The sequence below is a fragment of the Saccopteryx leptura genome, chromosome 3 (assembly GCF_036850995.1).
Source record: "Saccopteryx leptura isolate mSacLep1 chromosome 3, mSacLep1_pri_phased_curated, whole genome shotgun sequence".
Lineage (NCBI taxonomy): Eukaryota > Metazoa > Chordata > Mammalia > Chiroptera > Emballonuridae > Saccopteryx > Saccopteryx leptura.
In genome coordinates, this window is record NC_089505.1 from 204,235,301 (window position 1) to 204,357,196 (window position 121,896).

Consider the following 121,896-nt stretch of genomic DNA (forward strand, 5'->3'; position numbering starts at 1 on the left):
TTAATTTTCTTTATTTAGTTATTTATTTTAATTTATTTTGTTAACATGTATTCAAGTGTCCCCCTGAATATAACACTCTCACCCCCCACACCCATGTCCCTATTTACACCCATTTTGCACCCTTCTCCCTAACTCTTTCCCCCCTTCCCTTTGGGATTTGCTGTTCTGTTATCTATATCTCTCTGTTATGTATATATAATTTCACTAATCCCTTCACCTTCTCTGATCCCATCCCCTTATCCCCTTTCCCTCTGATAGCTGCCCCTCTGGTCCCTGAGACACCACCTCTGCCTCCATTTCATTCCTCAGTTCACTTTGTTCCTTAAATTCCATATATAAGTAAGATCATATAATATTTGTCTTTCTCTGCCTGGCTTATTTCACTTAACATAATAATTTCCAGGTCCATTCATGCAATCACAAATGGTAAGATTTGCTTTGTTTTCATGGGCACATAGTATTCCATTGTGTATATGTACCACAGCTTTTAATCCATTCATCCACTGATGGACACTTGGGCTGTTTCCAGATCTTGGCTATTGTAACCAACACTGCAATAAACATGGAGGTGCATATCTTCTTTTGAATCAGTGATTTGGCATTCTTAGGATATATTCCTAATAATGGGATAGCTGGGTCAAAAAGTGGTTCCACTTTTAATTTTTTGAGGAAACACCATACTATTCTCCACAGTGGCTGCACAAGTGTGCATTCTCACCAGCAGTGCAAGAGGGTTCTCTTTTGCCCAAACCCTCGTCAGCACTTACTATGTGTTGTTTTGTTATTGGGCGGCATACAGACAGGTTTGAGGTGATATCTCATTGTGGTTTTAATTTGCATTTCTCTGATGATTAGTGATGTTGAACATTTTTTCATATGCCTATTGGCCATCTGTATGTCATCTTTGGAGAAGTCCCTGTTCAGTTCTTTGGGCCATTTTCTAATTGGATTGTTTACCTTCCTGGTGTTGAGTTATAGAAGTTCTTTATAAATTTTGGTTATTAACCCCTTATCAGATGTATTGGCAAATACATTCTCGCATTCTGTGGGTTGTCTTTTTATTTTGTTAATAGTGTCTTTTGCTGTACAAAAGCTTTTTAGTTTGATATAGTCCCATTTGTTTATTTTGTCCTTTACTTCACTTGCCTTTGGAGATAAATCAGCAAAAATATTGCTAAGAGAAATATTGGAGAATATACTGCCTACATTTTCTTCCAAGATGTTTATGGTTTCATGACTTACATTTAAGTCTTTTATCTATTTTGAGTTTATTTTTGTGAATGGTGTAAGTTGGTGGTCTAGTTTTATTTCTTATTTTTTGCATGTACCTATTCAATTTACCCAACATCACTTATTAAAGAGATTGTTTTTATTCCACTGTATTCTCTTACCTCCTTTGTCAAATATCACTTGACTATAAAGGTGTGGGTTTATTTCTGAGTTCTCTGTTCTGTCCCATTGATCTGTATGCCTGTTCTTATGCCAGTACTAGGCTGTTTTGATCATCATAGTCTTGTAGTATAACTTGATATCAGGAAGTGTGATACCTCCCATTTTATTCTTCATTTTCAAGATTGCTGTGGCTATTCCTGTTCATTTTTGGTTCCATATATATTTTTGAAATATTTGTTCTATATCTTTGAAGTATGCCATTGGTATTTTAAAAGAAATTGCATTGAATTTATAGATTGCTTTGGGTAATATAGACATTTTAATGATATTTATTCTTCCTATCCATGAACATGGTATATGCTTCCACTTGTTTGTATCTTCCTTGATTTCTTTTAACAATGTTATATAATTTTCCGAGTACAAACTTTTTACTTCCTTGGTTAAATTTACTCCTAGGTACTTTATTATTATTTTTGCAATAGTGAAGGGGAGTGTCTCCTTAATTTCGCTTTCATACTGTTTATTGTTGGTTTTTTAAAAATGCCACTGATTTCTGAATGTTGATATTATATCCTGCCACCTTGCTGAATTCATTTATCAGGTTTAGTAGTTTTCTGACTGAGACTTTAGGGTTTTCTATGTACACTATTATGTCATCAGCAAATAATGATAGTTTTACTTCTTTTACAATTTGGATGCCTTTTATTTCTTCTTCTTGTCTCATTGCTGTGGCTAGGACTTCCAGAACTATATTGATATAGTCCCATTTGTTTATTTTGTCTTTTATTTCACTTGCCTTTGGAGATAAATCAGCAAAAATATTGTTAAGAGAAATATTGGAGAATATACTGCCTATGTTTTCTTCCAAGATGTTTATGGTTTTGTGACTTACATTTAAGTCTTCTATCCATTTTGAAAGGGAGCACCCCTGCCTTGTTCCCAATCTTAAGAGGATTGCTTTTAATTTTTGTTCATTGAATATGATGTTGGCTGTCAGTTCATCATGGATGGCCTTTATTATGTTGAGGTATGTTCCCTGTATTCTCACTTTGAGAGAGTTTTGATCATAAATGGGTGCTGGATTTTTTCAAATACTTTTTCTGCATCTATTGATATAATCATGTTGTTTTTATCCTTCCTTTTGTTTATGTGATGAACACATTGATTGATTTGCGAATGTTGTACCAGCCTTGCCTCCCCAGATTGAATCCCATTTGATCATGATATTTCATTTTTTTAATGTATTGCTGGATCAGGTTTACTAATATCTTGTTGAGAATTTAGTATCTAAATTCATGACGAATATTGAGTTATAGTTTACTTTTCTGTAGTGTTGTTCCCTGCTTTTGGAATGAGGATAATGCTTGCCTCATAAAAGGAGCTTGGAAGTCGTCTCTCCTCTTGAATATTTTGAAATAGCTTGAGAAGAATAGGTGTTAGTTCTTCTTTGAATATTTGGTAAAATTCACCTGTGAAGCCATCTGGTCCAGGACTTTTGTTTGCTGGGACTCTTGATTAATGTTTCTATTTCATTTGTTGTAATTGATCTGTTTAGGTTTTCTGATTTTTCTGGATTACATCTTAAAAGATTGTATGTTTCTAGGAATTTATCCATTTCACCTAGGTTGTCCAATTTTTGGAATATAGAACCTCATAGTATATTCTTACAGTTCTTTGTATTTCTGTGGTGTCAGCTGTTACTTTTTACTTCCATTTCTGATTTTATTTATTGTGTTCTCTCTCTTTTTTTCTTAATGAGTCTGGTTAAAGGTTTGTTAATCTTGTTTACTTTTTCAAAGTACCAGCTCTTGGTTTCATTGATTTTTTGTATTGTTATTTATTTATTGCCTCTATGTCTTTTATTTCCACTCAGATCTTTATTATTTCCTTCTTTCTACTTACTTTAAGTTTTATTTGTTGTTCTTTTTCTAGTTCTTTTAGATGCAAGGATAAGTTGTTTATTTGAGTTTTTTCTTGCTTCTTAAGGTTTGCCTGTAATGCTATGAACTGCCCTCTCAAAACGGCTTTTGCTGTATCCCATAAATTTTGAGTTGTTGTATATTCATTTTTATTTGTTTCAAGTAAATTTTTATTTCTTCCTTGATCTCATTGTTAACCCACTTGTTATTTAATAACATGCTATTTAGCCTCCAAGTGTTTGAATGTTTTTCAGTTTTTCTATTGTAGTTGATTTCTAGTTTCATGGCATTGTGATCAAAGAAGATGCTTGATATGATTTTAATCTTCTTAAATTTATTGAGACTTGTTTTGTGTCCTAACATGGTTTATCCTAGAAAATGTACCATGAGCACTTGAAAAGAATGTATATTCTGCTGCTTTGTGGTGAAATGTTCTGAAGATATCTATTAAATTCAGTTGATCTAGTGTGTCATTTAAGGATGCTATTTCTTTGTTAATTTTCTGTCTGGAGAATCTACCCATTGATGTTAATGGGGTATTAAAATCCCCTACTATTAGAGTATGGCTGTTGGTCTCACCTTTTATGTCCATCAAAATCTGCTTTATATATTTAAGTGCTCTTATATTAGGCACATAAATATTTTCAATGGTTATATCCTCCTGTTGAATTATTTCCTTTATCATGATGTAGTGACCCTCTTTATTCCTTACTATAGTTTTTGTTCTAAAGACTATTTTGTCAGATATAAGTATTGTTACCCCAACTTTTTTATCATTTCCATTCACATAAAATACTTTTTTCTATCCCTTCACTTTCAATCTATGTGTATCTTTTTTTTTTTAAGTTGGGTCTCTTGTAGACAACATATATACAAGTCCTGTTATCTTATCCATGCAGCTATCCTATGTCTTTTGATTGGAACATTTAATTCTTTTACATTAAGGTTATTATTGACATGTACTTATTTATTGCCATTTTATTTAAATCTACAATCCTCTTCTTCTCAATATTTTTTTCCTTTGCTGTTTTTACAGCAGGACCCTTAACATTTCTTGCAGTTCTACTTTGGTTGTAATGAATTCTTGAGTCTCTTTTTATCTGGAAAACTTTTTATTTCTCCTTCAATTTTTAATGATAGCCTTGCTGGATAAAGTAATCTTGGTTGTAGGTTCTTGCTTTGTATCACTTTGAATACTTTTTGCCAGACTCTTCTGGCCTCAAGTCAGATGTCATCCTTATGAGGGCTTCTCTTTAGGTAATTAACTGCTTTTCTCATGCAGCTCTTTGTGTTTTTTGTTTGTCTCTTAATTTTGGCATTTTAACTATGTGTCTTGGTGTAGGCCTCCTTGGGTTTCTCGTTAATGAAACTCTCTGTGCTTCTTGAACTTGTGTGACTTTTTCCTTCATAAATTTAGAGAAAATTTCAGCTATGATTTCTTCAAACAGGTTATGTATCTCTTGTTTGTGCTCTTCTGCATTGGACACTACTATGATGAATATGTTGTTTCTCTTCATGTTGTCACAAACCTCTGTTAGAGTTTCCTCAGTCTTTTTTGAGCCTCTTTTTATTTTGCTGCTCTACTTCGGTGCTTAATTTTATCTTGTCTTCTAAATAGCTGATTTGATTCACTGCTTCATCCAGCCTGCTATTGACTCCTTTAGTGCAGTCTTCATTTCTGGTATTGTATTTGTCATTTCTGACTGGTTCTTTTTTATGATTTCAATGTCTTTTTTGATGCTCATTATCTCTTTCTTTAGGTGCTCATTATGTCCATCCATTGTTGCTCTAAGATCCTTTAGCATCCTAAAAAATAATTATTTTAAACTACATCTGTTAGTTTGGTTACTTTCATTTCATTTAGTTTTTTTCTGGGTATTTCTCTTGTTGATTAACTTGGGTAGCATTTCTTTGTATACCCATTTTGTGTGTATATAGACTCCTCATTTGGGCATACTGCTTGTGTAGCTAACTGAGTCTAGAGTTGGTACTGTCTGCCACCAAGTACCAGTTGTGTTGGCTCTAGATCTTCTTGGATCAACATCAGCTGTAGTTTGTAACCTGCTGTGGGCTACTTTTAGCAGCTACTATTCTTTTTGCTGTTTGTGCCTGAGTTTTCTGTGTGTGGGTAGTGGGAGCAGCCAATGTGTGTATAATAATCTGCTTCCTCTTGCTTACAGCTGACAGCAGCTCCGTAAAAACCCATCAGCTCTTTAAGATTTGCCTCCACTTTTTAGCTACTCCACCTCTTCTTGCTGCTGCCTGGTCTTCCCACAGTCTTCTGTAGAAGGAGTGTAATATGGGCCCAGACTGGCCTCACCCTACCAACCCTCATACAAGTTTCAAGGTTGTTGGGTTAGAGCAGCTGAGATTGGGAAGATAAAATTAGTGGAACCAGCTACTTCAGGGGTCTCTTGGGCAGTAACTCAGTATAGGGATTGTAGTCCCTACTTTACAGCCTAATCTTTCTGCCAGTGCTGCATACTCAAATTTTGTTTCTCCCCAACAAGGTGAGCAGAAGGTTTAAATCGAGTGGGGCCAAGAGTCCTCTCTGTAGAAGTTCTTACACTTGATGAGACCCTGGTCTCAAGAAGGAAGACTGAGAAATCTTCTCCTGGGGCTTTTTGTGCTCCCCAGAAATTGGCTAAGCCACTTGACTAGATCCAACAATAGGCTCACAAGGACCTACACATTAAATGTCCATATTCCAAGTCTCTTTCCCTTCTCCCTTTGAAGTCTAGCCCAGCAGGGTAGTATGTCTAGCACCCAGGCCAGTTGACTGTGAAATTTCACTATATCCAATGCATATGAGCCTCTGTGCCAGTGCTGATCATAGAGAATGTAACTAGCCTAAGCTGGGCCAGGTGTGAGTATCTTTTCCTTAGTATACCACTCTAGCAAGGGTTCTTAGGTTCTGAACCCATTCTCTCTTCAGCTAGCCATTTGATGTGCCAGCCCTGGCCTCCCTGGGAGGAACCTAGTGCAGACTAGTGAGAAACACTGCCTGTGACTGGCCCTCAGCAACCCTCTTGGAGTTACAAGGAATTCAGAGTTTGTGTCTGCCTCTGATGGGCCCAGGTGCACATAGACATGCCAGCTGCACCCCTAGGCTGGATTTTACCCACTCTTGGCCTGGGGGGAAAGGCCACTTAAAAGTCCAAGGTTCCCTGGTCTGTCATTCTTCAGCCTCTGTCTGCTGGCTGCTTGTTGGGCTCAGCCTCTGAATAAACCTCTGCTAGAGTCTAGAGCCTGCAGCAACTCAGGGAATATGTGGTGGGTGTGGTTCTGTCCCTCAGCTCCAGGTGTCAGTCTGTCTAGACTTTTTTCACAGACCTCAGCAGGGTGTGGCCCCAGGAATCTGGTGGGTGTGGCCTCTCTGACCCAAAGTTGTGGCCTGCCTGCCTTCTGGACAGTTTCTATTTAGTCTCTCATGAGATGGAATTATCAGTCTTAGACTCAGGAGCGTGGAAGTCAGGGGTAGCTCTAGCCTCAACACTAAAAAACTGAGTCACTGATGCACCCCCTGCTTCCTGGCCTGTCAGAACTACCCTAAACCCTGACTGGAGTAGGAGAGACTCTCACAGTCAGAGAAGTTGCTTTACCCCAAGCTGATGCCACTCAAAGGGGATTGCTACACCCAAGGAAGATGGTGATTACAGTATTGGATAATGCCTCAGTACAGGGGTTCCAGTGGCTGTCTCCCAGTGTCTCTCCCTGGGCCTCCAACTTTACACTCTCCTCATGCAACTCCAGTCCTCTCAGCTCTCCCTTGCCAGAGTCCCAGTAAGTGGCTATGAATGAGATTTTCTGTACAGACCCTTGAAGATGAAGTCTGCATCTGAGAGCTCAGTCTCTTTCTCACAGACAGAAACCTGGCTCTTTATACAGCTAAGTGGTGTGTGGGAACCTCTCCTAGGCTCTGTGGCTCTAGGCTGGGCTCCAGGCCTGGGGCTGAGCACCCATACCTCTCAGGGTGACCATCCTAGCAGTGAGAGTCCATCTGGACCCTCAGTTGCCGCTTGCTCCTGGGAGCGAGGCAGCCCTTTCTTCATCTCTGCCCTTCCTACCAGTCTTGGTGTGGTTTCTGTAAATCTTGGTTATAGAATTCTCTTCCTTTAGCCCAAAGTTTGTTTTTAAAGATGATTGTTCTTAAATTAAGTTGTAATTTAACTTGGTCCTGGGAATTGGCAGTTGGAATGTCCACCTACTCCATTGCCATTCTGGAATCCCTCAGTTTTCTTTAATTTTTATATATTTATTCTTATTTATTTATGAGTTTTTTGTTTGTTTTTACTTTTTTGCTTTATTATGGTTTCTCTTGTTTATTATACTTGTCATTCTAAATTTTTTTATATTCTTGATTGTATTTTTTTTATTTTTAAGTCATTTTTTGTTAGAAGTCTTAACAATGACACTTTCAAATGCCATCAAATAAGAAGAAATTGAATACCATGGCTACACAAGACAGAGCTGTAGTTCAGAAAGAAAATAAAAAATCTCTAGAGCAATTTCAACCACATAGAAACCTTGGAGTTAAACAATAGCAAATTGAAAATTGAAGTTTTAAAAATACTCAACAAGATGTAAGAAAATAATAAAAAGCTTAATCAGCTCAGAAAACAAAATGAATACCTTATCAAGAAGATTGAAACTTTAAAAACAAAGGTAAAGAAGTTATTACATGAATTGAAAAATGAGATAGCAAGTTTAGCTATTAGAACAGGCCAGATAGAAAAAAGAATCAGTGAAATTGAAGACAGGCAACTAGAGATACTACAGAGAGAAGAGGAGAGAGACTCATGAACTTAAAAAAGAATGAGAGAGGTTTACAATAATTTTCTGACTCCATCAGAAAAATTAACATAAGAATAATGGGTATATCAGAAGAAGTGAGGGAGAAAGCAATGGAGAGCCTATTTAAACAAATAATTGATGAGAACTTTTCAAGCCTATGGAAAGAGTTAGAGCTTCAAATACAAGAAGCAAACAGAACACTAAATTACCTCAACTCAAACAGACCTTCTCCAAGGTACATCATAATAAAATTGGCAAAAGTCAATGACAAAAAAAGAATCTATGGCAGCTAGGGAACAGAAGAACATAACATATAAAGGAAGGCCCATTAGGTTATCATCACTTCTCAGCAGAAATTCTTCAACCAGAAGAGAGTGGACCCAAACATTCAAAGTACCAAAAGACAGGAATTACCAGCCAAGAATACTATATATGTCAAAGTTATCCTCAAATATGAAGATGCAATAAAAATGTTTCCAGACATACAGAACTTGAAGGGCTTTATCACCAGAAAACCCTCACTGCAGGAAATACTCAAGGGAGTTATTTGATTAGATACAAAAAACAAAACAAAAAAAATCAAAGCTACATGTAAAAGCTGCAATAAGGTTACAATAAAAACAAGGATAATAGTAGCAACAATAACATAAAAAAGGAGAGGAGAAAGATCTGCAGTAGCAAAGGAGAATAAAATGCAGAAACACTGATAAGACAAAGGACTCTTGCACATATGAAAATTTTTCTCTTAATAACCTAATGGTAACAACCCATGAAAAAGTCACTACTGAGACACATAGTTTAAAAAAAGATGAAACAAGAAAGAAGTATGGAATACCACGAAACAAAAACAATTGAAAGAAACAAAAAAGAGAAGAACCATAGGAGACACTGAGCTGCCAGAAAATAAAACATAAAATGCCTACAGGAAATCCTCACCATCAATAATTACCCTAAATGTAAATGGACTAAACTCACCAGTAAAGAGGCACAGAGTGGCAGATTGGATCTAAAAGCAAAACCCAACCATTTTCTGCCTTCAAGAGACACTTCCAATTGTAAAGGAAAAAGTAAACTCAAAGTGAAAGGTTAGAAAACAATTCTCTAAGCAAATAATACCCAAAGAATAGCAACTATAGCCATACTTACATCTGACAATGCTGACTTCAAGACAACAAAGGTAACCAGAGACAGAGATGAACATTTCATAATGATAAAGGGGACCTTGTAAAAAAAAGAAAAGATAAAGGGGAACTTGTATCAAGAAGACATAACACTTCTTAACATATATGCACTAAATCAGGGAGCAAGAAAATATATAAGACATCTACTAGCAGAACTAAAATTAGAAACAGATAAAAATATGGTCATACTTTAAGATATCAGCACACCACTAATGTCTTTAGATAGATCATCCAAACAGAAAATCAATTAAGAAATATTGACCTTAAATGACACTCTAGACCAGGGGTCTCAAATTCGGGCCCATGGGCCACATGCGGCCCGCCCACCAATTTTGTGCGGCCCGCAGACTGGCTCGCAGACTAATCCACGAAGTTTGATTAGTCTGCGGGCCGCACAAAATTGGTGGGCCGGCCGCATGTGGCCCGCGGGCCGTGAGTTTGAGACCCCTGCTCTAGACCAAATGGACATAATAGACATTTACAGGACATTTCATTGCAGAACATCAAGTTGTTCATTCCTTTCCATTGTGTATAAAACATTCTCAAGGATAGACCATATGTTAAACACAAAACTAATGTCAATATATTCAGGAAGATTGAAATTATATTAAGCATATTTTTTTACCATAAGGCATTGAAATTAGAATTCAACTGCAAAAAAGAAGTAAAGAAACTTCCACTCACAAAAATGTGGAAATTGAACAACATACTTCTAAGAAATGACTGCATCAAAGAAGAAATAAGTGTAGAGAAAAAAGACACATACAGACAAATGAGAATGACAACACGACATATAAAAATTTCTGGGATGCAATGAAAGCAGTAATAACGGGGTAGTTTATGTCATTTATATCAAGAAATAAGAGAGAACCCAAGTAAACAACCTAACATCATATCTTCAATAACTAGAAAAATAAGAACAAAGTCATTCTAAAGGCAGCAGAAGACAGGAAATAGTAAAAACTAGAGTAGAGCTAAATGAAGTAGAGAACACATAAACTATAGAAAAAATTAATACAACAAAGAGCTAGTACCTTAAAAGATCAATAAAGTTGACACACCCTGGCTAGACTCACAAAGGAAAAAAGAGATAAGACCCATATAAACAAATTTCAAAATGAAACAGGAGACATCATAGATATACAAAGAATCTTACTAGAATACTATGAAACACTATATGCCACCAAAATTAACAATAGAAGAAATGGATAAATTCCTAGAACTATACAATGTTCCTAGACTGAGTATCAAAGAAGTGCAAAATTTAAATAGACCCATAAGCAGGGAATAAATAGAAACAGCTACCAAAAACCTTCCCAAGAAGTAGGGGGTCCCACAAATGTTGTATCCACAACCTCAGCTGCCCTAACCCACCAAGTGTGCAATCTGTATAAGGGTTGGTTGGGTGAGGCCAATCTGAGCCCACACTACAATCTTACTACAGAAGACTCTATAGAAAGACCAGGTAGCTGCAAGAGGAGGAGGAGAAGCTGAAACGTGGAGACAAATCTCAGAGCTTGAGGCTTTCACAAAGCTGTTGTCATCTCTAAGAAGGAGGAAGCTGATCCTTATACAAAGGTTTGCCCCTCTCATAGTACCCAGACACAAACAGCAAAAAGTGCAGTAGCTGCATACTGGTAGTCCACAGTGGTTTATAAACAACAGTTGATGCCAACCCAAGAAGAACTATAGCCAACGCTACTGATAGTGGGTGGCAGACAGCACCAACCTTAGACTCAAATACCTATACAAGCAGCACTACAAAAGATAGAGTCTAGCAAGCACCAGACACTGTGGAGAATAAATATGCCCAACAGGACAGACATTGCACAGTGTGTAATACACATGATCAAGGTTGACACTTAGAACCAGCCAGGCGGAAGAGATACATGTACTAATGAAAAGATCAACTGCATCTAATACTCACATACAACAAGAAGAAAAATACTACCCTAAGAAGCAATCCTAGAACAAGGAAAATAAGTGGCCTGGAAGACAGTACCACTGAGCCCATCTTCTTCATAAAGACACCAAAAAAATTTTCAAAGTCAGATAGCGCTATCTAATCTACAGACAAAACATGCAGACAGAGAAATGTGACCCAAATGAATCAACAAGAGAAATCCCAGAAAAAGAACTGAGATGAGATGAAAATAACCAAAATACCAGAGGCAGAGTTTAAAACAATGATTATTAAGATGCTCAAGGTTCTTAGAGCAACATAGATGAACATAATGAGCACCTAAAGAGAGAGATAGCAAGCATCAAAAAGGACATTGACATCATAAAAAAGAACCAGTCAGAAATGACAAATACAATATCAGAAATGAAGGCTGTATTAGAAGGAATTAATAGCAGGCTGGATGCAGCAGAGGATCAAATTAATGATTTAGAGGACAAGATAAATAAAAACATGGAAGCAGAGCAGCAAAAAAACAAAAAAAAAAACATGGCTCAAAAAGTCTGAGGAAATTCATACAGAGCTCTGTGACAACATGAAGAGAAACAACATCCACATCATAGGGATTCCTAAAGGAGAAGAGAATGAACAAGGTATAGAGAACCTGTTTGAAGAAATCACAGCTGAAAATTTCCCAAAATTAAGGAAAAGGTCACACAAGTTCAAGAAGAACAGAGTTTCATTAAAGAGAAAACCAAGGAGGATTATAGCAAGACATGTCATAATTAAAGTGCCAATGTTAAGAAACAAAGAAAGAACACTAAAAGCTGCAAGAGAAAAGCAGTTAATTACCTACAGAGGATCCCCTATAAGAATGACATTCGACTTCTCAAAAGAAACACAAGAGGCCAGAAGGAATAGGCAAGAAATATTCAAAGTGATGCAAAGCAATAATGTACAACCAAGACTTCTTTATTCAACAAGACTATCATTTAAAATTGAAGGAGAAATAAAAAGCTTCCCAGACAAAACAAAAACAAAAACAAAAAACAAAAAACAGAAAAACTTAAGGAATTCATTATAATCAAAGCAGTACTGCAAGAAATGTTAAGAGGCCTGCTGTAAAAAGAGCAAAGAAAAAAATATTGAAAAGAAGAGGATTGTAGATTTAAAGAATAAAATGGCAATAAACAACTTCATACCAATAATAACTTTAAATGTAAATAGAGTAAATGCTCCCATCAAAAGACATATGGTAGCTGCGTGAATAAGAAAATAGGACCCATATATATGTTGTCTACAAGAGACCCACCTCAGAACAAAAGATACACATAGACTAAAAGTGAAGGGATGGAACAAAATATTTCATGAAAATGGAAATGAAAAAAAAGCTGGAGTAGCAATACTTTTATTTGACAAAATAATCTTTAAAACAAAGGCTACAATAAGGGATAAAGAAGGTCACTACATAATGTTAAAGGTAGCAATTCAACAGGAGGATATAACCATTGTAAATATCCAAACACCTAAATATATAAAGCAGATTTTGATGGACATAAAGGGTGAGACCAACAGCAATACTATAATAGTAGGGAATTTCAATACCCCACTAACATCACTAGATAGATCCTCCAGACAGAAAATTAACAAAGCGCCAGCATCTTTAAATGACACACTAGATCAACTAGATTTAATAGATATCTTCAGAACATTTCACCCAAAAGCAGCAGAATATATATATTCTTTTCAAGAGCTCATGGTACATTCTCTAGGATAGACCACATGTTAGGACACAAAATAAGTCTCAATAAATTTAAGAGGTTAAAATCATATCAAGCATCTTCTTTGATTACAATGGCATGAAACTAGAAATCAACTACAATAGAAAAACTGAAAAACACTCATACACTTGGAAACTAAGTATCATGTTATTAAATAACAAATGGGTTAACAACAAGATCAAGGAAGAAATAAAAAATTTTCTGAAAATAATAAAAATGAACATGCAACAACTCAAAATTTATGGGACACAGCAAAAGGCATCCTGAGAGGAAAGTTCATAGTATTACAGACATACCTTAAGAAGCAAGAAAACGAAAAAAAAGAAGAAGAAGAAGAAGAAGAAGAAGAAGAAGAAGAAGAAGAAGCAAGAAAACGCTCAAATAAACAAGCCTGCATCTAAAAGAACTAAAAAAAGAACAGCAAGTAAAGTCCAGAGAAAGTAGAAGAAAAGAAATAATAAAGATCAAAGTGGAAATAAATAACATAGAGGCTAAAAAAAAATACAGAGGATCAATGAAACCAAGAACTGATGCTCTGAAAAGGAAGACAAGATTGATAAACCTTTAACCAGACTCACCAAGAAAAAAGAGAAGACTCAAATAAATAAAATTTGAAATGAGAGTGGAGAAGTAATAACTGACACAGCAGAAATACAAAAGATTGTAAGAAAATTCTATGAAAAAGTGCATGCCAAAAAATTAGGCAACCTAGGTGAAATGGACAAATTCCTTGAAACATATAATCTTTCAAAAATCAATCTGGAAGAATCAGAAAACCTAAACAGACCAATTACAACAAATGAGATTGAAACAGTCATAAAAAACTCTCAACAAACAAAAGCCCTGATCCAGACGGCTTCACAGTCAAATTCTACCAAATATTCAAAGAATATCTAACTTCTGTCCTTTTTTAACTATTTCAAAAAATTCAAGAGGAGGGAAGACTTCCAAGCTCCTTTTATGAGGCAAGCATAATTCTGATTCTAAAAGCAGCAAAGACACTACAAAGAAAGAAAACTATAGACCAATATCCATGATGAAATTAGATGCTAAAATTCTTAACAAAATATTAGTAAACTGGATCCAGCAATACATGAAAAAAATCATACATCATGATCAAGTGGGATTTATTATGGGGAGGGAAGGTTGGTACAATATTCTCAAATCAATCAATGTGATTCATCACATAAACACAAGGAAACATAAAAATCACATAATAATATCAATAGATGCAAAAAAAGCATTTAATAAAATCCAGCTCTCATTTATGATTAAACTCTCAGCAAAGTGGGAATACAGGGAACATACCTCAACATGATAAAGGCCATTTATGATAGACCCACAGCCAATATTATACTCAATGGGCAAAAATTAAAAGCAATGCCCTTAAGATCAGGAACAAAGCAGGGGTTCCCCCTTTCACCATTTTCATTCAACATAGTTCTGGAAGTCCTAGCCACAGACAAGAAGAATAGATAAAAGGCATTCAAATTGGAAAAGAAGTAAAATTATCATTATTTGCTGATGACATTATACTGTACATAGAAAACCCTAAAGTCTCAGTCAAAAAACTGCTGAACCTGATAAATGAATTCAGCAAGGTGGCAGGATAATACAGGTATTTTTATACACCAACAATGAACTGTCTGAAAAATAAATTAAGAATACAATTCCCTTCACTATTGCATCAAAAAAATAAAGTACCTAGGAGTAAATTTAGCCAAGGAGGTTAAAGATTTGTACTAAAAAAATTATAAGATATTGAAAAAAGAAATCAAGGAAGATACAAACAAGTGGAAACATATACCATGTTCATGGATAGGAAGAATAAACATCAATGAAATCATTAAATGTCTATTTTACCCAAAGTAATTTATAAATTCAATGCAATTCCTATTAAAATACCAATGACATACTTCAAAGATATAGAACAAATATTTCAAAAAATGATATGGAACCAAAAATAATACAAATAGCCTCAACAATCTTAAAAAAGAAAAATAAAGTGGGTTGTATCATACTTCCTGATATCAAGTTATACTAAAAGGCCATCGTACTCAAAACAGCTTGGTACTGGCATAAGAACAGGCATACAGATCAATGAAACTGAACAGAGTACCCAGAAAGAAACCCACACCTTTATTGTCAACTGATATTTGACAAAGGAGGTAAGAGCATACGATAAACAAAAGACAGTCTCTTTAACAAATGGTGTTGGGAAAATTGGACAGCTACCTGCAAAAAAATAAAACTAGGTGACCAACTTACACCATTCACAGAAATAAACTCAAAATAGATAAAAGACTTAAATGTAAGTTGTGAAACCATAAACATCTTAGAAGAAAGCATAGGCAGTAAGTTCTCCGTCATCTCTCACAGCAATATATTTGCTGATTTATCTCCACAGGCAAGTGAAATAAAAACAGGATGAACAAATGGAACAATAATTCACTAAAAAGCTTTTGCACAGCTAAAGACAATATGAACAAAATAAAAAGACAAAACACAATATGGGAGAACATATTCGACAATATGTCTGATAAGGGTATTTTGGTTTGCCAGTACCAGAATTTATAAAGAACTTCTAAAACTCAACATCAGGAAAATAAACAATCCAATCAAAAAATGGGCAAAAGAAATGAATAAACACTTCTCCAAAGAGGACATATTAGATGGCCAATAAGCATATGAAAAAATGTTCTACATTACTAATCATTAGAGAAATGCAAAATAAATCACAATGAGATACCACCTCACACCAGTTAAAATGGCACTAGTAATTAGTTTTCTTTCTAAGGTGGGTGCCTGGGCAGCCACCCAGTGTGGAAATCACAAGTTTACATTCCTTACTCTTTTTTAACATTCATCTGTTCAACAGCATATTCTAAGCTCCTGCAGTAATGCTCATTCTGTCCATAGGTAAAGGAATGGGATCCAACTCCTACAGTGAAAAGATGGTTAAGGATAAATCATACAGCCGATGATGCTCGGATAAAAACAAAGAGAAATTGCAAGTGAGGACGTCAATCAAGAAGCAATATGGAAATATCTTTACGGTTTTATTGTTTTTTTTTTTTGTCAGGTATTATTTAATATATATTTATTAATATTTTAAAACTCTTTCTTATACCATAATCTAGTTTTGTGTACCTCTTTTATAGTTCTTATTTAAGTATGAAATGCATGAAATAATAAACTACCTTTCGGTTTATCCTTTTTTTATACTTAAAACTTTCATTAGGGCAGAGAAGCAGTTGTTAAACCTGGGCCTGTGAGGTTCAAAGTCCTGAGTTACAGTTATCATAATTTCATATGCATATGGAGATAAGCTGTATGAGCTAAAGTAGAGGCGTGCATCTGAATGGAGATGCCCTTACAGAATAAACTAAAGCCCACTGTCAGAACTTCTACTGGTCCTGTTGATGGATGCTGACTGCTGACCACAGGCCAGTCTCTGAAATCTGGCTAGGAACTCTGGAGAAAGGACCAAAGCACCTGGCCACAAACGGGGTGAATCTCAGAGAAAGCAAGGACTCACGCAGTAACTCAGGGCTCAAAACCAGGAAGCAGCCCTTTCCTGATGTGGTTGGCTGGGAAAACTCTGTCACAGACCTTTACTGTTACTCTCATTGATAATAGATTCAATAATGTCATTTTGAAATAGGAGGACAACTCACAGAGGCTAAGAGCGAATGGATTTCTGTGACAATTTGCAAAAATGTACTTTAAGGAGCAAATATTTGGTACATCTGTTTTTTAAGAAGACCATCCTATGACTAAATTGGTAGTTACTGTGAATAAACAAAAGTGAGTTTCAACTTAATGCCTGTCGCATTCTGCTACAGTGCCACAAACTTATCCAACATTTTTCTGGGATACTTTAAGTAGGTTTTTCATTCATCAACAAGTGGTGTCTTAGCAAAATAAATAAAATATCACCTAGATCTATAAATTTTCTACTCTCCACTCCAAGAGATATCACCCTGATTAAACCTTGAGCAAATATGTAATTAGTTCCATAACAGCTATATTTAAACCATTGTGAAATAGCTGAGGTGTCAGACTCCTACAATAATTTTAAGGGAGAAGTTTGATAAAATGACACTGGATTAGGGTGAACTTCCATCCAATGACTTGTGTCCTTATTAGAAAATGAGAGAGGATACTTAGGAGAAGGCCTGTTGAAGATGTGGGCACACATAGAACTGTTCATCTACAAGCCAAGGAAAGCCAGGGATTTCTGGCAATCACCATATGCTGGGAGAAAATCAGAGCAGATTTTTCCTCAGAGCCCTTGGATGCCTTCATTTTGGACGTTTAGCTTCCACAACTGTGAAAGAATAAATTTCTGTTGTTTTAAGCCACCTGAGGAAACAAATGCAGGGCTAAATATTTCCCAACTCCAACCCCATATGTTGATTTGTCTTTCTTCTAGCAAGCCAACAGGGTTAATGGTTGTGACTGTGGTCTTTAGCTCTCAAGGGAAGTAATGTGTCTATGGACTCAGCTGTGAGCTATGAGTCACTAGCAGATGCCTTCATCACAGGAGACCACCACCTGCCCGGGGCCCACAAGCACTTGGGCAGTTGAAGTTACTACTCAAGCAGAGCAGAGGCCTAAGGTCTGCACATCATACCAGAATGCCATCTAGCTCTGTTCCCAGAAGGACATAAAAGAGAGTCAAAGTGTACTGTTTCTCTGTCTCCTGGTGCCATTGCAGTTTAAAGAATCAAAATACAGTGGCCAATCCCAGTGGTGGGATTCAAATAGTTTAACAATTGCTGTGGGAAAAAGGGACACTGGAAGGTAGACTGCCTCCTTGCTCCTCCAAGGGAGGGTTCAGTCTCTTCCAGCCCTACCCCGGCCACCTCTGACCTAACCTTGCCCAGTCTGCTGGGACTTGCCACTGACGAATGAAGGTGCCTAGGACCATCAGCTCCATCTCATGTCACCATGGAGGAGCCTAGGGTAATCATCCAAGTAGCAGGAAAGCAAACTTCATTTCTTATAGACACAGGGGCCACTTACTCTTCCTTGCCCAAATATTCGGGTTCTGCTCATCTCTCGAAGATCTCTGTTGTAGGTGCTGATGGTCTTATTTTCCTCCCCATTTGCCATGAATCCTCTGCCTTGTTTAATACATAGTGTCTCTTTTACACACTCTTTTCTCCTTCTGCCTAAATGCTCCATGCTTATTTTAGTCCGGGACCTACTCTCCAAATTCAGATCCTCTCTCTCTCTCTCTCTCTCTCTCTCTCTCTCTCTCTCCTTTTTGCCCACTTCTGTTACAAATTTACCTCTACCACCCACCATAGTGAATCCCAAGGTTCTCCTCACCACCTCACAGCTGCAAAGCTCCAGGGAAAGGCCCCCTGGTTTAATCTCTCCAGGTTAAAGAGAACAAAAGCTCCATCTCCATACATGCTTCACATGGCCCTTCCAATCTACCTGAATCATTGCCAGAAATCCAGTATTGACATTAAGTTTAAGACAAAAGCTTAATGTTCTAGAAGCAGTGGATAGTGGGACTTGGATGCTAGCTGCAGAGTGTGGAAATATGACAACAGTTCCAGTGCCATGCAGACTTTTCCTGACTGTGTGTGACTCTTGCTCCTTGGGACAGTTCTCAGACTGAAGCAGGGTTGGGTTGCATTTACAGAAAATGTGGAGTGGTGATGGTGTCAACATGGAGTTGGTGAAATTATATTAACATATTAAAGGCATTCAAAACTGCAAAGATTTTATTTTAGATCCTGCTGTATTAGCTAAGAATTTGCTTGATAATCTAAAAGACTTTAATCCCTTCATTATATTAAGACACTTGTTTTGGTATCTGTTAGCATTGGCTATTTTAATTTTGTGTTTATTTTATATTTTTCCAGTCTGCCTCTAAACCGGAACATGGGAAATCAGATGAGTATGAATCACAGCACACAAATTGAAATTAAAAAATAGAAAAGGGGGATATGTTGGGGGCTGAAAAGCCAACAGGGTTTTTGCAGTTTAGATTTTTGGGAGACAGAGGTGTGGGAGCTGGCTGTAAGCTGACAGTCTGCACATCCCCCCACCTCACTTGCCTGATTAGGTTGCAAAAGGCTGTTAAGCTGTGGTGTTAAATTGTTTATATTCATCCTACCTCTCATGTCCTCCAGAAAGACTGGAGGCAAGTTTCTTCTATCCTTTGCTTTGTGTAAAGTTAAGATGTTATTTATGGTGGAAGTTTTCTGCACTTGGTAAAATTCTTGGGTTGCCTTGGAGATATGATCAGAGATCTCATTGATTTGCTGATGGCCCACTTTGCCCTATAAATAAATGAGAAAGCGGTTTTTGAGCATGCTCTTGTTCTTGCCAGCAGCTTTGCAGAGCCCTCCTAAACCCATCCTTTTATTCTTTAAGTGTATTTTCTTAATTCTGCGCTATTCCCACTCAGGATCTGGAATTACTAGCCGTGCTGGTTCATGGCAGATACCAATTTCCTCTTCTTTGTCTCTCTCCCTCAGGTTGGTGGACAATTTCTGCCTTTGCAAAGGGTGCAATGTGCCTCACTGCCTCATGTATGAGATTCACAAGGAGACCTTCAGGCAAAACTCCCAGAACCAAGTCAACCCAGCCACATTTAGAAAGGTAAGGTGTGAAAGTACAGTATTCACTGAGTTTAAAAAAAATAGTACCCACATTAATCAATAAGGCAATGTTAGGATTTGTTTGGGTCTAATGGGTTCTCAATAGGTATAATTTTGCTTTGCTCTGAGAAGCCAACAAGATGGCTAACATACTATTTTATCTCTATGAAAAAGCCATCCTTTCTTCATCCACACTTCATAGTGAGGCCCTGGAAAGGTAAAGGATGGGATGCCACCTCAGAAAGTGTAGCTATGGCAGCTCCAAGTACTCAGCCAGGTGTGCCAGGCCATTACTTCCTTCCTAGAAATGCCCAAACTCAGCTCCAGACAAGTTCTAGGAGCCACTTTGTGATGTCAGACGGCTGATGTTTCCCATGATTCGGTTGTACTTAGAGAACTCATTGGCTCTTAAAGATTTCCTCTGGAAATTAAGATCTCTATCAGGAACTTTGTTTAGATCATACAATATAAGAAAATGTTAACACAATGATAGTCTTTTGAGACCCTCCATATTTAACAGATGTTTATCAAGTAACCTCTTTATATCAGGCACTGTTTTAGGTGCTGGGGATACAACAGTGAAAAAGATATTTTTGCCCTTACTGAACTTATTATCTTATAGTTGGGGGAGACAGAGAGATGAGATAAAATATATAGTATATTATCTGGGTTAAATGCTAAAGGAGGATATAGAACATAAAGATAAGACTCTAAGGAAAAGGGATGTCTCACCCAATCTAATTGCACGTCTGACTGGACCTCATAGAATCTAGTCCAGTGCTGTCCAGTAGAAAATTAAGGAGAACCATAGACATGATTTTAAATATTTTAGTATCCTCATTTTAAAAGCTTTTTTTAAAGGTGAAAATAATTTTTTATAATTTTAAATTTAATCCAAAATACTCGAAATTTTACCTTTACGCCATGAAATCAACATTAAAATCAGTGAGTTATTTTTTTATTCTTTCTCCAACTAAATTTCAAAAACCCAGTGTATTTTACATGTGAGCCCATCTCAATTCAGACAAGCCACACTTCAAGATGATGAGTCACCAGCACCTCTTCTCTGTCCCTCTGGGGTATCCTTCAACCACTAGGACTCTGCTTCTCTCCACTGGCCTGCTCCGTGCCTTGCAGCCTTCTCCTCATCTGCCTGCCTAGCAGCCTTGTCAGATGAAAGTGGGGTGACTCTAACTTGATGTGTTTTGGCTCTGTTGTATGATCCCTACTTCCTTTTCTAAGAAACCAAAGACTGTTTTTCAAAATCTGCTTTAGATTTTCTTAGAAGTTTTTTCGCCTTTGGGGCAGTCCCACTGCAGAGTATTCCAAAGAAAAAGTTAAAAAGATATTCGAGTGTATGACAACAGACATTTTGTTAGCAGTTTTTATCTTAATACTCCATTGGAATCCATTTCCTAAAACACTAGCTTATATCTGTGATTGGGAACTTGCCTGAAGGACAGGCCAGCCCAGTGGTGCTGGGATTGGGAAGGGACCCTGTGCTGCCTAATTTGTGACTAAACAGAGAAGGAAGAGGAAGAGGAAAAGGATATGATCCCAAAGCATGTTTATAAGAGAAGCAACAAAATACCCAATTCTCATTTCCTCCTCCCCCTCTCCTTGCCTCCCCTGGGAATGGAGGCAACTCCAGATTCCACAGCAGTTCCTGTGCAGATATTAGAATGTTTCTTGCTCCTTTTGGAAGTCCTGGGCATATAATGGGTGATACTCATTCCTAGTGTAAATGCTGATCTGACAAGGATGAGGGGATTTCCAGAACACTGACTTCCTTTTAAAAGCAACGTTTACTGATGCTTTTCTGTTTATAAAACAGAAAAGAGAAAATGTGAGACTTAGAGAAAAGTGTTTAAAAAGAAATACATACCAGCTATGGCCTCACTGTCCAGAGATATAGCCACGTGTATGGTTGATTTGCACACTCATGCACACACACGACCAACAGAAGTGACTTGGTTTCCCATGTCCCTTTAGACCAGCTCATTGGTGGTTCTTCCTCAGCCCCTGCATAAGCGTTTGAGCAGGCAGCATGACCTTTCTAGAAATCCCTGGGTGATACAAAGCCCGTTGTCATTCTAATTTACCAAACAGTGCGTGCCAGTCTGATGCTTGGAATGTCCAGCTCTATATTCTGAACTAGGTTTAAGGTGGAATCTTCTCCCATCTCCTCCAGTATGCTTTCTTGCCAGTAGAGAAGTAGGCATGGTGGTTTCTTCTTCCCCCTCTCCATCTTGCTTCTCCCACTTCACTGAATGTTGGTTTGACCCTTCCAGGAAGGGGGGAGATAAAATTGGTTGAAAAGTTCTTACTGCATAGTTTCACACTTTGGTGGCCAGGCAGACCCTTGGCTTCTAGTCCCTTCGGTGGCTTCTTCAGAGTAGGTCTTGGGAATGTTCTTGTATGTACATCTTGCATTGGTGACTGACTCTTTTTGAAGCCTGACTGCCCAAGCTGGGATCCTTGCTGTGGCCCGAGGCTGGGCTCTTCCACATGTCAGCTCTTTCTCATTCATGGCCAAACTCTGGTTAGTCAGTCTTGACCTGAGCAGAAAATGGGTGTGCCAGCTGAAACCAGGGCAGCAGCCATTGTCCTCTGCCTGTCCACCAAAGCCACTGGTCAGCCTATCTCTAATCCACCGGGACTCCTATGCTAGAACCAGACATTAACTATACGGGCCTCACAATAAGCTCTTTAACAAATCTGTGGATCCCCTTCTGTTAAGCCTATCCCACACACTATTAAAAGTTCGAGGATGATATTGGGAAAGAAGAAGTAAGGGTATCACTTTTTGCAGATGATATGATCCTATGCATCGAAAACCCCAAAGAATCCACAAAAAGACTACTAGAAACAATAAGCCAATACAGTAAGGTCGCAGGATACAAAATTAACATACAGAAGTCAATAGCTTTTCTATATACCAACAATGAAACAATTGAGAACGAACTCAAAAGAATAATCCCCTTCACGATTACAACAAAAAAAATAAAATACTTAGGAAAAACATAACAAAGAATGTAAAGGACTTATTATATAGTTTTCATTATATGAAAACTATAAACCATTGTTAAGGGAAATCAAAAAAGATATAATGAGATGGAAGAAAATACCTTGTTCTTGGTTAGGAAGAATAAGTATAATCACGATGGCCATATTACCCAAAGCAATATACAAATTTAATGCAATTCCCATCAAAATTCCAATGACACTTTTTAGGCCCTGGCCGGTTGGCTCAGCGGTAGAGCGTCGGACTGGCGTGCGGGGGACCTGGGTTCGATTCCCGGCCAGGGCACATAGGAGAGGCGCCCATTTGCTTCTCCACCCCCACCCCCTCCTTCCTCTCTGTCTCTCTCTTCCCCTCCCGCAGCCAAGGCTCCATTGGAGCAAAGATGGCTCGGGCGCTGAGGATGGCTCTTTGGCCTCTACCCCAGGTGCTGGAGTGGCTCTGGTCGTGGCAGAGCGATGCCCCAGAGGGGCAGAGCATCGCCCCCTGGTGGGCAGAGCGTCGCCCCTGGTGGGCGTGCCGGGTGGATCCCAGTCGGGCGCATGCAGGAGTCTGTCTGACTGTCTCTCCCCGTTTCCAGCTTCAGAAAAAAAAGAAAAAAAAATTCCAATGACATTTTTTAAAGAAATAGAGCAAAAAATCATCAGATTTATATGGAACTATAAAAAACCCCGAATAGCCAAAGCAATCCTAAAGAAAAAGAATGGGAAGAGTGACGTCACGGAAATGGCGCCGTGAGCAGCGCGTCCGACAGATCTCCCCAAAATCTCAACAATTTTATCAACTAGAAACAGAAAAATTTATCCTCGAGCATTCCGGACTTCCACACACACACTGAAAGCAGAGGGACTGTTGCCCAGGAGGGAGTTCACCTGTGGTGAGTCAACCCAAACGTGCAGCTGCCCGCCCACACTCGGGGACGGCAGCCTGGGCACTGGCGGCCATCCCAGCATACCCTGAGAAGCCGCGGTTCGACCACTGGTGTGACGAGAAACCGCACGCCCGGTGCCGCGATCCAGAGAGGCCCCGTCCACTGGCATGCTGAGAAACCGCGCGCACCCCCCGTGCCGCGGTCCCCGGCCACTGGCGTGCGGAGAAACCGCGCATTCGCCCCGCGCCGCGGTCCCCGGTCCCCGTCCACTGGCGTGCTGAGAAACCGCGCACGCGCCCCGTGCCGCGCGGGCGCCAAGGCTGTCCTTCCTAGTCAGGAGATTCTCTCCGGGGGCGGGGCACCTCACCCAGCCATTCAAGCTAACAATCAAGCGTTGGGGGAGGGGCGGCGCAGGCAGCCTGAAATTCTTTTCGGAGCACAGCTGCGGATCCAATCACTGAAATTAGCTTAACCCACGAAATCTACGCACCCACGGGGCTCTAATTGATAAGATCTCTCCCAGTTCAGCGATCCAAGACAAGAGGCGTGATATTTTTCAGTGCCTTTCACTAAAGGGGCAGGGGCAACTTCTGATTGACAGAGCCTCCATATTCAGGGATATTCCTAACAAGAGGGACTTGGCAGATATTAAGATCCATAAAGCAAACAGCGACTAGTGCTTCTTCATCCCAGCCAAAACAGGCTACCAAGTGTGGAAAGCCTGGGTTGAGTGGTCCAACTGATTGATAGGCGCTGAACAGTCACCTTGACAACAATTGACTCCCAGCCCCACCTGATTACGCTGGAGGCTCTGACTGCCAAAGCCTTACCCAGAGCCTTGCGCTGAGTGAGGATAGAGTGGGGATTTCCCAGCTCTTTGAGCCTCTTACTCCCCAGACAGAAGCAGTGGCAGCCTCGTAGCTGGATCATCAGGCTGCTAATTCAAGAAGGGGAGACTAGGAAAGAGACTCCAGGAAAGCAAACTCTCTCATTGTTGGACTCTGCAAACGCCAACAAGCCTTGACTACCAGCGAGACTAAAGCCAATTATATGACATTGCCATAAAATCCCATCAACTGCAAATTCCTACCTAAGAGTGACATAGGGGCAGAACCTGGGGTATAGAGTCACCGACCAGAAAGAGGGAGAGAAAAGAAAAAAGGAAGAAGTTAACCTCTCAAAATCAAGAAAAATCCACAGACTTTATAACTTGTTCCACTAATTCTTTGTTGTTGTTGTTTCTTTCTTCTATTTTGTTGCCTTTGTTGTTGTTTCTATTTCTTCCACCTCGGTCCTTTTGCTCTCTGCCCATCTTATGCTACCCTTTTCTTGAACTACACTGCCCATGAGTGTGACATTTTGTTTCTTTTCTTCATCCTAGCTCTCCTTTGGGGTTGCACTCCGGGGCCCTTGACTCTCACTCTCTCCCCTTTTGTTTTTTTTCCTTTCCTTTTTTTCTTCCTTCGTTTCTCTCTTACTCTTATTTTTTCCTTTCTATTCATTTCTTCTTTTCTCCTTTTGCTTTTCCTCCCATTTAGGCCTCAATCGCGAACAGATTGTTTGATTTGGGACTCAAGTTTTTGTGGGGTTTTTTTTGGTGTTGTTGTTCTTTTTTTTCTTCTTCTGCTTTTGTTCTTGGTTTTTCTTTATTTGTTTGTTTTTGTGGCATTTTGGGCACTTTTTGCATTGCTTTTTGGCTCACTGGCATTCCTCCCAACCCAAAGTCTCCATTGTATTTAGTCTTCGCTCCACTTAATACAACAGATTTTTGCTTATTGTTTTTATTTTTGTTTTTTTCTTCTTTAATTGTAGTTTTTCTCTCCTTTTTTCTGTTTCCCTCTCATCCCTATCATTATATCTCTTGGTCGACCATCACTTACAGGCAAATCATTTTATGCTTGTCTAAGATTTTCTCCCTTTTTTTTTTTTTTTGTATTTAGTGGGTCCCTAATCCCTTTTTTGCCCCTTGAACTCTTCACCCCAAATCAGGCCCTCCATTATAGGCAGTTTTTGTTCCATTTGGCATAGTATAATTCACAGGTCATCACGATATTTCCCTAAGGAGGTGAGAGGAGGGGAAGAGAAGAGAGAAAAAAGGGGGAAATAATAAATTATTACTTTTTTTTTTGTGGAGTGTTTTCCTTTTTTTTTTCTTTTCTTCTTTTTTTTTTTTTCCTTTTTATTTTTTATTAATTCTAATTAACACTATCATCAAGACCACCTTCAGATGCCAATAAGAAAAAGGAAATCGAACATTATGGATACAAAAGACAGAGAGGTAACGCAAATTGATGTAGAAAAATCTATGGAGAAAAGATTTAACATATTGGAAGCCTTGGAGCCAAATGACAGAGAATTTAAAATAGAAATCTTAAAAATACTCAGAGATATACAAGAAAACACAGAAAGGCAATTTAGGGAAATCAGAAAACAACTCAACGATCACAAAGAATATATTACCAAGGAAATTGAAACTATAAAAACAAATCAAACAGAAATGAAAAACTCAATTCAAGAGATGAAAAACGAGGTAGCAAGCTTAGCTAATAGAACAGCCCAGATAGAAGACAGGATCAGTGAAATAGAAGACAAGCAACTTGAGGCACAACAGAGAGAAGAAGAAAGAGACTCAAAAATAATAAAAAACGAGAAAGCCCTACAGGAATTGTCTGACTCCACCAGAAAGAATAACATAAGAATAATAGGTATATCAGAGGGAGAAGAGAAAGAAAATGGAATGGAGAATATACTCAAACAAATAATAGATGAGAACTTCCCAAGCCTGTGGAAAGAATTAAAGCCTCAAATTCAAGAAGCAAACAGAACACCGAGTTTTCTTAACCACAACAAACCCACTCCAAGGCACATCATAATGAAGATGACACAAACCAATGACAAAGAAAAAATTCTCAAGGCAGCCAGGGAAAAGAAGAATACAACATATAAAGGAAGGCCTATTAGATTATCATCAGATTTCTCAGCAGAAACTCTACAAGCTAGAAGAGAGTGGACCCCAATATTTAAAGCCCTGAAAGAGAGGAACTTTCAGCCAAGAATACTATACCCATCAAAGCTATCCTTCAAGTACGAAGGAGATATAAAAATATTCACAAATACAGAAAAGATGAGAGAATTTATCATGAGAAAGCCCCCACTCCAGGAAATACTAAAGGGGGTTTTCCAACCAGATTCAAAGAACAAAAGAAAACATAACCACAAGTAACAGCTCCACGAAGAAAACAATAAAACCAAACTTAAACTGTGACAACAAAAGAAAAAAAAAAGGGGGAGAAAGGATGAAGATTAACAGTAGCAAAGGACGATGAAGTGCAGAAATACTCATAAGAAAGGGTATTACAATGAATATGGTAGGTACCCTTTTCATTACTTAATGGTAACCACCCTTGAAAAAACCACCACAAAAACACTTGACTTAAAAAAGGTAGCAACAGAGGAAAGAAGTATGGAATACAAACAAACAAAAACAAATGATAGAAAAACAAAAGAGAAGAATCAAACAAGATACAAAAATAACAGAAAGCAATTTATAAAATGGCAATAGGGAACCCACAAGTGTCAATAATTACACTAAATGTAAATGGATTAAACTTACCAATAAAAAGACACAGAGTAGCAGAATGGATTAAAAAAGAAAATCCAACTATATGCTGCCTACAAGAAACTCATCTAAGCAACAAGGATAAAAACAAATTCAAAGTGAAAGGCTGGAAAACAATACTCCAAGCAAACAACACCCAAAAAAAAGCAGGTGTAGCAATACTCATATCTAATAATGCTGACTACAAGACAGAAAAAGTACTCAGAGACAAAAACGGTCATTTCATAATGATTAAGGGGACACTGAATCAAGAAGACATAACAATCCTTAATATATATGCACCAAACCAAGGAGCACCAAAATATATAAGACAGCTACTTATTGACCTTAAAACAAAAACGGACAAAAATACAATCATACTTGGAGACCTCAATACACCGCTGACAGCTCTAGATCGGTCATCCAAACAGAGAATCAATAAAGATATAGTGGCCTTAAATGAAATACTAGAACAACTGGATATGATAGACATCTACAGGACACTTCATCCCAAAGCGACAGAGTATACATTTTTCTCTAGTGTACATGGAACATTCTCAAGAATTGACCATATGTTAGGCCACAAAGACAATATCAGCAAATTTAAAAAAATTGAAATTGTGCCAAGCATATTCTCTGATCATAAAGCCTTGAAACTAGAATTCAACTGTAAAACAGAGGGGGAAAAACCCACAAAATTGTGGAAACTAAACAACATACTTCTAAAAAATGAATGGGTCAAAGAAGAAATAAGCGCAGAGATCAAAAGATATATACAAACAAATGAAAATGAAAATACGACATATCAGAATCTCTGGGATGCAGCAAAAGCAGTAATAAGAGGAAAGTTCATATCACTTCAGGCCTATATGAACAAACAAGAGAGAGCCGAAGTAAACCACTTAACTTCACACCTTAAGGAACTAGAAAAAGAAGAACAAAGACAACCCAAAACCAGCCGAAGAAAGGAGATAATAAAAATCAGAGCAGAAATAAATGAAATAGAGAACAGAAAAACTATAGAAAAAATCAATAAAACAAGGAGCTGGTTCTTTGAAAAGATCAACAAAATCGACAAACCCTTGGCAAGACTCACCAAGGAAAAAAGACACAGGACTCAAATAAATAAAATCCAAAATGAAAGAGGAGAGATCACCACAGACATCATAGATATACAAAGAATTATTGTAGAATACTATGAAAAACTATATGCCTCCAAATACAACAATCTAGAAGAAATGGATAAATTCCTAGAACAATACAACCTTCCTAAACTGAGTCATGAAGAAGCAGAAAGCCTAAACAGACCAATCAGCAGGGAAGAAATAGAAAAAACTATTAAAAACCTCCCCAAAAATAAAAGTCCAGGTCCAGATGGTTATACTAGTGAATTCTATCAAACATTCAAAGAAGACTTGGTTCCTATTCTACTCAAAGTCTTCCAAAAAATTGAAGAAGAAGCAATACTTCCAAACACATTTTATGAGGCCAACATAACCCTCATACCAAAACCTGGCAAGGATGGCACAAAAAAAGAAAACTACAGACCAATATCTCTAATGAATACAGATGCTAAAATACTAAACAAAATACTGGCAAATCGAATACAACAACATATTAAAAAAATAATACATCATGATCAAGTGGGATTCATCCCAGAATCTCAAGGATGGTTCAACATACGTAAAACAGTTAACGTAATACATCATATCAACAAAACAAAGAACAAAAACCACATGATCTTATCAATAGATGCAGAAAAGGCTTTCGATAAAATACAACACAATTTTATGTTTAAGACTCTCAACAAAATGGGTATAGAAGGAAAATATCTCAACATAATAAAGGCCATATATGATAAACCATCAGCCAACATCATATTAAATGGCATAAAACTGAGGACTTTCCACCTTAAATCAGGAACACGTCAGGGGTGTCCACTCTCTCCACTCTTATTTAACGTGGTGCTAGAAGTGCTGGCCAGAGCAATCAGACAAGACAAAGAAATAAAAGGCATCCATATCGGAAAAGAAGAAGTAAAGGTATCACTTTTTGCTGATGATATGATCCTATACATCGAAAACCCAAAGGACTCCACAAAAAGATTACTACAAACAATAAACCAATACAGTAAGGTTGCAGGATACAAAATTAACATACAGAAGTCCATAGCCTTTCTATATGCCAACAATGAAATATTAGAAAACGAACTCAAAAAAATAATCCCCTTCACGTTTGCAACAAAAAAAATAAAATACCTAGGAATAAACATAACAAAGAATGTAAAGGACCTATATAAAGAAAACTACAAGGCATTGCTAAGAGAAATAGAAAAAGACACAATGAGATGGAAAAATATTCCTTGTTCTTGGATAGGAAGAATAAATATAATTAAAATGGCCATATTACCCAAAGTAATATATAAATTTAATGCAATTCCCATCAAAATTCCTATGACATTTTTTAAAGAAATGGAACAAAAAATCATCAGATTTATATGGAACTATAAAAAACCCCGAATAGCCAAAGCAATCCTAAGGAAAAAGAATGAAGCTGGGGGCATTACAATACCTGACTTTAAACTATATTATAGGGCCATAATAATCAAAACTGCATGGTATTGGCAGAAAAATAGACACTCAGACCAATGGAACAGAATAGAAAGCCCAGAAATAAAACCACATATATATGGTCAAATAATCTTTGATAAAGGGGCCAACAACACAAAATGGAGAAAAGAAAGCCTCTTCAACAAATGGTGTTGGGAAAACTGGAAAGCCACATGCAAAAGAATGAAACTCGACTACAGCCTGTCCCCGTGTACTAAAATTAATTCAAAATGGATCAAAGACCTAAATATAAGATCTGAAACAATAAAGTACATAGAAGAAGACATAGGTACTAAACTCATGGATCTGGGTTTTAAAGAACATTTTATGAACTTGACTCCAATGGCAAGAGAAGTGAAGGCAAAGATAAATGAATGGGACTACATCAGAATTAAAAGTTTTTGCTCAGCAAGAGAAACTGATATCAAAATAAACAGACAGCCAACTAAATGGGAACTGATATTTTCAAACGACAGCTCAGATAAGGGCCTAATATCCAAAATTTACAAAGAACTCATAAAACTCAACAACAAACAAACAAACAATCCAATAAAAAAATGGGAAGAGGACATGAACAGACACTTCTCCCAGGAAGAAATACAAATGGCCAACAGATATATGAAAAGATGCTCAGCTTCATTAGTTATTAGAGAAATGCAAATCAAAACTACAATGAGATACCACCTCACCCCTGTTAGATTAGCTATTATCAACAAGTCGGGTAATAACAAATGTTGGAGAGGATGTGGAGAAAAAGGAACCCTCATACACTGTTGGTGGGAATGTAAAGTAGTACAACCACTATGGAGGAAAGTATGGTGGTTCCTCAAAAAACTGCAAATAGAACTACCTTATGACCCAGCAATCCCTCTACTGGGTATATACCCCAAAACCTCAGAATCATTGATACGTAAAGACACATGTAGCCCCATGTTCATGGCAGCATTGTTCACAGTGGCCAAGACATGGAAACAACCAAAAAGCCCTTCAATAGAGGATTGGATAAAGAAGATGTGGCACATATACACTATGGAATACTACTCAGCCAGAAGAAATGATGACATTAGATCATTTACAGCAAAATGGTGGGATCTTGATAACATTATACGGAGTGAAATAAGTAAATCAGAAAAAAACAAGAACTACATGATTCCATACATTGGTGGAACATAAAAACGAGACTAAGAGACATGGACAAGAGTGTGGTGGTTACCAGGGGTGGGGGGAGGGAGGACGCAGGAGGGAGGGAGGGAGAGATTTAGGGGGAAGGGGAGGGGCACAGAGAAAACTAGATAGAGGGTGACGGAGGACAATCTGACTCTGGGTGAGGGGTATGCAACATAATTTAATGACAAGATAACCTAGACATGTTTTTTTTTTAATATATGTACCCTGAATTATTAATGTCATCCCATTAACATTAATAAAAATTTATTAAAAAAAAAAAAAAAAGAAAAAGAATGAAGCTGGGGGCATTACAATACCTGACTTCAAACTATATTATAGGGCCATGACAATCAAAACAGCATGGTATTGGCAGAAAAATAGACACTCAGACCAATGGAACAGAATAGAAAGTCCAGAAATAAGACCACATATATATAGTGAAATAATTTTTGATAAAGGGGCCAACAGCACACAATGGAGAAAAGAAAGCCTCTTCAACAAATGGTGCTGGGAAAACTGGAAAGCCACATGCAAAAGAATGAAACTGGACTACAGTTTGTCCCCCTGTACTAAAATTAACTCAAAATGGATCAAAGATCTAAACATAAGACCTGAAACAATTAAGTACATAGAAGAAGACAGGTTCTCAACTCATGGACCTGGGTTTTAAATAGCATTTTATGAATTTGACTCCAAAGGCAAGAGAAGTGAAGGCAAAAATTAATGAATGGGACTACATCAGACTAAGAAGTTTCTGCTCAGCAAGAGAAACTGATAACAAAATAAACAGAAAGCCAACTAAATGGGAAATGATATTTTCAAACAACAGCTCAGATAAGGGCCTAATATCCAAAATATACAAAGAACTCATAAAACTCTACAACAAACAAACAAACAATCCAATAAAAAATGGGAAGAGGACATGAACAGACACTTCTCCCAGGAAGAAATACAAATGGCCAGCTGATATATGAAAAGATGCTCATCTTCTTTAGTTATTAGAGAAATGCAAATCAAAACTGCAATGAGATACCACCTCACACCTGTTAGATTAGCTATTATTAACAAGACAGGTAATAGCAAATATTGGAGAGGCTGTGGAGAAAAAGGAACCCTCATCCACTGTTGGTGGGAATGTAAAGTAGTACAACCATTATGGAAGAAAGTATGGTGGTTCCTCGAAAAACTGAAAATAGAACTACCTTATGACCCAGCAATCCCTCTACTGGGTATATACCCCAAAAACTCAGAAACATTGATACGTAAAGACACATGCAGCCCCATGTTCATTGCAGCGTTGTTCACAGTGGCCAGGACATGGAAACAACCAAAAAGCCCGTCAATAGATGACTGGATAAAGAAGATGTGGCACATATACACTATGGAATACTACTCAGCCAAAACAAATGATGACATCGGATCATTTACAGCAAAATGGTGGGATCTTGATAACATGATACGAAGTGATATAAGTAAATCAGAAAAAACCAGGAACTGCATTATTCCATACGTAGGTGGGACATAAAAGTCAAACTAAGAGACATTGATAAGAGTGTGGTGGTTACGGGGGGGAGGGGGGAAAGGGAGAGGGAAAGGGGGAGGGGAGGGGCACAAAGAAAACTAGATAAAAGGTAATAGAGGACAATCTGACTTTGGGTGATGGGTATGCAACATAATTGAACGACAAGATAACCTGAACTTGTTATCTTTGAATATATGTATCCTGATTTATTGATGTCGCCCCATTAAAAAAATAAAATTATTTAAAAAAAAAAAAGTTCGAGGATGGTCTTGCTACAAAAAATACCCTTACACTTACTTTTCTCTTTACCTCTTTATGGATGATTTGAGTTGAAAACTTTTCAGAGTTTTAAAGCCAAATTTTAGCTAAATGTCTGAGGGTGCGAGTCCCCTCCAGTGTGTCTCACAATTTACTTTGCTGTCTGTCTCCGTGCCTCATCCTGTTGTAAAGATACTATATATAGATGAATGGATTGAAAGACCAATATATGACTGGATGTACAGACAGATGAGTGTTCAGACATATGAGTGTTCAGACAGGTAGGCAGACAGATACCCAGAGCACAATGTCATACACTTTTTAACAGCACTAAGTCTAGAATCAGACTAATAGCTTATAACCATGGGCAAGTTATTTAACCATTTTGTGCCTCAACTTTGTCATCTGTAAAATAAGAACATTCCTAATATTAATAGTACCTACATCATGAAAAGCTTTTAAGAAATTAATGAGAAAATACATGTAAAGAATTAATTAACCTTGGTGCATAGAAAGCACCCAAGAAACATTAACTTTTACAATTATATACCTATTTTCACCTAGAATATCATAAACATTTTGACATTAAAATATTTTTAGCCTGACTTCTGGTGGCGCAGTGGATAAAGCGTCAACCTGGGAACATTGAGGTTGCCGGTTCAAAACCCTGCATTTGTCTGGTCAAGGCATATATGGGAGTTGATGCTTCCTGCTCCTCCCCACTTTCTCTCTCTCTCTCTCTCTCTCTTCCTCTCCCTCCCTCCTCTCTAAAATGAATAAATAAAAATAAATTCTTTAAAAATATATTTTTAAATGCAGCAGAGCAGAGATCGCCACCATTGTCGCCACATCTGGGATTTTTGGCCTTTTTCTCTTTGCCTTAAATTTGGGTGTCCTTTATGAATAATCAAAAGCAGCAAAAGCCAACGCTATCAGGCCAGCATTTTAAAACTAGAAAAAAAGATGAAAAAGAGAGGTTTGACCCTACTCAGTTTAAAGACTATTATTCAAGGCTTAACTGAATGAAACTGGTACTGATTTGGAAGCAGTAGCAAAGTTTCTTTTTTTCTTTTTTCTTTGAAAGCAGCACCTTCTTTTTATTATTATTATTATTATTATTATTATTATTATTATTAATTTTAGTGGGGTGACCTAGATCAATCAGTAGCAAAGTTTCTTGATGCTTCTGGAGCAAAACTTGATTACCACTGATATGCAGAAACACTCTTTGACATTCTGGTGGCCGGGGGAGTGTTGGCTCCAGGTGATACACTTGCAGATGTCTGTGTGTTCACAGCACAAGAAGACCTAGAAATCATGCAGGCATTGCTCAGGTTTTTAACAAGTTAACAGGTGCTATAAATACCTGGAGAAAGGTTTTGAAGATGAAGTAAAAAAGCTGTCCTGTTCTTAAAGAGTTTTCAGAGTTGGAGAGGAACAAGCTGGCTATGCTGACTGGTGTTCTTCTGGCTAATGGAACTTAATGAATCCATTCTTAATAGCCTTTACAATGAGAACTTAGTTAAGGAAGGGATTTCAGCAGCTTTTTCTGTAAAGCTTTTTAAATCATGGATAAATAAAAAAGATATAATGCAGTAGCTGCAAGTCTTCGGAAAGTTAGCATTGATAACAAACTGATGGAACTTTTTCCTGCCAATAAAAAAAAGTGTTGAATACTTCACGAAGTATTTTACAGAGGCAGGCGTAAAAGAGCTTTCAAAATATGTTCGCAATCAGCAAACCATAGGAGCTCGTAAGGAACTCCAGAAAGAACTTCAAGAACAAATGTCCCATGGTGATCCATTTAAGGATCTAATTTTGGATGTCAAGAAGGAGATGAAAAAAATAACATACCAGAACCCACTGTCATTGGAATAGTCTGGTCCAGTGTAATGAGCACTGTGGAATGGAACAAAAAAGAGGAGCTTGTAGCAGAGCAAGCCATCAAGCACTTGAAGCAATACAGCCCCCTTCTTGCTGCCTTTACTACTCAAGGTCAGTCTGAGCTGATGCTGTTACTGAGGATTCAGGAGTATTGCTATGATAACATCCATTTCATGAAAACCTTCCAGAAAATAGTGGTGCTTTTTTATAAAAGCACCTGATTGAAGAGCCCATTCTGAAGTGGTGTAAAGATGCACATGTTGCAAAGGGGAAAAATGTATTCCTTGAACACATGAAAAAGTTTGTGGAGTGGCTCAAAAATGCTGAAGAAGAATATGAGTCTGAAGCTGAAGAAGGGGACTGAATTTTGAAACTATACCCTCAGTAAAGCAAACAGGAGTTGTAGATAAAATGTCATGTCTCATATGTCCCAGTTCTTACATCTTCCAATTCCCTATATCAAGCATAATATAAGGGCTTTCATGGCAAATTTTATTTTAACTGTTTCTAACATTACTGGAAATAATGGGTTTAGTTTCTAAAATCATGTTTTAAGTAGCTACAGGAGCTATAGATTAGAATCTAATGTTGCATTAGTCTTTTTAGTTATTTACCACCTGTATTTTTTACTGAAATAATGTGATTTAAGGCCTTACACAATGAACAGTTCACTTTTTTGGGGGGTTTTCTATATAAACAGTTTCCGAGATATGATTTGGTTAAAAAATAATTTGTTATAAAAATTCTATTTTCAAGTTAAATTGTAAAAGTATCCAAAGTTTCAAAAAGCAAGGATTTATGTGATAATTTGGTATGCCCAGAGCCCTCCTCATCAATGAAAATCTCATATACAATAATTGAGTTTATTAACATGAATCTTGAGTATTTGGACCATTGCTTACATGTTAATATTTTGTTGCACTTTCAACCCCAGATGTCCTTGAGCTCAATTGTTTGCTTTCTGGTTTTCATTCTTTAGTGAAGCCAGGGGTAGTCAACCTTTTTATACCTACTGCCCACTTTTGTATCTCTGTTAGTAGTAAAATTTTCTAACCGCCCACCGGTTCCACAGTCATGGTGATTTATAAAGTAGGGAAGTAACTTTACTTTATAAAATTTATAAAGCAGAGTTACAGCAAGTTAAAGCATATAATAATAATTACTTACCAAGTACTTTATGTCGGATTTTTGCTAAGTTTGGCAGAATAAATTTTTATAAAACAATTTACTATAGTTAAATCTATCTTTTTATTTATACTTTGGTTGCTCCGCTACTACCACCATGAAAGCTGGAGCGCCCCCTAGTGGGCGGTAGAGACCAGGTTGACTACCACTGAGTGAAGCCATGAAAAACAAACCCGAAAGTCAGGTCTTTGAGAAATCATATGTGGCAGAGGCGAGAGGAAGAAAGTTGAGCTTTTTCCCATTGAGAAATTTCTGCATTGTTTGTATATTTCCAGGCAAAACAAATGGGTCTTCTTTCGATACCGTTTTCATTTATACCTTAGAAAAGTCCTGTCATTTGACAAATTTAACACTTGTCACACACTTAGATAGGAAAGGACTCATGAAATAGTGTGAGTAAAGGAAATGACTACTAAACCCAGTAAACTGTTGAAACTGTTAAGAGTCAGCATGTGTTTTTGGTACTCTAAATAAAACTAATTTCCTGTTGGCTTAGAGTATTTGATGTAAAGAATGGAGTACAGTGATAATGATTTGTCCACTTGGTTGTATAGGACTAGCTTCATTCTCTTAACATATTTACTAATGACTCAGGTATCTGGCTATTAACACACTCTAGTTGCCTTTTTTTTAATTGCCACGAGCCAAATATCTCTTCCATACAATTGACTCATTTATTTTAATAGATACCTTTTATTTTTTCTCTTTTCTTGCTGCCACCCATCTATATATGTAGTCAATAGAAAACAAAATGTGGCCACACTTTTTGGTGGAAAGATTTCATCTTAAAAATGAAGATTTTGAAAGTTTTGATTGCTGAAAGAAACTAGCTTGAAACAATGGCTCCAGAGATTGAGTGGAAATTGCCCCTTTCAAAGGTGCCATTTTTATGACCCAATAAGATGGTGTTTAGCAATTCATCTGGAAGGAATAATGTGTACTATAATTTGAAATAAAGGTGTATACTAACCTTATGAAGAAGAGTATTATTACTGATACCATTATGAATGAGATAAAATTGTTAAATAAATAACTTTGATAAAATTTTCATGCACAGGCAAAAATGTATTCAACTAGGTTTCTAAATAGTGATCTGCTTTTACTTTGTCATTTGTAGTACATAGATTTTTGAAAAAAAATAAAGTCCACACTTAGGGTTATATAAAGAAAAATAAAATTTTTAAAATGCATGTTGTATAATGGCTAAAAGTATTTTGGGATGTTCTAGAATTCATCTAATCATTCTTTTTATAAGAGATTTAGGTTGTTTATAATTTTTATCTATTATAAGTAACATTAGTTGACATCTATATCTGGTAATTTCTCTAGGAAAGACAGGGGGCCAGGCATTCCCAAACTATGGCCCATGGGCCACATGCAGCCCCCTTAGGCCATTTATCTGGCCCCCTGCTGCACTTCCAGAAGGGGCACCTCTTTCATGTGTGGTCAGTGAAAGGAGCATTGTATGTGGTGGCCCTCCAATGGTCTGAGGGACAGTGAACTGGCCCCCTGTGTAAAAAGTTTGGGGACCCCTGCTCTAGGGAATTGTAACAACTTCACACTCCTCATGATAGTTATTGATATTTTTACCCAAATCCGTAATATATATTTTTTAATAATTTTATTTTTTTAATGGGGCGACATCAATAAATCAGGATACATATATTCAAAGATAACAAGTCCAGGTTATCTTGTCGTTCAATATGTTGCAAATCCGTAATATTCTTAACCTATGACATTCGTTGGTTAAGAACTTTATTTAGCTGTCTCAACTTGCATTTATTGGGTGGTTAGGCAAGGTAAGTATGTGTTTTGGTCATATGTCTCTTGTGTGTATACATAATATCACCAGACCTTTTTATATTGGTGCATTAGTGTCTTTTCTATTGATTTTTTTGAGCTCTCTCTATATTAAGTACGTAAATTTTTTACTTTGTACAATTTGTCAAACTAGACATCTCAGTTGGTTTTTAAATTTTAACTGTGGTATACCTGCCATAATCTAGAATCAAGGGCTAGTTGGAGTTGGAACTACTCAATAAAGTAAAATATGCAGATTATTTTACAGTCAGACAACTAGGTAGTTCATTTCTGCCTCTCTCTCTAAAACACCAGAAAACCACCCAGGGCCTTGAACCTGACCTTGCTGCATATTTTACAATAATTCCAGTAAGTACTTTCTGTTTTACAACTAGACCTATAAGGAGGGTTTTAAGTGACTTTTCTTTTTTAAAATTATTATTATTATTAATTTTAATGAGGTGACTGATAAATCAGGGTACATATGTTCAGAGAAAACATCTCCAGGTTATTTTGACATTTGATTACGTTGCATACCCCTCACCCAAAGTCAAATTGTCTTCCATCACCTTCTATCTGATTGTCTTTGTGCTCCTCCCCACCCTCCACCCCCATAACCACCACACTCTGGTCCATGTCTCTGAGTCTCATTTTTATGTCCCACCTATGTATGGAATCATATAGTTCTTAGTTTTTTCTGATTTACTTATTTCACTCCGTATAATGTTATCAAGATCCATCCATCCATGTTGTAGTAAATGATCCTATGTCATCATTTCTTATGGCTGAGTAGTATTCCATAGTAAATATGTACCAAAGCTTTGTTCTCCACTTGTCCACTGATGGACACTTGGACTGTTTCCAGATCTTTGCTATTGTGAACAATGCTGCCATAAACATGGGGATGCATTTCTCCTTTTGAAACAGTACTATGGTGTTCTTGGGGTATATTCCTAAAAGTGGGATAGCTGGGTCAAAAGGTAGTTCGATTTTTAATTTTTTGAAAAATCTCCATACTGTTTTCCATAGTGGCTGCACCAGTCAGCATTCCAACCAGTAGTGCAAGAGAGTTCCCTTTTCTCCACATCCTCGCCAGCACTTACTCTGTGTTGTTTTGTTGATGAGCTCCATTCTGACTGGTGTGAGGTGATATCTCATTGTGGTGTTAATTCACATTTCTCTAATGATTAGTGATGATGAGCATTTTTTCATATGCCTATTGGCCATTTGTATGTCCTCTTTGGAGAAGTGTCTATTCATTTCTTGTGCCCATTTTTTGCTTGGATTGTTTGTCTTCCTGGTGTTGAGTTTTACAAGTTCTTTATAAATTTTGGTTATTAACCCCTTATCAGACATATTGTCGAATATGTTCTTCCATTGTATAGTTTGTCTTTTTATTCTGTTCTTATTGTCTTTAGCCGTGCAAAAGCTTTTTAGTTTGACATAGTCCATTTATTTATCCTGTCTTTTATTTCATTTGCCCATAGAGATAAATCAGCAAATATATAGCTGCGAGAGATGTCGGAGAGCTTACTGCCTATGTTTTCTTCTAAGATGCTTCTGGTTTCACGGCTTACATTTAAGTCTTTTATTCATTTTGAGTTTATTTTTGTGAATGGTGTAAGTTGGTGGTCTAGTTTTATTTTTTTGCAGGTAGATGTCCAATTTTACCAACACCATTTGTTAAAGAGACTGCCTTTACTCCATTGTATGCTGTTACCAAACTTGTCAAATATCAGTTGTTCATAAAGGTGTGGGTTTATTTCTGGGTTCTCTCTTCTATTCCATTGATCTATGCCTGTTCTTATGCTAGTACCAGGCTGTTTTGAGTACAATGGCCTTGTAGTATAACTTGATATCCGTAAGTTTAATACCTCCTATTTTATTCTTCCTTTTCAAGATTGCTGAAGCTATTCATGTTCTCTTTTGGTTCCATATACATTTTTGGAATATGTGTTCTATAGCTTTGAAATATGTCATTGGTATTTTAATTGGTATTGCACTGAATTTATAAATTGCCTTGGGTAATTTAGACATTATAATGATGTTTATTCTTCCTAACCATGAGCATGGTATATGCTTCCACTTTTTTGTATCTTCCTTGATTTCTTTTATCAACGCTCTATAATTTTCATAGTTTAACCCTTTAATCTCCTTGGTTAAATTTACTCCTGGGTACTTTATATTTTCGGTCGCAATAGTGAAGGAAATTGTTTCCTTAATTTCTCTTCCTGACAGTACATTGTTGGTGTATAAAAATTCCTCTGATTTCTGAGTATTGATTTTATATCCTGCCACCTTGCTGAATTCATTTACCGGGTTCACTAGTTTTTTGACTGTGACTTTTGGGTTTTCTATATACAATATCATATCATCTGCAAATAATGATAATTTTACTTCTTCTTTTCCAATTTAGATTTATTTCTTCTTCTTGTCTGATTGCTGTGGCTAGGACTTCCAGAACTATGTTGAATAAGAGTGGTGAAAGGGGGCACCCCTGCCTTGTTCCTGATCTTAAGTGGATTGCTTTTAATTTTTGCCCATTGAGTATGATGTTGGCTGTGGGTCTGTCATAGATGGCCTTTATCCTGTTGAGGTATGTTCCCTGTATTCCCACTTTGCTGAGAGTTTTGATCATGAATGGATGCTGGATTTTATCAAATGCTTTTTCTACATCTATTGAAATTATCATGTGGCTTTTCTACTTCCTTTTGTTTATGTGATGAATCACATTGATTGATTTGCAAATATTCCATCAGCCTTGCCTCCCCAGAATAAATCCCACTTGATCATGATGTATGATGTTTTTCATATATTGCTGGATCCAGTTTGCTAATATTTTGTTGAGGATTTTAGCATCTAAATTCATCAGGAATACAGGCCTATAATTTACTTTCCTTGTGTTGTCTTTGCCTGGTTTTGGAATCAGAATTATGCTCGCCTCATAAAAGGAACTTGGAAGTCTTCCTTCCTCTTGAATTTTTTGAAATAGCTTGAGAAGGATAGGAGTTAGTTTTTCTTTGAATATTTGGTAGAATTCACCTGGGAAGCCATCAGGCCCAGGACTTTTCTCTGTTGGGGGAGTTTTTTGATAACTGTTTTGATCTCATTTGTTGTAATCGGTCTGTTTAGGTTTTCTGATTCTTCCAGATTGATTTTTAAAAGATTATATGCTTCAAGAAATTTGTCCATTTCATCTAGGTTGTCTAATTTTTTGGCATACAGTTCTTCATAGTATTTTCTTACAATATTTTGTATTTCTGTTGTGTCAGTTGTTATTTCTCAACTTTTATTTCTAATTTTATTTATTGAGTCTTCACTTTTTTCTTGGTGAGTCTGATTAAAGGTTCATCAATTGATCTTGTTTACCTTTTCAAAGAACCACCTCCTGGTTTCATTGATCCTCTGTACTGTTTCTTTAGCCTCTATGTCATTTATTTCCACTCTGATCTTTATTATTTTCTTCCTTCTACTACCTCTGGACTTTACTTTATGTCTTTTTCTATTTTTTTTAGATGCAGGGTTAAGTTATTTATTTGAGCTTTTTCTAGGTTCTTAAGGTATGCCTGTAATGCTATGAAGTTTCCTCTCAGGACTGCTTTTGCTGTGTCCCATAAATTTTGAGTTGATTTATTCTCGTTATTGTTCTTTCTAGGAATTTTTTAATTTCTTCTTTGATCTCATTGTTAACCCATTCATTATTTAATAACATGCTATATAGTTTCCAAGTGTTTGAGTATTTTTCAGTTTTTCTGTTGTGGTTGATCTCCAGTTTCATGCCATTGTAATCAGAGAAAGTGTTCGATATGATTTCAATCCTCTTAAATTTGTAGAGACCGCCTTTGTGCCCTAACATGTGGTCTATTCTAGAGAATGTACCATGAGCACTTGAAAAAAATGTATATTCTGCTGCTTTAGGGTGAAAGGTTCTGAAGATATCTATTAAATCCAGTTGAGCTAGTGTATCCTTTAAGTCTGCTGTTTCTTTGTTAATTTTCTTTCTTGAGGATCTATCTAGTGATGTTAGTGTGGTATTAAAATCCCTTACTATTATAGTGTTGCTATTGATCTCGTCCTTTATATCCATCAAAGTCTGCTTTACATATTTAGGTGCTCCTATATTAGGTGTGTAGATATTTATAATGGTTATATCTTTCTGTTGGATTGCCCCCTTTATCATTATGTAGTGACCATCATTATTTCTTACTATAATCTCTGTTTTAAAGTCCATTTTGTCTGGTATAAGTATTGCTACCCTAGCATTTTTTTCATTTCCATTTGTCTGAAATATTTTTTCCATCCTTTTACCTTCAGTCTATGTGCCTCTTTTATTTTAAGGTCTGCCTTTTGTAGACGGCATATGTATGGGTTCTGTTTTCTTGTCCACAAACCTACCCTATGTCTTTTGATTGGATCATTTAATCCATTTATATTTAAGGTTCTTATTGATGTGTAGTTGTTTATTGCCATTTTATTCTTTTATTTTTATTTTCATGGTAAATTTTATTAAAAGATTTTTAAAAAAGAATTAATTTTAATGGGGTGACATTGATAAATCAGGATACATATGTTCAGAGAAAATATCTCTGGGTTATTTTGACATTTGATTATGCTGCATTCCCATCACCCAAAGTCCAATTGTCTTCTGTCACCTTCTAACTGGTTTTCTTTGTGCCTCCCCTCCTCCAACCCCCTTTGTTTCTCCCCCCCCCACCCCATAACCCCCACACTCTTGTCCATGTCTCTGAGTATCATTTTTATGTCCCACCTATGTATGGAATCATATAGTTCTTAGTTTTTTCTGATTTACTTATTTTGCTTAGTATAATGTTATCAAGGTCCATCCATGTTGTTGTAAATGATCCGATGTCATCATTTCTTATGGCTGAGTAGTATTCCATAGTATATATGTAACAAAGCTTTTTAATCCATTCGTCCACTGATGGACACCTGGGCTGTTTCCAGATCTTTGCTATTGTGAACAATGCTGCCATAAACATGGGGGTCCATTTCTTCTTTTGAAACAGTGCTATGGTGTTCTTTGGTTATATTTCTAAAGGTGGGATAACTGGGTCTAAAGGCAGTTCAATTTTTAATTTTTTGAGGAATCTCTGTACTGTTTTCCATAGTGGCTGCACCAGTCTGCATTCCCACCAGCAGTGCAGGAGGGTTCCCTTTTCTTCACATACTTGCCAGCACTTATTCTGTGCTGTTTTCTAGTTTTTTGGCATACAGTTCTTCATAGTATTTTCTTACAATATTTTGTATTTCTGTTGTGTCAGTTGTTATTTCTCCACTCTCATTTCTAATTTTATTTATTTGAGTCCTCTCTCTTTTTTTCTTGGTGAGTCTGGTTAAAGGTTCATCAATCTTGTTTACCTTTTCAAAGAACCACCTCCTGGTTTCATTGATCCTCTGTACTGCTTCTTTAGCCTCTATGTCATTTATTTCCACTCTGATCTTTATTATTTTCTACCTTCTACTACCTCTGGGCTTTACTTGCTCTTCTTTTTCTATTTTTTTAAATGCAGGGTCAAGTTAATTATTTGAGCTTTTTCTAGCTTCTTATGGTATGCCTCTTATGCTATGAAATTCCCACTCAGACAGCTTTTGTTGTGTCCAATAAAATTTGAGTTGATTTATTCTTGTTATTGTTCTTTTCTAGGAATTTTTTAATTTCTTCTTTGATCTCATTGTTAACCCATTCATTATTTAATAACATGCTATATAGTTTCCAAGTGTTTGAGTATTTTTCAGTTTTTCTGTTGTGGTTGATCTTGAGTTTCATGCCGTTGTAATCAGAGAAAGTGTTCGATATGATTTCAATCCTCTTAAATTTGTAGAGACCACCTTTGTGCCCTAACATGTGGTCTATTCTAGAGAATGTACCATGAGCACTTGAAAAAAATGTATATTCTGCTGCTTTAGGGTGAAAGGTTCTGAAGATATCTATTAAATCCAGTTGAGCTAGTGTGTCCTTTAAGTCTGCTGTTTCTTTGTTAATTTTCTTTCTTGAGGATATGTCTAGTGATGTTAGTAGGGTATTGAAATCCCCTACTATTATTTATTGGATCATTTAATCCATTTACATTTAAGATTATTATTGATATGTAGTTGTTTATTGCCATTTTATTCTTTAAAACTGTATTCCTTTTTTGCTATATATTTTTTCTCCTTTGATCTGTTTACAACAGGTCCCTTAGCATTTTTTGCAGCATTGGTTTGGTTGTAGTGAATTACTTGATTTCTTTTTTGTCTGAAAAGCTTTTTATTTCTCCTTCAATTTTAAACGATAGCGTTTCTGGATAAAGTAGTTTTGGTTGTAGGCTCTTGTTCTGCATTACTTTGAATATTTTTTGCCATTCCCTTCTGGCCTCAAGTGTTTCTGTTGAGAAGTCAGAAGTCATCCTTATGGGGACTCCTTTTTTTTTCTAGCAGCTTTTAATATTTTCTCTTTATACTTAGCTCTCGTATTTTAATTATGATGTGTCTTGGTGTTGATTTCTTTGGGTTTCTCCTTAATGGAGTTCTCTGTGCTTCCTGAACATGTGAGATGTTTTCCTGCCTTAATTGAGGGAAGAATTCAGCTAATGATATGTTTGAACAAAGTCTTTATCCCTTGTTTTTTCTCTTCTTCAAGAACCCCTATGATGCGGATGTTATTTCTCTTCATGTTGTCACAGAGCTCTCTTAGAGTTTCCTCAGACTTTTTGAGTCTCTTTTCTTTTTTCTGCTCTGCTTCTGTGCCTTTGTTTATCTTGTCCTCTAACTCACTGATTTGATCCTCAGCTTAATCCATCCTGCTTTTAATTTCTTCTATTGTGGTCTTCATTTCTGATATTGTATTTGTCATTTCTGACTGATTCTTTTTTATTATTTTAATGTCCTTCTTTGTATTTGCTATGTCTTTATTTAGGTGTTCATAATGATTATATATTGTTGTTCTAAGATCTTTGAGCATCCTAACAATCGTTATTTTAAACTCTGCATCTGATAATTTGGTTATATCTGACTCATTAAGGTCTTTTTCTGGGGATTTCTCTTGATTCATTTGTGTTGCATTTTTCTGCCTTCCCATTTTGTCTGTGTATAGGAAGGTTTTGGCCACTGGAGTCTAATGGGTGTGGCCTCTGTGTTCTCTAGGTGTGGTCTGCCTCCTGGGGCTGTCACTGTGGTTTCCACTTCTCCTCAACAGGAAGAGCTGTGATCATTTGCCTGGGTCTACAAGCCTCGGCGGCCTCGGCCTTCACCCCTCCCCTGCGGGTGAGGTATGTGCTGCTCCTGGGCCGCAATCAAGCCTTGTCACTGCAGGCAGTGGTGAGCATCTTTGCTAAGCTGTGGGTCTCCGCCTGTTCTGGGCTTTCATCCACCCATGTGGGAGGAGCTGGCTTGCGCATTGGGCTGCAAGTCTGGGTTCTGTGGGCTGGGTGAGGCTGTGCACCAACACGCCCTTGCTCAGCAGTGGGTCTCTGCCCCTTCCAGGGCTCCTGCCCTTCCCCCACAGGCAGGATTGAAGGCGGGCCCGCAGCTGGGCCTGACCACATTTGCACGTCCCCTCGGCCCTGTCGGGCAAGACTGAGCTCACACCCGGAACTCAGTCATGGCTGGCCAGCTTCTGCCCTTGCCGATGGAACCATGCTTCCATATCCTGCTACTGCCTGCCCTCCAGAGAGGCCTCAGTTGTGTGGGTGGGGGCGCTGCCGCTCAGACCCTAACACTCCATACTGTAGTCCTGAAAGCTCCCTCCTTTTAATCGACTCTGCTCTGATTGCCACGGGAGAGCTTGTTTGGCTAGTGTCCTGCTTCCCTTTGCTGGTATTGCCATTTCCAGGGGAAATATTTGCTTCATATTTGGGGAGTGACTCAGCCCAGGGGTTAGGATGACTGTCCCTCAAAGTGTTTCTCCCTGTGCCTCCTAGATTACACTATCTTCCTGCTGCTCCAATTCTCTTGTCTCTCCTATCTCCCGGAGCCCTGTGTGGGTGGTTGTGAGAGAGGTTTTCTGCACGGTCCCTTTAAGAATAATCCTGGGTCTGAGAAATCTGTGTCTTTCTCACAAACAGCATCCTGACTTGTTTTGCAGCTAAATACTGTTCATATGCCTCTTCTAGGCTCTGGGGCTGCAGGCTGGGGCTTTGTTCCTGGGCCTCAAGACCTTCCCCTCTCCACTAAACTCAATTCCTGCCACGTGAATCTCTCTGGGCTGCCCTTCACTCCTGGGAACTGGGCAGCCCTCTCCGTATTTATGCTTTTCCTACCAGTCTCAGTATAACTTCTTCAGTGTTTCTTGGTTGAAGAGTCCTCTTAGTTTAGTCCAAAGTTGGGTTTTTCAGATGATGGTTTTTAAAATTAAGTTGTAATCAACTTTGGATCTGGGAGGTGGAAGTTGGTACATCTGCCTACTCCATCACCATCTTGCTGCTCCTTAAGTGACTTTTCTTAAGAGGAAATGAAATTGTTAGGATCTATTGTTAAAAGTAGGAATTTCTGGCTGCTAATTCTGCATTTAGGTTTCACTGACTTTATTTATTTATTTTTTAGTTAACTTTTCAAAGAATAGAGAGAGAGAGTGAGAAAGAGGGAGCAAGAAGCAGTAAGTATCTACTTATAGTAATTGCTTCCTGTATGTGCCTTACTCGGCAAACCCAGGAATTTGAACCAACAGCCTTAGAATTCCAGGTTGATGCTTCATCCACTGTGCCACCACAGGTTAGGCATTTTCTTTTATCTCTTATGTTTTATTTTTTATCTGTACATTTTGGTTCTCCTTTCCTAAAGGAAACTGTCAGTTTAGCCTCATGACCTTGAGGTGAGGCATAGAGCCAGACAAGAATGTTTCATGACACTGTCAAATTCTGCTGCTTATAAGCTAATAAAAAAAGAAGGAAGAAAGAAAGAGTGATGTAACAGGAGACCAAGCAGAAGCAAAGGCTGAGTGATTATAGGGATGATAAGGATTATCGAAAAAGTGCAGAGCTCATTACTTGACTATTCAGAACACCATGCTTTTCATGATCTGTATGTATATAATTTCACCATGTCCCAGAACTTTTACCTTAGCAGACCTTCACTTTGATGCCATGCATGCCATGGATCTCATCATTAGAAAAATGAAACGGACTTCTGGTTTTTTAATGTTATTGATCATAAACATAATATCAGTGCTATTTGACACCATGCATTAAAATGATAACTGGAGATGAGAAGATGAGTTATAAATAGCTATGTCATTGAATATTGTAATAGCCTTTGATAACAAAACCTGTACCAGGTAAACAAATGAATAATAAAATATAAAAATGTCATTAGAAAAAGAGGAAAATAGTAAAATTATGGGACACTTACATGATGAACTGTTATACAACTGTTAATAATTTTTGTTTGCAGAGAATTCTTAATAATGAGGGGAAATATTTATAGTAACTGTGGAGGGAAGGAAGTGGAAAATAAGACTGCAGGCATGCTAGTTATGTGATGTCAGTTATTTCATGTATATACCCATAAAATGTATATGCATATTGAGGCTTTGATAAAAGATTTCAAGAAACCATATTGAGGTTTAGATGGTGGTTTCCTCTGAGTGCTATGCTTTTTTCTTTGTACTTGCCTGATTTTTCTAAAATTTCATTTATATATATTTTCTTTAAAATCAGAAAAGAGGAAATACAATTTAAACAGTGTGAGAGAAGAAATCAGAAGTTTTATTTCTAAATTTTTTAATTCAAACTTTAAATTTGGCTTAGTTTTTTTATCTTGTGTGCTTGGTTTTTCCTGATTTTGGCACCCAGAAGCTAGGCACAAGAAGATGTGCCAGGTAGGTTTATCATTTTTGTTTTATTTTAAATGTTAAAAACAAACATTCTGAGAAAAAAAATCCAAAACTAAACAAACTATAAACATCAACCTTCCCAGAGAGTTCTCATAATTCAAATAGTAATCCTGGTGCCTAAAATAATTCTAGTAATGTTAGAACTGAATTTTAATTTATATTTTTTCTGGAATTTTGTTAAAACACAAAAGCAACAATATATCTTTTGTTTCAACACCTTAAATATTTAGAGATGTAAATGTTTAGTTGTTGAAATATTTAAATAATTACATGCATAGAATAATAAACCTGTTTGTGCTAAAATTTCTAAGGTTTCATATAATTATTTTATTTGTTTTATATTCAAGAAAGTAGAAACCCAGGCTATATTTTTAACACAAAAAGAAATTTCAGAGTTACTTGGTGCATGGTGTTATAACTGTCACTCAATTACGATTATAATTTGCTCTTTGTTTAAAATGAAGAGAAATCAGGAGAGATTGGGAAATCAGTGAGAAGAGTGGAAGCCAAATTAGGAAAGGGGGCTCCCACCCATGTAGGAGTTGAATATAGTGGAAGAGTTTGCCAGACTCAACATTGGGCAATAGTTCATTTGAAAGTTTCTTGTTTTATAGCTGTGCACCTGGACAAGCGGCTGCCTGGACAGGCGGCTGCCATTTCCCTGGCTCAGTGGGTGAAGACTGGGATGCAAAGGATAAGCCAGCCTCCTGACTGGCTGTCAGAGCTCAAGCCCAGCTCCCTGGACCTTGGTGTAGCTTCACTTTACCTTAAGATGTTAATGGTGGCAGGAGCAGGAGGCTTTCCCTGTTGTATCTTTAAGATGAGAGTGTCATAAATTAAGAAAGCATAGTAGAATACTCACAAGCTCATTTTGAAACTGATGCATTTGTAATAATACGAAATTATCTACCTACCTGAGCTTGATCAGGCTGACTGACTGGTTCACTTTTCCTAATAAATGATAAAAGCTGGAGAAGAACCCTAAGTCTTTATTAGCTATTGTATTTCCCCATGTATAAGACACGCCTTTATTTTGGGGTCCAAAATTTGAAAAAAAAATTACGTAAAGTTATTAAACTCAAGTTTGATTCATTATATAACTCCTAATCCAAGTGAAAAAGTGAGAAATGCAAATAAAATAATCTATAACTACTGTATAAGACACATCCAGTTTTTAGACCCCAAATTTTGGGGGGAAAATGCGTCTTATACATGGGGAGATACATTAGTCTATTCTGAGTCTTCTACAAAGCCTGTCACTGGTTTGACACCATCTTTAAGACAGCCTTTTGAGAAAAATGATGCCGTGAGGAGGGTTTCCAATACCTCTCCACAAAATTTCAACAAGTTCGACAACTAGAGACAGAAAGGTGGCTAAATATATAATCGACCCGAGGGAAATAAGACAGAGAATGGAACACTCCACCTTCTTCATTTACCTGAGCAAGGGCTGCTTTCACTTGGAACTGAGAGAAAGTGAGAGATGGGGGCATAGAAAGAGCTGGGCTGGGGCAGAAACATTCAAGCAGAGGAAAGAGTGTGCCTGCGGCAGCTCAGCCCACGCGAGCTAACACCAGCAGCGGACCCTGGCAGAGGTGGGTGAGCAGTGGCCTTCATTACTCCTGATATCCTGGTTGGTGAGTGTGAACAGTGTGTGAGTGGTTTATCCTAGTGCCCCAGCTGTGGGCGCCCGCATTCCCAGACAGAGGGGCAGGGTCAGAGACTGTCAGCAGTAGCCTTCTGCGTGGGCTGTGACCAGAGTCTGGGCTTAATCCCTGCTCCCCTAACAACAGCGAGCAGGGAGTGTGTGAAAGTTGACTTCCCTACACCCAGACCTCTCTGGGTGGGTGGGGCACCTCTACCAGGCTAACAAAGCACATTTCCAGGGAAGAAAAAAAAATACAGAAGTGCTAGGGGGAGGGGCACGCAAGCAGCTTGCAGATAGTCTTTGGAGCAGATCCGCGGATCCAATTGCTAAAATTAGCCTAACCCACAGTCTGCATACTGCCTAGCTGGTTTACACTGGCAGCGGTTCTGGCTGACAAGGTCTTCTTTCTCAGGTACACAATCTAAGAGAAGAGATGTGATATTTTTTAGGGCCTCTTGCTCAGCTCGCAGTAGCTGAGGTAACTTTATGCCAGCTGATACAGGGTGAAAAACACATTCCTATGGAACAGATCTCAGAGAACACTACAGAAGTTGGACAGGCTAGGCTGTAGGCTTTTAACAAGGGAGAAGCCTGCAGAGAGCAATCCCACAGAACGCTAAAGCAAATTTAACTAGACATACCCAGGGAACCTTAGAAAGGAACCTGAACAGAAGACAATATGCCCTCTTACCTGCTTAAGCTGGTGGCTTTGATCAGCAGAGCTTTCATACTCAGGACTCTGTGCTAAAAGGAGGGACTTGGCAGCTTTTAAGAATTCCTGTTCTGCAGGCAGTGACTAGAGCATCTTCCTGCCAGCCAATACAAGTAACAAAGTGCAGAATCCTGGGGGGAGGGGTCCTACAGAGTGCTAAGGCATACTAGACATGCCTGGAGGCTCATAGAAAGACACCTTGAGAGCAATTGTCTCTCAGCCCTGCCTGATTATGCTGGCGGCTCTGAATGGCAGAAACTTACCCAGAGCCCTGTGCTGAGTGGGGATAGAATGGGGATTTGCCAGCTCTTAGGGCCTCTTACTCTCCAGGCAGTGGCAGGGGCAACTTCATAACTGGATCACCAGGCTGCTAATTCAGGAAGGAGAGACTTGGAGAGAGGCTCAAGAAAAATGGACTCTCCCATTGTTGGAGCCTGCAAACGCTAACAAGCCCCGACTACCAATGAGGGTGAGGCCTAGTATATGACATCGCCATAGCAACATATCAACTACAAATCTCTACCTAAGCATGCCACAGGGGCAAAACCTGGGATACAGTGCCACAGACCAGAAAGAGGAAGAAGAAAACCTCTCAAAATCAAGAATAATCCACAGTCTTTATAACTTTTTCCACTTTTTTTTTTGTTTCTTTCATTTTCTTATTTTTATTTTTTTTCTTCCATCTTGGTTCTTTTATCCTCTGCTCATCATATTCTTTTCTCTTCATTTTGAACCACATTACCCATACGTGTTACATTTCCCATTTTTTTCTTTTCTTTTTTCTTTCTCTCCTTTTTTTCCTTCTCTCTTAGTTTCTTCTTTTCTCTTTCACTTTTCCTCTCATTCAATCCTCACTCACAAACAAGTTATTTTATTTTGGATTCAAATTCTTTCTTTGTGGCATTCTGTGTGCTTTTAACTTCGCTTTTTAACTCATTAGCATTCCCCCCAACCCTAGCTCTACATTTTATGTACTTTTTGTTCCACTTAATACAATAGTATTTGTCTTTTTTTTCTTGTTTTCTTCTTATCTCTTTCACTATATTTCTCATTTAACCATCATTTACAGGCAAATTATTTTATTCTTGATCCAATTTTTTTCCTTTTTTGCATTTTGTGGGTACTTACCTCGTTTTTTGCCCCTTTGTCACATCCCTCCAACTCGGGCCCTCCATTCTAGGTAGTTTTTGTTCCATTTAGCACAATATAATTCTCAGTTTTTCACAGTATTTTTTTTAAATAATTCTTTTTTAATTTTTTAAATATATTTTTTTTACTTTTTATTCTTTATTAATTCTCATTAGTGTTATTAACAAAACCACCCTCAGATGCCATTAAGGAAAAGGAAATTGAATATCATGACTACAAAAGACAGAGATGTAGCACAGATAGATATTTTAAATAGAAATCCTAAAAATACTCAGAGATATACAAGAAAACATAGAAAGGCTATTTAGGGAGCTCAAAAATAACTCAATGAACAGAAAGAATATTACCAAGGAAATTGAAACTATGAAAACAAATAAAACAGAGATTAAAAACACAATTCATGAACTGAAAAATGAGGTAACAAGCTTAACTAATAGAACAGGCCAGATAGAAGAGAGAATTAGTAACATAGAAGACAGGCAACTTGAGGCACAACAGAGAGAAAAGGAGAGAGTCTCACAAATTAAAAAAAAATGAGAAAGCACTACAGGAATTGTCTGACTCCATCAAAAAGAGTAACATAAGAATAATAAGTATATCGGAAGGAGAAGAGAGAGAAAATGAAATGGAGAACATATCCAAACAATAATAGATGAGAACTTCCCAAGCCTATGGGAACTAAAGCCTTGAATTCAAGAAGCAAACAGAACATCGAGTTATCTTAACCCCAACAAACCTACTCAAGGCACATCATAATGAAATTGGCACAAACCAATAACAAGGAAAAATTTCTCAAGGTAGCCAGAAAACAGAAGAATACAACATATAAGGGAAGGCCTATTAGAGTATCATCAGATGTCTCAGCAGAAACTCTACAAACTAGAAGAGAGTGGACCCCAATATTTAAAGTTCTGAAAGAGAGGAACTTCCGGCCAAGGATACTATACCCATCGAAGCTATCCTTCAAATACAAATGAGAAATAAAAACATTCACAGATACAGAAAAGATGAGGGAATTTATCAGAAAACTCACACTTCAGGAAATACTAAAGGGGGTTTTCCAACCAGATACAAAGAACAAACCAAAACAAAACTACAAATAAAAGCTCCACCAAGAACACAATAAAATCAAATTTAAACTGTGACAACAAAAACAAAAAGGGGAGAAGATGAAGATTAACAGTAGCAAAGCATTCATAAGATAGTATACTACAATGAACATGGTAGGAACCCTTTCCATTACTTAATGGTAACCAACCCTGAAAAAACCACCATGAAGCACATGACTTGAAAAAAGAAGTAACAGAGAAAAGAAGTATGGATTACAACCAAAAAAAAACAAATGACAGAAAAACAAAAGAGAGAATCAAACAAGATACAAAACTAACAGAAAACAATATATAAAATGGCAATAGAAAACCCTCAAGTGTCAATAATTACACTAAATGTAAATGGCTTGAACTCACCTATAAGAAGACACAGAGTAGCAGAATGAATTAAAAAAGAAAATCCAACTGTATGCTGCCTACAAGAAAAACATCTAAGCAACAAGGATAAAAAGAAAGGCTGGAAAACAATACTCTAAGCAAATATCAAAAAAAAGCAGGTGTAGCAATACTCATATCTAACAATGCTGACTACAAGACAGCAAAAGTAATCAGAGACAAAAAAAGTCATTTCATAATGATTAAGGGGACAATGAATCAAGAAGAAATAATACTTCCTAATATATATATACACCAAACCAAGGAGCACCAAAATATATAAGACAGCTACCGACTGACCTAAAAACAAAAACTGACAAAAATACAATCATACTTGGAGACCTCAATACACCGCTGACGGCTCTAGATCATTCATCCAAACAGAAAATCAGTAAAGAAATATTGGCTTTAAATGAAACCCTAGAGCAATTGGATATGATAGACATCTACAGGACGTTTCATCCCAAAGTGACAGAGTATACATTTTTCTCTAGTATACATGGAACATTTTCAAGAATTGACCATATGTTGGACCACAAAAATAACATCAGCAAATTCAGAAAAATTGAAATTGTACCAAGCACATTTTCTAATAAAGCCTTGAAACTAGAATTTAACTGAAAAAAAAAGAGGTAAAAAACCCCCACAAAAATGTGGGAAACTAAACAAAATACTTTTAAAAAATGAGTGGGTCAAAGAAGAAATAAGCGCAGAGATCAAAAGATATATACAGACAAATGAAAATAACAATACGACATATCAGAATCTCAGGGATGCAGCAACAGCAATAATAAGAGAGAAGTTCATATCACTACAGACCTATATGAACGAACAAGAGAGAGCCCAAGTAAACCACTTAACTTCACACCTTAAGGAACTAGAAAAAGAAGAATAAAGACAACCCAAAACCAGCAGAAGAAAGGAAATAATAAAAATGAGAGCAAAAATAAATGAAACAGAGAACAGAAAAACTATAGAAAAAAATTAATAAAACAAGGAGCTGATTCTTTGAAAAGATCAACAAAATTGACAAACCCTTGGCAAGACTCACCAAAGAAAAAAGAGAAAGGACTCATATGAACAAAATCCAAATGAAAGAGGAGAAATCACCACAGATATCATAGACATACAAAGAATTATTGTAAAATACTATGAAAAACTATATTCCACCAAATTCAACAATCTAATTCATTTACATTTAAGGTTATTATTGATATGTAATTGTTTATTGCCATTTTATTCTTTAAAACTTTATTCCTCTTTTGCTATATTCTTTTTCTCCTTTGATCTGTTTACAACAGGTCCCTTAGCATTTCTTGCAGCCTTGGTTTGGTTGTAGTGAATTCCTTGAGGTTTTTTTTGTCTGTAAAGCTTTTTATTTCTTCTTCAATTTTAAATGATAGCCTTGCTGGATAAAGTAGTCTTGGTTGTAGGTTCTTGTTCTGCATTACTTTGAATTTTTTTGCCATTCCTTTCTGGCCTCAAATGTTTCTGTTGAGAAGTCAGAAGTTATCCTTATGGGGGTTCCTTTGTAGGTGATAGTCTTTTTTTTCTCTAGCAGCTTTTAATATTTTCTCTTTATCACTTAGCTTTGGTATTTTAATTATGATGTGTCTAGGTGTTGATTTCTTTGGGTTTCTTCTTAATGGAGTTCTCTGTGCTTCCTGAACATGTGAGATGTTTTCCTGCCTTAATTGAGGGAAGTTTTCAGCTATGATATGCTTGAACAAAGTCTCTCTCCCTTGTTCTTTCTCTTCTTCAGGAACCCCTATGATGCGGATGTTATTTCTCTTCATGTTGTCACAGAGCTCTCTTAGAGTTTCCTCAGACTTTTTGAGTCTCTTTTCTTTTTTCTGCTCTGCTTCCATGCCTTTATTTATCGTGTCCTCTAACTCGCTGATTCAATTCTCCACTTCATCCCTCCTGCTTTTAATTCTTTCCATTGTGTTCTTTATTTCAACTACTGTATTTGTCATTTCTGACTGATTCTTTTTTATTATTTCATTGTCCTTCTTTATATTTGCTATCTCTTTATTTAGTTGTTCATAATGACCATCTATTGTTGTTCTAATATCTTTAAGCATCCTAACAATCATTATTTTGAACTCTGCATCTGGTAATTTGGTTATATCTGATTCATTTAGGTCCTTTTCTGGGGCTTTCTCTCAGTTCATTTGTGTTGCATTTCTTTGCCTTTGCATTTTCTCTGTGTAAAGGAAGGTTTTGGCCTCTGGAGTTCACTGGGTATGGCCTCTGTTCCCCAGGTATGGTCTGTCTGCAGGCCCGCCACCCCCTCTTCTGTTGCTGCTTAGGGCTTTTGGTTTTGGGCATTGCCAGTGCCTGCCCACTGGGGTTGTTGCTGTGGTTTCCACCTCTCCTTCATGAGAGTGGCTGTGATCACGTGCTCGGGTGCACAAGCCTTGGTGGCCTTGGCCTCTGCCCCACCCCCATGGGTGGCGTTATGCTCAGCCCTGAGGGCAATGGCAAGCACCTTTGCTCACCTGCGGGTCTCTGCCTGTTTCCTAGCTTTTGCCCCGCCCTTGCAGGAGGAGCCCACTTGTGGAACAGCTGCTATCCTTGACTCTACCGGCTGGGCAGAACTATGTGCCCATGCTCAGCTCAGTAGCAGAACTCTGCCTGTTCTGGGCTTTTGGCTCCACCCCCGTGGGAGGAGTTGGCTCCCAAGTCAGGCCACAATTCTCAGTTCCACAGGCAGGGCAAGGCTGTGCTCCTGCACCCTTGCTCAAGGGCTGGTCTCCACCCCTTCCGGGGTTCCACCCTTCTCCCACAGGCTGGATTTTAGGCTGCTGGCAGCTGGGCTTGACAGCTTTTGCATGCCTACTCCTCCCGAGCCAGGCAAAACTGAGCTCACACATGAGCCCAGTGGCTGCCAGCAGGCTTCCGCCTCTGCCAACAGAACTGTTCCTCCATGTCCCGCCGCCACCCGCCCTCCGGCGAGCCCACAGCCGTGTGGGTGCGGGCACTGCAGCTCAGACCCTAACACTCACTACTGTAGACCCAAAAGCTCCCTCGTTCTAAGCAACTCTGCTCTAAGTGCCGCAGGGGAGCTTGTTTGGCTGGTGTCCTGCTTCCCTTTGCTGGTATTGCTGTTTCCAGGGGAAATATTCACTTTAGATTTGGGGAGTGACTCGTCCCAGGGGTTAGGGTGGCTGTCTCCCAAAATGTTTCTCCCTGTGCCTCCTATATTACACTCTCTTCCTACTACTCTGGTTCTCTCCTTTCTCCCCATCCCCCGGAGCCCCAGGTGAGTGGTTGTGAAAGAGGTTTTTTGCGTGGTCCCTTTAAGAAGAATCCTGGGTCTGAGAAATCAAACTCTTTCTCACAAACAGTATCCTGACTTGTTTCCAGCTAAATACTGTTTTTACGCCTCTTCTGGGCTCGGGGCTGCAGGCTGGGGCTTTGTTACTGGGATTCAGGACCCACCCCTTTCTGCTAAACTCACTTCCCACCACACGAATCTCTCCCAGCTGCCGTGCGCTCCAAGGAGCTGGGCAGCCCTCTCCACATTTCCGCTTTTCCTACTAGTCTCGGTGTGGCTTCTTCAGTGTTCCTTGGTTGAAGAGTCCTCTTAGCTTAGTCCAAAGTTGGTTTTTCCAGATGATGGTTCTTAAAATTAGTTTGTAATCCACTTTGGTTCTGGGAGGTGGATGTTGGTACCTCCGCCTACTCCAGTGCCATCTTGTTTTCTCTAAATTCAACAATCTAGAAGAAATGGATAAATTCCGAGAACAATACAACCTTCCTAGTCTGAGTCATAAAGAAGCAGAAAGCCTAAATAGACCAATAAGCAGGGAGGAAATAGAAACAACTATTAAAAACCTCCCCAAAAATAAAAGTCCAGGCCCAGACGGCTATAATAGTGAATTCTATCAAACATTCAAAGAAGTCTTGGTTCCTATTCTACTCAAAGTCTTTCAAAAAATTGAAGAAGAAGCAATACTTCCAAACACATTTTATGAGGCCAGCATAACTCTCATACCGAAACCTGGCAAGGACAGCACAAAAAAAGAAAACTACACACCAATATCTCTAATGAATACAGATGCTAAAATACTAAACAAAATACTAGCAAATTGAATACAACAACATATTAAAAAGATAATACATCATGATCAAGTGGGATTCATCCAGAATCTCAAGGATGGTTCAACATATGTAAAACAGTTAACGTAATACACCATATCAACAAAACAAAGAACAAAAACCACACGATCTTATCAATAGATGCAGAAAAGGCATTCGATAAAATACAACACAATTTTATGTTTAAAACACTCAACAAGCCTGACCTGTGGTGGCGCAGTGGATAAAGATTCGACCTGGAAATGCTGAGGTCGCCGGTTCGAAACCCTGGGCTTGCCTGGTCAAGGCACATATGGGAGTTGATGCTTCCAGCTCCTCCCCCCTTCTCTCTCTCTGTCTCTCTCTTCTCTCTCTCTTCTCTCTAAAATGAATAAATAAAAAAAAACACTCAACAAAATGGGTATAGAAGAAAAATATCTAAACATGATAAAGGCCATTTATGATAAACCATCAGCTAACATCATATTAAATGGCATAAAACTGAGGCCTTTCCCCCTTAAATCAGGAACAAGACAGGATTGTGCACTATCTCCATCCACTCTTATTTAACATGGTACTAGAAGTTCTAGCCCAAGCAATCAGACAAGATAAAGAAATAAAAGGCATTCATATCAGAAAAGAAGAAGTAAAGGTTTCACTTTTTGCAGATGATATGATCCTATACATTGAAAACCCCCAAAGATGCCTCAAAGAGATTACTAGAAACAATAAACCAATACAGTAAGGTCGCAGGATACAAAATTAATATACAAAAGTCCATTGCCTTCCTATATGCCAACAACAAAATATCAGAAAATGAACTCAAAAAAATAATCCCCTTTATGATTGCAACAAAAAAAATAAAATATCTAGGAATAAACATAACAAAGAATGTAAAGGACCTATATAACAAAAACTACAAAGCATTGTTAAGGGAAATCAAAAAAGATACAATAAAATGGAAAAATATTCCTTGTTCTTGGATAGGAAGAGTAAATATAATCAAAATGACCATATTACCCAAAGCAATATACAAATTTAATGTAATTCCCATCAAAATTCCAATGACATTTTTTAAAGAAATGGAACAAAAAATCATCAGATTTATATGGAACTATAAAAAACCCCAAATAGCCAAAGCAATCCTAAGGAAAAAGAACAAAGCTGGGGGCATTACAATACCTGACTTCAAATTATATTATAGGGCCACGACAATCAAAACAGCATGGTTGGCAAAAAACTAGACATTCAGACCAATGGAAGAGAATAGAAAGCCCAGAAATAAAACCACATATATATGGTCAAATAATTTTTGATAAAGGGGCCAACAACACACAATGGAGAAAAGAAAGCTTCTTCAACAAATGGTCCTGGGAAAACTGGAAGGCCACATGTGAAAGAATGAAACTTGACTACAGTTTGTCCCCTTGTACTAAAATTAATTCAAAATGGATTAAAGACCTAAATATAAGACCTGAAACAATAAAGTATATAGAAGAAGACATAGATTATAAACTCATGGACCTTGGTTTTAAGGATCATTTTATGAATTTGACTCCAAAGGCAAGGGAAGTAAAGGCAAAGATAAATGAACGGGATTACATCAGACTAAGAAGCTTTTGCACAGCAAGAGAAACTGAAAACAAAACAAACAGATGCCAACTAAATGGGAAATGATGTTTTCAAACAACTGCTCAGATAAGGGCCCAATATCCAAAATATACAAAGAACTCATAAAACTCAACAACAAACAAAAACAATCCAATAAAAAAATGGGAAGAGGACATGAACAAACACTTCTCCCAGGAAGAAATACAAATGGCCAACAGATATATGAAAAGATGCTCATCTTCACTAGCTATTAGAGCAATGCAAATCAAAACTACAATGAGATACTATCTCACGCCTGTTAGATTAGCTATTATCAACAAGACAGGTAATAATAAGTGTTAGAGAGGTTGTGGAGAAAAAGGAACCCTCATCCACTGTTGGTGGGAATGTAAAGTAGTACAACCACTATGGAAGAAAGTATGGTGGTTCCTCAAAAAACTAAAAATAGAACTACCATGTGACCCAGAAATCTCTCTTCTGGGTATATACCCCCAAAACTCAAAAACATTGGTATGTAAAGACACATGCAGCCCCATGTTCACTGCAGCATTTTTCACAGTGGTCAAGACATGGAAACAACCAAAAAGCCCTTCAGTAGATGACTGGATGAAGAAGATGTGGCAAATATATACTATAGAATACTACTCAGCCATAAGAAATGATGACATTGGATAATTTACTACAACATGGATGAATCTTGAGAACATTATACGGAGTGAAATAAGTAAATCAGAAAAAACAAAGAACTACATGATTCCATACATAGGTGGGACATAAAAACGAGACTAAGAGACATGAACAAGAATGTGGTGGTTATGTGGAGGGGGGTGGGGAAGAAAGGAGAGAGAGGGAGGGGGGAGAGGAGGGGCACAAAGAAAACCAGATAGAATGTGACGGAAGACAATTGGACTTTGGGTAATGGGTATGCAACATAATTAAATGTCAAAATAACCTGGAGATGTTTTCTCTGAACATATGTACCCTGATTTATTAATGTCACCCTATTAAAATTAATTTTAAAATGGTGAACATAAAATGCAACATACAGATGATGTATCATAGAATCGTACACCTGAAACTTGTATATTTTATTACCCAATGTCGCCTCAATAAATTCAATTAAAAAAAAGACAGCCTTAGTCAAGTGTCAGTATATATCTGAAGCCAAGGAATTTGATGAGATCAACTTGGAGGACATAGGACAAGGGGGAAGAGAAGTCTACAAGGAGACCATGCAGGAGACAGCAGAGAAGCTGAAAGAGAACCAGAAGTAGTGCCATGATTACAGAAGAGAGTGACAGTAAGGAGATTGGATCAACCGTGCCAAATGCCATGAGGTGGTAAACTGAGTTAAAGGACAGTCATGCACATAAATGGCTAATTACAAAACTACCTACAAGGTACCATGATACAAGTAAGTGCAAGATAAAATTGGAAGACTTAAATGAATAAAGAATATAAAATAAAAGTTGTATGATACAAAAAAAAAAAAGACAGCCTTTATTTTTCAGGTATCATTATGATGGAATCTGTATAAAGAAAAGTTCTCTCATTTATGCCCAGTATTGCAACCCCCTGGGTGAAAAAGGGTATCACAGGTTAAGATATATCATTCAAGTATTTTGGTTATCAGTCACAGCCTGATTAATAATAGAGCCATTCATATTTTGCTTGAATCAAATTGGCCTTTTGGTTGTTCTGCCTTTAACCCCTATTTAGGAAGGAAACACACAAATCATCACATCAACATGCCTTTGACATGGGCAGCAAATCAATCTCTGGCAATATCATGGGCCAGAGAAATGCATTTTCTGTTCATTTCCTTAGATATTTTTTTATCTTAATCATTATCTCAATTGCCAAGTCACTGGATAGTCTCCTTGTATCTTGCCTCCCCATTAAGTGCAGGCATTTTTCTGAAATCCAACCCTTGATAGTCAATGGTTCTGTTAGAATCTACTGTTTGGTCACAGAACACCTCATCATTTTACTTTTCACCTATTGCTCGCTCCCAAGAATGGCTTCTCCTCCTAAATCATTTTCACTGATCCTGTTTATCCTACCTCCTAGGTATTCCTCTGGCTATCTACTGGTCATTTCCTAGATGACCCACTAGGGCCTCATATTTAGAGTGTAAAAATCTAAGTTTGTAATCTTTATCCAAATGATCACTGCCTCTTGCTTTCTTATTTCAATGTATGATACCAACAGATAAAATTTGTGCAGTGTCACCCTAAAACTATATCTTCCTTGGGTCCCAAAGTGCTGTTAATTCCACCTTTTCCATTCTCCTGACTTACTCAGTTTGGTTACTGATATTTCCTTTAAATTTTTGTCATTTTACATTGAGATTATTCCCAATGGATCCTATGTGGCCTCCCTCTCCTCAAACTCACCTCTCTTTAAGACCATGAGAATAATTTCCCTAAAATAACTCATTTTCCTTGTCTCTTTCCTGCTTAGAAACACACAAGTGCTTGCTGCTCTTATCTCCTGTATAAAGACTACATCCTTTCTCCCCTGCACACACACACACACACACACACTAGTGTTAGCACTCTAGTTTCTTCCTACTCCACTTTCAAACTATGTTGCCTATTTCACCTCACTATAAACCATCAATTTCAGCCATAAACTCTTTTCTCTGAAAATACAAAATGTGGTTCTGTCCTTGCTCTCATCATCCAATATTCCATGATGTCATTCCTTCTTTTCTCTAATTGGACCTTCCTGAATGTCATTCCTTCTCTATGGACATACCTCAGGGGCCAACTGCTTAGTGACCATTCCCAGCAATACCAGCTTTAGTAAAGGCACCTTCTTCCAACCTTTCATGCGATCACTGGCTAACTACATCATAAACTTTTCCATTTAATTAATAAACTATTCTCTAAGCTTTCATTTAGCATCAAATAAACTACCATGTAACCAAGTAGCCAGGCACAACTTTAGTTTTACTTGTAGCTTTGCATAATTATTAAGAGTGCCCCCTTTCAATCTCAAGTGTTTTAGTTTGGATAATAAGCTATAACAAACGTTATAGTCAACTTTTATAGAAGGTACCCTGTGTGTGAAGCAGCTGTTGAGGTGGAGCCACCAACATGGATAAGATATAGACCTTTCTCTCTGATAACTTAATAGCAGAGATAAATACACAGTGATCTTGATAGCAAGTATAACATAATGGGTAGCAGAAGTATACAAAAGAGAACTCCCATGAGAACTCAGAGAGCAGATATCTTGAGCAGCAGGTCATGAAGAGCCTATGCATGAGTCATGCTTTGAGCTAAGCTATGAAGGATAGTTTAGAATGTTGACAGGTGGGAACGGTGGAGTGGGAGAGGAAGGCAGGAGTACAGAAGATATCTGGGATCAGGGAAGAATTTGAGTGAAGACAAAGAGATAAGAAGGCAGAGGTTTCCTGCTCTGTAGGACTGTGTGAAGCTGTAGTACATGATGAACCGGGAAGGTGAATTCAGAGAGCCTTGAACACCGGGCTAGAGGGCCAGGTGTCTGTAAGCCTTTAAGAATTCCTTTGAGCCCTGGCCGGTTGGCTCAGCGGTAGAGCGTCGGCCTAGCGTGCGGAGAACCCAGGTTCGATTCCCGGCCAGGGCACACAGGAGAAGCGCCCATTTGCTTCTCCACCCCTCCGCCGCGCCTTCCTCTCTGTCTCTCTCTTCCCCTCCCGCAGCCAAGGCTCCATTGGAGCAAAGATGGCCCGGGCGCTGGGGATGGCTCTGTGGCCTCTGCCTCAGGCGCTAGAGTGGCTCTGGTCGCAACATGGCAACGCCCAGGATGGGCAGAGCATCGCCCCTTGGTGGGCAGAGCGTCGCCCCTGGTGGGTGTGCCGGGTGGATCCCGGTCGGGCGCATGCGGGAGTCTGTCTGACTGTCTCTCCCTGTTTCCAGCTTCAGAAAAATGAAAAAAAAAAAAAAATGAAGAATTCCTTTGAGCCTGACCAGGTGGTGGCACAGTGGATAGAGCATTGGACTGGTCTGTGGAGGACTCAGGTTCGAGACCCCGAGGTCACCAGCTTGAGTGCAGGCTCATCTGGTTTGAGCAAAGCTCACCAGCTTGGACCCAAGGTCGCTGGCTTGAGCAAGGGGTTACTCGATTTGCTGTAGCCCCACAGTCAAGGCACATATGAGAAAGCAATCAATGAACAACTAAGGTGTCGCAATGAAAAACTGATGATTGATGCTTCTCATCTCTCTCTATTCCTGTCTGTCTGTTCCTATCTATCCCTCTCTCTGACTCAAAAAAAAAAAAAAAAAAAGAATTCCTTTGAGAAATAATAAGGTGGTATTGTCATGGGAACCTCCATAAGGGCAGGAACCATGGAGTTTTACTTGTTCCTACCCTCAATGTTGCCTGGAAGTACCGAATGAGCACTTGAACTGTTGAAGATCTGAGATATCTGAATTGGCGTTTAAGAAGACTAAACTAGAAGAAGATAGGGATGGCCAGAGAGACTGCCACAGTTATTCACATAAGCACCTGGGCCAAAAAAAGAGGCAAATCAGAAAGATCTCTTGACACAAGGTCTTCAGTTGGTTGAGTTAGTGTCAATAGAAGAGAACAGAAATGACTCAGCCCCGCCTATCCCATCGAAACCTGAAACTCAACCTCAAATTGAATCATTATGTTCTGCTTCCAACCTGCTCTTCAGTCTTCAATATTATGCATCCCTTAGTCACAAAGATTGAAAAATTACATCAACCAAAAGAGAAGTTTGGGAAGGGAGAGATTTATTTTAGTGACAAAAACTTTTCTTGTGCAAATATATTCTCTTCCTGGCTGACCTGTCCAGACTTGCAAGGCTGGGTCTAGAACATCCCTAGGCATCTCAGTTGATGTCACAGAGTAAGGGGCTGGAACCAGTCTTTGTGGGGGGAAAATAGGCTTTATTCTCAGCAAGAAAGAGGAGGGCTGTCAAGGGACAAAGATAAGGACAAAGATGGCATTGGTTTATTCGTCAGATAAGCCCAGCAGCAAACACTTTATAAGTACTGTGCTTAACATGTAGTTGAGAACTGATAAAGTCAGAGGGACAGACAGGAAGGGATAGAGATGAGAAGCATCAACTTGTAGTTGCAGCACCTTAGTTCATTGATTGCTTTCTCACATGTTCCTTGACCAGTGGTTCCTGCCAAGACACTGACCCCTTGTTCAAGCCAGCGACCTTGGGTTCAAGCCAGTGACAATGGGGTCATGTCTATGATCCTACGCTCAAGCCAGCGATCCCACACTCTAGCTGGTGAGTCTGCACTCAAGGCTGATAAGCCTATGCTCAAGCTGGCGACCTTGGGGTTTCAAACCTGGGTCCTCTGCATCCCAGGTCGATGCTCTATCCACTGCACCACCACCAGTCAGCCATCTTTTTTTTGTTTTTTGATACAATTGTAAATGGGATTGTTTTCTTAGTTTTCCCTTCTGATAGATCATCATTGGTGTATAAAAATGCAACTGATTTCTGGATAGTTATTTTGTATCCTGCTACTTTACTGAATTTATTTATCTGTTCTAGTAGTTTTTTGGTGGAACCTTTAGTGTTCTTTATATACAGTATCATGTCATCTGCAAATAATGACAGTTGTCCTTTCCAATTTGGGTGCCTTTTATTTCTTCTTCTTATCTGATTGCTGTGGTTAGGACTTCCAGTACTATATTGAATACGAGTGGTGATAGCAGACATCCCTGTTATGGTCTTGATATGGATGGAAATGCTTTTATTTTCCCATTGACTGTGATGTTAACATGGGTTTGTCATATATAGCCTTTTTGTGTTGAGATATATTCTCTCTATTCCCACTTTGCTGAGAGTTTTATCACAAATGGGTGCTGAATTTTGTCAAAAGCTTTTGCATCCATTGATAGGATCATATGATTTTTATCTTTCATTTTGTTTATATGGTATACCACATTAATGATTGGTATACATTGTACCAGCCTTGCATGCCAGGAATAAATCTACTGGATCATGCTATATGATCTTTCCTTAAAAATTTTTATTTATTGATTTTAGAAAGTGAGGAAAGGAGAAAAAGAAAGAGAAAGACAGAACATGATCTGTTCCTGTATGTACTGTGACCAGGGATTGAACCAGCAACCTCTGCGCTTTGGGATGATACTTTAACCAACTGAGCTATCCAGCCAGGGCTATAATCTTTTTAATGTATTGCTGGATTCGATTTGCTAATATTTTGTTGAGGGTTTTTGCATCTATGTTAATCAGGGATATTGGGCTATAATATTTTGTCTTTGTTGTGTCTTTATCTGGTTTTAGAATCAGGATAATGCTGGCCTTGTAAAATGAAGTTGAGAGTTTTCCCTCCTCTTGAATTCTTTTGAATAGTTTGAGAATGATAGGTGTTAATTTATCTTTGTTTGTTTAGAATTTATTTCAAATTATAAACTTAACTCTGCAATCCAGCTAGACTTGGAAATGATAAAGAAAATACGTAACCCAATGAACTGTGGCAAGAGCATAAAGATTATAGAACATTCCAAGCAGATGATACTGAAGGGGTGTTCTCTTAAGCTACAGAAGGAGTGGTCTGGTGGTTGAGATGAAACACAAGTGAAATTTATTAGAGTTGTCCAGTCAACAATGGTGATCTTCTTGTTGGTCTTGCCATTCCTGGACCCAAAGCGCTCCACGGCTGTCACAATATCCATGCCATCTTTCACCTGGCTGCAGACCACATGCTGGCCATCCAATCACTCACTTTTGGTAGTGCAGGTGAAAAACTGGGAACCAGTTGTGTTGGGTCCAGCATTTGCCATGGACAAGACGTCAGGATCCATATGCATCAAGAGGAAATTCTCATCATCAAATTTCTCTGTGTGGATTGACTTGCCTCCTGTGCTGTTATAGTGTGTGAAGTCATCGACCTGGCATATCAATCCTGGAAGAATTCTGTGAAAGCAAAAGCCTTTATAACCAAATCCTTTCTTTTCAGTGCTCAGAGCATGAAATTTTCTGCTGTCCTTGGAACTTTGCAAATAGCTCCAAGGAGATGCATCAATAGTGATGTTGAAAAACTTATTGGAATTCATTGTGAGCTGTGGGCACAGACAACTCCAGGGCTGTGGCATCTGCAAGGTTGGTATTTTTTTTTCTTTCATTTTTCTGAAGCTGGAAACAGGGAGAGACAGTCAGACAGACTCCCGCATGCGCCCGACCTGGATCCACCTGGCACGCCCACCAGGGGCGATGCTCTGCCCACCAGGGGGCGATGCTCTGCCCATCCTGGGCGTCGCCATGTTGCGACCAGAGCCACTCTAGCGCCTGAGGCAGAGGCCACAGAGCCATCCCCAGCGCCCGGGCCATCTTTGCTCCAATGGAGCCTTGGCTGCGGGAGGGGAAGAGAGAGACAGAGAGGAAGGCACGGCGGAGGGGTGGAGAAGCAAATGGGCGCTTCTCCTATGTGCCCTGGCCGGGAATCGAACCCGGGTCCTCCCCACGCTAGGCCGACGCTCTACCGCTGAGCCAACCGGCCAGGGCGGTATTTTTTTTTATTGTAAAATTCACCTGTGGAACTATGCAGTCCAAGATTTATTTGTTGGAAGTTTTTTGATTACTGCTTCAATTTCATTAGTTGCAATCTATTCAGATTTTCTGTTTCTTGTGAATTAAGTTTTGGAAGATTGTATGTTTATGGGAATTTATTCATTTCTTCCAGATTGTCCAATTTGTTGGCATATAGTTGTTTGTAATATTTTCTTATAGTCTTTTGTATTTCTGTTGTGTTAGCTGTTACTTCTCCTTTTTCATTTCTGACTTTATTTGGGTCTTCTCTCTTTTATTTTGATGAGTCTAGTTAAAGGTTTATCAATCTTGTTTGTTTCCAAAGAATTAGCTTTTGGTTTCATTGATCTTTTGTATTGTTTTTCTTTAGACTCTGTTTTTTAATCTCTCCTCTGATCTTTATTATTTCCTTTACTTACTTTGGGATTCGTTTGTTGTTCTTTTTTCTAGTTCCTTTAAGTGTAAAGTTACATTGTTTATTTGAGATTTTCTTGTTTCTTGAGGTAGGCCTATAATGCTAGGAATTTCCCTCTTAGGACTGCTTTCATTGTATCTCATAGATTTTGGGTTATTGTGTTTTCATTTTCATTCATTTCAAAGTTATCTTTTAATTTCTTCGATGATTTCATTGTTAACATATTCATTATTTAGTAACATGTAATTTAGCCTCCATGTCTTAGTGTGTTTTTCAGGTTTTTTTCTTGTGAGTAATTTCTAGTTTTATATCTTTGTGGTCAGAGTAGATGCTTGAAAGATGATTTCAACCTTTTTAAATTGATTGAGACTTAGTTTCTGTCAAACATGTGGGCTATCCTAGAAAATATTTTATGTGCACTTGTAATGAATGCATATTCTGCTGCGTTGGGGTGAAATGTTCTGAAGATATCAATTAAATCCACTTGATCTAATGTGTCATTTATGGTTGCTATTTTCTTGTTCATTTTCTGTCTAGAATATCTATTCATTGATAGCAATGAAGTGTTAAAATTCCTTATTATAATTGTATTACTGTTGATCTCTCCCTTTATGTCCATCAAGATTTGCCTTATATAATTAGGTTCTCCTATATTGGGCATAAATGTTTATAAGGGTTATATCCTCCTGTTGGGTTAATTCCTTTAACATTATATATTGTCCTTCTTCATTTTATATTATACCTATATTTTAAAGTATAGTATGTCTCATATAAATATTGTTACCCTAGCTGTTCTTCATTTCCATTTTCATGAAATATCCTTTTCCATTTCTTTACTTTTAGTTTATGTATGTCTTTTATTTTGAGGTGTGCAGACAGCATATATATGGTCTTGTTTTCTTATTCATTCACCTACCTTATGTCTTGATTGGAGCATTTAAGCCATTTATTGATTGAATCACATTTAAAATAATTATTGATAGGTATGTATTTATTGCCATTTTATTCTTTATAACTGTTTTTCTTGTTTTTTTCTTCCTCTTTCTCCTCTTCTCCTTCTCCTTCTTCTTCTTCAATCCTTTAGCATTTCTTGTAATACTGGTTCATGGTAATGAACTCCTTTAGCCTTTTCTTGCCTGGGAAACTATTTCTCCTTCAATTCTAAATAATAGTCTTGCTGGATAAAGTAGTTTTGGTTGTAGGTCCTTGCTTTTCATCACTTTGATTATTTCATGCCAGTCCTTTCTGGCCTGTTGAGAAATCAGCTGACTGCCTAATGGGAGCTTCCTTGTAGGTAATTGTCTTTCACCTTTCACTTGTTCCTTTTAAGATCCTCTCTTTGTCTTTAACCTTTGGCATTTTAATTATGTGTCTTGGTGTGGGCATCTTTGGGTTCATCTTTTTTGGGACTCTCTGAGCTTTCTGAATTTGTATGTCTATTTCCTTCATTAGGCTATGGAAGTTTTCTGTTATTATTTTTTCAAATAGGTTCTCAATCCCTTGCTCTCTCTTCTTCTTCTTCTGGTATCTCTGTGATGCAGATGTTGTTATACTCCTGTTGTCACAAAGATCCCTAAACCTATCCTCATTTATAAAAACTCTTTTCTTAAAAAAAAAATTTGCTTGCTCTGATTGGGTGTTTTCTGCTATCTTGTCTTCCAAATCACTAATTTGATCCTCTGCTTCATCTAACCTACTGTTTATTTTTTCTAGTGTATTTTTCATTTCAAATATTGTATTCTACATTTCTGGGTTTTTTATGGTTCTTATATCCTTTTTCGTACTACTGAAATTTCCACTGAGTTTCTTGAGCATCCTGATAACTATTTTTTTTTAAAAAAACTCTTCATTTGGTACATTGCTTGCCTCTATTCCTTAGCTATTCTTTTGGAGATTTCTCGTGTTCCTTCATTTGGGGCCTATTTCTTTGTCTCCTCTTTTTGGCTGCCACTTTGTATTTGTTTTGTGTATTAAGTATATCTGGTGTGAATCCCAGTCATGGCAGAGTAGCCTTATCTAGTAGGTGTCCTGTGAAACCTAGTGGCACTGTCTCCTTGATCACCTGAGCTGGGTGCTCCAGGAATTATGTGAGCCCTCTTGTTGTAGTTGAATCTTTAAAAAATTTATTGGTTTTAGAGAGAAAGGAACAGAGAAAGGGTGGGAGGAGAGGAAAAGAGAGACAGGGAGACAGGGACATTAATCTGTTCCTGTATATGCTCTGACTGGAAATTGAAACAGCAATCTTTGCCCTTTAGGATGACACTCTAACCAACTGAGCTGTCCAGCAAGGGCTGTAATTGAGTCTTGATTGCAATTGGCTCCTTTATATGTGGGCCAATCCTCAGGCTGGCTGACTGTGAGAATCAGCTGTGATTACAGTGTTATGCAGGTACTGACCACACTAAGTCGAGTTCCCCTCAACAGGGTCTGGTGCTTTCTAAGATCTCTCTTTGGATATGTTGCTTATGAAGCTAATTGGATCCTGCTCTGATGTCTGAAGCTGACCACTGGTTATGTCTGTTCTGGGGCCTCTTGGAGGGACTCTGGTGCCATAAATGCCAGATGCTGACTGTGACTGTGCTTGGGAAACCTGTTAGGAACTGCAAAACGATCCACAGTTTGTGGCAGCCTCTGCTGGACCTGGGTGCACATGGGAAGGATCGTGCTGCATATGAAAACCAGCTTTTACCAGCACCTGACCCAGAAACCAGTCAGTAAAAGTCTCAAGGCACCCCGGGATCTACTTCCACCTGTCTTTGCTGCCATCTTCCTCTTAGGCTCAGTCACTGAAAGAGCCTCCGGCTGACTCCTCAACAGGGCATAAGCTCCCCAGGTGTGATGAGAGAGAGTCCAGAGGGTGGAGCTACTGCTTTCCTCCAGGCTGACGCCACACTGGAGAAGAGTGCTCAACCCAAGAAAGATGGCATCTGAGTTGTGGGAGAGGGACTTGGCATGTGGATCCTCATGTCTGTCTATTCAGCTTTCTCCCTGGAGCCACAAACCCCAGTATATTTTCACACAACTCTAGTCAGCTCCACCATCCTTCTGTGAAGCCCAGAGTAAGTGGTTGCAAATAAGATCTTGTGCACTGGTCCTTTAAGAGGGAGTTTTGGTCTTTGGTAGACAAAAACCTTACTGATTTTTACATGCAGATGCTATGTGGGCGCCTTTCCCAGCTCTGGTGCTCTGGGCTGGGGATCCCAGTGTGGGGTTGAGACCTCATGCTCTTCAGAGGGAACATTTGCATCTGTGACCCCAGGGGAATGGGTCCAGTCTTTTTCTTGTCTCTACCCTTCCTAACAGTATTGATGTGTCTTCTTCTGTGAAACCTTGGTTAAAAGACTTTTGATCAGCTAGTCTGCAGTTATTCAGGTTGGTTGTTCTATGTTTTATTTGTAGCTCCAGTTTGGTTCTGGGAGGAGGTGAGTGTAACTTCTTCCTACTCTGCCAACATCTTATTTTTATTTTTTTTATTCTGGACCTTGTGTCAAGGAAAGAAATGGAAACACCATTAAGAGTATAGAGAGACCAGGCCAGGAACCAGGATTGTTAGCAAAGGGATAGTTTGGGGGGACTTTGCTTTCTTATACCCACACCATCAGACACTGTACAGGAACATATGCTCTAATTAAAATAAACTTAGTTTTAACCTAAGTCCCTACCTCTTCCTTATTTCCCCCATATTGCCCCTTCTAAATCCCATCAGTATAGAATTTATGTGCCCAAATCTCTAACACAGTCTATCCAACCACACATTCTCATCCCAGTGGAAGCAGCATAAAGACATGGCTCTGAGCCAGGGACTATGGCACTGGTGATTCCCTTAAACTAGACACCTGAATAGGTAGCCACAGTACAGATCGGGGGGGCTTCTGTCAACAGCCTTCATTTTTACTTAGGTGGAGGGGGGGGGTTGTAGTGAATCACACTGAAAACTTTTGAAGCAGTATCTGCCCTGAACCATGGAGAAACCAAGGCTTGATTTTTAAAACAAATGAAAAGCTCAAGGCTATTAAAAAAAAAAAGAAAAGAAAATGATTGTATGATTGTAAATATGCAGTGTGTACCATATGGAAAGAATCTTTCACAAAATCCAGGATGTTTTGCCTCCCTGCTCCCTCTCCAGGGCAATATCATTTCACGGGGAATAGGCCTCCCCAGATTCTAATCTTGTTTAGCTGGCAACCAGATTGAAACTTGGACACTGGTATAATTGCTGACCTAGAAACTTACTGAAAAATTGATAATAGAGTAAAAAGTGCTTTATTATTGTCTAGAGAGACGGGAAGAGGAGAGAGACAGAGAGAGAGAGAGAGAGAGAGAGAGAGAGAGAGTGTGTGTGTGTGTTTGACACATCTAGTAAAATAGTTCTGCTGAATATACTTGCTCTCTACCTTAGATAAAGCCCTTGGTTGATATGTTTCAAAGAAAATTTGTTTGTCTTTTTCCAACTAGATGAATCCCCTTTCTATCTAATGTAAATTTTGAAATCAATTGTATAGAGTCTCATGTTTCTCTCAGGATATATGGAAACTAACCCTTTCCTTATTCCTACACTCCTCAATGAACACACACACACACACACTCACACACACACACACACACACACACACACACACACACACTTTTTCCAACTTAGCATAATAAAGACCCTTAAAAAGCTTCTAAAACTGTGACTTCAACATTCCACACTTTTGCTCTTCTACTCCTTTGTTCTTTCACCAACTCAAGAGCTCAAGGGGCTGCCCAGGCCTCAGCAAGTCCTGGGAGAGCCAGGGCTGTGGGTCTGTAGCTGGTTAGTTGTTCCGACGACAAAGCAGAAAGGCATGGGGTTTATCTCTCAGGCTGCACCATGCTGGAGAGGACAGTGAGGTCACAAGAGAGTGTCGGCCTGGCAGTTGTGGCCACTACAGATCTACTGGTGTCAGAGAGAACACCAGTGTTTCCTTCAGAGGCAGTTTTCATTTCCTTTCAAAAAGAATTTCTTTCCCTTCTGGTTGTGCATCTGTGGCACCTGAGCTTTCCTGGGTCTAGGGCCCCTTGCAAGGACTCTGATGAGCCCAGAGGGCCTAACTCTCAGGTACTAATCAGATGTCCAAGTTGTAACCCGCTTTTTGGCCTTCTTTACCCTAAGGTTTTCAAGGCCAGTTAGAACTTGTTAAGGTTTAAAAAAGTATGCATTGCCTGGTTGTTTTCTAGTAGCTCAAAAAAACATGTGTGTAGAAATACACCCTAGACTGCACCCTTGCTTGGGAAAGGTTTGAAAAACTGCTAATGCTCCTGAGCTCCCTGATACAGGGAACTATCTTATTTGTTCTTAAGCATCCCCTCCCTTGCCCACCTCCAGCCCAGAGATGGTCACTGCAATGCAATGTGCTATTTGCTGTCTACCATGGAGGCCTAACCTCCAGCTGCTGAGTTCACTGCAAGAAGGTGAATGTGTGAATGAATTTGAGTTTAAACACTTCTAAAGGCAGCCCCATAGGTTGTTATTTTGCAATTAAGTTGTTGATAAAATTGGATGGGTTAAGTGTAACAGTATTAAAGCACCCACCCCCAATACAGAAAACAACTAATCCACAATTCCTAGCAGACCAAATTTAAAAATAAGGTTGTTCTTTCCTGTTTTAAGATTCAAAACATTGTCTTGCTTTGTCCTTCTTATGTACATTACTTCTAATCATGCATGTGTATTTTACAAGATGGATTGGAGTAGATCACAGAAGTGAGGCCTTGAAGTCAGAGCTGGGTTTCCAAACCTACAAATTCTGTTTTTTTTTTCCTATATGTAAAATTGAGATAATAATGATTTAACATCTACCTACCTAATGAATCATTGTGAGAATTAAGGTAATACATGTAAAAGCACTTAGCAGTGAATTAGTACTCAGTATATTTTAGTGATTAGTACTATTAGTATAGTCAAGATGATATTAAATTCAATGTTTTGCAATCATAATGACATGTCTTTGTATTAATACATATATTTACTGTTTAAAATTTGGATATAAAAATACTCACTAAGCCCTGGTTGGTTGGCTCAGTAGTAGAGTGTTGCCCAGTGTGTAGATGTCCCAGAACAATTCTCGGTCAGGACACACAGGAGAAATGTCTATCTGCTTCTACACCCTCCCCCTCCCTTTTCTGCCTCTCTTCCCCTCCTGCAGTCATGGCTCGATGAGAATAAGTTGTCCCCAGGCACTGAGAATGGCTCCATGGCCTCTGCCTAGGCTCTAAGAAGAGCTTGGTTGCTCAGCAATGGAGCAACTCCCCAGATAGGCAGAGCATCACCCGCTAGTGGGCTTTCTAGGTGGATCCCAGTCAGTGTGGTGAGTGCACATGCAGGAGTCTGTCTCTCTTCCTCCCCTCCTCTCACTGAATAATATATATATTCATTAAGTTAAAGATATCTTCTAATCAAAACCAAAATAATTCATGTGCTTTGAATAAGAATGGAAGTGAGACCCTTTAATAATTAGAAGACAAAGCAACTTTTTCTGGAATCTAACACTAAATAAGCATTATATATACATGAATCAGGTTTTATTACATTTTTATCCTCTTACCTTTATAATTGCTTAAAGTTGTTTCATTGCTGTTAGAGTGATTTGAGAGGGAAATTGCGATGCCAAGATGATGTATGTGAAAGTCTGGATTAATGACAAATGATGTCAAAACCTTAGAATGTGAATGCAAACTGTAGCAGGACTAAAGGAAAGTTAAATGCCAAAAGCATATCAAGCTTACACTACATCTGAACAATTGTATGGGGGAAAAATAGATGAGTTTTGTGCCATATAATCATGTCTCAGTCCTCTTTATGCCAGACCCTTTTCTAGCCAAGTTGATCATGAAAACTAATTAAAATACAATGTTATTGTCATGCTGTATTTGCACTGCACTGAGTGAAGTAGACAATTTGCAGGGCCCCAGAAAAATACCTTCCTGCACTCTCCCTATGCAAGGCCCAGAAAGAATCTTCCAACCTTACATGGCACTAAGACCACCAGTTCACAAGGTTCTAGGCTCTGGAAGCTAAAAAGAGTTCTTAGGAGTCATCAGATTTTATTCCTTGTCTTTAGAGTGGTAGAAAAGTGAAGCCCTCAAAGCCCGAGCAATGTGCGTTAAGACCACAGGGCAAGCTAGCAGCAGAGCAGGACAAGGAAGCCTGCTCTATCCTAGGCTTTCCTTCTTCCCTGGGTGTACTCTGTCTCTGCTCACTCCCTCCATTACCCTGACCCTTTGAAACCTTCTGAGCCCTTTCCCTTTCCCCCCAGTAGTTGAATCTTAACAGCCTGTGCCCACCTGACTTGGGCTCTGTGGAGCAGATGCTGAGGGGACAACTCACAAGGAACCCAAGTGACCGCACTAGGCTACTCCACCTCAGGTCACTCACTCCTGTGCCATGGGTGTTTTTCTGTGTCATCATGATTTGGCACTGTTAAGACATCTCAGGCCCTCAGAGGACCATAGAAGAAGACTTCCTTTTGGATTGAAAATTCTTCAGAGCAAGGCCAGCTCTGGATGTTTTCTGTGGTTTTATTAGAACTATATTTCAGTAATGACTGCTTTTAATCATAACCTAATAAATGTCCCAAAGGACTGAATCAGAACCACAAATGGGAAATGACACAGAAGCAGTGACTCTAAAAAATGAGGCCATCCTGGTTGGCACCCGGAGAGTTGAAACTGTCACCTCCAATGCTTCTTTGGCCTCTTTGCCCTCGTTGCTCCTTTTCTTGGGTGGTAGACCCCAGTGTGGGGAAGGCGGTGGCATTGGTGGAGTACTTCTCTGCACAGTTGAACTTCCTCGTCCAGCCCAGCCTTGCCTGCAAGATTAAAGCACAGCCATTGCCGGCAGTGATCATGTGTCTTAGTAGGCCAGATCCTTTCGGTGCCAATGCCCTTGACTTGGCCCTTCACAATCAGTCTTGCCTAAGGCAAGTCTCCAGTATGGATTCTTTGCTCATCTGCTTTGTAGCCTGGTTCTAATATCGCCTCCCACTTACCCTCTAATCATGCATATGTTCATGAATCTTTGCCTGCATACATTCTCTAAGACTAGATAAATTTTTAAATAAATAAGTAGGCTATCACCAAACCTACATGTCAACCCATGTGAGGATCTATTCATCGAATTAGGGCATTCCAAAGTGGGGAAGGACAGCTTCATTGTCGCTTTGAACAAGCCAGTTGTCACTGCCCAGCCAGGTGGTGATAGAGACTTTTTTACAGATGACCTCCTCTCTCCACAAAGTTGATAAATATTCTTTTTCCCATTATTGCTATTTCAATGGATAAAATAGCTGTGTAGTATTGAAACAGCAATTATTAAAACTACAAAAATAATAGCTCTCAAGTGACTATGTTTGTATTGTGTACCCTTCTCTGCCACACATAACCCTCTATAGGGCAGGAATTTCCCTCTCAGTATTCCTTGTAAAATAACAACTGGGTGGCACCACCCTCCTTTCTGTGGCTGTAGAATTAAACTCATTCTACTTTGAACACGTGGTAGAAACTTGGGAGTTTCATTTAAAAATCCAAAATAATTGACATCACTCAGTCAATTGACCGCCAAAGCTACCAGGGTGAGGGTTGAGGGATAAGGGTAAGCCATAGGTGAGGGTTTCTTATGTCATTTCTTTTAAGTCAAGAATTAGACTTCCCAGATCTTGGATTCCCATTTCTGAGCATCCACATGCGTATCCCATGAAGATTATTGTTATCATGGAAAGAGTTTAATAAGTGCTGTCTAAGTATGGTGTTGTGATAAGTGCCAACCAAAACAAAGCACACTAATTAATCACAAGTGAAGTGCTCTTCTGCTTACCTAGCTGACAGTTTACAGGAATGTAAACTGTTGAACTATCAAGAGAATCACCCCAACATGTTTCCCGATACCCTATATTTAAGCTGTCAAAACCTTCCCTCTGGCCCTGGCCGGTTAGCTCAGTTGGTTCAAATGTCTGGATAGGCCAAGTTTGCAGGTTTAATCTCTGATTAGGACACATACAAAATTCAACCAATGAATGCATAAATAAGTGGAACAACAAACCTCTCTTTCTCTTTTTCTCTCTCCCTCTATCTCTAAAACAATAATTAAAGAAAAACCTTCACTCAATATCTTTGAAATGATTAGTGTAATATCTTTTTGCCTCTTAGGCTATAGACTCTGAGAACACACCTTTTCTATCATAGTCTGCCACAGCTATAACTACTAGGACCTACTTAGCACAGTGCCTAACATAGATATACAATAAGTAAATAAGAAATGGATGGATGGAGTTCAATATATTCATACTATAGTCTTGCATTCATTTTCCAAAGAAAACATATTAGCATGTTAATACAATATGGAATGATAGAGAAATTGCCCTTCCTCCAATTTAGTTGAAGAAAGTCTCAAGTTATTTTTAAGACATCTCTTAAAGGTTGATGACCATAGTTTTCTATTTAAATTCCTTTTCTATTATAGTCTTCTATTGAGTGAGCTTTTATGTCTGACATTTTCTTCTATCTTCCTTCATGCTAGATTTTAGTCATTGCTTTATTGTTTGTTGTCTTTGTCAATATAACATCCAGCATCTGTGTGGCAGTGGACTGTTTATAAATTTTACCTGGAGAAACTCCACCATTGTCCACATTTATCCACAAAGATACCATTGAGACATGAGAAGCAAAATTCTAAAACATTTTAAGTTCCTCACCTTTGGTTCTCCTGACATCAATATATGTGGAGATACACAGTTGTCTCTTAAGCAACATGGGTTTTAACTACATGAATCCACTGATAAGCAGATTTTTAAAATTGAATCCCTCAGTTCAGTTGACCCCCTCAGTTCATTTGACCGATTCAGTTCAACTGACTTGTGCAATTCAAATGTAGTTGTTCAAGAGTACATTGTTGGTTGGAAATCCATGTATTTGAAGAGACAGCTTAAGTCGTACATGCATTTTCAACTTCACAGGTGGTGGCCACTTCTAACACCACCAAATCCCACCCCCTCCCCCAGCATTGTTCAAGGGTCGTGTGTGTGTGTGTGTGTGTGTGTGTGTGTGTGTGTAAACTTTCCAGTGTGAACGTATTCCATGTTCTGAGACTTTCTTGCCATTGAACAGTCAAAAGATCAATTATTTTTCTTTTTGTTTTTCTGTATTTTTCCGAAGCTGGAAATGGGAGGCAGTCAGACAGACTCCCGCATGCGCCCGACCGGCATCCACCCGGCACGCCCAACAGGGGGCAATGCTCTGCCCATCTTGGGGCGTTGCTCTGCCGCAATCAGAGCGACTCTAACGCCTGAGGCAGAGGCCACAGAGCCATCCTCAGCGCCCGGGCAAACTCTGCTCCAGTTGTGCCTTGGCTGCGGGAGGGGAAGAGAGAGACAGAGAGGAAGGAGATGGCCCTGGCCGGTTGGCTCAGTGGTAGAACGTCGGCCTGGCATGCAGGGGTCTCGGGTTTGATTCCCGGCCAGGGCACACAGGAGAAAGGCCCATCTGCTTCTCCACTCCTCCCCCTCTCCTTCCTCTCTGTCTCTCTCTTCCCCTCCTGCAGCGAGGCTCCATTGGAGCAAAGATGGCCCAGGCACTGGGGATGGCTTCTTGGCCTCTGCCCCAGGCGCTAGAGTGGCTCTGGTCGCAACAGAGGATGCCCCAGAGGGGCAGAGCATCGCCCCTTGGTGGGTAGAGCATCGCCCCCTGGTGGGCGTGCCGGGTGGATCCCGGTCGGGCACATGCGGGAGTCTGTCTGACTGTCTCTCCCCGTTTCTAGCTTCAGAAAAATACAAAAAAAAAAAAAAAAAAAAAAAAAAGAAAGGAGAGGAAGGAGAGGGGGAGGGGTGGAGAAGCAGATGGGCGCTTCTCCTGTGTGCCCTGGCTGGGAATCAAACTTGGGACTCCCGCATGCCAGGCCGACACTCTACCACTGAGCCAACCAGCCAGGGCCCAAAAGATCAATTCTTATCATGATAACAACTCTTAATAAGTGATAAAAATGGAGTGGCTTTTAGTGGGTTTGTTTCCAGACCCTCTAAATCTATTTCCCCTATTTTGGATACAGTGCTACATGGGAACATTGACCAGATAGGTATCAAGTATTCTGCCCAGTTTTCCATAACTTGAATTGGAGAATGTCCTGATACAAACCTTCAGAAGAGAGCTGCTGGGGCTTGGTATAGGCTGGAAAGGGATTTTTTATGTGCGACATGAAAGCCATTTCCTTTCTTCTCCTCTCTTACTCCCACCCTCTCCCAGGCCATCTCTGCCTTGAAGACATTGTTTCCAGAAGCAGAACATTAGTCTGCTGTCTTCCTCTTCTCTTTGTGTGTTTATATAGAATTAGAACGATCAGGTGTGAGGATATGTTGGAATGAACAGAGCTGCCACAGCTCTGAAGTTAGCAAGGAAGTAGTGAAGGAGAAGCCACCACCTTTGGTATCTGGAGAATGCACATTCCATGTGCAAAGTGGGAGTCCTTGGGCTCTTTATTTCTCTAATGTCCATAATTACCATACCACATGTCCAAATATACCATACCACATGGATAAACCTGAGCTTGTTCTCCATGACATACAAATGTCCCCAGTATAATATATGAATCTGAGAGACATCTTACTTATTCTCAATTCTTTTTCTTGAAGCTGCTCTGTTAAATTCATCAACTCAGAGGACGTTATTGTTTCTGAATTGATCATTTTTAAAATCCCAGATTAGAAAGAATAAGACTTTGTGTCCATGATGATTATTTTTTTCTCACAGGTACAAGTTCTACCCATGATGACATCATATCCTCCTTCTGTAGGAAATAAACCTTTAAAAATAAATATGTGGTGGTCTCAATTACAGAAATGAATTTTTTATAGCTGTGATCAGGAGATAATCACCAGTATGGATAAAAACTTGAAAGGTGGTTTTGAAATAAAAGTTATATCCCATAGAAATAAACTTGCTGCAAAAGAAACTTTATTCCTGTGCTCAGAAATAGATGTCTTACTAAAATTATTGCTCTGTTATCTTTTCTGTCACATTGGAGATGTTGGTGCCTCTGAAAAATCTACTACTTATGACAGCATTATGCAACAAGACATAACAGTGAGTGCTGAATAATAGATTTTCTATAATGGGCCCTGAAATATTCAGTAACTGCTTAATAAGATGCAACTAATTTCTTGTGTGTAGCCTTACCCCCTTACCCATTTGACCAGGATTGTTGAAAATCTACCGTATGCCACACATGCTGGGGCAGATGAGATCCCTGTCTTCAAAAAGCATAGTGTGTGGCTTCCCATCAGCTGTTTAGTGTGTTACTTCCACTGTAATTACAAACGGTGCATAGATTGTGAACAATAAAGATAAAATAAAAGGATGCATAGGTGTGAAAGTGCCTCTAAATTAGTTTTAGCTCTTTGAATTAGGACACCAGAACTATTGATAGCTGTGACATCATGAGTTAGACTTTATTTTAGTTGGCCAAGACAACATGATAACACTTTGATGCTGTCTTTTTGACAAGGGTCATTGAATGGACAATCTTTTAAAAATCTGTTTTGTGACCAACACTCTTGAAGGCTGAATGAGGTAGGAAAGAAAACTAAAAGCACAAACAAAAACAATTATACTCCTTATACTTGAATAGAATATAGTTTTCTAGTTGGGAGTTAAGACAGACCTGAAACAACTGTGTTTTGTTCAACAGGCAAAGCAGATTGTCCGTTTGGGAAGTCCAAAGTGGGAGAGAGGAAGAAAGATTGTGGTGGACCTTCCCAGAAAAGGTGGCCTGAGTTCATTTCCTATTGCTTCTGCAATAAATTAACACAAATTTGGTGGATTAAAAAAGCACAAGCTTATTATCTTGTAGTTCTACATGTCACAAGTCTAACACAGTTTCCACCAAACTGAGATCAAAGGCTTGGAATGACTATGTTCCTTCTGGGGAACTTAGGGGGGATTCTGTTCCTTTACTTTTCCAGCTTTGAAAGACTGCCCTGTTCCTTGGCTTGTGGCTCTTCCTCAGTCTTCAAAGCCAATAAAGGCAGGCTGAGCTCTTCTCCATACTGCCATCTCTGTGATTCTGTACCTGGGAAAGGTTCTTTGCTTTTAAGGACCTTTTTGATGATATTGAGAACCACCTGGATGATCCCCATCACAAGGTCTTTAGCCTTAATCACATCTGCAATGTCCTTTTTTCCAGGTAGGGTTCTAGGAATTAGGATGTGGGCATCTCTAGGGGCCACTATTCTGCTTTGTGCATAGTCCTTGGGCTGGTTCTGGACAGGTCACAGGATCCTTCTTTGGGAGACATTCATCTTGACGGTGTAGCTTGCATTTGTACTGGGACATATGGAGGCAGTGAGGAGCCAGAAGTGAGGATTTGGGGGAGCAGAAGACTCAGGTTGAGATCCAGAAGGTGGACAGCTTGTCAATGCCAGGCTGAGGAGTTTGGGTTTCACTCAAGAGACTGTAGGAAACCACTGAGGCATCTTCAGCGAGAGAGTGAGAAGATACATTTGCTTTGGGGCTGATAATTCTGGGAGTAGTGTCTTCAAGGATGCAGGAAGAACAAAAGGAATCAAGGAGAATTGATGGAGTAATGCAGGGGAGGCAGATGGTGCCTAGAGAGGTGGGACATGACAGAAAGGGTCCCCCCCATTTTATCTCTAAGGGTTGCCACATGGTATGTGCTCACTGAAGGTTGGTAGAATACATGAATGACAGTAATTCCAATGACATTTAATATACCTGAAAAAATTAAAAGGAATTTCTCATTTTTCTTTGTTATTTTGTTGAATGACTTCTCCAGAATGGGAATACCTCTGATTCCTTCCTGAATGCTTTCTTCTGCAGAGATTCAAGCTTGAGTCAAGTCCTGTACCATACTTTTTAAGACTTCTGATTGTTTGTATTGTGGAAAAAAGATTTCATTTCATGATTTTCTTTTTCTGTGTTACAGAGACAGAGAGAGAGACAGAGGGACAGATAGGAAGACAGACAGGAAGGGAGAGAGACAAGAAGCATCAATTCTTTTGCTGTGGCACCTTAGTTGTTCATTGACTGCTTTCTCATTTGTGCCTTAACCTGGGAGCTACAGCAGAGTGAGTGACCCCTTGCTCAAGCCAGTGACCTTGGGCTCAAGCCAGCAACCTCAGAGTTTTGAACCTGGGTCCTCCTTGTCCCGGTCCAATGATATATCCACTGCACCACTGCCTGGCTAGGCAATTTCAGTTCATGATTTAAAATTCTTATTTTTTTTTTTACTGAAAAATCAGTTATTTTCACAGAGACCTGACTTCAGATGATTTCTAAACAAGTGAAACTATCAGGCATTTGCCATGTTGCAATGTTGAGATTTACACAGAGCTGGACAAGGAACAATCTGCCTAAATCATGTTCTCAGCTTCGGTGTACACACTGCTCACTTGGGAAGCTTGTTACAATGACAGGTTTCTGACCTCATCTGATTTATGAAGGCCCTAAAGAAATCATTTATGAAAGTCCAAGCACTATCAGGGATTCTAATATAGATAGATAGTTTCAGGACCATACTAAGAAATACTCGCTTTGGTTATTGATAGAAAAGTTTTACCTTTTTGTAAATTGTACTTTTGAAAGAAAGTATGTATTTCTCATTTTCCTTGTTAGTCAGGGCCTAAGATTTCTGATACAACTAGCTATTTTTATAATGCAGACATGGTGACTCAAGGAGGAACAACTAGGTGGACAGGGTTGTAAAAATGTATTTGTGGCAATAAGTTATTCATAGATAATATTTTTATTGTGTGCTACTATACAGCACTTGTAATACATGACTGCAGCAGTGATACATTGGGCAATATATTAAGTTCTAACTTTTTCCTGATGACCATAATTAATAGAATTATAAAAAAGGTTAGTATCAGTTGAAATGAAAGTTGCTGGGATCAATAATGTGTGCAGAGGTAAGAGATTACATAAAACGTTAACCTATAGTAGTAATGTGATTATTACATGCTTATACATGAGAAAATGCATTTCATTTTAAAGAAATAATCTATTGTGTAAATGATTTCTAGTGTGAAAATTATTCACTGATAACTGACCCAGTTTATCACCTTTGTCTGAATTCAGGAGATGTCTATTCTGGGAGCAAGAACTGGCAAAGAAGTACTCCTACAAATTGGTGGGCTTGCACGCCTAGGGAAACTAACTTTTTATGTCTTTGATACCTCAGGCAGTAAATGTCTTTTTATTTGCCTGTTATGAGTGTTATACCAGATGGCGTAATATTTGCCATCTCCCAGACCCATGAGGACCAACATTTCCTCTTGGGCTTGGTGGTGGTCAGAAAATTTAGGTCTTCTTCTCTTGTCTTATAAAAAGGCTCCACCTGGGACTACTCTATCATATTCTAGAGTGAGGGCCTCCCATGACAGAGAAGGTAATAGATATGTGGATTTTCTAGAAATAGGAACTGATTAAATATGGAGGAGGAAAATTGGGGTTTAGAAAGAAAGTTGTCTTTATAAAGGGTGGTACAGATCCTCAAGTTACCACATCAAAATGGAAGCCACTCAGTTTTAGGCCAATAAGGTATGTGTTACTGCACAGAAGGAAGAACTCAGCTACTGTCATACTAGAAGTGCAACAGCTTCCAAGGAGTTTATAAAGGCCTTTGAGGAGCAATTCATTCTTGAAGTAGCCTTCAAACTGAAATAATTTTCCATCTCCTTCCTAGATGGCCTTTCTTGCTTATGAATACTGTAACTATTGTCAAGACATTTTACAAAATGTGAGAAACCAAGAACTTAAAAAGGTAGGGTTTTATCTACAAAATACAAGCATTTATTTTTGTTTTTTTCCTATTTATTGAATTTATTGTGGTGACACTAGTTAACAAAATTATACAGGTTTCAGGTGCTCAATTCCACAACACATCATCTGTATACTTTATTGTGTGTTCACTATCCCAAGTCAAGTCTCCATCCATCACCATTTATCCATCCTATACCCTCCTCCATCTCGCCGTGCACCCCTACTCCAGGCATTCACCACACTGTTGTTCATGTACATGAGTTTGTTGTTTGTTTGTTTGTTTGTTGTTGTTGTTTGCTCAATCCCTCCATTGTTCCATAAGGCCCACCATCCAACAGCTGTCAGCCTGCCTTTTATTTATCTAACCATTTTACTTGAAAAGATCCTCATAGGACATCTAGTTGAATTCACTGCACTTACTCAGAATTCAGATATTTTATAATTAATGAGTTCTTGAGGGAGATACATTTACTCAGATTAATCATTTAGCAATTTTCCAAGGTGCTAATATATATAACTTTATACTTTAGATATAATTCAGCTATTTTTTGGATCTTAAATACAACTGATTTTGAATAAAGTATTGGTAATATTATCTATCCTGGAATTTTCAATAATGCTGAAGAGTCATTTTTTTATTGATACATGCTAACTGCTAAAGAAACAAGACTTTGAACCAGAGTGATTTGATATGGATATTATAATAATTGGATTGTGGAAAACATGATACATCTTTTAATCATTCTGAGTTTTACCTTTTGCAGTAGAAAAATGGAAATCTAGGAAAAAAAGTACACATTCAAATAAAAGCTTTTCTGATGCTTTAGTGTTCTAAATACTTAAACTTTGGGTGATAATATCCATTCAGCATGAATGTATCTAGTACTTATTCAGTGTGAAGCATTATAGTAAGACACAGACCAAGATGTCTTCAGAATGGCCCCTGTCCTATTAATGCAATGTTTAAAATATCCACCCACATTAGATATCTGTTATATTCTCCTTTTCTTCATTCACTCATTAATATTAACTTAATTATTATGCTGTGACCAGTGCTTGTTCTAGAACTAAGAAAGTATTCTTCCATAAGTCTTAATAAGCTAATAGTCTGGTTCCAAAAGGAGTTAAATAAGCCAATAAATATGATACAGTATGACATGTTTTAGAACAGCAGTATGATTAAACTATTTTGGGTGCCCAGAGGAAAAGTATCAAAGATGGCTAGGGCAAGCTCACAAGAGGAGGCTATATAGTTGAACCTTGGTGGAAGACCAGAGGTTCAGCAGACTAAAGTGGACTAGGAAAGGGATTGGAAGTAAACAATCGGTGTGGACAAAGGCAGCAACATGTTAACTGGCATGTGACAGAAAGGTCACTAAATTCTATTATCTCTAAAGGAAAGAAGCCAGAAGGGAGGTGGAAAAGTAGGCTGATGCTAAAAAGATTGTATGCCTTATCAAGAATTCTGACTTATTGAAGAGATATGTGGGAGCAGTGACAGGTTGCCATATTTGAACAGAGAGGATGGTCAGGAGGCTTTGTCATAGAGAGGTATGAAGTGATGAGGGTCATCATATTTAGAGCAGTGACATTGGAGAGAAATATTTCTGAAGCAGACTCAACAGGATGTGATGACGTTGGGCATAAATGGTGAGGGAATTAGCAGAGATGAGCCCAGGACTGCTGTCTCATTCAAACCTATCAAAAAGTCATGCTCCAAATTTACCAACCTGAGATAAAAAAGGTTACTATGTATATCCTGCTTATTCCACTACTTTATTTTTTGTTGAATATCTCTGAGTCTCTTGGGAGAAGTCTTCTCTAAAATTCATGCACCTGATAACAGGGTTTTGGATTAAGGGTTCATCATGGGGTAACTCAAGAGTTGGAAACTGGATCCAGCAATACAGGAAATAAATCATACATCATGATCAAGTAGGATTTATTATGGGGAGGCAAGGCTGGCACAATATTTGCAAATCAATTATTGTGATTCATCACATAAACAAAAGAGAGGAGAAAAATCACATGATATTATCAATAGATGCAGAAAAGGCATTTGATAAAGCCCAGCACCCATTCATGATCAAAACTCTCAGCAAAGTGGGAATACAGGGAACATACTTCAACATGAGAAAGGCCATCTATGAAAAACCCACAGCCAACATCATACTCAATGGGCAAAAATTAAAAAAAAATCCTCTTAAGATCAGGAATAAGGCATGAATGCCCCCTTTCACCACTCTTATTCAACATTGTTCTGGAAGTCCTAGCCACAGCAATCAGACAAGAAGAAGAAATAAAAGGCGTCCAAATTGGAAAAGAAGAAGTAAAACTCTTGTTATTTGCTGATGAGATGATACTATACACAGAAACCCTAAAGTCTCAGTCAAAAAACTACTAAACCTGATAAATGAATTCAGCAAGGTGGCAGGATATAAAATAAATATTCAGAAATCAGTGGCATTTTTATACACCAACAAAAAACTGTCTGAAACAGAAATTAAGGAAACAATCCCCTTCACTATTGCAACAAAAAAAGTAAAGTACCTAGGAGTAAATTTAACCAAGGAGGTAAAAGACTTGTACTGAGAAAATTATAAAACATTGATAAAAAAAAATCAATGAAAATACAAACAAGTAGAAGTATATATCATGGTCATGAGTAAAAAGAATAAACATCATTAAAATGTCTTAATTACCCAAAGCAATCTATAAATTCAATGAAATTTCTATTAAAATACCAATGATATACTTCAAAGATATAGAACAATATCCCCAAAATTTAAATGGAACCAAAAAAGAACACAAATAGCCTCAGCAATCTTGAAATACAAAAGAATAAAGTGGGAGGTATCACACTTCCTGATATCAAGTTATACTATAAGGGATTAGTGAAACTGGACAGGTACATGCAAAAAAATGAAACTAGACCATCGATTTATACCATTCACAAAAATAAACTCAAAATGGATAAAAGACTTAAATGTAAGTTGTGATACCATAAACATCTTGGAAGAAAACATAGGCAGTAAACTCTCCAATATCTCTCATAGTAATATTTCTGTGGATTTATCTCCACAGGCAAGTGAAATAAAGGACAGAATGAAAAAAGGGACTATATCAAACTAAAAAGCTTTAGCACAGCAAAAGACACTATTAACAAAATAAAAAGACAACCCACACAATGAGAGAACACATTCGCCAATATGTCTGATAAGGGGTTATTAACCAAAATTTATAAAGAACTTGTAAAACTCAACACCAGGAAAGTAAACAATCCAATTTAAAAATGGGATAAAGAACTAAATAGACTCTTCTCCAAAAAGGACTTGCAGATGGCCAATAAAGATATGAAAAAATGTTCAATGTCACTAATCATCAGAGAAATGCAAATTAAAACCACAATGAGATACCACCTCACACCTGTCAAAATGGTTCTCATCAACAAAACAACACACCAAAGCTGAAGATGGCAGCAGAGTAGGCAGACACATAGAATCCCAGTTCACACCACCGAACTAGATTATAAACTAATTTATGAACAATCAGCATGAAAAACCAAATCTGGACTACAAGAACAGCTCTTAAAAACCAAGGAGCAAAGAAGAAGCCACAACAAACCTGGTAGAGAGCACCTAAATCTCCCCTGCTTATAAGAACAGAGGGGGTTGAGGCTGAGAGCAGAAGGGATCTTACTCCAAGGAAAAGAGCAGTAAATACTTCTCACAGCAATTTGCCTGACAACCAGGGAACGAGGGGTGTTGAAAGGGCCAGCGTGTCTTCCAAAAAGAAAGGGGGAGAGAGAGAGAGAGAGACGGTGAGGGGCAGAGGAATGCAGGGGATGACCTGAAAAGCTGACTCATTCAGTGCTGGAGGCAGCCATAGCTGGGAGAGGGGCTGATCCTTCCACAAAAGAGAATAAAAAGTACTTCCAGGTCACAGATCTCCAGACATCTCTCCAGCTCCAATCAGCGCAACAAGACACAGCTGAAAATAGAAAGTAGGGAGGAGGGGCAGTAACTCAGGTCTCCATGGAGATCTGAGATACACCTCCCCCTACTGAACCTGAGAAAACAACCTGCCCCAGAGAGATTAACTGGCAGAGCTCAGGTTACACCCACCGCATTCCTGGATACAGTTTCAAATGAGCCCCCTGCTGAGATAAGCAACAAGAAAATCACCTGTTAAGAAAACAAACAAATCAAGACTTCAAAGTGGCCCAAATCCAAAAGTGGATTACAAATAATAGCTGATGCCAATCCAAGAAGACCTAGAAATAACAGAATTGAAAACTGGAGGCAGACAACACCAAGCCTAGACTCAACCAGCTCTACAAACAAAACACCCAAATACATAGATATGAGAAGACAGAGAAGTGCAATCCAAATGAAACCACAAGAGAAACATCAAGGAAATGAACTGAGAGATATGGAAATAACCAAACTTCCAGATGTGGAGTTCAAAATAAGAATTGTAAGGATGCTTAGGGATCTTAGAACAACAATGGATGGTCATTATAAACACATAAATAAAGAAATAGCAAGTATAAAAAAGGATATTGAAATATTAAAAAAGAATCAGTCAGAGATGACAAATACAATATCAGAAATGAAGACCACAATGGAAGGAATTAAAAACAGGATGGATAGAGCTGAGGATCAAATCAGCAAGTTGGAGGACAACTGGAATGAAGGCATAAAAGCAGAAAAGAAAAAAAAAGAGACTCAAAAAGTCTGAGGAAACTCTTAGAGAGCTCTGTGACAACATGAAGAGAAATAACATCCGCATCATAGGGATTCCTAAAGAAGAAGAGAAAGAACAGGGATAGAGACTGTTCAATCATATCATAGCTGAAAACTTCCCTAAATTAATGTAGCAGAAACTCGTACAAGTTCAAGAAGCACAGAGAACTCCATTAAAGAGAAACCCAAAGAAAACTACACCAAGACACATCATAATTAAAATACCAAAGCTAAGTGATAAAGAGAAAATATTAAAAGCTGAAAGAGAAAAAAAGGCTATCACCTACAAAGGAGCCCCCATAAGGATGACATCAGACTTCTCAACAGAAACACTTGAGGCCAGAAGGGAATGGCAAGAAATATTCAAAGTAATGCAGAACAAGAACCTACAACCAAGACTACTTTATCCAGCAAGGCTATCATTTAAAATTGAAGGAGAAATAAAAAGCTTCCCAGACAAAAAAACCCTCAAGGAATTCATTACAACCAAACCAATGCTGCAGGAATGTTAAGGGGCATGGTGTAAACAGATCAAAGTGGGAAAAAAATATAGCAAAAGAGGAATACAGCTTTAAAGAATAAAATGGCAATAAACAACTACATATCAATAATAACCTTACACAGAATTACAAGGTATAGGGCAGAGTAGATCCCCTCAACAAAGTTCTAGTTTTCTACATTGGTAAGATTAAGAAGGTCATTCTGGAATTTTTTTAAGCCTTATGTGCTCCCTGGATAGCCAGTTAATTTGTGGGGTAGAGATGTTTTGAAAAATATGGGAGCGTTGCTTTTCAGTCCTAATGGTTTAGTCAGTACTCAGATGCTTGATCGGGGATTTTTGCCCACCAAGGGACTATGGAAAGAACAGCGAGGAATTCTCACCCCCATAGAAATGGCACCCAATACCAGAAGGGGTAGAGTAGGATATCAAAATTTAGCATAGGGGCCTTGGTAGCTCATGCTACCTCAATAACGCATTGTGCAGAACCAATTACTTGGTCTCAGATAATCCTGTATGGGTAGACCAATGACCCGTTTCTCAGGAGAAACTTAAGGCAGTGGCTCAATTGGTACAAGAGCAGCTACAGCTCGGGCACATTGAACCATCTAATAGCCCATGGAATACACTTCCATATTTTGATTTTGTTGCCTCCTGGATTATCAAGGGGCATAGGCGACCCTTACAGCTTATAGGTTTTGAGCCTCAAAATTATTGTTATTCCTTTTTTGAAAGTATCAACAACAATGGCTCTGGGAAACTTCCACTAAATGGCAAATCGCTCTTGCAAATCAATGGACAACTTTATACTGAAACTGTCAACTTAAAATCAGCTCAAAGTCTAGAATTATATGCCATGATCATGGCTTTTCAGCATTTGCCATATCCCCCCTTTAATCTATATACAGACAGCAAATATTTACTTATGGTGTTTCCACTATAAAGACTGCTGTCTTAGGGATAAATGCTGATGAACTATTTCAGCAGTTCCGCCTTCTTCAAAGACTTGTATGTCAACATAGAGCTCCATGTTTTATACGACATCCTCAAGCTCACTCCATGCTCCCTGGAGCTTTAGCACAAGAAAATGCCCCCCCCCTTTTTTTTGTATAATATTTTTCTGAAGTTGGAAATGGGAAGGCAGTCAGACAGACTCCCCGCATGCACCCGACAGGGATCTACCCGGCACGCCTACCAGAGGGGTATGCTCTGCCCATCTGGGGTGTCGCTCTTTTGCAGTTAGAGCCATTCTAGCACCTGAGACAGAGGCTGCAGAGCCATCCTCAGTGCCCAGGCCAACTTTGCTCCAACGGAGCCTTGGCTGCGGGAAGGGAGGACAGAGATAGAGGGGAGGGAGAAGGGGAAGAGTGGAGAAGCAGATGGGCGCTTCTCCTGTGTGCCCTGGCTGGGAATCGAACCCGGGACTCCTGAACACCAGGCCGATGCTCTACCACTGAGCCAACTGGCCAGGGCCTAGGAATGCCCTTGTTGATCAAGCTACCCAAAAGAAAATTATTTGGAGCAACCACAACAGATCGAGCAATTCAGTCTCATACTATTCATCACCAGAATGCTGCAGCCCTGTGTAAACAGTTTCAACTTTCTCAGGAAGCAGCACGGCAGACTGGGAAATCCTGTCCAAGGGGTCCTATACTACAATCTGCCCCTTCATTTGGAGTTAACCCTCAAGGACCCATACCAGGACAACTCTGGCAAATGGATGTTACTCATATGCCTTCATTTGGCAAACAGTCCTATGTCCACGTTACAGTGGATACATATTCTGGATTTATAGTAACCTCTGTCAGAACAGGAGAGGCTGCTAAGCATGCTATAGCTCATTGTTTGTATGCACTGTTCTATTATTAGATTTCCTAAACTGGTTAAACTGACAATGCTCCTGCGTATGGAGCAAAAGCATTTACTTTATTTTGTCATTCTTACAATCTTTAAAGTCAAGGTATTATTAAAGTGTACCAGCAAATATTTGAAGGTCAATTAAAAAAAAATTTAAAGGGGGGGATCATATCCTGGAACTCCTACGGGTCTACCATATCATGCTTTTTACTTAAAAAAATTTTTAAATTTCTTTTGAATGCTGATGAACAGGAGACCCCAAATCTTTTTCTTCTGAAAACTACTACCTTCTCTATTTGATCCAGCTAATAACACTATTTTGTCTCTTTCCAAATAGCTCCAGATATATGGAAAAGAATTATATAGGCGAATGGGGATCCTCAAACACCTCAGCGAGATCTTCTGAGCATGGCCTTTAAGATACCAAGAGGCAGAAAACGCCCAATAGAGATCAAGGGAACTACCAGCTTTTAGGATACACCCTTAAAGGCTCCAATGCCCCAAAGGGGTCTCATAGGATGCCATCTGGGTCCTGCTTCAATAGTGGAAAGGAAGGTCATTGAGCTAAAGCCTGCCAGGCTTACATGCCTCTGCTGTGAGGAAACAGGGACACTGGAAGGTAGGCTTCCCCCTCGCTCCTCTAAGGGAGGGTTCAATCTCTTCCAGCCCTGCTCCAGCCACCTATGGCCTAACCTTGCCCAGAATGCTGGGGTTTTCCACTGAAGGCTGAAGGTTCCCAGGGCTGTTGGCCCCATCTACAACACTGTGGACGAGCCTAGGGTATTTCTTCCAAGAAGCAGATAAACTGATCTCATTTTCACAAAGCCACTTAACTATGTCATGCCTGAATAGTCAGGTTTTTTATTCTTCCCTCGAAGATCTCTGTTGTGGGTATTGATAGTCCTATTTTCTGCTGCTTTGTTTAATATATAGTGTTTCCTTTATTCCTTACTACCTCAATGCCCTACTCATATTTCAGGCTGGGACCTACTCCTAATTTAGAGCTCTCTTTCCCCCTTTTGCCAACTTCTATTATGAATCTACCTTTGCCGCCCAGCTTAGTGTATCCCAGGGTTCTCTTTGCCAGGCCACAGTCGTGGAACTCCAGGGAGGAGCAGCTTGGTCTCATCTTTCCAGGCAGAGGAGAGTGGAGGCTCCATCTCCACACATGCTGCAGATGGCTTTTCCAGTCTACCTGAATCATTACCAACTAGAAGCAGCAGTCATTGGGACTTGGACGTGAGCTGCATAGTGTGGAATTTTGACAACAATTCCAGTGCCATGCGAACTTTTCCTGGATGTGGACTTTTCCTGGACTCCTGCTCCTTGTGACAGCTCCTGATGGACTGAACTGGGGTTGGGGTGCAATTTCCAGGGATTTGGCATGGTGTTGGGGCCAACTTGGACTTGGTGAACATGTTGAAGACACTACTCTTTTATGGATTCTTGCTGTATTGGCCAAGAGTTTGCTTAAAGGCGTTAATCACTGTAAAAAAAATATATAGAAGACTGGATAAAGAAGATGTGGCACATATACACCATGGTATACTATTCAGCCATAAGAAATGATGACATCGGATCACTTACAACAAAATGGTGGGATCTTGATAACATTATAAGTAAATCAGAAAAAAAAAACAAGAAGAACTGAAGAATTCCATACATTGGTGGGACATAAAAATGAGACTAAGAGACATGGACAAGAGTGTGGTGGTTATGGGGGGGCAGGGAAGGAGGGAGAGGGGGAAGGGGCAGAGGAGGGGCACAAAGGAAACTAGATAGAAGGTGATGGAGGACAAAATGACCCAATCAGAAGACATACGGTAGCTTCATGGATAAGAAAACAGGACCCATACATATGCTGTCAACAAGAGACACACCTTAAATCAAAAGATGCACATAGACTGAAGGTAAAAGGGTGGAAAAAAACATTTCATGCAAATGGAAATGAAAAAAAAAAGCTGGGGTAGCAATACTTATATCAGACAAAATGGACTTTAAAACAAAGAATATAGTAAGAGATAAAGAAGGTCACTACATAATGATAAAGGGAGCAATCCAACACGAAGATATAACTATTATAAATATCTATGCACCTAATATAGGAGCACTTAAATATATAAAGCAGACTTTGATGGATATAAAGGGTGAGATCAACAGCAAAACTATAATAGTAGGGGATTTTAATACCTCACTCACATCACTAGATAGATCCCCAAGAAAGAAAATTAACAAAGAAACAGCAGACTTAAACAACACACTACATCAACTGGATTTAATAGATATCTTCAGAACCTTTCATCCTAAAGCAGCAGAATATACATTCTTTTCAAGTGCTCATGGTGCATTCTCTAGGATAGACCACATGTTAGGGCACAAAGATGGTTTCAACAAATTTAAGATGATTGAAATCATATCAAGCACTTTCTAGATCACAATGGCCTGAAAATAGAAATCAAACAGAACAGAAAAGCTAAAAAATTCTCAAACACATGGAAACTAAATAGCAGGTTGTTAAATAACAAATGGATTAAGAATAAGATCAAAGAAGAAATTTAAAAATTCCTAAAAATGAATGATAATGAGCATACAACAAGTCAAAATTTATGGGACACAGAAAAAGCAGTACTGAGAGGGAAGTTCATAGCACTACAGGCACACATTAAGAAACTAGAAAAAGATCAAATAAACAACTTAACCCTGCATCTAAAAGAACTAGAAAAAGAACAGCAAATAAAGCCCAAATATAGTAGAAAGAAGGAAATAATAAAGATCAGAGCAGAAATAAATGACATAGAGGCTCAAGAAACAATACAGAGGATCAATGAAACTAGGCGCTGGTTCTTTGAAAAGGTAAACAAGATAGATTGATGAACCTTTAACCAGACTCACCAAGAAAAAACAGAAGACTCAAATAAATAAAATTAGAAATGAGAGTGGAGAAATAACAACTGACACAACAGAAATACAAAATATTGTAAGAAAATACTATGAAGAACTGTATGCCAAAAAACTAGACAACCTAGATGAAATGGACAAATTCCTTGAAACATTCAATCTTCAAAAAATCAATCTGGAAGGCCCTGGCCAGTTGGCTCAGTGGTAGAACGTCGGCCTGGCGTGTAGAAGTCCCGGGTTCGATTCCCGGCTAGGGCACACAGGAAAAGCGCCCATCTGCTTCTCCACCCCTATCCCTCTCCTTCCTCTCTGTCTCTCTCTTCCCCTCCCGCAGCGAGGCTCCATTGGAGCAAAGATGGCCCGGGCGCTGGGGATGGCTTCTTGGCCTCTGCCCCAGGAGCTGGAGTGGCTCTGGTCGCAAGAGAGTGATGCCCTGGAGGGACAGAGCATCGCCCCCTGGTGGGCAGAGCATCGCCCCCTGGTAGGTGTCCCAGGTGGATCCTGGTCGGGCACATGCAGGAGTCTGTCTGACTGTCTCTCCCCATTTCCAGCTTCAGAAAAATACAAAAAAAAATCAATCTGGAAGAATCAGAAAACCTAAACAGACTGATTACAACAAATGATATAGAAACAGTTATCAAAAAAACTCCCAACAAAGAAAATTCTGGGGCCTGATGGCTTTACATGTAAATTTTACCAAATATTTAAAGAAGAACTAACTTCTATTTTTCTCAAGCTATTTCAAAAAATTCAAAAGGAAGGAAATTTTCCAAGCTCTTTTTATGAGGCAAGCATAATTCTGATTCCAAGACCAGGCAAAGACAACACAAAGAAAGAAAACTATAGGCCAATATCCCTGATGAATATAGATGCTAAAATCCTCAACAAAATATTAGCAAACCAGATCCAACAATATATGGAAAAAATCATACACCAGGATCAAGTGGGATTTATTCTGGGGAGGCAAGGCTGGTACAATATTCTCAAATCATTCAATGTGATTCATCACATAAACAAAAGGAAGGAGAAAAACCACATGATAATTTCAATAGATGCAGAAAAAGCATTTAATAAAATCCAGCACCCATTCATGATCAAAACTTTCAACAAAGTAGAAATACAGGGAACATACTTAAACATGAAAAAAGCCATCTATGACAAACCCACAGCCAACATCATACTCAATGGGCAAAAATTAAAAGCAATCCCCTTAAGATCAGGAATAAGGCAGGGGTGCCCCCTTTCACCACTCTTATTCAACATAGTCTGGAAGTCCTAGCCACAGCAATCAGACAAGAAGAAGAAATAAAAGGCATTCAAGTTGGAAAAGAAGAAGTAAAGCTATCATTATTTGCAGATGATATGATATTGTATATAGAAAACCCTAAAGTCTCAGTCAAAAAACTACTGGACCTGATAAATGAATTCAGTAAAGTGGCAGGATATAAAATTAATACTCAGAAATCAGAGGCATTTTTACACACCAACAATGAACAGTCAGAAAGAGAAATTAAGGAAACAATCTTATTCACTATTACAATCAAAAAAATAAAGTACCCAGGAGTACATTTAACTAAGGAGACTAAAGACTTGTACTTGGAAAATTATAAAACATTGATAAAAGAAATCCAAGAAGATACAAACATGTGGAAGAATATACCGTTCTCATGGTTAGGAAGAATAAACATCATTAAAATGTCTATATTACCCAAAGCAATTTATAAATTCAATACAATACCAATTAAAATACCAATGACATACTTTAAAGATATAGATCAAATATTTCAAAAATTTATATGGAACCAAAAGAGAACACAAATAGCCTCAGCAATCTTTAAAAAGAAGAATAAAGAGGGAAGTATCACACTTCCTGATATCAAGCTATACTACAAGGCCATTGTACTCAAAACAATCTGGTACTGGCATAAGAGCAGGCACATAGATCAATGGAACAGAACAGAGAACCCAGAAATAAACCCACAGCTCTATGGACAACTGATATTTGACAAAGGATGTAAGGGCACAGAATGGATTAAAGACAGCCTCTTTAATAAATGGTGTTGGGAAAATTGGACATCTACCTGCAAAAAAAAATGAAACTAGGCTGCCAACTTACACCATTCACAAAAATAAACTCAAAATGGATAAAACTTAAACATAAGCCGTGAAAAAACCATAATCGTCTTAGAAGAAAACATAGGCAGTAAGCTTTCTGACATCTCTCACAGCTATATATTTGCTGATTTATCTCCACAGGCAAGTGAAATAAAAGATAGGATAAACAAATGGGACTAGATCAAACTAAAAAGCTTTTGCACAGCCAAAAACAATAAGAACAGAATAAAAAGACAAACTACACAATGGGAGAACATATTTGACAGTATATCTCATAAGGGGTTAATAACCAAAATTTATAAAGAAATTGTAAATCTCAACACTAGAAAGAAGACAGTCCAATCAAAAAATGAGAAAAAGAAGTGAATAGACACTTTTCCAAAGAGGACATACAGATGGCCAATAGGCATATGAAAAAATGCTCAACATCACTAATCATTAGAGAAATGCAAATTAAAACCACAATGAGATATCACCTCACTCCAGCCAGAATGGCGCTCATCAACAAAACAACACCGAATAAGTGCTGGCGAGGATGTGGAGAAAAGGGAACCCTCCTGCACTGCTGGTGGAAATGCAGACTGGTGCAGCCTCTGTGGAAAACAGTATGGAGATTCCTCAAAAAATTAAAAATGGAACTGCCTTTTGACCCAGCTATCCCACTTTTAGGAATATACCCCAAGAACACCATAGAACTGTTCCAGAAGAAGAAATGCACCCCTATGTTTATGGCAGTATCGTTCACAATAGCGAAGATCTGGAAACAGCCCAAGTTTTCGTCGGAGGACGAGTGAATTAAAAAGCTTTGGTACATATAGACTATGGAATACTACTCAGCCATAAGAAATGATGACATCGGATCATTTACAATAACATGGATGGACCTTGATAACATTATACGAAGTGAAATAAGTAAACCAGAAAAAACTGATAACTATATGTACCCATACATAGATGGGACATAAAAATGATACTCAGAGACATGGATAAGAATGTGATGGTAACGGGGGTAGGGGTTGGGAGGGGTTGGGATGTGGTGAGAAAGGAGAGAGAGGGAGTGGGGGGAGGGGAAGGGCACAAAGAAAAACAGAAGGTGATGGAAGACAATTTGACTTTGGGTAAGGGGTATACAGCATAATCAAATGTCAAAATAATCTGGAGATGTTTTCTCGGAACATATGTACCCTGATTTATCAATATCACTGCATTAAAATTAATAAAAATAAGATTAAAAAAGAACAAACCAAAACAACATACAATAAGTGCTGACGAGGGTGTGGAGAAAAGAGAACCCTCCTGCACTGCTGGTGGGAATGCAGACTGGTGCAGCCTCTGTGGAAAACAGTATGGAGATTCCCCAAAAAATTAAAAATGGAACTGCCTTTTGACCCAGCTTTTAGGAATATATCCTAAGAATGCCAAATCACTTATTTAAAAAAAGATGTGCACTCCCACATTTATTGCGGTATTGTTTACAATAGCCAAGATTTGGAAACAGTCCAAGTGTCCATCAGTAGATGAGTGGATTAAAAGCTGTGATACAGCCTGACCAGTTGGTGGCACAGTAGATAGAGTGTTGAACTGGAACTCAGAGGACCTAGGTTCAAAACCCTTAGGTTGCCAGCTTGAGCACTGGCTCATGTGGTTTGAGCAAGGCTCACCAGCTTGAGCCCAAGGTTGCTAGCTCGAGCAAGGGGTCACTCAGTCTGCTGTAGCACCCCCAGTCAAGGCACATATGAGAAAGCAATCAATGAACAACTAAGGTGTTGCAATGAAGAATTGATGTTTCTTGTCTCTCTGCATTCTTGTTTGTCTGTCCCTATCTGTCCCTCTCTCTGTCTCTCTCTGTCTCTGTCACACATACACACAAGCTGTGGTACACAGTGGAATACTACACAGCCAAGAAAAAGAAGGAAATCTTACCTTTTGCCACAGCATGTATGGACCAGGAAATTATTATGCTAAGTGAAATAAGCCAGGCAGAGAAAGACAAATATCGTATGATCTCACTTATATGTGGAATCTAATGAACAAAGTGAACTGAGTAACGGAATAGAGACAGAAGGAGGGTTGTCACAGGGAGCAGAGGAACAGCTGTCAGAGGAAGGGGGATGAAGGGATGGGATCAGAAAAGTTGAAGGGATTAGTGAAATTATATATATATGACAGAGATACAGATAACAGGACAGCAATTCCCAGAGGGAAGGGAGAGGGATTTTGGGGAAAAGGGCATAGGCATTATAAATAAGGACATGTGGGTGAGGGTGAGGGTATTATATGGGTATTATATTCAGTGAGACATTTGCATCCATGTAAACACAAAAAATTAAAATTAATAAAAATTTAAAAATAAATAAAAATTTAAAAAAGATAACTTGGCCCTATCTCTTTTTGACAGTCTGCACAGAAGGAATAATCCCTTGCCTGAAGTCACTGGCAGGTCCTAGTGTCAGTGATGCCATGCCTTAGAAAACTGGAGCTTGCAGATATTAAAGAGTCAACAATCTTCACTAACTGGCAGTGCCGATTGGCCACTTGGTTCAATCACAGTACCTAAAAAGTCAACTTGGGGGAAAGGAAAAGGAAGAAAGCTGCCATTTTGTTTCTCAATGAAAGTTTTTCACTTTGGTCTTTAAAGGAAGGTCCTGTGTAGAATGATGCCAGGCCCCTTTTGCTTACATCATCCTTAGGTGAAGTCTAGCTTGGTGTCAAGGAGGAAGCCTCTTTGATTACATACTGTCATCTGTCTTTCAAAACTGAGAAATAATTGAGGGTCAATCAGTCAATGAATGTTTATTCTAAACTCTGGTATGTACCTCTCTGGCCATTTCCTCATTCTATTGTAATCAACAGAGGCCCCCCTGTGGTTAAACATCTTTCCTCCCAGAAAACTTACTCATGAAAATATGTTCCTTATTATTTCATCCAACTGGAAAAACCTGATAGGTTCAGCTTTACAGTAACTGGAATTAAATTTATCCCGTTATCACTTGGGGATTTATTAAGTATATATGGGAGATTAATCTCAACAAGCACAAAATAAATCTTCGGAGATATGTTCCATTCCTGACCTCAGGTGGAGGACTTGCTTACTTCCTTCAGGAAATCTCTGCAGCACGATACAGTCATGCTGAAGTCATTGCCAAAAGTGTGCCAGCTCTTCAGATGCTACAATGTCCAGATGTACAAGGTAGGAAGACATTTGTTTGCATTATTGGATTGTACCTTTCTAGAAGTGGACACTGAATACTGCGGTTAGAACCACAGCTCTTCGTCTCCTCAAGGTCCATGGACATCAGACCTCTGAGAAGGTAATAGTGGCTTTTTGATCTTTCCCTAAAACTTAGCTTTTATTTTTGAATTCAGTGAGAGTCTGAGTTAACCTCATGTAAAGAAAAAGCCAATGTACATGGTAACCTATGGTTTCAGTAACCGAGAACCCAAAACTGAGTCACTTTCTTCTTTGATAATTTAAACAAAAGAAGACATTTTTAAATGGATAATTAGAATAATTGCTTTGAAATACACACAACTGCCAGAGTGGTTTTATTTGTTTTGTTTTGTTTTCTGTTTTAAACTTTATCTCTAAAGTGATCATTTTTATTTGACCTACCTAGTATAGTGTTTTTTAAAATTTTGAATCACTTATGAATATTTTAAAATCTTTGAAAATTTTCAAATTCTGCTCCTGCACAGGAAGCTGTAGTAAGTAAGGGCTGCATGGTGGCAGCCCCCTCAGATCATGTGGGGGCCCTCTCTCTGAGTTTTTAGGATAGGTGACCTCCATCCACTTGTAGCTAGAGCACATCTGTAATAGCCAGCAGTCACAATATTCCTATACTTTTGTTGTAGGGGATTAAAGACATTCTCCCTAATGATTTTCTGGAAGATATTTCTATTCAGTAACTGAAATCTGTCCAGTTATTCAGTAGGAAATTTAAGCTGTGGCTACCTCATGCTTTGGAAGGTTTTCTAGCCCTTATACAGATATCCAAACTTAAAGTAGGTTTTGATGGAAAAAAATTAAAAATCCTGTGAAAGTAGATTCAGAACTGACTTTTAGACTGGTCAGGGTCTCTCAGGTATGGAATGCTTAGTCTTCTCATGTACAAATTCATCCTGCTCAGATCTTCTGGCTGGTTTTTAGTGCCAATGGTGTACTGTTGTGCTCATCTATTCACACCTTCCAGCCGATTCTCCTTAGGAATACTTAACAAAGAATTTGACAGAGTGAAAGGAAGGTAGAAAAGGTGCCTGACTGTCTTAAAGGGAGGACCTACCTGGTGCCTCCAAGCAGTCTGCTACAGACCTTTCTTCTTCAAACAGCTCCTTGGGGGAAGTCTGCCATCCTCACTCCTTGCCCCTTGATCAGGGCTGGCCAGGGCTCAGGCATCAAACCTTTTTGTGCTCAATGTGACCTCTCAGGGAGGCTCTAAGAATATAGATTTCTCCTTAGAAATTTCTTCCATATCCTTAAATTTCTCACACCTATGGGGCCAGTAGGGTGTTCCACCTTAGTCATCTGATCTACTTGCTGACTTTCTAGAACACTATTTCTTTTCATCTGGCTGCCAAAATATGGTCTCTGCTACAACGTTCACCAGGCTACCTTTCTGTTCGAGGCCAACCATGGCTTCCTTTAAACGCTAGTATAGTGCAGATCCAAGATGGCAGCAGAGTAGGTGGATGTTATACTCACCTCCTCCCAGGACCAAACTAGAGTTATAACTAAATTTGGAAATGATCATCCTGAATAACCAACTCAAGGCTAAAAGGAGAAGAGTCTTATAGCCAAGGATTTACAGAAGCCACATCGAGACTAGTAAGAAGGGCAGAAACACAAAAAAGGCTGCCTGCTCCAATGAGCAGTGGTTGAGGTTCTGGAGGGGTATCTCAGCTGTGGAAGAATGTGGAGCCTAAATCTCATGCTGGACTCACTGGCCCAGAGAACCAGAGACAGGAAGAAGAAAAGCCTACATAGGATTTAGCTGTGAAAAGCAGCAAAGTTTCTGTCTGCCAGAAAAAGACAGATGTCCTTAGGCAACTTCTTCAAGGGCCAACACACAAAATTTCATTTGCAGCCACTTACCCTAGGCTCTGGTGGTGGGAGGGTTGAGTGGACTAGAGTCACATGAGGAGATTCAGGGACTTGCAGCTCTGGGGAGGGACACAGGGGAGACAGCCACCAGGACACCTGTGTTGAGTCACTCTCCAATACTGCTATCACCTTCTTTCTTGGGTGGAGCAGTACCCTCTGAGAGACATCAGCCTGGAGGAAAACAATTGTCCTATCCTCTAGACTCCTGCTCAACCCGCCCTGAGGAAATTAGGCCCTGCTGAGGAGTGAGCAACCTTGGCCAGGGAGTAGAGATCTGGACAAACTCAGGTGGTGACAGTGACTCACTTATCTGGCTTTGAAGTTGGGGCTATTCATCCAACGTTCCTAGGAATCCAACCAGTGCTTCTCCCTCATGGGAGATTCAATAAAACTACATTCCTGGCTGTCAGCAGACTCATTCTCTGAGCTCCAGAGGACCTATTCCCTACTGAGGTCAGGGCAAAATCTCTAACAGACTCAAGTAGGTCAGCAGCAGCCACAGCAACATCAACACCACCAACTCTGTAGATACACCACCCCTGGGGGCACTGCAGGCTATAGCTTTGCCCAGAGTTCAACTCCAAGTGCCCTGGGGCTGAGCTCACCCTTTCTGCTCACCACTTCTGCATACTCTCTCTTTTACGGACACACAGGCATATACACACTCTCACACACACATTTATGACCTTGGGGGCAAGCACCCTCTTGGCAGCAGGTGTCCACTGGCATAGTAGTAGCCACATTTGGCACCCCTGCCATTGGTCATTTCTGAGGAGGGCATTGTAGAAATGAGAAAGTTTGGGGAACTCAGGGTTTCTAGGCAAAAATCCTACATTCCTTTAAGCAGGCATGGCAGAAGCTGGAATGACATCATTTTTCTGGAATAAATGGGGAGTATTTTAGTCCAGTTGCCCTTGCCAAAATCTCCTAGCCATTCTGGACAGAGCCAGCGGGCAGTGGGAAGTCCTGGCTACAGGAGGCCTCCCTGTGTGGAAGACAGTCTAGGCACATGCCTCATCTTCCTGCTATCCTACATGAGAACACGGTGCTATATTATTAGTTATGGCCATTTCTATTGTTTTTGACAGAAATTACTGTGTTTGTCAAAAGGCTAAGAAGAAAGACATACCTTTCCAACATGGCAAACGTAAGTTTCTGCCCACCAGACAGGAGGAAACACAACAGCTTTCTGAAGTGAAAGCTACAAGCCACAAGTGTGCCCTCAGAACAGAGAGACTGTTTCCATCTATCCAGAGGGCAGACAGGAGGACCTGGTTGGCTACTGACCTGGCAGGTCTGGTCGGCCCCAGAGGCAGTGCAGTGAAAAACCTACCCTCTCCTGCCCTCCTCCATTCAGGAGAGAAAGCAGGGTGAGCAGGTCACCATTCTAAAGTTTCAGAGGGAGATCCCACCAAGGGGTCCACCAAAGCAGCCAATCTCAGAAGTAAATGGGCATCATAGCAGAGCCTGGGACAGACAGACAAAGCCCTTCCCCCTGCTCATCGCCTCATGGACTCAGTGTGTCCAGGCTGCCAGATTCCTCAGCTCTGACCTTACCTCTCCAGGGTTGGTTTATCTCACTTCAGTGTCAGAGGAAGGAAGAGAAGGGCTGAGAAAAAGGTTACAAGATGCTGGTCTGTGGGACACTCAGGAATCTGTTCTGAAGTCCTGTGGGCACCAGATCAGGACAAAGTTAGGAACTGTCACCCTGTTCCTAATCAGTCCCAGTTCAGGGAGAGCTCAGCCAGGTCTCCTGTTTAACTGTCTCCACTCCTGAATGGGTCCACTGGTGAAGGCCCCACAGCAACGCCTGCATCCCAGCCAGACTCAAGTGGCCAGCTTGGGTCCTAGAACTGGCCCTGCTCTGCACCTTATCTTCCTATTTCCTGTCACTTGGGAAAGTTTACTTAACTCTGCAAGGGCCCTCACTTTTCTCTGCAAAATGAAGATGGCTCTAGGGGTTGTGAGGACAACCTACAGACTCTGAAAATGTCAGGGACTGGATTGTCCTCATTGGACAGCTGAGAAAATTGGCTCCCAAGAGGAGAGGACAGAGACTGCTTCTGAAGCCCTGCATCCCTCCCCACCAGCATCAGTCAGCACTGCTGCTCCTGGAGTGGAAAGTCCCCCCAGACCCCCATCGCCCACTGCTTCCCTTTCTAGAGAAATTCAGGTTCCTTATGTGGAGTGCAGAGGAGGCACTGCAAGGTTCGGGGAGCCCAACACATCTATCTGCCTCTGAGCGGAAGCATTCTAAAGGCTGCTCTTCCAAAACACAGTTCCAGAATGTGTGAAGTTCAAACATTTTAATTGTTGTTGGAAATTCGATGGACCTTGATAACATTATTCTGAGCGACATTATTCGATTCTATTTGAATTGGTAGTACCCAAATCCAGTTTTCTTTCTTCCCAACAACAACAAAAATAAATCTTTTTAATTTAAATAGAAGGATGATGCAAAAGTAAAATGATAAGATTTAATTAAGTTTTATGCTTCCCCATAACAGACCATGAAGATGGTTTTTGAAGATAGCAGGAGAGTCAACATTCTGAAGTCAGATCTGCAAGCCATCGTGGAAGTGTCTAAGAAAGCCCTGCTGAGGAACAGATGACCTGCAGCACAGATGACCTGGAGAACAGAGATGAAATGTAACCATTCCTTCTTCTGTTTGCTTTAGTGGGGGGTGTGGCATTTACTTGGGGGCTGGCATAGCCCACACTAATTAAGGAATTTCTTGGTAGAGGTAGAACACTATTTGCTTTTTGAAACTATAATTTATGAGCTCCTGCTGGGGGTGAGGAATGCCCCAGAGGAGCTCGTCCACGCCTCCCCAAGGGTCCTGGATGGACAACAAACACATGTTTGTTGAGTGAATAAATGAACAGACGAGTGTGGCTACTGCTTGATGATAATTGTTTCTGGAAATCAACCTGGAGTCTCTTTGGAGGAAAAATCTACATCAATCTTGTGCATGCACTAATCCCAGTGTCTCCTTTCTCCTGTCCAAATTGGATTGTGGTAGCTTTCTGCTGCCCTGGTTCTGCTGGCGCTGCTGTTAGCATCAGCAAGTATTATTTTTACACCGTGAACCATGGTGCTCTACTGTATTTTACTACTTTATAAACAGATGATGAGAAGCAAGTGGGTATTCTTACTCTTTACTATCTGATAACTGTAATTCTTTTTCAACAATGACCCCAAAAAAATCTCTCTTCCACAAAGAGCTCCCCAGGCTGGCTGAGGCATTGTTGCATCCCTGGGGGGAGGTGGAAGCAGTGAGGGAGGGCGAGAGCTGTTTCAGGCACATGGATGCAGGACATGTACACCCTCTCCCCCAGACTCTGGGCTTGCTGAGAGAGGACGTGGGGTTTCTGACCCCATTTCTGCCCTTTCAGATGTGCCTGCCAGGATGCTCCGGGAAGGTCTAGTGGCTTCTTCCTTGGAAACCTAACCTTGACCTAGAGCATCCAGCTCTGCAAAAGCAGGCTCCCTAGTACCTGTGAGCTCCTTTAGCTGTCACTATGTCTAATTCATCTTAGTCTACCCAACAGAGGGCTGGCACTTGGTAGCACTTCAGTACTTTATGTGTTGACGGGCACAGGGATTTTCAGCAAGGCAGACAAACACCACAAACTATCCCATCCTCTTTCTTTAACCTTCAAATAGAGATGATTTCCGTAGGATTGTACCAGTTATTGAAATATAGAAATAGGTCCATTCTTGCTGGTAAGCAGCCTCTGCCCACCTTTTCCCTCCCATCCCACCTTCCTGTCCCTTGATTATCTCTACTGTTTTTTTTACTATCCAAAATCCCAGCTCCTCTTTTGATGTTGCCCTTTTGAGCAAACCAACAACCAGAAGGTGAACACCTAAGCCAGCAAGCTTCAAATCTATGGATAGCAATGCTGATTAGTAGGAGCCCAAAGGGCCTCCTCCTGCACTCTGACTGCCTCAGGAATTCCAGGTAGCTCTATCCAAACCCTGTTCTTGCTCCCAGCCCAAGCCCAGGGAGCCCCAGGAAGGCATGAGACCTCTCTCTCAGGTGCCTGTCAGGATGCTCACAGGCCTGCCCAGAGCTCTTGTGTGTCTGTTGGCATTTTTGGCATTTTTGGGTGTCCTTCCAAGAGGACACAGAGCCAGCTGCTGACACATGGTAGGCAAATGTTTGAGGTATACCTGGGAGATCCATCACATGAACCCTGACCAAGACTCGGCCAGAGTCATGGCAACCTGCTGGGTTTTATAAACTCTGCTTGGTCCCCAGCAGCACCCAAAAAGATGGGAATGCCAAAAGTTGGTTCATTTTCTTCAGTGCTATCCCTGCAGGTAGAGGACTCAAGTTTCCATATCAGACATGCTCAGGCTCTGTCCTTCATATCTGTGCTGAATCTGTAACCCCAGGCAAGGCACAAAACATCCCTCAGTGGCTTTGATGTTCACCATCAGTTATAGGACATTAATAAACTACACCCATAATGAAAATGACAAGGATAGGCAAGATCATGTCTATATCATGCAATGAGCTCATTGGAAGCCAGATATGTAATTAAGTGCAACATGTAGTTATTATTTCAAAATATTTCTTCCCAATTCAACAAGTGGCAGACATAGTTCCTAGGATGCAACACCACATAACTCTGAACTAGATGACCACAGAGGTGACAAATTTGGACTTAGAATGCATCCTTTGTGTTCAAAATGAGTGCGAAATCACAGGGTGTGCTTTTGAACTATTGTTCAGATGTTGTCCCCTGGGTTACCTAGTAAACAAATGCCTAGGTAAAATTCTTTTGTGTGGCTAGCAATCTTTTTGTTCATTCTGTTTCTTTATAGGTATAAGCAGTTTCATTTCTTTGCCGGGGACATCACAGACCTTGTTTGCATTCCTGAATTGTCTGTCTTCAAATCTCCAAACATTTATCTTCCAGGTACAAAACAATATTTTTTTTTAAGGGAAGAAGTAGGTTTTGATCATTCTAGCTGCACAATAGCACCGAGTACCCATGATCTGGTAGAGTGAAAAAGAGTTTTCTCTGGACAGAAATGTGTCTGGGCTGGTGTGGGTGTTGAGGACAGAGAAGTAGAGTCTTATTCCTGTAGCAAGAGAGGAATCAAAGGCTGGCACCTCAGGCAGGTGTGTGTTTGCAGGTGAGTACACGTATGTGGTGAGCATGTGTGTGCTCAGGTGTGTATGTGTTCAATGAGCCTGCAAGGGTGAGTGATTGCATGTGTGCCACTGAATGTGGGTGAGTGGGTGTGTGCACCAAGTGACAGTATATAAGAGGAAGAAGGGGTTTTCTCTGTTTGGGGAGAATAATACTTGTCTGGGTATCTTGCAGAAACATACCATTAAAGCGGCAGGCTTGATTTTATAAAATAAAAAAGATAAATTGATGTTGAATGTGAGGAGGATTTTGTATTTCTGGTCGACATGCCAATTGAGAGTTACCATATTTCCTCATGTATAAGATGCACCTTAATTTTAGGACCTGAAATTTGCAAAAAAAAAATGTATTACATAAAGTTATTGAATTCAAGTTTTATTCATCATAAAATTCATACAACTCCTCATCACGGTCAAAACTCCCATCCATTAGCTTGTCCTCATCTGTGTTTGATGATGAATCACTGCCTTCATATATTGCCTCGTCCTCAGTTCCATCTATGGCATTTGAAATGCCACACTTCTTAAATGACTTGACAATGATCTCAATCTTGATATTATCCCAGGATCTTTCCACATAGGTACAAACTTCTCCTATAGTTGGTTTCTTCACTCTTCCTGCTGGTGTCGAACTGTCTTCAGAAGACTTCATCTATTGGTTTCATTTGTCTCTCATGGCAGCTTTGAAGGGTTTGTTAATGCTGCCATTAAGTGGTTGGAGTGAGATGTCAAGCCTCCGGGTATGACAGCAAGTTTTGTTTTTTGCTCTGCAGCAATCTTCTCTGTGTTTTTGTTATGTGTGCCCTGAACTGATCAAGCACCAATAAGGCAGGTTTGCATAAGAACCCACCTGGTCTTCTTCTCCAAACGTTCTCAAAACAGATCTTCATCCCATCCTGATCCATCCAACCCTTGTCATGAACGTAAACAATCACTCCTTGAGCAATGTGTTCTTTTGGCATTGTTTTGCATTTGAAAATCAGCATAGGAGGCAGCTTGGTTCCGTTGGCACAACAAGCTAGAACAACTGTATAATGGCTCTTTTCATGTCCACTTGTCTTCACAGTTACAGTTTTCACCCCCTTTTTATCAACAGTTCTGTTACTTGGGATATCAAACTTCAGGGGGACTTTGTCGATATTTGCAATCTGTCCCAACTCACACTGATGTGTCTTCTGACATTGAATGACAAAATGATGAAATTCAAGGACCTTCTGCTCACAACTTTCAGGCATGTTTTGAGCAAGTCTGGTGCATGTACGCATGCTTAGTCCATTCCGTTTCATGAACTTGAAGCATCATTTGTGTCCTCTTTTGAAATCAGTAACTTCTTTTTCATCAGCAATTCTTCTTGCCTCATGCTGAACCATCTTTGTGGACACAGGAATTCCAATTGCCCTTTGTTCTTCAATCCGTCTCTTCAGTTCCCTCTCTAAATCAGGCCATTTTGCTGACTTGCCTCTCCTGGCCTTCTTCTGCCATGGTGTTTTCAGTAAAATTTCTTCTTCCTGTAGCCAGTCTCAGATTGATTTCTCAGTTTTTCAATCAAACTTACATTCAGCAGCATGATTTCTATTCACTTTTGTAAACTGGATCACTTGTAACTTGAATTCAGCACTGCATGAAAATCTTTTCTGAGCCATTCATGGGCAGAACGTGGTAAAACATAACCTGCCATAATATACCAGTAACAAGTGCGAAACAATGAGCGCAAAGACAACAAGTGTGAAAAAGCAGGAAATACAAGTAAAAAAAATCTACAACCACTGTATAAGATGCATCCAGTTTTTAGACCCCAATTTTTTTTTAATTGTACATCTTATACATGGGGAAATACAGTACTTCAGTGGGGTTCTTTGAGTTAATCCTCACCACCATTCCCACCAGCAATCACGCTTTCAGAACTGAAAATGCCATCAAAGAAAGCCACAGAACAGTGAACTTAATCCTGTGGTGCAAAGGTAGGGACCTGGAGCTATACATTAAAACTTAGACTAAAACAAGGTCACTAGGCACCTCCCACCCTTGAGGCATTGTCTTCTGCAGGCTGAGGCAGTTATGAAAGGCCTTGAGGAAGGAAGTAGGATTTAAATTGGGACAAGAAGGGTTGATAGGTCGAGAACAGTGTGAAAAACAACATTCATAAGAGACTGATATGGATACAGTGAGCATATGAAACACTGAAGGACCTGTTTAGGGAAGAAGAACAGGACAGCTCTGGAGCAGAGCAAACACTTGAAGGTGTGGCACTGGAAACTGGACTTTGGGGGCTTTTTCCTTTAAGCCTCGGTCACATTTCTCTCTCTCCCCTTCTCTCCTCACCTGGCCTTGCCCGTATCCCTGTCCTCCTAGTTGAGGAGAAAGGACAGAAATAATAACTAGATTCATTCACAAAGACTGCAGGGAGCATTGTAGTGGCAAACCTTACTGAGATAAACCAGAAAACTCTACAGGAAAGAGCTCGAAGGCTGGTTCCAACTCTTGGCAGGTGTCTGTTTTCATCATTTGTTTCTTGAAAATCATTGTTGCAGATTATGAATGGCATTTATTCTCCTTGTTGATCTTTGTCAAAACTTCTTTGTAATAATGGTCACGTGTCTAGAGTTGCATTTCTACTGAGACATTTATTCATTGAATAGGTTGTCACTGATCAAAGCTTTCAATCCCCTTACTCAACCTTAAGAGCAACCTGATCCTTTTTTTCTTTATAAATAGATTTTTATTTTAATGGGGTGACATCAATAAATCAGGGTACATATATTCAAAGAAAACATGTCCAGGTTATCTTGTCATTCAATTCTGTTGCATACCCATCACCCAAAGAGAGATTGTCCTCCATCACCTTCTATCTAGTTTGCATTGTACCCCCCTCCCCCTCTCCCTCCTTCCCTCCCCCTGCCCCCCATAACCCCTGTAACCACCACACTCTTGTCCATGTCTCTTAGTCTCGTTTTTATGTCCCACCAATGTATGGAATCCTGCAATTCTTGTTTTTTTCTGATTTACTTATTTCACTTCGTATAATGTTATCAGGATCCCACCATTTTGTTGTAAGTGATCCGATGTCATCATTTCTTATGGCTGAATAGTATACCATGGTGTATATGTGCCACATCTTCTTTATCTAGTCTTCTATTTTTTTTACAGTGAATAAAGCCTTTAAGCAAACTCTTGGCCAATACAGCAAGAATCCATAAAAAAGTAGTGTCTTTAACATGTTCACTAAGTCCAAGTTGGCCCCAACACCATGCCAAATCCCTGAAAAATGCAACCCCACCCCAGTTCAGTCTGTTAGGAGCTGTCACAAGGAGCAGGAGTCCAGGAAAAGTCCACATCCAGGAAAAGTCCACATGGCACTGGAATTGTTGTCACCATTCTATACTTTGCAGCTCACGTCCAAGTCCCAATGACTGCTGCTTCTAGCTAGTAATGATTCAGATAGACTGGAAAAGCCATATTCAGCATGTGTGGATATGGAGCTTCTGTCCTCCTCTGCCTGGAGAGATGAGACCAGGTTGCTTTTCCCTGGAGCTCTGTGACTGTGGCTTGGTAAAGAGAACCTTGGGATACACTAAGCTGGGTGGCAAAGGTAGATTCATAATAGAAGTTGGCAAAAGGGGGAAAGAGAGCTCTAAATTAGGAGTAGGTCCCAGCCTGAAATATGAGTGGGGCATTGAGGTAGGAGGAATAAAGGAAACACTATATATTAAACAAAGCAGCAGAAAATAGGACTATCAACACCCACAACAGAGATCTTCAAGGGAAGAATAAAAAACCTGACTATTCAGGCAAGACATAGTTAAGTGGCCCTTGTGCAAATGAGATCAGTTTACCTGCTTCTTGGATGAAATACCCTAGGCTCATCCACAGTGTTGTAGATGGGGCTGATGGCCCTGGGCACCTTTAGCCTTCAGTGACAAACCCCAGAATTCTGAGCAAGGTTAGGTCATAGGTGGCTGGAGCAGGGCTGGAAGAGATTGAACCCTCCCTTAGAGGAGCGAGGGGGAAGCCTACCTTCCAGTGACCCTGTTTCCTCACAGCAGAGGCATGTAAGTCTGGCAGGCTTTAGCTCAATGACCTTCCTTTCCACTATTGAAGCAGGACCCAGATGGCATCCTATGAGACCCCTTTGGGGCATTGGAGCCTTTAAGGGCGTATCCTAAAAGCTGGTAGTTCCCCTGATCTCTATTGGGCTTTTTCTGCCTCTAGGTATCTTAAAAGCCATGCTCAGAAGATCTCGCTGAGGGGTTTGAGGATCCCCATTTGCCTATATAAATCTTTTCCATATATCTGGAGCTTCCAGTTTAGGAAATCCAATAATAGAACAATGCATACAGACAATGAGCTATAACACGCTTAGCAGCCTCTCCTGTTCTGACAGAGGTTACTATAAATCCAGAATATGTATCCACTGTAACGTGGACATAGGACTGTTTGCCAAATGAAGGTATATGAGTAACATCCATTTGCCAAAGTTGTCCTGGTAGGGGTCCTTGAGGGTTAACTCCAAATGAAGGGGCAGATTGTAGTATAGGACCCCTTGGACAGGATTTCCCAATCTGCTGTGCTGCTTCCCGAGAAAGCTGAAACTGTTTACACAGGGCTGCAGCATTCTGGTGATGAATAGTATGAGACTGAATTGCTCGATCTGTTGTGGTTGCTCCAAATAATTTTCTTTTGGATAGCTTGATCAACAAGGGCATTCCTAGGCCCTGGCCGATTGGCTCAGTGGTAGAACATCGGCCTGGTGTGCAGGAGTCCTAGGTTCAATTCCCAGCCAGAGCACACAGAAGAAGCACCCATCTGCCTCTCCACCCCTCCTCCTCTCCTTCCTCTCTGTCTCTCTTTTCCCCTCCCGTAGCCAAGGCTCCACCGGAGCAAAGCCACCCCAGGTGCTAAGGATGGCCCCGTGGCCTCTGACTCAGGTACTAGAATGGCTCTGGCTGCAGCAGAGCAACACCCCAGATGGGCAGAGCATTCTCCCCTGGTAGGCGTGCCGGGTGGATCAGAACAGGCATATAGATCAATGGAACAGAACTGAGAACCCAGAAATAAACCCACACTTTTATCAACAACTGATATTTGACAAAGGAGATAAGAGCATACATTGGAATAAAGACAGCCTCTTCAACAAATGGTGTTGGGAAAATTGAACAGCTACCTGCAAAAAAATGAAACTAGACCACCAACTTATACCACTCACAAAAATGAACTCAAAATGGATAAAAGACTTAAATGTAAGCCGTGAAACCATAAACATCTTAGAAGAAAACATAGGCAATAAGCTCTCTGGCATCTCTCGCAGCAATATATTTGCTGATTTGTCTCCACAGGCAAGTGAAATAAAAGAGCAACCTGATCTTAAAGCAGCAACAGGCTCATGCTCCTTTTAAACTATGTAACGCCACATGTTTCCCAAATCTCCATCATCCCATATATGGCCTTCACAAATGAGTCATGTTAGGAAATAGTGTTTTGTAACTGCATGCCTTTGAAGGGGTTGTTTATGTAAAACATTTTGGCTGATAAAATAAACAAACAAACAGACAATTGTCAATAAAATATTCAGAGGGTTCAGATGTAAACCTAGGGCTTTACATTTTATAAACGTGAATCTCTGATTAGACTTCAGAGATGAATGATGGCTTCAGCTGTTGGCATCTGGCTGCATGCTAGCAGGGGAAATGTTCAATTGTGTCACCTGTTCTGTTCTGCTGGTTCTCATGCAGTGGGCCCAAGAGAATTTCCAAATGTAGGATCCTGGAGTGCCACACTGAAGTTAGAGAGGAATACTCAGTGTTTGTGGTTCATGTCTAAACATTTGTGCAGAAAGCACCAACCTCCCAAAGCTATCTCTCCCTATACTTTCAGAAGTGTCTTTGGGTTTGATGAACACCATGGTTCCTTCCAGGAGCTCATTTCAGGTGATCAGAAATGCCAGCCCAGGTGGTCAGATGTCATGTAAGAAGGATGCTTCTACTGAAAGGAGTTCACATATACCCAAAACCCAGGACAGTCCTTTGGTACATTGAGGGAGATTTCAGTGGGGGGAAAAGGGAAGAGAAGGGAAGATAAGAAAAGGCATGTCCTCATGTGTAGCCTGTCTCTCCATCTCTTCTTCAGAGACTTGGGCTGAGTCAGTGGATGGTCCCACATGCATATGATGAGATTCAGGGAGGCTTCAGGACCATTCATCTTAACACATGCATATGAAATTCATATGATTTTATTGGTTGTCATTTATTTTATTTAAAGTGTGGTCCAAGGCTATTCTCAATCTACACAGAGACTTTCTTTGTCTACCTGTAGAAGCATCTCACTGGTGCCCAGTTAAGTGCCAGTCGAGCTATCAGATAGCCTCAGCTCCACTAGGCATACAGGTGGAACCTTACAGTCCTCAGAAGATTTACATAGCTTTGTGCTTTCCAAGATCAGCACCATTACTTTTTATTATTATGGGATTCAGGGCTACTTTTTCACATTAACAGACTTGGCAAAGATAAACTGTCCACCAATACTCTCAACAACAACTGCCAAGTGGACTTTGATGAGGCTGTCCCTAAAGTGTTTCCCTGTCACACTTCACAAGTGTATTCAGTTTAAAAAAGAAAAAAGAAAAGGAGGCAATTTCTTTACCTCTTTCTTTCTCTCCATCAACCTTACATGGTTATTCCCTAGAACCATCTCTAGAGAAGATAAATCAAGACCAGAAAAGGGCCAGTGTGCCAGTGGACCACTGCCTGACTTCTCATTGTATCATTTCTTCTTCCTCTTTTTCTTCTTCTCATTTGGCTCCTTGAAAATGTCTGTGCCTGACAAATGTATGCATTTGAAAACATGGTCTTCATTTTGTCATAAAACCCAATTTTTTTTCTCACAAAATGTAATAGCCAAGCAGAAGCAAAGAGAAGTTCATCAAATTGGCTGCCAGCTTCCAGCTAAGATGGCATTTCCTTCTCACCACCATGAGCAAAGCCATTACTGCCACAGAGACAGTTTTGGTAAGTCAGAGAATGCAGGACATTTGTATTCTACCTTTAAAATAAGATTTTTTCATATTTCTATGTAGAACCTAGTCATATTCTTTTAACTTTTTATGTAAAATACTACCTAGACACACAAAAAAAATTATACAAATCTATAGCAGCTGTTTTTCAATGGCAGTATAAGAGTCTACCAAACAGTTGGGCCACACTTCATTTTCTCATTCATCATTGTTGGATGTGTTGGAAGCATCCCCTTGTTTTTGAATTGTGTGCTTTGAAACATCTTGAGGAAAGCACCAAGGGAGATGAATACGATGGAGAAAAAATAGGCCCTTGGGAGCACCCATATTTAGCTTTCAGGAGTAACAATTGATAAAGCCAGCAATGCTTGCAGACAGCGGAAAGGGTGAAGTAGTATACATTTTGTAAACTTATTGTCGGGAAAGGTCACATCTTTCACCTCTGTGGTTCAGATGCAGGATAGCAGTTATTAGAAGGGGATTTCACCACAGAATCCTACAGCCCCATGGAAAAGATCATTAATTTCAACAGATACTTACTGTGTCCCTACAAAGTCCCACTTTTCTGGGCATGGGCATAGAGCAGTGGAAAGAGAGACAAAATCTTTGCCCTAAGAGCTTACACACTAATTAAGGTGAGAAGCCTCACTTCAGAGCATTGCCTGATGCCTTCCCAGCAGGCAGGCAGAACAAGGAAGAGAAGACACGCCCTACTCTAGGTCAGTTTTGCAAACACTGTAGAGTTCTTTCAAGGGTTGCTGCTGTAAACTGCCACATAGGTGACAACCATTTGTAGGGAAGACATCCCCTTTAATGAAGTATAAATGGCTCTACTTTATGCTAACTCTTTTGCAAACTAAAGTGGTAGAGCAGATTTCTATGCAATCATGGGAAGAAATCCAGTCCTGTAGTTGTAGCTCTTCCCCAGCTACTGTCTCTGGACCTCCATATGAAGTCTTCATCACATAGGCAGTGGTTTCCAAGGTTAAACAGGCCAGGAGTTGTTAGTCCAGCTTATTTCAGACCAGGTTATACCATGTCATGAACACAGTATCTTTTAATCACAAGTCCATCAAGGAATAGTAGAAAAGAGCTACTATTTTGAAATGGACAAAAAAAAAATTACTTGCAATGGGTGAAAGGCTTTGAAATGGGCAAAAGTGTTCGGCATCCATTCTGGGTTGTTTCCACCTATCACTGTCTTTTATTTCACAACTCTCCACCTTATATTAAACTGATCATAATGCAAATGGTAGTCCTTCCCACAAATGCAAACTGGAGGAGTCAAGTGGATGCAATTAATGACCACCCCGGAGGACAGATCCTTTTTGCATCTCTTTGTGAATAAATGCCAGCATTCTTTACTTCTATATGTGTTTAGTGTTTTGAATTCTCCTTTGAACCAGTTGTGACAATGTACTAGTTCCCTCACTTATTCATGAATTACATATAATCTATGATACATGTTCATTTTTTTAAATTTTTAAATTTTATTTAGAAACTTAACTTTAACAGAGTAACGTTGATCAATAAGAGTACATGGGTTTCAGGTGAACATTTGTATAGCATTTGAACTGTTGATTATGTTATGTACCCATCACCCAAAGGCAAATCATTTTCTGTCACCTTATATTTGTCCCTCTTTACACCCTTCCCCCCATCCTCTCCCTCACCGCCCTCCCCTACATCTCCTTCCCATTGGTAACCACTTCACTTTTATCTATGTGTGAAATCATCCAGTTCTTAGCTTTTTCCAATTTACTTATTTCACTCAGTATAATGTTCTCAAGGTCCATCCATGTTGTTGTAAATGTCACTATGTTATCGATTCTTATGGCTGAGTATAGTATCCCATTGTATAGATGTACCCCATCTCCTTTATCCAATCTCTATCAAACGACACTTTTGTTGCTTCCATGTCTCGGCCACTATGAATAATGCTGCAATGAACATGGGGGTGCATATGTCTTTATGTACCAATGTTTTCAAGTTTTGGAGGTAGGTACCCAGTGGAGAAATTGCTGGATTATATGGTAGTTCTGTTCTTAATTTTTTACACATGTTCATTTTATATCCGTGTAAGATTTGTGGTAGTACTTTAATCAAAAGTTATCTTTTAACAATCACCATTTCTCTGTAGGATTTGCTTTTCCCTCATCTCCCACCAGATGGGTTTTAAGTTCCCTTTTGTGACTCTGGCTACTTAGTTTTCTGTGCTCTCTGTTCAAAAGTCACCTTGCTGGGATTCTTTGGATATAGAATGCCACATGGGTGATGGACCCTGCCCAAGATCCCTCAAGATCAGCTATAGGAGTGAGTCTGTAGTATACAGGAGTTAAAAGGCTCCAGAAAAGTTGTTAGTTTCACAGTGATCTGTTTGTTTATCTAATTATTCATTTTGGGTTATTTAAATATAGGCTGCTAGCATGTGTTTCATACTGCTTTTGGAATATGTGATTCATGTACTACAGTCATACACAGAAAAGGAAGAGGAGGAGGACAATGTGGGAAATCTCAAAGAGATGTTAGCAGACAACCATTCTCCTGGCCATCTTCCAGAGTCTTCACCATCTCAGGAGTATAAAAGACTGAGTATGGATTGACCTTGGGGGATGCTGAAAATGTGACCCTGAATCAGTGTCCCGTGGGTGTGAGCAGTGTGGTTCTCAGAGTCCTGGGCTTCCTGGTGGACTGTGCAACAGGCAATAAGGTATAGACATTGGGGCCCCAACTCCTGGTCAATTTTTTCAAGGGCAAGAACAACTACCAGGTGGTTAGGAAACTCATAAAGATCCCATTGTCCAAACAGCAAGACAGGATTCTAGAGTGATCTTTGCTTTAGGTGTTTTTGCCAGTAGTGATTATAATAGTTTATCTGTGGATTGCCAGTCAGCTCAGTTTGGGGTGCATTAATATGATCCTGGTATAATTGGAGGTGAAGAATATATGGATGGCCTTACTCTTGGATTCCCAGAGCTTCCCTGATGTGGGCAGGTGAACTGAGAAATAGATCACCACTAGTCACTACACTGAAAAGTGATGTGTGCCGAAGAAAAAAAACATTGGATGGTTTGAATAGAAAGGATTTTGAAAAGATAAGAATTGGGGTACATATTGAAAGATATATAATTAAAGATTGCAAATTGATAGACACCTTCTCTAAACCTTTTATATACATGATCTTGGAGCCATACAAGACTACTGTGTATCTATTCTGATCATTTTCATGTGGTGGATGTGAAAACTGAAGCTCAGAGAAGCTAACTGACTTGCACCAAGTCACAAAGTAAGTATATTTTGAAACAGAGATTGGAGCCCTGGCTAGTCTGATCTCAATTCCATTCTTCTTCCACAACACTAGGACAGGATCCATACCCCAAGAAAAACAGAACACAGGTTGATAGAGTCTTCTGCCAGGAAGAGGAGCCAGACTGATGCAGGAGGCAACTGATATATCTTTATTGATTTGGGGCAGTAGCTGGCTTACAAAATCTTGACACAATGTCTTGGTACTAATTTCTAAAACTTCTGCAAGTTTAGCCAGTTTACATAGTATCTCTTCTGCACCCATGAGCTCCTCTTGTGAGCAGATGAAAGGTGCTTAGTAGCAGATCATTAAAGGCAGGACTTTGTCCTTTGCCCAAATTAATAGTAGTCATGACAATGGATGGGTCACAGCCTGAAATTGTTCATGCCTGACAACCCTCAAAATAACCAGAACCTTGCAAGACAAACCCTCTTTCCAAGTCCTCCAGAGTGCAGAGAACCTATACAGCTGTTATTGAGCACTAACCTAAAAAGACACTGTGTTGGGCAAAAACAATATGATCAGGAGCAAAGGAAATGCACCTCCCAGATTTACTAATTCTCTGTCTGGATTTGGTTTTATCTTGCAATCGTTAATTCATATATCCAACTGCCTTCCGTGACCTCGGTACGGTAGATTCAGACACGTGTCTATAAGTAAGAAACCCATCTCTTCTCTATCTCACTCTCTCTCTCTCTCTCTCTCTCTCTCTCTCTCTCTCTCTCTCTGTGTGTGTGTGTGTGTGTGTGTGTGTAAAGCAGACATGACTGATAAGGCCTGAAATAGGGGAATACTGACCCCCAAATCAAGGACTCAGTGGCAGGGGTGGAGTGGAAAGAACTAGGCCTACCTAAAAGAGGAATAGCTGGGGCAGTAAAGTCACCATTCATCAGAGCTCTGGGTAGAGAGAAGGCCCAGTTATATCTGAAGAAGGGACCAGTTGACTGGTCCTGGAAAAATGCCCCTCCTTACTCCTTGACTTTCTGGAAGATGTACACCATCCTGGTAACAGGGCCCTGCAAGGGCTTGCCAGTAAAAAGTTCAGCTGAGTGCACTCTGAAACATTCTGTGCAGCCCTAACAAGACAAGCATTTGTGCTGGACGTTCAGCTCCAACAGTGCAGATCTCTCTGCTCACTACCTCAGAGCTAAGATGTAGACAATTTGACATGTCCCTTAATCACCAAAGTAACTGAGAGTAAACTTTTTACCCCTTCAGCCATAGTTGGAAGTGGGTGGGGAACAGCTGGGCATTTAAATGTGTTATTTCATCAACCTGACAAGATGGTGTCATCCCTGCTCCCATGTCACAGATAGCAGAACTGAGTTCGTAAGGGGTTGAGTAATGTCCCAAGGCTATCTCACTAGTAATAGGCAGGGCAGGGATTCAAACCTCTATAAATCTACTTCTGAGACTATCCTTTTCTAGCACCTTTTCTCTCCTCAAAGGTACTTTCATGTGTTTTAATGCCAAAATCAGTGAGTTGGGAGTGAATGAAAAATATCTTCAAGTCTGATGATTTGGAGAAATAAGTGGGGAGTTCCCATGTTTAAATTCTACATCTTTTTATGGCCTTGGCTGGTTAGCTCAGTGGTAGAGTGTCGACCCAGTGTGTGGATGTCCTGGGTTTAATTCTTGGTCAAGGAACACAGGAGAAGCACCCAAATCCCCTTTACTTCTCTCTCTCTCTCCCCCCTCTATTTCTTCCCCTCCTGCAGCCATGGCTCAATTGGAGTGAGTTGTCCCTAGGCTCTGAGGATTACTACATGGCCTCCGTCTCAGGTTCTAAGAAGAGCTCACTTGCTGAACAATGGAGTAACAACCCAGATGGGCAGAGCATTGCCTCCAAGTAGGCTTGCTGGGTGGATCCCAGTTGGGGCACATGTGAGAGCTTGTCTTTCTGCTTCCCCTCCTCTCAATAAATTAAAATAATAATAATAATAATAACTCTACATCTTCCTCTTATTTACTGGGAACCTTGGGAATACTGTTTAATTTTATCTGGTCTTCATTCTCCTTATCTACAAAATAGTAATAATATTATCTATGAGGTTTAAATAAGTTAATCACTATTCTTAGAACATAAAATTTGTAGAGCTTTATAAGTATTCATAAACATTAGTCATTGTTATTATTTCTCCAGCAAAACCTCCTAATCTGAACAACTTTCTTTTTTTTTCTTTTTCTTTTTTTTTTTCTGAAGCTGGAAATGGGGAGAGACAGTCAGACAGACTCCGGCATGCGCCCGACCGGGATCCACCCGGCACGCCCACCAGGGGGCGACGCTCTGCCCCTCCGGAGCATCGCTCTTTTGCGACCAGAGCCACTCCAGCGCCTGGGGCAGAGGCCAAGGAGCCATCCCCAGCGCCTGGGCCATCTTTGCTCCAATGGAGCCTCGCTGCGGGAGGGGAAGAGAGAGACAGAGAGGAAGGAGAGGGGGAGGGGTGGAGAAGCAGACGGGTTCTTCTCCTGTGTGCCCTGGCCAGGAATCAAACCTGGGATTTCTGCACGCCAGGCCAATGCTCTATCACTGAGCCAATTGGCCAGGGCCAACAACTTTCCATAACACTCTCTACCCAGTCTGCTAGCAATTCCAAAGTTCACAGCTATGGGGTTTGACCTACATTCATGTGCCATAGAAGATGACATTTTAGTCAACAATGAACTACATATGCAACAGTGGTCCCATAAGATTATAATAGAGCTGAAAAATTACAATCACCTAGTGTCATCATCACACAATGCATTATTCACATTTGTGGTACTGATGTTAACCATCTACCACACTGCCCATTGTATAAAAGCATAGCACATACATTATGTATAGTACATAACACTTGATAATGATAAACAATTTTTACTGGTTTATGTATTCACTATACTATTTTTATCATTATTTTAGATTTACTCTTCCTACTTATAAAAAACCATTTGCTATACAACAGCATGCTATGTTACACTGGCTGCAGCCTCATATAGCATCTCTTGATTGCATCATTTTCTCTTGTACTTGATTTGACCTCATGTTGTTTTGTACAGTGACGTGTACAACTTTGTAGCCTAGAAGCAGTAGGCCTAGTTGTGGAGTAGGCTGTGCCATCTAGGTTTATGTAAGAACACTTTATGAGATTCACATAACAACAAAGCTGCCTAACAGTAAATTTCTGAGAATGTATCGCTATAAAGAGTTGCATGACTATATATTTAATTGGTGGAAACAACAGAAAAGATATTAAATATTTAATTGAACTACACACAATAAAGCATTACAAGCAAATGAATGTCAGCTAATCTGAGGTAGCACACATTAGAGATTAATTAAACCACTTTTGTTGGTGAATGCCTGCTGAATTAGTGATAACTTAATCTAATGCCAAGAAGTTAGGCTCATTTAATATCTGTTGCATTCATTGATCAGTATTGCACTCATCATCAACAAAAAACTCACTCTGTGCCCCATTCTGCAGCACATCAGTGTCAGCCTCATTCCTTGAACAATTAGCACTGTCCTGCCCCTGTAGTAAGAACCAAAGTCAGCATTTCTATTGCCATAACCATCTGTCACTCTTCTACATTCTACCAGTATTCAAAATATATTATAGTAAGATACCAAAGTGTGTCTAAGAATAAAGAAAAAATATGACACTGATATTAAGTAAAAAATATTCTTTTGAAAAAGTACATTACAGTTTTCACTTTAGGTCATGTAACTCAAGGATTAAAGCATAACAAAGATTCAAGGGAGAAATAAAAAAATTTCCTTAAAACAAATGAAAATGAACATAAAGCAACTCAAAATTTATGGGACACAGCAAAAACAGTCCTGAGAGGGAAGTTCATAACATTACAGGCATACCTAAAGAAGCTAGAAAAAGCTCAAATAAACAACTTAACCCTGCATCTAAAAGAACTAGAAAGAGAACTACAAATAAAGCCCAGAGGAAGTAAAAGGAAGGAAATAATAAAGATCAGAGTGGAAATAAATGACAATAGAGGCTAAAAAAAAAAATACAAAAGATCAATGAAACCAAGAGCTGTTTTTTTGAAAAGGTAAACAAGATTGATGAGCCTTTAACCAGACTCATCAAGAAAAAAAGAAAGAAACTCATAAATAAAATTAGAAATGAGAGTGGAGAAATAACAGCTGACACAGCAGAAATACAAAGGACTGTAAGAAAATACTATGAAGATCTAGTGTCAAAATATTTAAACAACCTAGGTGAAATGGATAAATTCCTAGAAACATACAGTATTCCAAAACTCAATCTGGAAAAATCAGGAAACTAGCACAGACCAATTACAACAAATGAAATTGAAATAGTTATCAAAAAAACTCCCAGCAAACAAAAGTCCTGGACCAGATGGCTTCACAGGTGAATTTTACCAAATATTCAAAGAAATAACACCTATCCTTCTCAAACTATTTTAAAAAATTAAAGAGGAGGGAATATTTCCAAGCTCCTTTTATGAGGCAAGCATAATCCTCATTCAAAAACTAGGTAAAGACACTACAAAGAAAGAACACTATAGGTCAATATCCCTGATGAACTTAGAAGCTAAAATTCTCAACAAAATATTAGCAAACCAGATCCAATAATACATGAAAAAAAATCATACATCATGATCAAATGGGATTTATTCTGGGGAGGCAAGTGTTGTTGTGAGTCGGGGGCGCAGAGAGAGAGATCAGCAGATGAAATCATCTGGCAAAGGACCACCGCTCACTCAGGCAAATGGACCCGAGTTCACGCTGTCTTATTTTTATTCATAAGATTTCAAAATGCCTGTTTACTGAGAAATTGGCATAACATCAAGCATAACTTTTACTTAAAGATACATGGAATACACCTGCATGATAGCTTAATAACAATACAATATCAAAAGGCATTAATTGCTATTGCTTCTATGGTTCCCACAACATTCCTCTCTTTATCTCAAGGGATAACCTTAAAAGGAACAGAAATCTTATGAGAATGTTTTACTGAGAAAAGCAACTGCCTTCAGTCACAGAGACCTGTTTCAGTGACCCGCCTTCAAGTCACAAAACAATTCTCTTGGCAAAACATTCTTTTCTTGTTGGCTGTGTTCCCATCCAAGGCTATGCAATAGGTTATTCCACTACAGGCAAGGCTGGTACAATATTTGCAAATCAATCAATGTGATTCATCACATAAACAAAAGGAAGGACAAACACCACATGATAATATCAATAGATGCAGAAAAAGCATTCGATAAAATCCAGCACCCATGTATGATCAAAACTCTCAGCAAAGTGGGAATACAGGGAACATACCTCAACATGATAAAGGCCATCTATGATAGACCCACAGTCAACATCATACTCAAGGGGAAAAAGTTAAAAGCAATCCCCTTAAGATGAGAAACAAGGCAGGAGTACCCCTTTCACCATTCTTATGTCTCTCAAAAGTTGAGTCTGAAAGACCTTTTTAGTTATTCAGGGGCAAAGGCAAATAATAATGGCTATGGTTTATTGAGCATTTACATGTTGTGTGTTGGTGTTTGAAAGGATTATTCTTCACCTCAAATATCTCTTGACTTTGGATATAATTGGGAAGTAAAGCACAAGAATCAAGGGGCTTAAGATAATTGGGACAATGTTGATCAACGAGGACTTCTGTTTGGTTCTGCCATCGAACTTACTTCCTCAGTCACCGATATAACAGAGCAACTGTACTCCTCCTCTAGAGGCAAGCAGCTCAGGCATGGCAGAAGAGAAGGTAGACAGACCATTCAGGAAAGAAAAGAGTAACACTGAAGAGGCTGAGACAGCAGTTTGAATTCCTCTTCCAAACTTGTCCATCAGATAAGTCACTCCTCCTCCCACAAAGCAGCAGGAGTAAGAAGACAGCCAAAAGCCTACAATAATTCTCCAAATATTCCCTTCCCAGATATTGAAATGGGATGCTTCATCTCCTCTGTGGATGCATAAGACTGAATGATCTACACCCTCAGTCATAAAGTACTTCACATCTGATATCTCATTCTGTAATCATTTTTATTTACTTTTATTTATTTATTTATTTATTTTGTATTTTTCTGAAGTCGGAAACGGGGAGAGACAGTCAGACAGACTCCGCATGCGCCCGACCGGGATCCACCTGGCATGCCCACCAGGGGGCGACGCTCTGCCCACCAGGGGGCGATGCTCTGCCCCTCCGGGGCGTCGCTCTGTTGCGACCAGAGCCACTCCAGCGCCCGGGCCATCTTTGCTCCAGTGGAGCCTCGCTGCGGGAGGGGAAGAGAGAGACAGAGAGGAAGGAGAGGGGGAGGGGTGGAGAAGCAGATGGGTGCTTCTCCTGTGTGCCCTGGCCGGGAATCAAACCCGGGATTTCTGCACGCCAGGCGGAAGCTCTACCACTGAGCCAACCAGCCAGGGCCTGTAATCATTTTTAATTAAATTTATTGAAGTGACACTAGTTAACATAATTATGCAGGTTTATAATCACTTTTTTTTCCATGGGAAAAGTTTTATTGAAAAAATTGTACAAATATGTCCTTGGCTTGATGATAACAAAATTTCATTTTCCCCTCCCTCTCCACCTTTGAAAATCCATAAAAGTTTACCCTGGGATGCCAGATGCAATAATTCTTCACTAGAATTTGCCCAGTGTCCTCCTGTGCAGTTTTTTGTTGTTGGGGTTTCTTGTTTTGTTTTTTGTTCTTAATGGAACAAGATAATGAAAGAGTGTGCACTTTATTTTACTTTTTCCCATTGATTTGAGGGGAGGAAAGGAGAAGGGGGGAGAGAGGGGCATCAACTCGTTTTATTTAGTTGTATGCTCATTGATTGCTTCTTATATGTGCTGCAACTGGGGGGTCGCACCTGTGATCTCTGGTGCACTGAATCAATGCTTTATCCACTGAGCCACCCAGCCTGGGCTGTGCACTTTATTTTAAACTTACCAAACACTGATAAAATATCTATCACTGTAGCTGTAATTCCACATCAAATGTGAACAGGAGGAACAGGTATTCATTGTTCACATCATGTACCAGGCCTGGCAGAAAAGTCATCTACTTCTACCAGAACCTCCAAGGAAGAAGTGGTCCATAAATGCCAAGGGTCAAGAATGAGAGCCATGGGGGGAAGCAGTCAGTGACAGGCTCCCTCTGTCTCCACAGAGCAGAGAAGGGAAAAGACCTGTAGGGAACATCTCTGTTCCTCCTAAGGATAGATGTGACTGTCCCATTTCACAGACATAGATTGTAGGTGTTAGAGCAGAATCTGGACTCATTTGACTCAGGAATCCATGTTTTTAATGACTTATTAGACTGCTTTTTCAAGACAATGGGACACAATGTTTGTTCTGGGAGTGAGTGAGGAGGAAGGCGAGCCAGTGCGCTAGGGAGGAAATGTATGTTGGCAAGTCAACAGCATACAAGGATGGCAGAACCATAGGAGTAAATGAAATCACGCAAAGAGGACAAAGA

General features: G+C 39.4%; 1 protein-coding gene and 1 pseudogene across 1 annotated transcript; both read left to right on the forward strand.

The window, feature by feature from the left end:
* Window positions 1-17,498: 17,498 nt before the first annotated feature.
* RFX8 (regulatory factor X8) lies at window positions 17,499-113,853 on the forward strand. The gene is given in 19 exon segments (XM_066372689.1): window positions 17,499-17,588; window positions 17,688-17,773; window positions 19,468-19,591; window positions 47,250-47,320; window positions 59,534-59,620; window positions 77,995-78,058; window positions 81,016-81,046; window positions 81,049-81,122; window positions 81,678-81,755; window positions 96,945-97,058; window positions 97,721-97,874; window positions 100,055-100,113; window positions 101,474-101,615; window positions 103,801-103,895; window positions 111,022-111,109; window positions 111,112-111,132; window positions 113,128-113,135; window positions 113,555-113,753; window positions 113,756-113,853. Coding segments are annotated over 19 exon segments (1,683 nt in total).
* LOC136397779 (eIF5-mimic protein 2-like) lies at window positions 23,689-35,134 on the forward strand (annotated as a pseudogene).
* Window positions 113,854-121,896: the final 8,043 nt, after the last annotated feature.